Source organism: Nuphar pumila, chromosome 17 (genome assembly GCF_984573655.1).
Source record: "Nuphar pumila chromosome 17, dmNupPumi1.hap1.1, whole genome shotgun sequence".
Lineage (NCBI taxonomy): Eukaryota > Viridiplantae > Streptophyta > Magnoliopsida > Nymphaeales > Nymphaeaceae > Nuphar > Nuphar pumila.
In genome coordinates, this window is record NC_143265.1 from 9,087,484 (window position 1) to 9,231,662 (window position 144,179).

Consider the following 144,179-nt stretch of genomic DNA (forward strand, 5'->3'; position numbering starts at 1 on the left):
TGCCCTAAAAAATATTATTGTTCGATATCTATTTGGTTGAATTGGGTCTTGTGCAAGATCCAATCTGTCTCAAATGAGTCCATATTGGTGCCCCTATGACTGAACCAATATGAACCTCATTAAACCTTGTTGACCAAAGTCAAGAGAGGTGATAGCTTGGCACCTCATTGATGCAAATGGAGGTGGCTCCTATTGAGCCTAGCGGAGGTGAACTTAAATGCTTTCATGCTCCAAGTCACCTCTAAGGTAACTCATAAGAGGACTCATCCCTCTTTGTCCATTCAAAAGCAAATATTTTCAAAAGAAGGCTTCTCTTGGGTTATAAAGGAGGTGGCCTCCAACATTACCAATGTGATGCCATACTACCTTCTTTATCCTTTAAAAGAGCTCAGAAAAATGGTCTCGCCCATTCTCTCTTGTTTAACAATTTTTTGTAACAAAAAAAAAAAAGAAAACCTTCCTCTTTCTTGAATGATTTCTTCTGAGGAACTTGGAGTCTACTCTCTGCATGAAGGTTATTGTTGTATCCTTTGTGAAGGACTAGTTGTTGTGAAGATCCACCTTGGTCGTGTGACCTCCTTCGAAGCTGAAGAAGAAAGCTATAAAAAAAATGTGATTTGTGAGTTGCTGAAAAGAAGCATTAGCTAACTTGTGGTTGTGCTTCTGTGTTGCGGGAAATCTTGTGTTGTTGTTAAAGAACTGACCCTACTCTCTTGAAGAATTGTTTGAAGACTTCACCATTGATTTGTTGTATTGTACCATGTGTTGTACAAGTCCTTTCCAAGTTGTTGTCCTCTTGTTTTTACCTCTCACTTGGGCGAGTTTCTCTTGGCTGTGCGTGTAATTGTTGCAGTGAACCGCAACTTGTTTAAGGATCTTGACAAACTCTTTTTGAATCTGGTTTGAGAATAGTTTTCAGTAGATCTAGTATCTAGACTGATAATGAAATAGCATTTCCTGAACTTGCATCCCTATAAAAATCCCATGCTAGTTAGTTTTTAGAACTTGAATTGTGTTTTGATTTTTATTAGACTAACATGAGTTAGGGATAAGGTGGAAGGGTTGTTGACATTGAAGAATTTACAATTAGAAGTGTTTGTATGTGTAGGTTGAACAATAAACTCCAAAGATTAAAATTGGATAAAACTAAATTATTGTTAAATCATGTAAACACAATTCGGTTATGTGATTGTCTGTGTTAGATATAGTCACACCATTTGAAACATAACTCTTATTCTACTTCATAAAAATTAGCATATAATAGCTTGTTCGAAAGATTATATATGTGGCTACAACTCATATGTTTAGCATATTTTTTAATTTATTCGTTTTTACTTTCACAATAGGCCTGGAATCAAGAAAACAGTCATTCGAGTGACTGTTAAGACGGTAACAGTCTGACTCATTATTTGAATCGTATCTGAATCATCCAAACTCTCATTCAAGTGATTTTTATTTTTTTGATTCGGTAATTAAATTTTCTATAATTTTCATGTTAAGAAAACTTGTTGAATCAATTTTTTGTAAAGTCAAAAGTGTTTTGGAATGGATAGAATAGTCCCATGGGTGACTGTTGAGGACTGTATTAGTTCGCCATCTTGCTTGTGTCATATCGAAGTCATACAATGTCCGATTTGAGTGATTTTAGATTTCTTAATTTTAAAATAAATTTCCTACAACTTTCGTGTTTGGGTCATTGACTGAATCCATTAAAAACATTCTCATTATAACATATTCATACTGGATAGTTCCAGCAGACCCACCTGTGAATACCGATCCATTGGTCTGGTGTTTGGTCTGTATCTTGACCAACAGCGATCGGATTTGTGAATTTTTGTATTCGTTGAAAAGGAAAATCTGCTTTGGTGTTGTCCTTCAATGTGGAGTGCAAGAAGGTCCACATGCCTACACATTAAAAACTGACAGTTTTCAAGTTACCCAATTTAGCTTTCGCGCATCAGGATCTATTTGGATCCTGGATCGACCCCTTGTTGTATCCACATTAGGAAGAGAGAGATAGATAGAGAGGGGCAAAGGGTCCCATTACCAAAGTACATAGGAGTGATTAGGCCAAAAGTCATTTATGTGGCACTAGATAGTGTCAAACAGATATACACATCATATGCAATGTGACAAGTCTGGAATACCTGACAAAGTCGAAAAAAAAGAGTTTTCCTGTCCAAATAGGTTCGTGTCTCCTTCTATGGAGAAGCACTTCCCCTCCAAAGTGCCTATTTCAAAGGAAAGAAGTTTCCTTTGGATTGGACCAATGTTATCAAGCCGCTGCAAGGCCGGTATTGCTAATTTTCAGTGCCGTTCATAGTCTAGATGAATTGCATTGGGGGTATGTCACCCTTTTTTTTTATTGGGTTTCTAGGTGCCTTTCATTTTGGTGATGAACAAACGTGGAAGGTGATCCTCTTTCAGTGATAAGCTAGCCTAGGATCATATAGACCAATCATAGACTATATAATTTGGTATCAACTGATGAGCAACTTGACCTAGCTTGAATTCCTTAAAGTCAATCTAACTTCCATCTCAACTCTAGTGGCAGGCGTTGGCAGTTCAGCTGGAGGGTCTGGATCCTGTCTGACTTGGAGGCGCATCTGGTCCGAAAGGAACGATCGTATCTTCAGGGTCGTCAAGATGGACCCTGCTGCACACCTGGATGCCATACGTTGTGCTGTTGCAGACAGGGCCTGCGGGAAATGGCGAACGAGCTCACTCGACTGGATTGGACAGAATGATGCTCTAAGTCCTACTGTTGGGACGCTTTTGGTAGCCTCTGTACGTTTGACAGGGTGCTTATGTTTCCTACCTACTCTGTGTTTCTGTTTTTTCTGATCTGTATGAGTGTAAGTGATATCTCATCACTCTCTACTGCACCTTTCCGCTGTGACTAATGGAATTCATCTCTCTCAAAAAAAAAAAACTAAGTTACAAGAAGGAAATCAGAGAAACTCTAGCAAATGTGGTCATATTTACTCATGGAATCATGAGAATTTTTTAAATCAATGAACTTGGTGATAGAGTTGGTCACGTAGAAACATCTTAATGCACAAGTTCAAACAATTTGCAGCTTATCTCATATCACCATTTGTATTCAGCATTTGTTGCACGATTCACTTGGTTATGTTTCATAGGATGCTGGAGTTTGGTGCCGGATGTGGTGCCCTTCTCGTCCGGCGTTTGCGTGGATGTGTAGGCCCTACACCTAACGCCCCCTAAATTTATGAAGATTACTAGACAAATTCAACCCTCTTAACCTGATTCGAGTCACACTACCTAGTTGTACCTGAACTCAACTGAAACCAAATGACTTATAAACTTAAACCAGTTTCCGTTATAGACCCAACTCGACTCACAACAAAACCGAATCTGAACCAACCAATTAGGGGTCTAACTTGATATATATCAGAACTATGACTCATATGGCTCTCAAATAAATAGTATACCAGATCAAACCTAAAGTTCTGTATCAATTCGGGTTCAGAATTACTGTTTGGTTTCTCTTTAAATTGGATCTAATGAAACCCCATCCCAGCCCAGGTTGAGCTACATCAAGATTTTCTATCAGATCTAGATTAAACCCAATCCGTTTGTAGTGTTTACATGTAAAATGCTTGTTTCCTCCCATTTTGCAGTGGATCGATTATCATGATACGATACTTAGATCCAGATTCAGCACTACTTTATCAGATCTCTGATACGATTAGGGGTTTGTTTCAACATTTAGTTATATTCATAATTGGATCTAATGGAACCCAACGGCAGCCCAACCCAGACAAGGTTAAGATTTTTAGCCAGCTTTAAACTTAGATTTAGATTAAATCCAATCCATTTGGATATTTTATGTGTAAAATGCCTGTTTCTGACAGTTTGGTACTCAATCCTGTTTCACCATATAATATACAAATCTAGATTCAACTATACCTAATCGAACCTCATTCTGATCTGGATTCGGATTTGGACCTATTGGCCTAACATTCAGACCTAGATTCGGATCACCCATGATCGGGTCCTTTTGCACCGAGTAAAAAACGAGAGATAATTTAGGAAAAGATATCTAATTTTTCATCTATTTAAAAAGTGGACTAACATTTCAGTTATTACATTTAACCACCTGGTTATGTTTCAAAGTCGTGCTTAGTCATAAATTCAGTCAGTTTACCTTCGTTCAGTAAAAAAGAGGGTGACATAACTGCCCTTATTGGTGTTTTATTTAACAAACGACCAAAAGATTATACAAGATGGGCTGTTTAATAAAAAAAGGACAAAAATGTCAGTTTGTGCCAAGGGAGGTTATTGGAATGCATTCAGATAAAATAGCCTGCTAAATGTAATAACTTACCAACTGGGCTCTGCTTGTGTTGGGACGTTGCAAGTTCAAATCCCAATGGTATATGGTTGTATATAGGGGGCGTCAATGGGTAAGGTTTGTCCCGATCCGACCCGCACCAAACCTATAAGGTAAGGGTATGGTGATAAATAAGAATATCCCATTAATAGCCAGGTCTGAACCCGGAGGTCTGATTAATACATGGATCCAGGTATAGTTTGTGAAAATTTATACCAGACCCAGGCCGGACCCGAGTTCCTATTAGGACCCGCAAATTTTCAGTGTAAAATAAAATTTAACATTCAATACATTATTGTTTTACGGGTTTTTTTACAAAAACGTACCCAATTTTTTTTATTTAGATCATATCCAGAGAAATTGATGATTCAAATTTATACTTGTTTTTATATTTATTTATTAAAACATATACCCATGGACTGATAGCACCTCTCTGCTACGGTTGACAATAATCAATAAATTTCAAATTGTATGAGATTTACCTTCATTAAATTGTGAGATTACAAGAGATGTATGAAACTCATCAAATTGACGGGACACCATGATTTAGAAACCCACAGGAAACGTCCCAGGTGTAACTTCATTGGGTATACCCGATTCAACCCGAACCAATATTGGTGGACTTGTGGGTTTGTCTCGAATATAAAGAGTCCAAAATATAAGAGTCAGGATCGGGTGCAATATGATCGCACAAATATTTGCATTAAGCAACTGGATGCCCTCAACTGACAGGCCTTGTCCCCACGATAGAGGGTCATCAGGTGCTTAATGTACAAATATTTGTGCAGTCATATTGCACCTGGCCTTTTCATAAAATATAGATACATAGTGAAAACAGGTCGGGTCTGTGTTATTATAAAAGAAGATCCAAACCTGAATGGATCCGACTTGATTATATAACCAAATTCAAATGGTTTTTCATATTTTAAAATGGACCCAATTATGTACCTGAACTGACCTGTACCTAAACCTGCTTCATATCCAATCCATCTGAAAGTTTTTAATTGATAAATATTATTTGTTCAATTAAACGTTTAAAGATGTTGATAAACTTAGAATTAATATGCATTACATTTTAGTAATCTAAACTTTAATTAATTTTTATATATCCTTCTTATTGCCCTTTTGTCATGAAATTGTTAGATTGAAGTAAAACTTAAAATAATACTCAGGAACTCATTGAATTTGATATATTTTGAATATGATATATCATTGTTTTTTTATTTCAACTCAAAATGTTTGGTTAGCGAGAATATATTATTTTTATATTCATATTTTGACATTATTTAAAATAATTATTAAACTTCTATTTTGTTAGCATATAATCTTCTTAATAAATAGTTGATTCCATTAATTTACATATTTTTATTGGCGGGTAGTTTGGTCTGGAGTACTATTCATATCAAGATCGCAGCTGAAACCTGAACCTGTTAAGACCCGAACCTGATAACATATATGGGTCTACTTTTTTTTCAGTCATACCCAGCCCGAACTTGTTAACCTATATGGGTCTACTATTTTCAGTCATACCCAGACCCAAACCTGGCCTGAAATTAAAAATCTGACCCGATGTATACCAGAACCCGAACATTAATTAGATTGGGTCAGATTTGAGTCTTACATTTAGACCCAATTCAGAATCAGTTCTGATAAGACCCAACCCGGTTACATACACATGGTTGAAACTAATTGTACCTTTAGATGGTATGTTGTGACAGATATTTGCTGTAAAGTCACCATGGGAGATGGTTGATGAACATGGCTGCCACGAAATTGAGAACCACGTAGTGGGATATCACGAGAGATGTTAAGGGATTGGATTTAGACAATACTGAGCCTGTCCTAATTGGGTTTGGAGTGGGATGGGATTAGCTAAAATTTAATCCAGATCCAACTAACTTAAAATCCGACATTTATGTGTATTCATATTCATATTCATATTCATATTCATATTCATATTCATATTCATATTTAGTCGGATTCAGATGCAAAACTCAATACTGAATATGGAGATGATTGCTAATCAAATTTTGGCTACCGAATGCAACTAATCAGATTCAGATTCGATTAGGATGTGGGATAATATCCAATCCATTAGCATCCCCATTTATTATCTACGTGTTTCCCTTGTGGTCTAACGTCTCACCGTAGAGAAGGCAATTTTTTTTTTTGCATCTTCATCTTCAGTGGGATCTTCCAACCTTTCTGTCCCAAGAACCATCTATTTCAATATGAACATGCTTCATGACCAAAGAGGGATCCTTCTTTATCGGTAGGAGCAGCTAGGGCATGTCACCTTGTGTTGAGACGCTGCAGGTTCAAATCCCAATAGTATAGTTGTATAACTGATAGGAGTCTGCCTAACCTCAGCTTGCCTTTAAAAAAATCAGCATGCTTTTGTTGGTGCAATGAAAAAAGCCCGAACACTACAAGAAAAATGCGTATTGGTGACGGATGTTATTTGTCGCTAAATACGTTAGTGACGGATAGCGTTCGTCGCATAACCCTAGTCGTTAAACTGCGGGAGAATTTATCTGTCGTCAATCCATCGTTAATTAGTGATGGATCATGTCCATTGCTAATTAGAGACTGATTTGGTTATGCGACAGAATTTAATCCGTTGCTACCATTTAACGAGAGACACGTATCTGTCGCTAATGTTCGTCGCCCATTTGGCGACGACCATTCACGACAATTTCAATTCTGTTGCAAACCGATGACTGCTTTCAAATGGCGACGGATATTATCCGTCGCTAATTTTTAATAAAAAATTAACATTTTTTTTTTAAATATTTTGAAACTCGAGAAAAATTCTCGTTATACAATTCATATAACCTGCTTATAAAAAAATACACATAAAAATACATATACAGGTGAAACAAATTTAACACAAGTTCTAAGTTAAGCAAACTTTAACAACCAAATACAGTCATTGCCAAGTTATAATTAGTTACAAGTTTGTCAAACAAATTAAACAAACAAATCTAATCCTCACCAAGATTTTGGGCATCATCCTCTTCATTTTCTCGATATGTTCCTCCCTCCATGCCTCTATCAGCTCCTCTACGATGATCATCTCCAGCATCATATAAAAGAAAACCAAAATGTTAGTATTTATAAACAAAATATAATGAAATAAATTATATGCAATGCACCTAATCTAATGCAACAAAGTAAATGGCTGAATGACACATAGACTAGCAATAAACTGAAGGACATTAACAGAATTCAAATATGTGTTCTAAGGCTGGAAAAAAATTATAGTGATTCAATCATGCATATATGTGTTCTAAGGTTGTCAAAGAATGTCATAGTGATTCACGCATGCATATATGGTTTATAATGTTGTCAAATAAATATGTTATGTATCACAATCATGCATATATGTGTTACAAGACTGTCAAAAAACTTCCATAGTGATGAAATCATGCTTATTTGTGTTCTAATGCTGCCAAAAAACTTTCATAGTGATTCAATCATGCTCATATGTGTTCTAAATCAGTAAAAAAACTTGCATATTGATTTAATCATGGATAAATGTGTTATAAGGAAAAAATTATAGTAATTCAATCATGCATATGTGTGTTTTAAGGCAGTAAAACAATTTCATAGTGATGAAAGCATACTTGTATGTGTTATAAGGTTGTAAAAAAACTTTCATAGTGATTCAATCATGCATATATGTGTTCTAAGGTATTCAAAAAACTTGCATATTGATTCAATCATGCATATATGTGTTCTAAGGTTGTCAAACAACTTTCATATTGATTCAATCATGCATATATGTGTTATAAGGTGGTCAAAAAATGTCATAGTGATTCAATCATGCTCATATGTGTTCTAAGGCAGTAAAAAAACTTTATATGTGATTCAATCAGGCATATCATGTTCTAAAGCAGTCAAAAAATTATATAGTAATTCAATCATGCTCATATGTTTTCTAAGACAGTCAAAAAACTTTATATGTGATTCAATCATGTGTATCATGCTCTAAGGCAGTCAAAAAAATTATAGTGATTTGATCATGCATATATGTGTTATAAGGCATTAAAAAAAATCATAGTGAGGCAATCATGCATATATGTATTCAATCATGCATATACTAGCTTGAAATCTAACGACATGAAATAAATGACATGAATCTTTATGCCTAACATGCACCGGAGCTCATGTTGAATGTAGAGAAAGTTTCCCTGTCTTGAAAAAGTTGCATAACTCATTACGGACAATGTTGGGAATGACTTCATTTAAAAAGTACTGTATTTTATCCTCAAGACGCTGACAGACACCATCTCAAGACATTGTAGGGTCAATCGGACATTGGGAGTTGATATTGACGAGAGAACTCTGAGAGCCACAGCTGCAGGAGGCAACGACTGTTGTGGTGTTCATGTTACTCCCAAACTCGAACACACGACCCTTTTTGGGTTCACCAGTAGTAGTCACCCATTATGCAGGATCAAAAGGTGGATGCTGAGTGGAGTCATCGTCATATCATTGTACCATTTGTTGCTCGTATGACTCCTATAAATTAATAATTATAGTATGAATTAATAATTAATAATTATAATGTTTATGATAACATAATTCATAGTAACTTATACATTATAATGTTTATTAATACAATAAATACATACCGATGTCGCTCTCACCTTCTCTAATACAAATTTTTTTTTGCTCTTACGTTTATGTGTTTCAACGAACAAATCCTTATACGGCACAATGTCTCCTTTTTCTGCTTCCTGCAATGTTAAATTATAAAAAAAAATGATTAATAAGTATGCAGAAATACTTACAAATTTGATAATATATATATATATATATATATATATATATATATATATATATATTGATGAGTTACCATTTTCTTCCGGTGGCTCCCAAAAGTCCTAGATTCATTTGTGTGTAAATGGGCATCGGGCATCTTCGCTCGGTTTTGTGCAGCATTTGTTGAGCGGTTTCGAAATTCATTGCTCCCCCACTTGTCGCGCATGCCCTCTCAATAATCTCTCCTGATAGTAAAAGGCTCATGGCCCTTCCACTGCAGTGGATCATCTATCCCACAAGTTGTTTTTTTGTTGCAGTCTTTATATTGTGCAACATATCGGCAAATCAATTGACAACCACCTTCTGTCACACTACCCTCACGTATTTCTCCTCGTTTGCAATCGTGAAGTGATGAAAAGCCTACAAATACTTTCAGAAAGTTAGCACACATAAATATAAAACACTTCTTGTTATGATAAACGATTTCATATCATGAATGAAGACATTAATCTGTTCAACACCTCTCTCAGGTACTCTTTCTATTGCGCTATCGGTCTTGAAAGATGATGCAATAATGACTTCATAATTTTTCGTATTACTTCTTGCTGCTCAAACCTCGCACTGCACATGAATTGATACACATTAACAATCGATTGTCGATATACACTTTTTATAAGTTAAGTATTGGACAAGTGACAATGAAATACTTACGGTCGACTATCGATATACACTATTTGAATTACTCATCGTGTGTTATACTGAGAAGACACTGCATCCGGTGTAGGTGGGTCATGTGTAGGCGAAACAGCACCTACAGAACAATAAGTTAGAAATTTACACAATGCACATTTAAACTAATCAAGTATACAATTATTTAAATGATATACCTATCGAAGTAGCCCGTGAAGATAAAGGCTCAGACTGGCTACCACTAGGTGCTCGACGACTGTGACCTCCATGAACCATATTCTAACAAATAAAAAATGCCATGCAATACATTTGAACATTGCAATACCTTCAAATCATTGCAATACATTTCAATACATTCAAATCATTCACATCAGATATGACATCGTTTGTTAATCTTGGATAACTTATCCTTAACTTTCAATATAATTGGATCGGTTACACAACTCTATATCTGCATGGATACATATTCTAATTGAAAAAAACTTTATGCAAGACATTCACATCAAATAGCGGTATGTATTATAAGATGTATTTCACTAGCTCGATAATACTTCCTCATCACTTGTTTGACTTTCATATTCTTCTCCTTCCTCCTTCTCTTCGTCATCTTCTTCTTCTTTATTGAGCCTACATCCACTTGGTATATCATTTGGATCACATTCTTCCATGCATGTGCCATCGGACAATTAAGATATGACATGCATACCATGTGCGACATCGTGACCATAAAAGAAGTCATACATATAATCTGATTTATAGTAATCACCCTCTTCAGCAATCTTGTCTTCATGTAACTGATCATACTCGGGGTATAGTTTAGACTTCACCTTACAAACTGCCCACTATTCATTTCTATCTGACTTCCTTATACTCGGATATAAAGTATTGTAAACTTGTTGAGCTTGCGAGGCTAATATGAATGGTTCATATGTTCCAAATCGTGATTTATGATTCACCTCCATAATGCTTGAGGCTTTGTTAACTCTTGTTGTTGTGAGATCAAACCAATGACACTTGAATAAAGTTACACTATTATTTGTGCCTAAATAAGTCAACTCCATTATTTCTTCTATAACACCGTAGTAGTCATGTTCATTTTCAATGTAGCTGCTACCCTTGACGCACATGCCACTATTCATTGTTGACTTGTTGACACCGTAATCTTTTATATGGAATCAATAACCATTTATGTTGTAGTTGTTATAACATTGTATAACTTTGGTCAGAGCATTTTGTAAATTACACATTTCTTAATCTTTAACATCACCAAGGCGGACCTACAAGCATAAACATTGACTGTGATCACGACCAATTAAGTATCTTATTGTTCTTTACACAAAAAGAATGTATATTATCATCCTTACCAACTCTTTCAACCATGTCACAAACCTATTTTCGCGTTCTTTTTGTACTTCTGCATCAGTGAGATGTGGAAGTTTTTTTCGCAACTCCAGATCAAATCGTTTACACTTAACAAATACTTATATTACCGAACCATGTACGCATGTATAGAACTTAGTGTTACATATTAAGTATACTTACTCGATGTATGGGTCAATTGTTGAGCAATTAAAAATTATATAGATTTGTATTGCATCTTGCTCTCGATCTTCCAAGAGTCTTGACCGACAACTGCCAAATACATGCCCAAATGGTTGAAATATCGACAATTTATTAGTTACAGTAGATTGTTCTTCATCATCATTACGAAGTGGGCATGTGTAACATGTTGGAATGTGAGGTTCAAAGTACATATATGAGAAATTTGAAATTTCTTCTAAAGTGTATGCCTCACAAATAGAGCTTTCTACTCTTGCTTTATTCCGAACCTTTCTTTTGAGGTCAAACATGCATCTGTCAACAATATACATCTCAGATTAAAATAAATTTCTCAATAGGATTGAAAATAAAAATATAATATATATGTATATACCTTTCAAATGGGTACATCCACCGATATTGCACAGGACCACCAATCCTTAGTTCATATGGCAAATGTATGATCACATGTTCCATAACATCAAAAAATGTTGGTGGAAAAAGCTTCTTTAGCTGACATAGTAGTGACAACAGAATCTTCAAAATTCTTTACCTCAGATACTACGACTTCTGATGCGCACAATGTTCTAAAAAATCTATTCAACTCAAACAATACCCCCCATATAGGTTTGTTTAACATATCATGGAATGCTAGGGGTATTAACCATTGCATAATGACAAGACAATCATGGCTTTTCAACCCATATAACTATCCCTCGTCTATCTTCACAGCCCGAACAATGTTAGAGATGTATCAATCTGAAAATCTCAACTGTCTCAACCATTGACATACCTGCTTTACTTGATCTGGCCCAAGCACGTACCTTGCTTTTGGTTTCATTACTTTTCCATTATACTCTTTCAGTTCCAATTCTGGTCTTTTACATATTACTTTTAAATTCATATGGGCCTTCAGATTATCTTTCATTTTCTCTTTCACATTTATTACCATATTGAACACATTATCAAACACATTTTTCTCCACATTCATGACATCTAAATTATGTCATATCAATAAGGTCGAAAAATACGATAGTTCCCAAAATATAGATTTCTTTGTCCAATTGTGATCCTTCTCAAATCCAAGAAAGGGCATCGGCCTACGGGCATCTGTCAGTCCACATGAAAAGTATCACAATCTTCTTAAAATCTATATGCCAGACAACCTTGTGGGTGGACCTTCCATTTCAGTTATACATGCTCGAAACACATTCCTTTGTCGTCAAAACGGATGGTTGCTGGGTAAAAATTGAATGTGATAATCAAACCAGCACGGTTTTCTTTCATGCGTCAATATAAAAGATTTTGTATCCTCCATGCAGTACGGACATGCAAACCTACCATGTGTACTCCAACTAGATAACATACCATATGCAGGAAAGTCACTGATTGTCCATAGAACAACAACCTTCATATTGAAGTTTTATTTTTTGTGGGCATCGTACGTGAGAACACTGTCATCCTACAATATTTTCAGTTCATCAATCAATGACCTTAAATATACATCAAGATTTTGGCTCGAAAAAGTTGGATCAGAGATCAATAGACACAAGAAAAGATTTTGACACTTCATACACAAACTTGAAGGAAGGTTGTATGGGGTGACAAATACCGACCAACATAAGTATGGGGTTGATCTACCCTCAAATGGATTAAATCCATATGTACATAAACCTAGTCTAACATTTCTCACTTTCATTATGAAGTTCTGATGAGTATGGTCAAAGTGCCTCAAAGCTTCCGCATCAACAGGATGTGTGATCTTGTCTTCATCATGATGAACTTTATTTGCATGCCAAATCATTTGTTTAGCTGTCCTCGAAGACATATACAGTCGTTACAATTTAGGTGTGAGAGGGAAGTAGCGGAGTGACATGTATGACACTTCTTTTGACCTTGTGCTATCATTTCTCCTTGTCTTTAGCTTGAACCGAGGATGTCCACATGATGGACATGATCTGCTATTTTCTTGATCTTTGAAATACAACATGCAGTGATTTGGACAAGCATCTATCTTTTGATACCCCATACCTAGAGCATTGACCATAACCTTCGCACAATAGACTCAAATTATACTCTGACTTCAAATTCAATAGTTGAAAGACTGCAGACAAGATAATGTGACTCTCATAACCATTCTACAGTGGCTCATCAGCATCTCTAAGTAAGTCATAAAATCTACTAGCTGCATCATTTGTTGCTTTTTCTCTACCCCAGTTGGTGCATCATTATGTCTTATAGCATAACCCATTTCTGGTCCTGCGACATCAAATATCAAATCCACATATGGATTATCGTACACCACATCTACCCGTGCGTCAAAATTATTTCAAAATTCTTCACCATGAAGCGTCTAATTCTGATAACCACTAACAAAACCCTTATTGTATAGGTGATGTCTAACGCCATGAGGTTCAACAAATCAATTATTCTTACACATCGTGCAGGGGTATCTGATCCGACCAGTGGGATCCACTGTACTGACACTTGTCGTTGCGAATTCAATAAAACTGTCAACACCATCCATATATTCATGCGACACCTCATTATCAATTATCCTACGGTACATCCATTCACGGTTTGCAGCTATTTTGTCCTATAATGTTACAGATATTATCATCACCAGTTAAAAGAGAATCTTAATAATGCTATGATGAAACAAATATCTAATTTATCTATTAATTCTTGTTTGGTGATTGTTTGTGAGTAATTTTTTGTTTAAATTAATGCGTAGATTTTTGTGTGTAACACCATCACATCATATGTATACACAATCACGAGGATATTTAGAAATATAAAATCATATTACATAAAATGATACATTTATTTGAACAAAAAAATCATAATACAATTTCACATGGAAGGCATAATCAAATAGAAAATAACTTCATACAAGCATAGATACACACACATCAAACATTACAATACATTCAAATCATTTATATCAAAACAATATCAAACATGTACCTACAACAAACACACTCTAATATCCCGCTAACTACTACCATGCCTAGCATGAAATTCGCACTCCAAAAATAAGAACACTTCTATACTCATACATTAAAATCATGCTCAGCATGATCTACAAACTCCATCAAAGAAGTCCTAGATATCCACAAGTGTGTGTTTACAGAAAAGTGTTGCATCCAATAAATTAAATAACATGTTATGCACTTGCATCACTTACTCACCACGGGTATTTACCCGACTTGAATTGCTTTTGCCTTTGCATTTTTTTTCTTATTTCTTTTTGCATTGCATTTTTAGCCACATGCGATGCTTAGCACTAAGCATCATGCAATTAGCTCAACAACATACCTGCGAAGCACATATATACAAAACAATACAAGGAGGAGGCTTGACCCCTTTCTAGCTAAAAAACAAAAAGGGAGGGGGCTCGGCCCCTCCCTCTCATTCCGTAAGACAGGGAGATAGGGAGGGGGCTCGACCCCTCCATGGCAGAAAAAGAAAAAGGAGAGGAAGTCGAGCCCCTCCCGGGCATCCTATAGGACAGGGAGGAGGCTCGGCCCCTCCCTGGCGAAAAAAAAGCAAGAAAAAAAGGGAAGGGGATCGAGCCCCTTTCGCGACTCCCGTAAGACAGGGAGGGGGATCAGTCCCTCCCTAGCAAAAAAAAAAGGGAGGGGGGCGAGCCCCTTATGCGACTCTCATAAGACAGAGAGGGGGCTCGGCCCCTCTCTGGCAAAAAAAGCATAGGAAGGGGGCTGAGCCCCTACCTCGCATCCCGTAAGACAGGGAGACAGGGAGGCTCGACCCCTCCCTGGCAAAATAGGTAATGGCCATCCTGAGCGTCGGTGAAGGGGGAGGTTGGCAGAGAGAAACAGAGGAGTCAGGGGTTACCTGAGAGAAGGGCGTCAGTGAAGGGGGAGGTCGACAGAAAGCGGGGGGGAGGTCGGCGAAGGGCGAGCGTCGGGCGACGAGGGAGCGACGAGCAACAGAGACGAAACCTAAAAGAGAAAGAAAGGGGTTCAAATTAAGGATTTATGAAGAAATTAGCGACGGATTCATGACGAACAAATTTTGTTGCTAGGTCATCGCTACTTGAAGATGGGGCAACGACGGAAAAGTTCTGCCATTGATCCGTCGCTAAGTTGCCATGAATATTGAGACGAAATAAATTCCATCGCTAATCTGTCGCTAATTCGCGACAGAATGTTTTTCGTTGCGAATTTCGCAAATAAGCAAAATGTTAGCGATGAATATCTTTGTCTCGCTAATCCGTCGCTAATTTACGATGGAGTTTTTCTGTCATAAATTTTTGTCGCTAATTAGTGTTTTTCTTGTAGTGGAAGGCACAAAATGTGGGTTACTTGGTATCGTGGATGGCATGAAAAAAGAAGCATAATCATCCTTTTTCTTTTGAGGTCATTTTTTATGTGGTTGCGCTGCATGCTTAGCAAGCAACACCATTACTGCTGACCATTTATCTCAATAAATTTTTGAGATGGATGTTTTGAGGTAGAAACCACACCCATCTCAAAACATGCCAAGATGGATGGCTATCACGCAGGTTGCTGCATGCATATAATGTAAATACTTTTTTGTTTAATTTGTGTGGTTCTTGAATGAGAGAGAGAGAGAGAGAGTTGTTTTCAAATAAGAAAAGTGCTCATGCAATGATCGTAGGACCCACAATTTTTTTTTAATTATTAATGAAAATTCTTGACGAGTGAGAAAAGTTTGGTTTTTGGTTTGTTTGACCTATGTGAGTGATTAGGTATTTCATTTCAATTGATTTGGCTTATGTTCAGTACAATTAAAATTTATGGGTCAACTAACAAATAAATTATAAATAATTAATTTAATTATCTAATAAATCGAATTGTTGATTGTATGATCGCATTAAACAGGTTAAGATGGCTAAGCATTTTGTTAGAACATAGTTAGATATGCAATTTAATCAAATAATATATATATATATATACATGAAAAATTTATGTATCAATTATTTTAAACTTTATTGGGTTGGCTTGAACCCAATTAGATTATATCCAATTGGGCATCCAATGTAAAGTGGTGTAGGAGTTTCAATATATATATATATATATATATATATATATATATATATATATATATATATATATATATATATTGTACCACACATTTGCACTTAGATGCATGTGATTAATGACACAAATATGTTGCATTTCATGCATCATCATGTATACATCTTGATACATATTAATTATAGTATATACACATAGAAATTTTCAAAAAAATACGTATATGCATATCTGCAATACATACATGGATTCGAGGATGCGGGTTCCAAATGTGGAACCACCCAAGGGTCCTAGACATCCTACCTACAAGGGGCAGGTTAGTTTTACTTTAAAAAATAATAATAATAATATGTTTCGTTTGGTTGCTGGCCCGGATTAGACTATACCTGAACTGAGTTTGGTTCAGGTTAGATCTGAACCAGGCTGGTACAAATCAGACCTTCAGGTCAGGTCTAAACCGCTGGCCATTTCAAGACTAGACTTGAACTCGACTTTGGTTCAGATTGATCAGCTTTGAACCAGGCGTGGTTCAGACCAGATCTAGACTCAGGTGAATCTATATTTGATATGAACGAGCAAGTCAGTTTGTACATGCTGTTAACAAAAAAAGGAACGTTAGAAAAGAAAAAGAATGTGTATACATACACCCACAGCTTAAAGTTATGTATATATGTAAAAACTTTAGAAAAATTTATATCCATGTATGCAGTTTGGAACACACACATATAAAATGTATTCCTTAGGTCGCTCTTTCATTAGGTCTCATTAGGCCCATTTAAAAATCATAGTTTTAAGTAATTTTTCTCATGTCTAACATCATAGATGTGATTTATAGGTTTTTTTTAGTGGGAACCAACTTTTGGATCGTCAAAATCTAACCTGTATACAGGTTTTTCAGTGATCCAAAATCAATGGCTATGATGGTACCCATTTTTTTAGGCTGGTAACAATTTACTTTGATAAAGAAACACGATCCAATATTTGATTTTCACTAAATCGAGCATGTTGAACACAAATAAAGGGTTCAGATCTATCATAAATACTTAAAACTTATGAGGCAGAACAAAAGATGGGGCCTAATATGTTAAGTTTATATATATATATATATATATATATATATATATATATATATATATATATATATATATAATAAATGCATGTAATGAGCTAATGTATGCATGATTAAATAAACAATGGCTAATGTATGATGCAAATGTATGACTAAAAGTATTATATGATGTAAATGCATCTAATAAACTAATGTATGAAGTACATGCATGACTAAATAAATAATAGGTAAGTTGCAAATGCATGTCTAATATAATGTGAATGCATGAAATGAGCTAATGTATGATGCAAATGCATGACTAGGTATGTCATATGATTTAAATGCATGCAATGAACTAATGAATAGTGCAAATGCATGACTAAGTACTCAAGACAACGTAAATGTACGTGCCGATATGATGTATGATGTAATTGCATGCAATGAAATATTTTCTGACCTAAATGCATTTTGGCAATGATATTGAATGTGAAGCATATTATTTTTTAGGTTCTATATATGCTTGAACCATGCTTGCACTATGATTTTCTTATATTTGAGTGTATGGTTCAAAGAACCTTCACACTGTCAATAAACACACTTATAAGGATGTTTATATGATTACATGTGATATTGTTATGCATGTGAGTCATGTCATCCATCTTATAGCTCAAGTATGAGCTGGAGCTGGTTGAGAACTCATGAGGTGCGCAAGAGCGTACTACACTATATGTATATATTCATACCTTAAATGATTGTACTTGCCTTCATCGGTGAATTGCTCATATAGGCTAAAGGTGCCAGAGCAATGTAAATGAGTTGTGTACATAATAACATCATATTACAACAATTGACCTAAGAGGGTACTTGGGCTACTGAATCTTGTTTGCCTCATCGATCGAGGTATATGAAATGTTAAATGCATTAATTAAGAAAAATCATGTAACCCATTTACACTTTGATCTACCTTAGAGAAGATAGATAATACAATCTCGAGTGATACAAACACATGTAGATTCATCTACATGGCGTACTCAACATTTTTATTGGAGTAATGGCGTTTCTTTGATTTTCGGTTACTTAAAATTAGGGAGGCCAAGGTTATCCATGTGTCTTAGGTAATACACCCTTACTACTACAAATAGTCCTAGATTGCAATTATTACTAAACGTCTAGTCTTTGCGGGATTCTCTTGGCCATGGGTCACCCACTTTAGATATCTGGTTTGTTAGGTACTTCAAAAAAAGAATTCATATAACATAATAAACACCTGTCATGACCTCATCAAATACAATGATTATACCCAAGTACTTAAAGATTCTAAGAAAGAATAACAAAATATGCATTGACTTATGAAATATTACTTATGCTTTATTGTTGAGATACATAATTGTTATCTGCACTAATGATGTGATGCATGTTGCTATTTACATTAGTGTTGAGTTTCATCCTTGCTATTTATTTTTGCTATATCATGATATGATAAATTATTGAACTGTGATAAACATTATAGCATATGCAATATTTCTATTATTGATTTAAGCTTACTTGCTCGAAAGAGTTTGCCCCCATTTTATGGAGATACAGGTAATGAATGAATGGTTGTGCGATGTAATGGCGAGGCCAGAGACTATATATATATATATATATATATATATATATATATATATATATATATATATATATATATATATATATATCGATACTCAAATTTTTGTATCTCAATTAAATTGAAATATTTTGTGATTCTGTTGTACGAACATGGTCCAATGGTTTTAGATAATTTAATCTTTGATAAAATAATATTATATATTTACTTTTATTCTTATAGAGTTAGATTTATGATGTTATTGTTATTAGTTTTTTCAACCTGCCCAAGGTTGTCTCATTTGAAAACCACTCTATTTTCACATCGTATCGATCCTCTCATTCGAGTTGTTTTGAATTTAAAAAAAAAATATTGTAAATTTTTGCTTATATAAAATTGAAGATTATGGTGTGTAATAATGAGAATGTGGGATAGGTTGTGAGTTTCATTGTTGTAGATGAGAGGACCAAGGTAAGTTGAAGGTTCATTATGGTAAACAACACAAGTTTTTTTTTTTTCAACAAAGAAAATTGAGGTTAGGCAGACCCTACCAGTTATACAACTATACCATTAGGATTCAAACTTGCAACATCTCAACAAAAGGTGACGTGCACTAATTGCTCCTGCCGACACGCAGAGCCTCATTGGTAAACGGCCAAAGAAGTTAGTTACATCGAATTTTAAAAGTTGGAAACTGAAAAAGGGGAAAAAATAATGGCAAAAGGGGACGAGAGGAGCGATTGAAGAGCCTTGTGACGATGTCTCAAAACTAAACAGACTCGAGGATGCATCATTGCCGGTTTGACTTTCGAGTTTTATTTTATATCTTTGGAAAATAGGACACAAGGACACAACTATTTTCAATGATTAGTTAATAAAAACTATTCTTGATATTTTAATATTAACAAATACATTATTATTAAGTAAAACATTAAAAGTATTAAAATAATAGGCAAAACATTAAAAGTATTTAAATAATATTACATAATAGTCGTACGTGTCAGTGTTCACGTATCACCAATAACACAATGTCAAAATGAGGTGTCCTTATAGGGAAAAGTTTTTTTTAAAGGCAAGTTTGGGGGGTTAGGCAGACCCCTACCAGTTATACAACTATACCATTGGGATTGAACTTGCAACGTTGAAGTGCACTATCTGCTCTTACCGGACAAGCGGAGCCTCCATTGGCTCGGGGGTAGGTTATATGTTCCCCCCCTAACATGTACTGTAGCTACGGTGCATGTTCAAAGTCTTGATTGAGCGTGGCGTGGTGCTCAGTCGAGTGTACGGAACCCATACACCGCCATACACTACACTCCCTGTGGAACTGAACACACAACACCCACTCCATTGGTCCTATGGAAAAGAGTTGTTAAGGGTAGTACCTGACGTTTTCTCTTAATTATGAGTGCAAAATAAAGATTTGGTGTAAAAATATGAATGATCATTTAAGATTTTGAATGATCATTTAAGATTTTGGTAGTCACCCATTGGACTCCCACCGAGTGTGCGGGTGCCTTTTAACTGGTGGGTTCTGGAAGGGCTTGAGTTTAGGGGACCGTATTCGGGGTTTACCTCGTAGGGGTGGGCCCATTAAGTGACCTGTTTATCGGTGAGGTTTTGTTTGTGGTCATAAAAAAAATAAAAAAATAAAATAAAAAACCAGTATAGATTTGAAATTATCAATTTTTCTAGGTATGAATTTGAATTATTAAAAAACCCTTTTCTTTTTCAAGCGTGATTCGGTTCAGTTCTTCCCTCCACGAGCACCCGGACGAGGGACGACCCCCTCGTTTCGGAAATGCAGTGGCAGAAAAGGCGCGAATCCGCGATTCACGGGGAAGCCGGGAAACCCGAAGCTCCCTGAACCCAAAAGACGCGATCGGGGGCTCGATCAGGGTTTTCCCATCCGGAGGAGGAGAAGGGGGGAATCGATGGCGCTTCCCCGTTTCCTCTGCGTTTCCTTTCTTCTTCTTGTTCATTCTTTCCTCGCGCTTTCCGGCTCCACCGACGCCGCCCCCAAGCCTCCCGTCTGCCGCAACGACTTCCAAATGGTACGATGATTTTAGGGCTGGAGGAAGTTATTTAGCATCACATGAAACCATCTCTTTCATTAAATCTCATTCCATCCATGGATGGTCTCTCTCTGAAAATCCTTGTGGTTTAAGGGCTTGACTTTACGCACTTCAATTGCAAATCGGTTCCACTCATCCCCTGTGTTATCCCTATCATACCCCTCCTTGGGATTTCAAGCTTTTTTTTTATAGATGGATTCACCATAGTCGATTTAATAAGAATCGACCCTTGGAATCGTATTTTTTCAACGAAAAAATGTCATTCTTTAAATAGCAAAATGTCCTGTTTTGTCAACTGTTGATTTTTGAAAAACCAAAAAATCCTACATACAAGTCAGATTTCAGCTATTTAACTGTCGATATTCACTAACTGAATGATACAGATCACATATGTGGAGTCCGATTTGATAAAAAAAACTTGCATCATGAAATCTCAAGGAGGGGTATGAAGATGGGGGATGACATAGGGGACGAGTGGAACTGAACTCCTTCAATTATGCTGAGGCCTTCTGATGTATTGATTAGACACCTATCATTTGGTATCAGAGCAACCTCTATGTCTTTGGTTCTAATCTTAAAAAAGACAACTTAAAGAAAAGGGCTATCTAGATCAGACTGAGATCGGCCAAAAGATGGAACCGACTGTCGGGAGTTTAAGGCTAGAGTGAGAGCTGTCTGTCGAAAACGTCAGCTATAGAGCGTGGTGGTTTGTTTGGATTCAAGTGGTTCAAGGGCTTGGCTTTATGTATCTTAATCACCGTGTATTGGTTAGACACCTAATAGTCTCATGCCAAAAATTATATCTATCTTTTGAACATTTAGTTCTAATCGCCAGAAATTCTTCTATTCACATATATGCCTTCCTCTGAGATTCTTGCATGTTCTTTTCTTGAATAGATAAGAAGATTCCCATGAGAAACAATTGATCTTTTATGTCTCTGTTCCAGAATATATTTATAGAACATATATTTTTCTGTAATTATCTTTGTTGCTCCATATCTTGTTAATGTTCTTTTGTTAAGGATTTATGTTTTCTAATTGTTACTAGTGTCATGCTTTGAATAATCTGCTAACTGATACAAGAACTGCAAAGTAGGGCTTGGAAACAGGACGACTGTGTAGCTTGGTTCGAAATTGGGCCCGGCAAGCTGAAGCTCAGCTCATCTTGGCTTACATAGACTCATTATATATGAGAGAGAGAGAGAGAGGGATAGAGTATCTGCCAACAGGGTTGGCAGCCAACCCTGGCCAATGACCCAGGGTCGTCCATCCGTGATGATGGACGGCGCGGATGCACCCTGTGCGTGCAGAAAGGCCCTTTAGCGGCGGTCACGACTGCTGCTGAAGACCAAAATACATATTGACGTGTGAGCATCGTCCATAGTGCATGCACATTGGCACCTATTCTCTCTCTCTCTCTCTATATATATATATATATTAGGAAAAGTGACTCCACTTTTCTGGCTTACCACCAGTGAATGGGTGTTTTCAGTTCGTTTTTCGCAAATCTGACCTTGCAAATGTGTTCGGTATGGTTGATTTGTTAGGAAACAACACTTGGATCATGTTTTTTCAATAAAAAACTTGACTTTTAAAGCCTTGAATATTTATGAAAAACTTATTACTGTCGATTTTTAAACCATATAAAAGCCTATCTGCGCATTGGAATCAGACGATCCAAGAGTTGATTCCTATAAAATTAAGCTTGTAGCGCACATTTGTACAGTCAGATTTAGAAAAAACATGGAAAACCCCTTCAAAAGACCAATAGGTTGAAAAAGTGGTAGGTAGCTACCACCTACTCTTTCTCTCTCTCTCTCTATATATATATGTTTTATACATGTATTGTATATATTCTATAATATTTATTATCAAAATTTGAAAAACACTTAAACAACAAATTTTTTTGGAAAAATAAGGCAGCTCACGATCGGCTTGTAACAAGCTGAGACTTGGCTCAGTTCATGAGCCCCAGCAGGGATTTAATGAACCAAGCTCGAACAATCCGAGTTTGGATCCTTTGACTTGTTTACCAGCTCTAACTGCAGGAATTAAAATCTGTCGTGACTGGAGGATGTATTATTCCTTTCAGGTTAAGGTAAAGAACTGGGTGAATAGTGAGGAAGACAAAGAAATTGTTGGACTTAGCGCTAGTTTTGGTTCTACCTTGCCAAGTCTTGAGGAAGCGGCTTCAAAAATGAATGCTGTTTTGGCAAAGCCACTAAATTGCTGCAGCAATTCCTCCTCAAAGGTCAGTGTCTCTTTTATTTCAGTGGGTCTTTCCTTCCCTTCTTATACATGTCATTGCTATAGTACTTGTTCGCTATTTTTTACATATTTTCTGCAAGGCATGTAACTCTATTTTAAAGACAGTGCTTTTTGATTGGTTATGGTTCACATATGGTGGTGGCCTATTTAATTGGCCATTCGAAATCAGACTCTAGCTTCTAGCTTCTTTGTTTCTTGGAAATTACTGTGTATGGGATTTGCATGGACAGATAATGTATGACATTTGATGACGTGCTTTTAGACTGTAGTATTACTAAAAATTAAGCAGTGGATCAACTAAAAGAGAAGTATCTCATTCAAAGCAAGGACTTATTCTCAATGCTTTCAAATTCAAATGTATGGCATGAAGGTATTATTTTAAACATATATAGAAATATTATAGTAGGTTTCTTTGGCCCTTTGTCATTATTTGAAGCCTACACCAGCTGTCTCAGTACTGAATAGTATAACACGTTGTGTTAGTTTAAATTTCATATGGAAGCCTTAATCATTGTATACAATGGAGTCAGATTTGAGTGAACATTTGAGTTTCACTCAATCACAATCAGGTGCAGGTTCAATCAAGGAATGAAGGGGCTTGACCTCAACTTGAACCCGAGCCTGGACTCTATTAAGAAGTATGTTGGTTGAGTTGGATATGCATCATTACCCTAATCTGAGCCAAACAATCCTGTTGATGGCCTTGGGGGATTTAAGGTGGGACGGAGTAGGAGTCCTTGCTTGTTAATTGTGATGAATGGAACTATCCTTAACCCTGTCGACAGGCTTTCTCTTGCAAGGGCTTGGAGTAGATTCTGACCTTCACAAGGTTGTTGAACCCAAAACCATGCATGTGTGCACATACAAAGACACACATACTCTCTCTCTCTCTCTCATGTCACGTGTCACGTCTCCAACCAATTATTAGTGGCATGACTTTGATATTTAAAGAAATGTAGGCGTGGTGCAATGTATCGCCATTAATTCTAGTGAAATTAACAGTGCACTTTTTTGACACGTGTTCATTTAGATAATATAATTATAACACTAAATCTAGGGTTAAATGAGAGCAGGATTCATGGAGTCGCACTTCGTAATGAAGATTGTTTGGGGTTTAAGTATACTGCTGTATCTAATTTAGTGCATGTTTTATTATCTATGCGTGTGTGTATGTAGACATGTGCATGGAATTGTAGTTATGATTTTCTATCTACTCATTTTTTAAATACATGTTTACATGGTGTATGTTAATAGTGCTAACATCACAATCTACAACTTCTATCAGATGCTTACCTGTATGCTTCACATGGTGCTTTGGAGGCTCCTAATTGTCTACTTCCACCAAAAACTCATAAAAGCCTTTCTGTAAATCTTGCATCTATTTCCTACTGAGGGCCTATGATTTTATTCCACTCCATGCGAAGATTCCTGCTTGGGATAACATGCTTTAGACTGATCAGATTTGTAAATAATCTCTTGGTCTCTAAAATGTGATGGTTGCTGGTCTTATTGATGTTTTTTTCCCTTTGTAGGAAATTTGCCTAAGTTTCTGTTCATGGTTCGTTTAGTTTGCCTGTGGTATCTTTTTCTTAAATTGCAATATCTTGGAACATCACGCCTGTGGACTTATGAATTTTTTTTACTTTAGGCAATAACATGTTACTTGCATCATGTTGTATCCTATGCAGCTGTCTGGTTTGATTGCCCTGGCCAGACGTGGAGATTGTGCCTTCACAACTAAGGCCAAAGTTGCACAGGCTGAAGGTGCTGCAGGATTGCTTGTGATGAATGATATAGAAGGTAGATTTCTTGTCATTTCAAATTTGGCTTTTACTAAATTTGGTTCTCTATCATTGCATGATATCTCTAGTTGTATGGTGGTTAGCTTTTCTGATTCAAAATTTACTCTTACTAATACTAGTCTTTGACATTTGAACTTTTTATTTTTAAATTCTTGTTTCTCCTATGCTGCAGTTCTTGAACAAATGGTGTGCACTGAAAATGATACTTCCCTTGACATTACCATCCCTATTGTAATGATTCCTAAATCAGCTGGGGATGCGATCCAACATTCTTTGGTTGTTGGGCAGAAGGGTGAGTATTTGTTTTTATGTTTTCATTGAAATCGAAGCATGCAAAATTGCACATTTATTTTTCAATTCCTCAAGCTATTGAAGCGTTGCCCTACATTGGAATGTATTTGAACTTACATGCTCCTTTGTGTGTTTCAGGTAATCACCCTATTAATTTTTCTCATGAAAGCAATTCATATTTGTAGTGTGTTTTTATTTGGACTGCTACCAAACATCACTTTATTTCTGTTCCTAAAGTTTTTGGTTTCTAGAGTTGAAATTCTTTCTAAATCCATTCTCTATTTCTTTCTTTCTCCTTAATCCACACAAATGGCTCTCCTACTTGGTTTGTTGGTGTAAACCATGGTTACTAGAAGCTTTACCTATCTTAGGAAGCTCACTTCCTAGAAAGCCACTTCTGAAGCTGTCAGCTAAGCATTTCCAAAACTCAGTTTTGCTTCTATGGGAAGCATACTTCTGAGCATAATCATAGATTTCAGTTATGTTTTGAAAATATCGCTTATATCTATCTTTTTAATGGGTAAACAATATTAAAGGTAAAATATTGCAAGATTCTCAAATTCATAGTTATTGCGATATTGTCACGATATTACTTGTCACTTTTACTTTTATATTTCTCTTCTACATTTTAAATATGTTTTTTCTTCTTTCTTCTATTTTCTATATTTCATTTTTTTCTTCTATTTACATTTCTACAATAACTTTATTATCTTAACATATTTTTTCTTACTTATTTTTGTTATTTCTTATATTTTTTAGTGCTGAGATTTTCTAGAGATTTATCAATGCAACTTCTATTATTTCGAGATTTGACTTGTTGATATATAGCCAAGATCTATATTTGTGACTATGCTTCCAAGTACGTCAGATTTTCAATGTAGGAATTGAATTTTCACTAAAGAACAGACTACATAATTAATGAATTGTGATTCCTATAATAATATTTGATCTATTTTAATTAAAGAATAAATCTTAAGCAGTATATATTTTCTATAATTTCTTGAAATGTTATGAAATTCTAATAAAATTTTTTCATTCACTTATTAAGTGTTTGCTATTAACTCGTTTGCCACTTCAACCCTACTTATAGTCTCTCATTTTTTGCTTCTGCTTCCCACATTGCTTCTTGATTACACTTTCCTTTCTGGCAACCTTGGTGGAAACATGATTCTGACTGTTGCCTATGAATTTGACGTAAATTGTTAAATACCTATCCTGAAAAGAACTGACTGTTGGCCTTTAAAACTTTAAGCTGAATGCATCTGAAGTCAAATCTTTAAACTTGTGAGTGAACTTAATAGAATTATAAGGTATCAGTCCGATTGATCAAAAGCTGTTTTGGGAAGTGTTTTTTGTAGGATCTAAAGACACGGAGGGTCTTTGGTCGTGGTCATGACGCAATGTGTTGCCATTGCATTGGATTCATCAAGAATATGAAGGTCTTTATTCTCATACCTTGACCAAAGACCCTTTGTGTCATTAGATCTTGGAAAACAGAATAGTTACAAAAGAAACTCACAAAGCAATGAAGGGTCTTTGTTAGGGAGTTAACCTGAAAGCAAGTTCATAGAAAATGTAGGTATATGTAAGATTGAGGCCAAGCTGAACAAGGGAGTTGGGACAACTATCTTGCTAAGCATGGGGATGGTAGAACCATTGACCAATTTGATAGGATTACTAGTAGGGAAAGAAACATATTTTGCTAAGACATTTTTCCTTCCCGTTGCATGATCCATGACCCTTGAATTAATAATCCATTACTTATAAAGTGAATGAGAGGAGACATCGTTACTACTAATGTGATATGTGAATGGACCCTGGCCCCTCAAGAGGATGTAGACATCAATCTCCTACTCTCACTCTTAAACTCTTGTTTTCAAGTTCTAGGACCTCAATTTTGCTTTCGAGTATTTGACACCTTTTTCTTGAAGAATTCCCAAATTAAAAAGGTGGATGGCTTCACTTGTTTGAAACTTGGATCTTTCTCTAAGATCCCAACATTGTTCTTTCACATGTTGGGACCTACCACAATAAGTGCACTCTAATTTCTCTTTCTCCATACACCTCTGACATTTCCCCTTCTAGGGACCTCTCGTTCTTTTCTACTGTTTTCCCTCTTTGAGTAGACCTTCTTTGCAACCTCCTTGACTTCATGTTGTTTGAAAGTACATGGAGATCTCCGCTATACTTGGCACCATAGGTTGAAGTTGTTAAATTATGTACATAATCATATAATGTAATATATATATTTTATATATATATGGTAATACATATACATATATTAATATATATGTATATGTATCTACTTATTATATATATAAAATATATATTTCTATTTGTTTAGCCGTAGGGGTAGTTTAGTCTTTTTCCCTGTTTTACGCACATTCACTTTATGGATGTGATTGTAAATTTGTTTTTATTTTCTTTCTTTTTGTTTTTTTATTTTATTTCTTTTATGTAAAGTACCAAAAGGTACCTTGGGGGCCCACTAACATAGACGTTGGCCCCTCTCCAACGGTCACATTTGTGACCGTTGGAGGGGCTCCAACGTCTATGAGTGGAGCCCCTCCAAGGCCCTTCTTGTGTTCTCATAAATAGGGGTTCTCCCCTTTGTATTTCTTCATGCCTTTGAGTCAAAGCCCAAGTGCTCAATAAATTGATTCCATTATTTTTATGCCTTTGCGCATTTGTGGGTTATTTGTGAGTTGTGCTTTTGTGCACAAGTGTTCTAAAGTGTTCTTATTGTGCATTCGTGGTGGGTTTATTATCAAGAATATTAAGGTCTTGATCTTAGTATCTTATTGGAGATACTTTTACATGGTATCAGAGCAAGGTTGAAGGAGGAGGATCGTGCGTCCCGCCACTTGTGAAGTACCTCAAAAATCGTGCCCTCAAGTAAGTGAAGTTTTGGAGTAAATCATCTACTTCGGGCAATATTTTAGAAGCAACTTTTGTCAAGAAAAGTTTGAAAAATTTTTAAGGTACGCTTTATTTTCTATCGTCTTACCTCTCTAATGGGTGAAAAAGACTCTCACTTCTCCCTTGGGTTTAAACTTAGTGGTTCGAACTACCATGTTTGGGCCGGCAATATGGAAGCCCATATCAAGGGGAAAGGCCTTTGGGGATACGTTCAAGGTTCCATATCGGAACCCGAACCCAAACTTTCTATCATAGAGAAATGGGATATTAAGATTCTTGAAGGTGAAGATAGACAAAAGGCCCAAGAAGAATATTCAAAAAAGCATGATGAGTGGGAAATGAAGAACTTCAAAATTTTATCTTGGATTTTCTCATCCGTTGAAACCAAGATCAATGCCAACATCATTAAGTTTAAAAGGGCCTCCAAAGCTTGGTTGTACCTTGAAAAAATGTATACTTTAAGGGACTTATCTCACAAATATTATCTCCAAAAGAAAGCTTTGACCCTTCAACAAAATGATTTGTCTATTCGGGAATATTTTGTCGAACTATCATCTATTTGGGACGAGCTTGCTATGCTCGAACCAAAATGGAGTGGAGAAGCTATTGAATTAAGACACAAGCAACTAGAGGAAGATTGATTCTTCAACTTCCTAAATGGTCTTAGACCCGAATTTGAGCAAATTCGGTCCTCTCTCCTATCCGCTTTCACATCTCCCTCTATTGAAGATGTCATCACCAAGCTAAGTGGTGAGGAAACACGTATGGGGATTAGTAGAAATAACCCAAGTATCCTTGCTACACCTTCTCAAAGTGATTATGAAGTGGTTAATGCCGTGTCAAGACCCGGAAATAATTTGAAAACCTACAAACCACCCCATTTCAAAAATCAAGGGCAAGGAGGAAATGATCGATATGGCAAGAGAGACTATAGAAAATTAACTTGCCATTTTTGTAAAGAACCGGGGCATATCAAACCCCTTTGTCACAAATGGAAGAAATTTCTTGCCGCGGCTTTAGCATCCCAATCAGAGGAACGACCTTCGTCTTCAACTGAGTCTCTTTCGCTTCAACAAATTATGGATGCTCTTCAACCTATTCTCAAAGGAGGCATTTCTGGAGCCGCTATGTCATCCTCATCCTCATCCTCCCTCGGTAAGACATCTTGGCTCCTTGATTCCGGTGCTTCATTTCATATGACTCCAAGTCCTTGTTTTCTTTCTGATTATTCTAAAAATTTTCTTCCATCTTTTGTCTCAACGGCGGATGAAACACTTCTTGAAATTAAAGGAATGGGCAATTTTGAAAAACAAGACTTCTTTATCCCAAAAATTCGTCTTATACCAAAACTAAACTTAAACTTACTTTCCGTTTCTCAACTCTCGGACCATGGTTGCGATATAAAGTTTTCTTTTGATAAATGTTAAATACAGGATCGCCAGTCCGGGAAGTTGATTGGGGAAGGCTCTAGGAGAGGAGACCTCTACTATGTTGATTTTCTTAAAATTCCCAAGAATCAATTTTGTAATGTTGCTCAAAACAAAGATATTCATGTATGGCATAAGAGATTGGGTCATCCCAACATTGTTAAAATATCTTATTTGCCTTTTATTAAGCATCTTTGTAATGAAAATTTTGTTTGTAATGAATGTATTCTTGGAAAAATGAGAAGTCTTCCTTTTTCTCAAAGATCCATGTTTACAACAAGACCTTTTGAAATTGTTCACTCCGATGTATGGGGTCCGGCTCCGGTGATATCTAAGGGAGGTTTCTCATACTATGTTATCTTTGTGGACGATTTCACTAGGTTTAGTTGGATATATTTTCTTAAACATAAACATGAAGTTTTCTCAACTTTTAAAACATTTCATATGATGGTTTTAAATCAATTCAATGGAAATTTAAAAATTCTTAGAACCGATTCGGGTGGAGAATATCTTTCCAATGAATTTAAAAGTTATCTTAAAAATTATGGAATTCTCCATCAAAAGTCTTGTCCTAAAACCCCCCAACAAAATGGGTTGGCGGAACGAAAACATAGGCACATTATTGAAACAACACGAACTTTGCTCATTTCACAAAATATTCTGAAAAAACTTTTGCTGAGGCAGCCCTTACATCTGTCTATCTCATAAATAGACTTCCATCTAAAAACTTGAACAAGATTTCCCCATTTGAAAAATTATACGAAAAAGAACCTGATTACAGCAGGTTAAGGGTGTTTGGATGCAAATGTTTTGTCCTTACTGATAAAAATGACAAACTCTCTCCTAAGGCCATTCCGTGTGCCTTTCTTGGTTATTCTGAAACTCAAAAAGGCTTTCGCTGTTATGATATTAAAAGTGATAAACTTTATGTTTCCAGAAATGTAAGCTTCTTGGAAATATTAGTGGTTTCGAAAAACTCGAAACTAATAACGAGAATATTGACTATTCATTTCTGTTTGATTTATTGACTGATGATGATGATACTAGTGATGATGAATCAAATCAAAATAACTTAAGTAATAATGAAACCCATTCTGAGTCCTCAACACTTCATCAACATATCAGTGAAGAACCACATAGAGATCCCATAACCTACTCTCATAGAGATATGAATACTTTCAGAAGTGCCCTCGAAAGATATGATAATGAGTCTACACCTTCGAGTGAAGAAAACCTTCGTAGGACCGAAAGACTAAGAAGACCTCCTTCTAGGTTCATCTCATATGAGTCCTTTTCGCCTAAATATAGAGCCTGTCTAAGCGCCATTCACTCTTACATAGAACCTAGGAACTTCGAGGAAGCACAAAATTGTTCGGAATGGATAGTCGCTATGAATAATGAACTTGAAGCTCTAAAGAAAGCAAAGACATGGGAGTTTCAAGACCTCCCTAAAGACAAGAAAGCAATAGGGTGTAGATGGGTGTTTAAAGTCAAGACTAAGAGTGATGGGTCCTTTGAGAGATATAAGGCCCGCTTAGTTGCTAAAGGATATGGTAAAAAATATGGGATTGATTATGAGGAGACCTTTGCCCCGGTAGCTCGGATGGTCACCGTCCGATGTCTTATAACCATTGCCTCAATCAATAAATGGAACATCTATCAGATGGATGTTAAGAATGCTTTTTTAAACAGAGATCTAAACGAAGAAGTATATATGGATGCTCCTCCTGGAATGGAATCTCCTAAAGGAAAAGTGCTTCGCCTTCGGAAAACACTTTATGGTTTAAAACAAGCTCCCAAGGCTTGGTATGATAGGTTTAACTCCGTAATGTTAGATAATGGTTTTTCATCCTGCTTTACTGATACTGCTTTGTTTGTTAGAAAATCTAATGCAGGGATTGTTATTCTGCTACTATATGTAGATGACATGCTTATAACTGAGAGTGATTCTAACGGGATTAAAAGCATAAAATCCATTTTAAAGGATAAGTTTGAAATGTCTGACTTGGGTTTCTTAACTTATTTTTTGGGTATTGAGGTTGTATACTCTCATAGAGGATATTTTTTGTCTCAAACTAAGCTGACATCTGAGATTATTGACAGGTCAGGTATTACGGACGATAAAATTTGTTAAACTCCTGCTATAGTAGGAGCTAAAATGAAGATTGATGATGGTGTTCCTCTCACCGATCCTACTCCCTACAGGCAGCTAGTAGGATCGTTGATGTACCTAAGTATCACCAGACCAGATATCTCACATGCGGTGCATACGGCAAGTCAGTTTCAGCATGCACCAACTTCTGTTCACATGGGTGCTATCTTACGTGTCGTGAGATACCTAAAGCACACTATTAATAAGGGAGTTTTTCTGTCTTCCTCTTCTGAGTTAAAATTAATTGCTTATACTGACTTTGATTGGGGAGGTGACCCAAATAACCGTCACTCCACCACTGGTTTTTGTGTATTCTTAGGAGACTCATTGATCTCATGGAGATGCAAGAAGCAGCAAAAGATGTCTCTCTCATCAACTGAAGCTGAATATCGTGCCATGACGACTACTACCATGAAAATTGTTTGGATTCATCAGTTGCTGGAAGACATGGGAATCACAATTGAAGGGCCCACCAAGCTATGCTGTGACAACAAAAGTGCGATTTATATTGCTAAAAATCACACATTTCATGAGCGAACCAAACATATCGAGATGGATTTTCACTATGTTCGGGAGGCGTACCTCCAAGAAATCATTGCCCTTCCATATGTCACGTCCGAGTATCAGTTGACGGATTTCTTCACTAAAGCCTTGTGTGCTCCGCGTTTCAACTTCCTTCTTAGCAAACTCTCAGTCATCCTGCCTTAAGTTTGAGGGGGGGGGTGTTAAATTATGTACATAATCATATAATGTAATATATATATTTTATATATATATGGTAATACATATACATATATTAATATATATGTATATGTATCTACTTATTATATATATAAAATATATATTTCTATTTGTTTAGCCGTAGGGGTAGTTTAGTCTTTTTCCCTGTTTTACGCACATTCACTTTATGGATGTGATTGTAAATTTGTTTTTATTTTCTTTCTTTTTGTTTTTTTATTTTCTTTTATTTCTTTTATGTAAAGTACCAAAAGGTACCTTCGGGGGCCCACTAACATAGACGTTGGCCCCTCTCCAACGGTCACATTTGTGACCGTTGGAGGGGCTCCAACGTCTATGAGTGGAGCCCCTCCAAGGCCCCTCTTGTGTTCTTATAAATAGGGGTTCTCCCCTTTGTATTTCTTCATGGCTTTGAGTCAAAGCCCAAGTGCTCAATAAATTGATTCCATTATTTTTATGCCTTTGCGCATTTGTGGGTTATTTGTGAGTTGTGCTTTTGTGCACAAGTGTTCTAAAGTGTTCTTATTGTGCATTCGTGGCGGGTTTATTATTAAGAATATTAAGGTCTTGATCTTAGTATCTTATTGGAGATACTTTTACAAACCATAATATCACGAGTGCATTTTATTTCCCCCACATTTTAGTCATGCTCTTTCTCATCAGGTTTCCTCAATTCTCCAGTGAGGTATCCTTGCTTGCCTCTTGTTGAAACTGTAGAAACCTGACTCGATCCTAGAGAGAGAAGAGAGAGAGAGAGAGAGAGAGAGAGAGAGAGAGAGAGAGAGAGAGACGGCTGCACAGAAAACCTCAATAACATATCGATATTAGGGCCTCTCTCTATGTTAAAATAGAGAGAGGCTTAAAGACATAATTACAATAAAGCCCCATTCTAAAACCTAAATTACAAATAGCATCTTAATGTAAAATAACTTTACTTAAAACCACCTATTCTCAACACTCCCCCTCAAGCTGGAGCATAGATATCAATCATGCTCAGCTTGTCACAACATTTTGAAAAATTTGGTATGGCAAGAGGTTTTGTGAATATATCTGCAACTTGGTCTTCCGACTTTAGATATTTGGTAGTGATATGACCCGCTTGAACCATATCCCTTACATAGTGGCAATCAACCTCAATCTGCTTTGTTCTCTCATGAAATATAGGATTGTTCGCTATATATGTTGCAGCTTTGTTATCGCATATCATGGTCATGGGAGAGGAAACCTTAACCTGGAGATCAAGAAGAACAGTACGAACCCACATCAATTCAGCAGCTGTTTGGGCCATAGCCCGATATTCTGATTCTGCACTCGACCTAGAAACCACATTTTGCTTCTTACTTCTCCAAGAGATCAAGTTGTCTCCCAGGAACACACAAAATCCTGTGGTAGATTTTCTATCTACTACAGATCCTGCATAGTCAGCATCAGAATAGGCCACTCAGAGTTCCACCTTTCTTGAACAATAACCCCTTTCCAGGAGAAGATTTTAGATATCTGAGAATCATAATAGCTGCATTCCAGTGTACCTCAGTTGGTTTGTCCATAAACTGACTGACTTTACTTAATGCTAAAGCAATATCAGGCCTGGTCACAGTTACATACAGTAGTTTCCCAACTAGGGAGCGATAACTTTTGCTATCAACCAGTTTTGACCCTTCTTCAAACAACTGAACTTTATGGTCCATGGGAATATTTGCTGGTTTAGCTCCCAACATTCCTGTTTCCTTTAATAAGTCAAGAACATACTTCCGTTGAGACAAAACCATCCCTTCACTGGTCCTGGCAACTTCTATACCCAGAAAATACCTGAGTGAACCAAGGTCTTTTGTAACAAAGTGTTTTTGAAGATGAGCCTTTGTGGCTTCAATAGCTTTCACATCATCACCTGTAAGAATGATGTCATCCACATATACCACCATAACGACTATGCCAGAGCTAGTTTTCTTTATGAATAGTGTATGATCTGCTGCTGAACTATTAAAGCCAAAACCTGACATCACTTCAAACAACTTCTGAAACCATGCACGAGGACTTTGTTTCAAGCCATAAATTGCCTTTTTCAATCTACACACCTTCAGGCACTCCCCCTCAACCTCGAATCCTGGAGGTTGTTGCATGTAAATAGTCTCAGATAGGTCCCTATATAGAAATGCATTTTTCACATCTAATTGGTACAGGTTCCAACCATGTTGCACAACTACTGAGAGAACAAGACGAATGGTACCCATCCGTGCAACAGGAGAAAAAGTTTCAAAGAAATCAATACCATATGTCTGAGTATAGCCCTTGGCTACTAATCTGGCCTTGTACCGTTCAATTGAACCATCAGATTTGTACTTTATCGTATATACCCATTTACATCCAACAATGTCAGCATCTGCTGAGGAATCAACTAGATCCCAAGTATGCTGAGATATTAAGGCATCCATTTCTTCTTGCATAGCCATCTTCCAGCGAGTATCACGCTCTGCCTGCTGATAGTTCAGAGGAATAACTTCAGCAGATAAAGCTGAAATAAAAGATTTCAACTGATTTCCAATTCTGGCTTCTGAGACAAAATGAGACATGGGATATAAAGTACATTGTCGTGTCCCCTTTCGTAGAGCAATCGGTTTGTTATCATCATCATGAAGATCAATATTGTCAGTAGAACTTACCTCAGGGGAAGAGGAAGATGGAGGCATTTGCGGAAGTGGATCTCTACGCACATATACCAATGGAGGATTATGAAATCTGGAAGAGGATGAAGTGTGGTTCGGGAATGAGGGCACGGATTCCAAGGGAAAAGGAGGTATAGGTAATGGACATGACTCAGCTGGATCAACCTGCAGCGGGGAACCGGTATTAGAGTAATATGGAGTGGATTCCAAGAAAGATACATCCGCACTGACATACTCTCGGCGAGAAGTAGGATCATAACATCGATATCCCTTTTGATTTTTGGGGTAACCAATAAATATGCATTTTGTAGCTTGAGCAGCTAATTTATCACGGTCAGGGCCAAGTTTGTGTACAAAACAAACACATCCAAACACTTTGGGCGAGAGGGAGAAGAGATGGGTATTTGGTTTTAGGATATGAATTGGAATTTGAACACCCACAGAAGAGGAAGGCATGCGGTTGATCAGATAGCAAGCAGTTGTAATTGCATCTCCCCAGTATAACGCAGGAACATTTGATTGGATCATAATGGTCCTGGCAACATCAAGTAGGTGACGATGTTTTCGCTCAGCCACCCCATTTTGTTGAGATGAATAGGCACAGGAAGTTTGTGGTTGGATGCCATTATCTTGGTAAAACTGTAACAGACTTTTTGATTTAAACTCGAGAGCATTATCAGTGCGAACAATCTTGACACTAGATTCAAACTGAGTTTTTATTTCAAGAATTAAAGATTTGATAATATTTGGAACATCAGATCGTTCCTTTATTAAAAACACTCATGATAACTTAGAGAAATCATCAACAATAACTAAATAGTATCGACACTGAGTCCTAGTAGGAATCTTACTAGGACCCCATACATCTGCATGAAGAAGTTCAAAGACTTTATTACTAGACTGACTCTGACTCGAAGGAAACGAACTTCGATGATGCTTGCCCAGCTGACATGCTTTACACTGAAATGATGTGGTGGAGGGAATCTGAGGAAAGACCGAACGAAGCTTTGACAATGAAGGATGACCAAGACGACGATGCCACTGAACAAGACTAAATGAATGTTCCACTGCAGCATGAACAGTACCCATTGGATGATGTAAGTAGTAGATTCCTTTTTCTTCATAGCCTCTACCAATCTTCTTCCCTGTCAGCAAATCCTGAAAATGACAACCCATTGGATCAAATATTACTCTACAGTTTTGTTCTTTTACAAAACAACTCACAGAAAGTAAACTTTGAGGAAATTTTGGAGCATGAAGAGCATTTTTCAACTGTAATGAGGGGGATATAGAAATATTTCCCTGACCCACAACCGGGGAGGTACTCCCATCGGCTAATGAGACTCCAAGCTGAGCCTTAATATCCTTTAGATCTGAAAAAACAAGTGAATTTCCACACAAATGTCTGGATGCACCGGAATCAATAATCCACTTACTGTCAGTCGGATGAAGAAGATCTCCGGTTGAATAGACAACACCAGCAACAGGAGAGGGAGAACTCAAAGGACGAAGAGCTATCAACTCATCATATTCAGCACGACTGAGGGTTATACTACTGTCACTTGCAGAGATATTTTCTTGTGCCTTTGTTGCCTCGAGAGAAGTAGTATTAGCTCTAGGAACATATGACTTTGATGAAGAAGAGGTTGGTCGGCCATGCTTATCCCAGCAACGATCTTCTAAATGTCCAGATTTTCCACAGAATGTACATTGAAGCTTTCCTCTGCCTCCCACACCTCGTCCGCGACCTCGTCCTCTGATGTTCTGAAGCTTTCCACGTCCATAACCAGATGAGACAACTAAGGCAGATGACTGAGTCACAGGCTGAGACTGTGGAAGAGATATCGCAAGTCTGCTTAGACGGTTATATGCCTCAACAAGAGTAGGTACATCCGAACCAGTCAACATTTGTACTTTTGCGACAGAAAATTCTGAAGATAAACCTGTAAGAAACCTAGCAACCATAGTTTGTTCTTGATGATCTTTTTGTTTCGAACAACAGAGAGGTCTGTGAGCATTAAGTCTTTCAAACACAGCTTTTACGGAGGCATAATACTGGGCCAAGGTTTGATCTCCCTGCTGTAAATTGTATATTTCCTGTTCGACTTGTAGGATACGACTCACATTAGTCTCTTGTGAGTATGTATCTCGAAGATTGTCCCACATCTGTTTGGCTGTATTATAATAAATTAAACCATCTGCAATATGGGGTTCGACACTATTCATAATCCATGACATAACTATGTCATTATCTTCATCCCAGGTAACATATTTTCCCACCTTTTCAGTGGGTTCATCTTCCAACAAGATATGTTTTCTACGATGTCCAGATACCGACATCATAAATGTTCTGGACCACCTGGCATAGTTAGTTTCATTTAGCCTTACAGACGAATCGTACGAAAATGGATTGGCAAATGCCTTATATTCTCCAATATGTTCCAATTTTGAATCATATTTCGAAGTTTCAGCCATACTTCTGGTTAAAGAAAAACTGGACAATGTTCAAGCTAAACAGGGGAAACAACCGTGTGTTACACTCACACGCCAACTGAAATTCCAAGAAAAACAGGACAATCCCCAAACTAAACAGGATAAACAACCGTGTGTTACACTCACACGCCAACTGAAATTCCAATCAGCAGTTGCTCACTCACGAACAACAAAAAAAAACCCACGACAGTAGTGAGCAGCAGCCCACAAACAGAAAAATGATTCAGCACTTCAGTGACTCACTACTAACATGACTTCTGCATATGCAGCAGTAATTTGTTTCTTCATAACAGGGGCAGCTCCCCAGACATATACAGTTCGGCACTAAGTCATTCATATTTTTTTTTTCGAGCAACACCACCACGTGTTGGATTGCTACCCAAAAATAAGCAGGAAGCCACGACCTTTTTCAGTGGAAATTGTACCAACAACAGTCAATTTCCCATAGCAGCTATATCAAAATAACCAAAAACAGGGCCCCAACCATATGTAGACTTACCAACAGCAATCACATTCTCAACAGATAGTCACTAGACTGACGGCAGGAACGACCACCGAAGCAGTAGGTAGTCACAAACAATAAAATAGGAGGCGATGAACCCACAACAAGCATCCACGAACCCACAACACGACCAGATCTGTCATCAGATCAAAAAAAAATTACATCGCTGACCTGATCGCTCTATTGATTTCTTTTACTCATTGGATCGGAGTTTGATCACGATCACGATGGCCTCCACAATCGTGGGAGCCTTGATCAGACTCGATCACACTCCCACGTAACAGTAGATGAGGCTCCCACGATCACGCTCCCACGCCGAGTTTTGATCACACTCGATCACGCTCCCACGATCGGCGATGGCTTTGATACCATGTAGAAACCTGACTCGATCCTAGAGAGAGAGAGAGAGAGAGAGAGAGAGAGAGAGAGAGAGAGAGAGAGAGAGAGAGAGACGGCTGCACAGAAAACCTCAATAACATATCGATATTAGGGCCTCTCTCTATGTTAAAATAGAGAGAGGCTTAAAGACATAATTACAATAAAGCCCCATTCTAAAACCTAAATTACAAATAGCATCTTAATGTAAAATAACTTTACTTAAAACCACCTATTCTCAACAGAAACAACCAATTCTATAAAATGAGCCCACTTCAGATAATTAGTTTTGTCAAACTTCACCCTTATTATTTGGAGTTCCTAAAAGATTTTAGGATCTAATGTATTCCCCACATGGGCACCTTTTTCATCACAGTTTATTGGATAACTTTCCATTTCTTTAATGAAGGAGAGAAATTGGTCTCCTTGCATGCCAAACTTGTGAAACATCATTGTACAGTTTCACCTTTACCCTTCACACAATTTAGACACACTAAGGTTGTTGATCCCACATACTTCTGTTTGTGGTCCAACCCAACAACTGAATGACACTCAATCTTCACTATTTTGAAAGAAATCATAATTTTAGGGTTCAAAGACATTCTAACCCCCAATACCAAACAAGTCTAATTCATAGACCAGAACTAAGAGGCTTCACATCCTCAAATCTTTTAAAAATTTGAAAAAGGCACGACGATAGGAAAATAACAACATTCGTATATCTCTCATATCTTGTCCAAATCGTGTGATTTAGAAACAAAAATCATCCTCGAACTGACGTAAAAGGAACCAAAAGAAAAGAGGGGCTCTACCCTCCCAGTTGTGTAGTATACGACTGATGTCACTTGCTATAGACAGAAGCAACTCTCAAATTTTAGACCCTCAAACCGACTCTACTACCACCTTAAAACCTAAGGTTCTACATTGTTTATAACTTTATAGTTTAGAAGAGTAAGAAAAGTAAAAAGAAAAATGAAAAGAAGAAGCCAAAGATGAAGTTCGAGAAGAAAGCGGAGAGTAGTAGACTAAGAATGACAAAAATACCCCTCCCCAAGAAAAGACATAACATGTATACCTAGTATATATCCTCCAACGGGAAGGACATGCACATTGTAGTCCCTAAGTGTGCTAGCCAATGCTGCACCAAAGGCTGTCAATGGGTCTGGTACCCGACCCATTAGGGTGTACCTGCACCTACCAAAATAACAAATCATAGGGTTCGGGTTTTGCCGGGTCACGAAAACCAAATCCCAAATCTGGATCCGAGTCTACTTTTATTTAAAATATGTATAAAATGCATGGCTCGGGTCAGAGCAAAAAATAAGAACCCAAACTCGGCCCACGTATTGCTCAGGACCCAAATATTATTTGGGCTGCACTTTTTATGCTCGTACTAGGAAATTCAGGATGGGTATGATGGGAGATGTAACACATGTATCATTGTTGGTGTACTGCTTTTCTTTGTCTTGTACATTTTATTAGTTATAAGGGTATTCTTATACTTCTCTATTTTTTGTTGTATTGTAAAGGCAGCACTATATATTGTTGCAACTTTTTCTTATTTAGTTCCATGAAGTTTTCTTATGCTTCCTCTCATCTTCCTCTTTGAGCTTTTTCTTGTTCTTTCTTTAATATGGTATCAGAGCCATATTTGGGCTAAGAGATTCCAAGGTTTTGTCATCTGGTTGGGAAGGAAGGAGACTCCATTCTTGACCTTACCTTGAAGTTTGTGCCAAGCTGTTGATGCCAGCATCATCATTACGGCTGAGTGAGGTTGCTTTGAGTGAGGTAAGAGTGATAGTTCTTGAGTTTAGGCGTACACCAAACCAAGAATTGCGTCGATAGGAGTTATATTGGAATTTCTATGTTTTTTTGAATATTTTATAATAGCGGTGAACAATTAACAGATCTGGGGATTTTGATGATTTAGTCCAAATCGCGGGGTTTCTGGTTGGAGAGATAGTTGTGTTTGGGTCGTTTTTGACATAGAAATCCATCAAGAGTGATTTTATCATCATTGGAGATGATTTGGCTGAGTTTTGAAGCATTCTTTAAGGATCTATTTCAGGCGGTAATCTTGTTTTTGAGAATATTGGCTGTTTTGATGTGGTTTAACAGCTTCGATATTCATCATTAGGAGGGTTTTTGAGTGTCGACTGTTAGTTTGGGGTTGCTGTCACCGAAAAAAAACTATTATGAGGATTTTTCGATATGTTTTTTTGCATCTTATTGATTTTGGTTCTTCCAGTGACATGTGGCTATTTGGCGTTGGTTTATATCAATATTCTTGGCACTTTAATTGGATTAAGTGTTCTGTAAACTGCATATTGTGGTCTTGTTCGGTGCTTGTTGCTCTTGTGCAGCTACTATTTTGTAGTTTGGGGGTTGCTGTGAGATCGAGAAGGATACTATTCAGATTATCCCTGTGAAGCTAGATGGGACAAATTATGCTTATTGGGCTGAATTTGTAAGAACTATGGTCAACGGATTTGGGTATGCAGGGTATCTGAATGGTAATAAACCCAAGTCAAAAAAGGTTGATGTGAATTATGATAGTGACATCGTAAAATGGGAGAAGGACAATGACAAAGCAAAATCATGACTCTTGGGCTTTGTAGAGCAAAACGTTATAGTCAATATTACAAAATATGAGGCAGCTAATGATGCATGGGGATTGAAACAAATTTATACGCAATCCATTTGGGTTCGGGGGTATCAATTGAAACAAGAACTTAAGACATTGGGGCAAGGAAATGATTCCATTTAGACATTCTTTGTGAGATTTCGGTAGTTATTCAATGATTTAGCCCCAATGATGCCCAACACTAAGTGCACCAAGCGTAATGAATGCATATAGTGTAAGAATCATGATAGTGAGGCGATAGATCAACAACTCGTTGATTTTTTTATGGCACTTTGTCTTGAGTTCGATAGTGTTCACAACAGTATCTTTCACTGCCCTTTCCTCTCTACTTTAGTTCCAACATTTGCAGAGTTGTTAGCTGAGGAGACTAAAATTAAGTCTCTCAGCATTCAGTCTTCTGATGAGACAATAGTTGTTGCTTCAGCTCGACAGTGAGGAGGTAGAGGAAGTGGTAGATTTGGAGGTGGCAAAGGAGATATGAGTTTTATTAGTGCCACTATTATAGAGGATATAGGCATACCGAAGAACTCATGTCCAATGTTGAAGAAAATAAGGGTGGACGTATCACCACCAAATATGACTACAAATAGTCTTAAAAAGATTACACAAAAAGAACCACAAAGGTTCAACTCCAATACACGAAAAAGGGTATGCAATAAGGAAGAAAAATTATATTAAATGGTTGGAAAAAACCCAGACTTCAATAATACATTGTAAGGGGAACTTGCCCCATATTTATACATGAAATAAGAGCTAAGGGGAGGGAGTCGTTGGGCTCCCAACTACTCTAAATAGAGCTGTTGGGAGTCCAACTTCTCTCTACCTTTTTGACTTTAGTCAAAAGTTGACTTAGTCAAAAAGGTTTACAAGTGTCAAAAATAAAAAATAAAAAGTAGAAAAGTTACCGTTACTAAACTATACTAACTAAAATAAAAGAAAGACTAATTCCTAGTTAGTCTAGGAGATTACCTAGGAGATTACATATTATTTAACACTTTCCCTCAAACTTGCGGTTGGATAACCGAAAGTTTGTCCAAGAGAAAGTGAAATCGAGGAGCCGCGAGAGGTTTGGTAAAGAAGTCTGCCAATTGATATTCTGAAGGAACATATGGAAGATCAATGGTGCAGTGTAAAAATTTCTCTCGTAAATAGTGACAATCCATCTCTATGTACTTGGTTCGTTCGTGGAATGTCCGATTGCTGACAATGTAGATAAAACTTGTTATCGCAGCATAGTCGTGATGCTCCTGTACTCTGAACACCCATATCATGAAGTAAGCGCCTTAGCCAGACTACTTCCATAGTGGTTGTGGCCATGACTTTGTATTCAACTTCAGTGGATGAAAGAAAGACTTTTTGTTGCTTCTTGCACCTCCAAGAGATCAATGATTCACCTTAAAATACATAGAAACCAATTGTTGACTGTCGAGTATTAGAATCACCTCTCTAGTCTGCATCAGTTTAAGCAATTAAATCTAAGGAGAAAAAAACAGACAAAAAAAGTCCTCTAAAAATGGAGGTTTTAATATATCTAATAATACGTAAAACAACTCTCATATGAACAATGGTAGGCGCATGCTGAAATTGACTTGCTTTGTGAACGACATGTGCAATGTCAGGTCTTGTAATAGAGATATAGGATAATGCCCCAACAAGTTGTCTGTAAGATGTTGGGTTCTCAAGTGGTTCTCCATCATCAGTCTTCATTTTGATATTACAACTTCAGGAGTGTCGACTTGTTTTTTTATCTGAGATTCCTGACTTGTCAACAATATCAAGAGCAAATTTAGATTGGGTTACCAAATAGCCTCTAGAAGAATAAGCAACTTCTCTATCAAGAAAGAATTTTAAAAAACCCAAATCACTCATTTCAAAGTTTGTTTTGAGAATTTTTTTAATGTTGTCAACTCCCTGTTTATCACTTTCATTGATGATCATGTCGTCACATAGAGGAGAAGAATAATGATACCTGCATTAGAGTTCTTAACAAACAAAACTGTGTCAGTAAGATAACATTGAAAACCAAAATTAAGCATAACTTGACTAAATTTATCATACCAAGCCTTTGGGGCTTGCTTAAGGCTATACAAAGCCTGATGTAAACGAAGAGTTTTTTCTTTAGGAATACTAATGCCAGGTGGTGGTTCCATATACACTTTTTCGGCTAGACTTTCATTGAGAAATGCATTCTTGACATCCATTTGATATATATGCCATTTCTTTACAGAGGCAAAAACTATTAAGGTCCTAACCTATGTCACACGGACTCGGCTAGGGAGGCACCACACCCGAGTTGACATGCCCCGACACGGGTGCGGATACGGACACGGCCCAGACTCGGTCAACGCCGAGTCAGACTCGGTCAACGCCGAGTCAGACTCGGTCAACGAGTTGAGGCCGAGTCCGTCTTTGTTTTGGACTTGGTCAACGTTGACTGAGTCCAAAAATGTTCATTTTTAGGGCAAAAAACAAAAAATGATCTTTTTATATATATTAAAAAAAAACATATATATATATATATATATATATATATATATATATATATATATATATATATATATATATATATATATATATATATATATATATATATATATATATATATATATATAGCATGAGTCTCAAACATAAGCCCCAAAAAAAGCCCACGCCTGGGGAGCCCCAGACCCTCTTTTCTGCAAGGGCAAAAGTACAATTTGCAAAGTTTGTAAAAACACTCATGCTGGTGCCAAACTTTAGAGGACAATATCCACATATATGCACACACTGGATATATATATATATATATAGCCGAGTCCCCGTGTCCAAAATTTTTAAAATTGCGCCACACCCGTGTCGCATCCGCACCCATCTGGCATAGGTTCTAACTGTAGTGATTCTAGCGACTGGTGCAAAAGTTTCTTCATAGTCTATTCTATACTATTGGGAATAGCCTTTGTCAACTAATCATACTTCAAACCTCTCAGAGTGCCGTCACTCTTGGTTTTAACTTTGTACACCCATCAACAACTTATAGGTTTTTTGCCTGGCGGAATATCTTGAATAGTCCAAGTATTCGCCTTTTCTAAGGCATTTAATTCTGCTGTCATTGCTTTGACCCATTCTGACCGCTCTTTTGTTATAGCATAATTAGAAAGCTCTATGTATGAGTATATTAAGGCAATGTAAGCTTGATATTTTGGTGAAAAAGACTCATAGGACACAAAATTTTTAGGGACTCTTGATACCTTAGATGATCATCTTGTTGGTATTTGATCATGTTCTTTAGAATATTTTTCTAGAGCACAAGGTTGTTGTTCTAAGTTGCCCCGTATGGAGTATTGAATATGGTGTTGACTATCATGAAATGATTCGGTACTTATTATGTCATTTTGATCTTGGTTTTTATCAATATTGCCTTCATCAATTTTTGAAATTAAGTCCAATAAAAAAGAGTACTCGTCTATTTCTTTAGAATTCTTATCTTCAAAAAAACTTTTTTTTCTAAGAAAGTTACATTTCTTGACACATATAACTTTTTAGTTTTAAGATCAGAACATCTATAACCTTTTTGATGGTTTGCATTAGAGTTACCAGTCGAGGAAGCGGGAGTGGGAAGCGATACGGGAAGCGGGAGCGAGAAGTGAGGCACTTTAAAAAATTTAGTAAGCGGGGAAGCGTGGGACCACTTAGAAGAAAATTATGAATACAACCAACATGATCTAAATTCCCTAGGCTACATTATTCCCTAGTTAGACATTTCTTCTGGTTAATTGATTAAAACAAGATTGCAAGTGACACTGCAGACCCAACAAGATAATGAAGAGTGGAAAAAACACTGCACCTAAGCAAGCCCAATCTTAGCTCAACCGAGTACACACAATAGTGTGGGGTCACCCAATTAACTAGTAAACCCCCAAATCCCCAATGCACTTCATATCTATTAACCATACTCACAAAAATATCTCGGGATTTTTTAAGCCACGCTATTTTAGCGCAAGATCTCCATAAACAAATACAACCCCCCTCCCCCTCCCCCCCCCCCCCCCCCACACACACACACAAAAAAAAAAAAACAAGACATTTTGAACATATCATGGTTTTTGTTGCAATATCATTAACATGATATCTACATTTTTATATTTTAATGTTTTTATTATGTTTTCTCATACATTTTCAAGTTTTAAATGTACATAGATCCCCCCCCCCCAAAAAAAAAAGCAAAAACAAAACAAAACAAAACAAAACAAAACAAAACAAAACAAAACAAAACAAATTTCTTCAATTTATTGCAATATTTTTGTTCACCGTCAAGAAAATACCAATAACGTGATTTGTGACTTTGCTATTAACCAGGTGTCGCAGCGAGCAAAGTGACTCCCTGTGAACGATCGACGCAGAAATCCTGCTTCGCTGATAAGAATCGATCGATGTCACCAAGACATCTTAAAAATTCACATATCTAACGCATAGTGACAACATCGCCAACGTGCCGGCTGAAACCCAATCAAACCCATCAGTTTCTTTCCATTCATTTCCAACCAAACACGCATCGAGTTCGATCGAGACTCGGTAGCAAATCAAACAGCAACAACGGAGGGACGAGAAATGTCAGAGGAGAGAGAATCGAGAAAAGAGAGCGTACCTGAACAGAGACATCGTCGGTGGCGGAGGTCGCCGGTCGTCGAACGTGAATAGCGGAGGAGGTCGCCGATCGTCGAACGTCAATGGAAGAGGAGGTCGTCGATCGTCGGATGTCAATGGAGGAGGAGGTCGCCGGTGGCCGAAAACGAGAGAGAGAGAGAGAGTCGGATGAAAAAAACAAAAACCCTAAGTTTCTTTTTTTATCTTTATGATTTTTTTGAAAATGTCCATTTTCCCTTATTCAAAAATAATTTTCTTTAATTTTTTTGTTTTTCACGTGTTAATTTTTTTAAAAAAGGGCAAACTTGACATTTTAAAAAATGCGTCCCCCTTTAAAGGAGTACGCATACCCCTTTAACGGGGGACGCACTTCCCTTTAAAGGGGGACGCGTACCCCTTTAAAGGGGGACACACTTCCTATATTTTTCATGTGCTTCCCCATGCGTTTCGGAAGCGTCGCGTTTCACGCTTCCGAAGCGCGTCTCGGGGAAGCGTGCTTCCCCTAGTACATGCGCGTTTTCGGTAACTCTGGTTTGCATAGCCTAAAAAAGAACATGGAATAGCATGAGGGGAGAGTTTGTCATTTTTGTTAGAAAAGACAAAATATTTGCATCCAAAGACGCTTAACCTAGAATAATTTAGAATTTGTTTAAAAAGTTTTTCAACAAGAGATATATTATTTAATGAAGATGATGGCATTTTGTTAATGAGATGAAAAAGGGAGTGAAAACATACAAGGGAGTGAAAAAGGGTAATACGGTTCAACACACAGCGAAAGGAAAATACAAATATTTGACCAGATCTGGATCTAGAATCATCACGTTCCAATAGTAGGTTGGCGAAGAGCCATGTCTTGCAATTTGGGTTTAGAGATAGAGTGATGCAATGCATTTGGATCAATCCAGACGCATGCAAGGAGCAGGAGGATGATCCGAACAATCTACCATGAAAGATTCGCTCCGAGAAAGCATACCCACATATAACCAAATCGAAAACGACCCATTCGGGCTTGTCGTTTCACATTTGTTGTAATTCTAAGATTTTTTTTGTCGCTAATATCTCGGAAACCTCGTTAGCTTGCGTCGTTCTAAGTTTGATAATTTTTGGAACTACAAAAATAAAATCTTTTATTTTTTAATAGGTATTGGTTCTACGGATTCGGATAGTTCTAGTACTCTTTAGGATCCATTTTGGGTACTAGAGGGTGTAGGGATAAATTTGGTAGATTTTAAATTTTTTTTAGCAATGGATTTTGACCTTGATCCATTTTAATTGTGGGTTTAGAGTATCCAATCTATCTCATAAGTGAATTTTTCTCATTGGCCTAAACGGAGGTGACCTCTTGGAGTATCCAATCCAAGAGTGGCCACTTTACTAGCTTTTTCATTGGCTCAAATGGAGGTGACCTCTTAGAGTGTCCAATCCAAGAGTGACCACCTCACTAGCTTTCCAATGGCTAAAAGGGACCATTGGCCTAGAAAGGAGGAGAATAAGACAAAAAAGTTGACTTGCTTCTCATTGGCTTTCAAGGAAAGTGGCCTCTCATGAGAGCCAATGAGAGAAAGGAGGGTCTTCTTCTACCTTTATAAGCCATTCCAAAATACCTTTAGGGAGTTTTTGTATACTTTTTTGAGAAAGTTTTGTGAAGTGAAAAATGAGAACACCTTGAGAGTGAGGTTTGAACTTGTGGGAGTGAGTTTGAAGGTTGTGAGGAAGTCTGAGTGAAGAAAGTGACAGACGACCTTCATCTTCAACATCTCTGCATTTGACGTCAAATCAACTGCTGTGATGGACGTTTTGGAGCTGCTGGAACTCCAACTCGAACCAGCTACTGTACATCAACAAGTGGAGCTGCCGTGCATCCACTTTGGTTGCTGATTGCATCGTTCTTGGCATCAACTGGCGAGCTGAACCATTTGGGTGCGTGTTGAGCTATTTGGGCATGAGCTGTATCAATCTTTAGACTGAGTTCTAGAATCTGCTGAGTATTTTCTAGAAACTGATTTATGTCTCATAAAATTCTGGTTTAAACGTTCCCTAAGAATTCTGATTTTTTTTGGGCGTTTTAAAAATCCGATATAGTGGTGGTTAAAAAAAATCTGTTTACGTGTTGTTGAAGTTAAATTGATTTTCTGTGGGCTTAAATTAGTAATATTTGGTTTGTGATATATATATATATATAAATTATACATATACACGCTGTGTATGTAAACTGAATGTTAGCTTGATTAAAATATATTGTTTGCAAGAACCAATAGTGAACTGAATCCCATTCTTGGCGTGCTGTTTGAAATCTGGTCAAAACTGAATTTAGTTGACAAATTGAGTTTAATTTAAATCAGTATTCTTTTGTGCGTGAAAGGGTTCATTCTTAAACTGATTTGAGTTTGTTGGTTTGCACGTTTGAAGGTAGAATTTGTCATTGATTGTGAGTAAATCAGCATTGGAAAGTTTGCTGTTAAACGGTGTGGGAAAGTCTTTTAACATCATTTGTGTGCTCGATTTACAAGAGCGAAATCTGCCCATTGTTAGCAGTTTAGTGTATTTAATTGCTAAAAATTTCCTGATGTCCATTCATGTTAGTTATATGCGTTGTTTACATGGCTGACCCTGTTTATATCAGAAATCGTTGGATCTGATATGCTTTGTGCATAAATCTCGGATTTAATAATGTCTGATTGTCATTTTAGCACTGAATGCAAAATTGTTAATTGAATGCAAAATTATATATATATATATATATATTCTTTGCTGTTTTGGGACTGAATATAGTTAATTTTCTGAGGGTTACAAAATCTGATTTTTACTTGCATATTTAAATCTGACAACTGTTTCAAAGTCATATCTGGTTTGAGACCTAGTTGCTTCTGCATCCGTATCGTGCGCTCTTAGTGCGTTCGTGAACCAAACCCCATAGTCGGTTACATCATCATAGAGAGACTGTAGTCCCTTTGATCTTATACACTCAGATGTGTGGATCCCTCACTAGTTTTGTCAAAGGGTAGTTTTGCATACTTTGTCACCTTTATTGATTGTACAAGATATACTTGGATATATTTCATGAACTCTTTGAGATTTTCAAGAAATTTTATTTTATGGTTGGAAACTCATTTGCTACCAAGATTAAGACTCCTCGTACTGGTTCTTGAGGTGAATATATTAGTCACATGTTTGAGAGTTTCTTGCGGGAAAAAGAAATATATCATAAACAGTCATGCTCTTATACTCCTGAGCTGAATGGAGCACTGAAAGAAAGAATATGCATATATTGAAAACTACTAGAGCTTTGCTATTTGTTACATTTTTATTTTCTTTTATTAAAAAAGTTGGTCTAGTCTGTCGTTTCTTTAACAAGGCGTAGCCTCTATAGCAAGATTTGGTAGCAGTTATATATTGGATTTTATTTTATATCCATCTTGTTCCTTTTGTAGGAGGATCTAAAATTCCGAGTCCTATGTATTTTAAGCCTACCTTTCTTTCCAACTAGAGGTGAGTACATGGTTGGGTAGTTTGTTCGGTTATCAAGCAACTAGCCGAAAATCTGCTTAAGGTTGAATCACTTTTAAGGCATGAATTTGTTAAGTTGTACATTATATATATATATATATATTTGTTTCATATTGTACATATATACATATATATTCATATATATATGTATATATATTTTATTTATAATGATATATAGGTAATACCCTCTAGGAGTATTTTCGTTATTTCATAACATTGTAATAGGTTGTGCCTATTAGGAATACTTTAGTTCTTTTACTTTATTTTGTTCTTTTTGTCTTTTTCTATTTTTATAGGAACTATTTGGTCAAAGACCAAATAGAGTTGTTGGGTCCTTTTTGGACTAGTCAACATAGAGTTGACTAGTCAATATAGCTTTTGGAACAATCCAACAACTATATTTATAGCTGTTGGAAAAGTCCAACAACTCTATTTGAAACTATCTCGTGTATAAATAAGGGTGAACGGTGAACCCCCTTCTTGTTCTCCAATGTTCTTCTAAAGCATTCTACCTCACTTTGTGAGTATATTATGAATAAAATGTTATTTATTTTATTCTTACTTTTGTGCTTTAATGCATGGTATTGCCCTTAGTGGCTATTTGTATTGCTTATGTTGACACCTTGTATTATCCTATGGTGAACTTGTGCATGTGCACGTTGTGTTTGTGTTATTGTAAGCCCTTTGTGGTTCTTGCTTTTGTTTTTTTTATATTTTGTGACATAGTATCAGAGCGAGAGATTCTTGATCTTGGTGTCTTATTCGAGTTTGTGTTTCGATTTTTTTTTGATTGATATATGGCTTGGACTCAAGGCTCTCGTATTTTGGTATGTATCTCTTGTTTAATTTTAAAAAAAGTATTTATAATATATATTTCCTTTCTTTTCTTTTCTTTTCAAAATTTGTTTAAAATATTGCAGTTATTTCTTGGGTATGTAAAACATGTTTTTGAATCAATTGGAATTAGAGTTTTGTGAAATGTCTTTTAATGAAATATGTTTTAATGGCTCTTGTGTTTGTTTCTTTTGACATTATCCCGTAAGTAGTCTACTCTTGAGCTCCTTATGGTAAGTTGCCCATGTTATTATTATTTTAATATAAAAAATATATAATTTTATGATCTCATGTACATATTATATATATTGGGTTTCTTGGACACCATTATGATTATCGATGACTTTGTTCACGTGTCAAGCATGTTCTTTGAATTCTATTTGGTGCTTTCATTGAGATGTGCTCATTCAGAAATTTTAAATTCTTATATGTTTTATATCTTGAGTCATCATGATTTTAAGTTCCTTAGTCATGCTATGGATGTTTTGTATGCTCTCATGAGATTGCTCTATCGGCATATCATCTTCATATTTATGTGTTGTGGACATATGCCTATGCATGTTTTATGTGCCATTAATTGTGCCACTTCAAAATTGTTTTTTGATATTTTGGGTTAAAAAATTAGGCATTTTGGGTATTGTTTTATGGTCTCAAATTAAATTGATATTAGAATTTTATCTTAAAAATCTCTTGCATAAGCATGATAAGTCAAAATATATTTTGGGTATGCTAGTATATTATGTGAAATCATGGTGTTCTTATGCATATCTTATGTGTTCCTTCATAGGTTTTTATGGCTTTAAAGTTATTAGATTATTGCATATACATGAATTTTGATCTTTTTGTAAGTATCCATGATAAGTTGTATTTGTGCATACTTTTGGTTTTTTAAAAATCTCTATATATATGTTTTTGGCCGTATTTAATGTTGTATGCCATTATCGTCTCGTAGTAGACTTGCTTATATTGACCATGCATATAATTGCAGCATTTGATATCTTGTTGTTCTTATGATTACATTATACCCATTCTAAAGTTTTTATCTATTTTTATTAAATTTGATTTGAAACTTTATTTTTTCAAATTGGTTCTTATATATGAACTCACTTATTTGGAAACTGATTTTCGTGAGTGTGTATTTGCCTCCTTATGGCATTTGTTTTGTCCATCATAGATTTTTATATGATGCTTCATTTATTTTTGACCTTGTTGTTGTATAAACAGTGTTGTTTGTTGGGGTGAGTTGTGTGCACCTTGATTTTTTGTCACTTTAGATTGCCGGCTTATAGTTTGGCTATAAGTGACATTTGTTTGATCTCTGGTTCTGTGGGTGTGTTGTATCACTCATTTGTTTATTTGGCCATTGTTATTATGGATGTGTATAATTATGTTTATCCATGATGACTATCTATTTTGAAACCATTTTGTTTCAAAAGATTGTTAAAATTTATAATCTTATTCTTCTTGATCACATTAGTTTGTTTTCATTACATGCTCTCTTATTTTGCATTACTTACGTCTAAGTGTCATTATATGTAGACAAGAGATGTTTATGTATGCCTTATATGTGTTTTTAGCCCATTGTTGGCATTGTGATTATACTTTTGAGCTAATTGTTGATACACTTTGTAACGCCCCAAAATTTCGAAATTGTAAACTTTTAGAATGACTTGACCGAGACTAAAAAATTCTTTGTTTTCAGAGTTTTTGTTTTTAGTGAAATCAGCGGAAACAATTTTTGAGAAAAAAGACAAGTTGACAACCTTAGGTGCATTAGCGTAAAACCTCCATTTCACAAAAAGATTTTTTATCTTTGTAACAACATTTAGAAACCATATGCATTAAAAGATAATATCAAATTTATACAAAATAGGATTTCTCAAGGAAACCCTTATACAAAATTCAAAACCTGAAAGATGTATCCAGGACGCGAAATGCCATCAGAAATAGTGGGATCTTAAATCCATCTTGCAATTGCGCCATCGCTTGTCTCATAAACCTAATTATCACCTGTACCCATAAGATGGGTCAATTTTATGAAAAACTGGTAGGTGCGCAAGAAAGACAATATAGAACAACTCTAACTTATGCATTTAATCCATACATGATACGCAATTCAATCAATGATGTGAGAAAGATAATTTTGTTTCGATATTAGCTGTCCTAAGGGTACACACATACGCAAAACGTAGAAACAACTGAGACTGATTCGAAGGTTTATTATGTCATGTATTTTCGATATTTCGAGTAGCTAGTTAAGACCGCTCCTAAGGGGACGATCAGTGATCTAGAGAGGATTCTCCAAAGGCATACGTGGCAACAGATGCATCCAACTTCTGCAAAAGTCTATGAGATCTACCACCTAGGATAATCTCTAGTAGTCCTGTCCCCTAACTCCGATGACTGGGACACCGAGTAATTTGCTCGAGGGGTGATTGTTAACAACATGTCCTTCAGAGTTTTTATACCAATCCATCCTCTCCCTTACGGAAACAAGAGGCGAATGGGTGCATCAAGTTTTATTTAACTGACGACCCATTCTACATGCTCTGGTCTTTCAAACCAGCTCGAGCATCTTGCCTATGAAGGCGATCATCACCATTATATGATTTCAACAATGTGCCATTTGTATGCTTCGAGGTTACCACAAACTTCTCATCCAATCATCGTAGTACTAACATGCCATGCCTGTCTAAAAGTACAACTAAAATGAGAGGGGTATTGGTTTCTCAATAGAAACCTCAACTTAATGTTTCGTAAAAGAAGCCTTGCAATAATTTAGTTTAGTTTTACATGATTTGGTCTTTCCAAATATTTTTATAACATTGTGTAATTTATACGATAAGAGATTGCCACGAATCTCTCATCCAGTTATCGTAGTATCAACATGTTGCCCATGTCTCGCGATACTACTTACGATAAAAGGGGTATGGGTTTTTCAGCCGAAACCCCGTCAAACTATATGCTCATGCCCCCAACCGGGGTTATCTGAGTCATATAGAAATCTCAAACTGAAGTTTGTAAAACATTTCTCCCAAATGCGTCGGCTTGGGGAAGCTTAGTTGCAATTTTGCAATCTATAAGCATGCAGACTTTGCTTTGCAAAGCTACACATTTGAAAGACTGGATTCTCGCAAGGAATCTCTTTTCTTTAAAACTCTAGCATCCATGCACAAACTCATGTCTTTTGAAAAAGAGCGAGTAGGGAACACGTGGGATAGGATACGCTCTTGTGTGTCTTACGAGGTTGCATTTATGTAAGAATAATATATATTATAATGCAAGCCTGTGCACATTACAATGCGGTGACAAAGTATAAGCAAGACTCGATGTGTGAAACCACATATTGAGCTAAATAAGTGCGTAAGCAGTGCACTAGGTACGAAACCGTACCTCGACTAAATAAATGCGTAAGCAGTAGCTTGTGCATTAAAATGTGACGACAAAGTAAATAACATCAAGGAAAGAGGACAAGGATCACAAAATTGTGTCCTTGAATTAAATGCGTAAGCAGTAGCCTGTGCAGTAAAGCGCGGCGGCAAAGTAAATGACATAAAGGAAAGATGACAAGAATCTCAAAATTACGTTCTTGAATTAAATGCATAAGTAGTAGCCTGTGCTCTAAAGTCCGACGACAAAGTAAATGACATTAAGAAAAGATGATAAGGATCACAAAACTACGTCCTTGAATTAAATGCATAAGCAGTAGCCTGTGCACTAAAGCGTGATGACAAAGTAAATGACATAAAAGAAAGGACAAGGATCGCAAAATTGCGTCTTTAAGTTAAAAACATATATATATATATATTTATTGCAGTTTAAATGTTATATGCTTAATTTAGTTCTTTCATTGTCCTTTGCGCAACTTTCCCCTACCTCGGAGATTGTCTGAGTTGCTAACGTCTTCGGGTGTAGGTGATCAAAGGCCCTTGCCTCGGGGCACATGCAGAATCCGTTGTACTGATGGGGTGCACTGAAAGGCTCGAAGTACTGCGTAAATGACACAAATAAGCTTCTTTATCATAAACACTTACGAGGGGCCGAACCTGAAAAGAAGGGGGGGCAGGCTCGCGCCCCTGCCCGACATACTGACAGAGAGAGGGAGGGGGTCAGGGACTGCGCCCCTGCCCGTCGACTTTATAGAGAAAGAGGAAGGGGCAAGGGGCACGCCCCCGCCTGTTGGCTAGTCATAAGGAGAGGGTGGGGGTAGGGGCGCAACCCCTGCTCGCTGGTCTGACAGAAATGAGGGAGGGGTAGGGGCTACGCCCTTGCCCTCAGGTCGAAAAGGGAGGAGGCAGGGGGTGGGCTCAGCCCGAAAACAAAGGGGGTGGGGTGGGCTCGGCTACCAGCCCACCCGAGAGAAGAGAGAGGGGGGGGGGGCTACGCCCCTCCCTTGACAAAAGAGCGCAGAGGGAGGGGGCTGCACCCGTCCCCCGTGCTTAGAGAGCCGGGAGCAGGGAGGGGAACATCGCCCCTCCCCCGACTCACAGTGTAGGGGGAGGAGGCTGCACCCCCTTCCTCGACCTTAGAGAAAACAGGGAGTGGGGAGGGGAAACAACGCCCCTCCCCTGCAACCAGAGCGCAGGGGAGGTGGCTGCGCCCCTCCCTGCGCAAGGAAGCAGAGGGAGAACAAGGAGCGGGGATGGGGACGTCGCCCCTCCCCATCAAGTCGAGCAGAGAGAGAGAGAGAGAGAGAGAGAGAGAGAACAAGGAGGGAGAGAGATGGGGAGAAGCGAAGAAAGAGGGGGGCTCACCTGAGAGGAGGCCGACTGGGGTGTCGTCGGTGTCGGGTGGTCAGAAAAAGGGAGAGAGAAGGGGGCAGCGGGAGACTGTTGGGGAGAGAGAAGAGAGCGGGGGAGGTGAGGGGTTCCCTTTTTGCGTAAAAGGAAAACCCTCTGCGTGCTTATTTATAAGCACAGGGTGGGGGGGGGGGAGACTCGGGTCTGGATCCGGATCCAACCCAGGTTGATTTTTTTTTTGAAAAATCGGGTTTTACACACTTGATTTTTGAATGTCATTATATGTAGGCAATAGATGTTTATTCACATCTTCGTGTGTGATTTTCGCCCATCGTTGACATTGTGATTATGCTCTTGTTCTAGTCGTTGATACACTTGTTTTGAGTGTTATTATACGTAGATAAAAGATATTTATACACACCTTCGTGTGTGTCTTTGGCCTTTTAGTGACATTATGTCTATCCTTTTGTTCTAGTCGCTGATACACTTGATTTTTGCGGTTTGGAGGTCTAGTGAAGTGATTGCTTGTGGTGGTCGAACTATTGTTGATATTTGCAAAATATCATTTCTTGGTATTTGTGGGATTTTAAAATCTCTTCATATCTTTCGCAAAATGGTGTTGATTTGCATATATCATTCCTTTTGTCATGCGAGATTTTTTAAAATCTTTCTATAAAATTTTTACTATTTGTTTTTGCTTATAGATAAAATTTCATGCATTTCATTGAATATATATATATATATAGGTTTTAAAATTGCTATTTGGTCCTCTGTACTTAAACTCATTATAGGATATATGAGTGAATTTTAATGGCTTGTGGTTGATGGGATTGCTCTCATTCATTATTATGTGTATTAAATATATATATATATATATATATATATATATATATATATATATATATATATATATATATATATATATATATATGTGTGTGTGTGTGTGTGTGTGTGTGTGTTTCTAATTGATTATCTTGTCCACATTGTTGTATGCATAAATTTAATTAACTCATTTTTTCTTGAGGGTTCTTTTTTGAGGTGTTATACTTTATATGTATGTTGTTTTTAGTATAAATTGATGATTTGTTCTATTTGCAGTGTTTTTATAAAAATTTGGGATATTATTAATACATGATTGTTTTATCTCTTCTTGATAATTTAAATATTTTTTAAATGATTAAATTCTCATGTGATCAATATTTATGTTTTCTTGAAAAATATGTTGATTATGGGCTTATGCTTATCTAAAATTATTTTTATAAATTTTATATTTGAGGTATGCTCTTCTTATGTTGCTTGAATTGTTACTAATGTTTCTAAAATCTTAAAATTATCACTTTGTTTTACTTGAGTGTTATTCTTGTTCAAAATATACATACTATTTTTTTTTTTAAACTATACAACTATTTGGTTAGGATATCTTTTTTCTGTATAGTTGAAAATTGTTTTTTGTTCTCTCTGTAGGTTCTTAAAGATGCGATGGATTGAAAAATAAATATCTTTGATACATCATATCATGAAAATGGAGATAGCCAATGAAGGTGTATGTGAATGATAACCGATAAAGAAATTCAAAGACTTATATTTGCAAAATTCTTTGTTGCGTAAATGGAGACTCTCAATGAAGACACTTGAAGACTTGGATCCTCCCCATTGATTTTTTTTTTTTGTATTTTCAAACTTTCAATATATCACACCGTAAGTTTGGGGGGAGTGTTAAGTTGTATCTTTATATATATATATCTGTTTCATATTGTACATATATACATATATATTCATATATATATGTATATATATTTTATTTATAATGATGTAATAGGTAATACCTTATAGGGGTATTTTTGTCATTTTCCAGCATTGTAATAGGTTGTGCCCATTAGGGGTACTTTAGTTCTTTTACTTTATTTTGTTCTTTTTGTCTTTTACTGTTTTTATAGGGACTATTTGATCAAAGACCGAATAGAGCTATTGAATTCTTTTTGGACTAGTCAATAGAGCTGTTAGAACAATCCAACAACTCTATTTGAAACTACTTTTATGTATAAGTATTCTACCTCACTTTGTTAGTATATTATGAATAAAATGTTATTTTATTTTTGCTTTTGTGCTTTAATGCATGGTATTGCCCTTAGTGTCTGTTTGTATTATCCCATGGTGGACTTGTGCATGTGCATGTTGTGTTTGTGTTATTGTAAGCCCTTTGTGGTTCTTGCTTTTTGTTTTTTCGCTTATTCCGTGATAGAATCTTCTTTGACAGTTTGTCAACTTGGGTTCAAGCTATTCTCAATGGACCAAACCTTTATCAAGTGCACCAAATAATTGTAAGGTCGGTCTTTTTGGATACATAATTCAAGCTTATTCTTGGGTTTTGGCCCAACCTTGGCTTGCCTTTCTTGCCTAGCAGGTTTCCCCTGTGAATAATGTGTCCATATTTGTGAGTAGACTATAAAACAGCCATGCATGAACCTAGCCGAGCAACTTATTGTAATGTGTTTTGTTGATTTCGAGTCTCCCAATTCCATGATTGGTTGGACCTTATTGGGTTTACAGTAGCTGGGCCAGCCTGACGCCCACCCTCTTCATAATTCTTTATCCTATATGTTTTCTAATTGCTTATGCTGACATCTCACTTTCAGCGGATCTCTTTTGAGTTTTCCTTTCTTCAAGCCACTTTCAACTTGATTGCATATAAATTTGTTCTTGTATTGGAAACTTACAGAAACATGCTTTTGTTTGTTGTTCTGTTACACCTATCTTAAGTATTTGGCATGTTTGTATTTCCTGCAATTTGACGTGGATCTTATGATTGTTACTGCAGTGGAAATTTTACTGTATTCTCCAATTCGGCCAGTGGTCGACTTCTCAGTGGTTTTCTTATGGCTGATGGCTGTTGGGACCGTCATTTGTGCTTCTGTGTGGTCTGAATTCATTGCATGTGATCAATCTAATGAAAGTTATAATCGATTTACAAGGAAGGTATGCTTTGAATTAACATTTCTCTTTCGGTTCTATAAAAATATATTAATTTTTGTTGTATACTCTTTCCATGTTTCTTTTATGCTTCAACATATAGTTGGATCAAATCTAAGCAAGGGAATCTTTTATTTTTTTTGCGTAAAGAATAGCCTTCCATTAGAAAAGGCAATGAGAGTCACCAAAGGACAAATGAAGAAAGTAGAACAAAAAGAATAAAAAGAAACGGGTCCATCCAAGATCCTGATCTAGGTGAACTGATCTTGCAAAAGGGGAAGACCTGGGTTTGATTCCTTTCATGATAATTCTTAAATCTTCCTTCACACCATAAAAAACTCTTTGGTTTCTCTCTCACCAAATTGACCACCAAACTAAGAAGACCCTCCATCTTCAATCTGTTTCCACTTTTTTCCCATGGTTCTCTCCAAGGAGCCAAAATGATATGTTTAATGCCTTTAATCTGCCATCCATAGAAGGGCCATTTGGGTCAAGCCTTGTGGAAGAGATGGATATGCAAGTCACATTTCTAAAAGAGATGCCAAGTGGTTCTGTAAGGAAACGACTTTGAATACATTAGGTTCAATAATGAACCAATACGCATGCACATGAAGTGCGGATATACCCACTAAAAGGGAAAACACAAGCACATAATGTGTTAACACATAAACCCACGAAAGGGGCAAAAATGCCTATAAGGCATAAGTTAATATTATTGAAGAGAAGAAGGGTGTAACACCCATTACCATGGAGCAAAAGCTCCTCCAAGAAGTGAAAAATACAAGGGGGGAAGGCCCCTATTTATAAGCCTTTGAGGAGCCACATAGGGGGCTCCCAAAGGAGTTGTTGGGAGCCCCCAACAGTCACATTTGTGACCGTTGGGGGCTCCCCAACGACTCTTTGGGGAGTCCTCCAATGTGGCGCAAACCACAAAAATAAATTTAGAAATAAAAAAATAAAAATAAAAATAAAAATAAAAATAAAAGAGAAAATACAATCATATTACAAAATGGAATATGCTTAAAAATAGGTAAAATGACTAAACTACCCCTACGACTAATATAGAAAAATATATTATATATTATATATATATATATATTTAGGAAGATACATATACATATATACCATATATGTATATGTATCATCTTTTATATATATAAAATATATTTAATTACAATAATTGATGAGTACATTTTAACACCCCCCCTCAAACTTTGTGTGGGGGAAACAAAAAGATTGAAAAAATGTCGCAAGACTTCAAAAGGCTTCGGCAAGGATGTCATTGAAATTTGCAAATGCCTTCCTCCAATTGTCTTTTAATGGTGAACACATTTCCCGATCTATCCAAGGTTTTTCTTTTTATCCCATCTCCAAGATCCTCTGGAATAACAACAAAAAAACAAGTAAAAAATATCTTTGCACTTTACTTAAATGAAACATTCCTAACAAGATGATTTAATTAAAACCATATCGGATGACTCACCCACAAAACAATGGTGCAAAAATATAACTTATGCATAGTAATTTAAAGCATATGATAGGATAATTACTTTAGCATGAAAAAATTTAGAAAACCAATATTTCAAAATCATATATCATGTCAAAGAGAGAGTGAAAACGAATTATAAGAATGCATAATGCTTTCACAAGATCTAAAAATGGATAAAACACAACCCCACAATAGGGAATAAAGCAATGGTCCGCCATGGGACCCCATAAGAAGCTTATAATGAAGTGCAAAACAAGAGAGATGAAATCTCCAAGAGTAAGCACGGAAGCACACACATACACAAGAGGCCACTAATGGGCCAAATAAACCACAAAAGTGGTCAAACCAGAGTTATCAACTTTACGTGTCGTGGAGCATATGACATCATCTAAACCTTTGGATTAGATTCAATCCAATAGTGCATATTTAATTTTCAGTGGTACTTTATAAACGATAATTATGAAGCAACTCTTAAATTATTAAATTAATAGACAATAATTTATGAGGGGTTGTATTTTAAAATTAAACCATTGGGTTAAATCTAGTCGAATGGATATAAATTATACTCAAACTAAATCATACTTGCTCATTGTAAAGTTGATTGGACTTAGCTTAATTTTGAAGCTCTCAAATGGAATTGCTTGACTCCCCCAAGTTATTGAATTTGTGATTGATTTTTGTGTGTGCCTTGGTTGCCCAAAGCTTCTAAAGACTTTGAAAATTCACTATGAAAGCACAAAACCATGCCACATCTTTCACGTTTCTGAAACATTATGGGGAAGCTTGCTTCCTCCAGCATGACTCAAAAAAGTGTACTTCAGAAGAAACTTTTTTCTTTTTAACTTTTCTAATTGTAAAACCTATATATGATGGGTACTTTGGGCAAAAGACTTAAACATCCATTTGAGTAAAAATACTGGTATTATCTTTTTTTCTATTGTTACTTCCTACTCACTTCCATTATGGCTTCTTACTCGCTCCTTATTCTCCCTAAATTTTCCATGCATTAAGGCATATTTTAAGCACTCAATTCAAGTTTTGTGCATTGCTACTCACTCCAGCTTTTTGCTCTAGCAATTAGTATTTTTTACGCCAAAAGTTCCCATTTTGAGCTATCGAGGTAATCTAGGTATACGAGACAGTAAGAATTGATCAGTTTATCCCATCTCATTTGTGTGTTTGTGATACCAAGTGAATGCCATTCAATGCTATGTTCTCTGTTTATCCTATGAAGTGTGCAAGTTTTGTGTCATTTGCTCTTTGTTTGTACAAGTCTTTTATTTTCTTTAATCTCATATGCTAAGTATGCTTGGACTTTTTTTTTCCAGGAAAGCAATAATTCCTTAGCAAATGACTCTGAGGAGGTTCTTGATATCAATGTAAAGGGAGCTGTCATTTTCATAATAATGGCATCTGTTTTTTTGATGGCATTATTCTTTTTTATGTCTTCCTGGTTTATTTGGCTGCTTATTGTTTTGTTCTGCATAGGCGGGACTCAGGTATGTGCCTTTTCCTTTTGAATCTTGAATGCATGCATATTTGCACAAGTAATGGAACATGAGCCTTATGAATCTTGAATGCATGTATATTTGCAAAAGTAATGGAACATGAGTTGAGTGTAGTGATTCATCCTTGTAGTGGAGCATGTTTTTATCACCTGTAAATCCATTTGTTCTTGATGTTTTTTTCTCCCCCCTTTTGTGTTAGACCTATTGTTTTTTATGTTGTATCTTCTGACATTAAATTTTCCACTCATGATTGGTTTTATGTTTAAATACTGTTGGGCTATTTTACATTTCAACCATAACATTTATATCAGATAATAATTTCTAATAATTTTAGGTATATGCTGATTCAACAGAGGTTTTGCACAAGAAAAGAAGAGAATAGAGAAATAGGGCTGGCCTTTAGAATCACGTTTCTCAATGTGGAAATCTATGATGTTCTTTCTATTATATATTAACCAATGGTGATAAATTGCAACAACCCCATGCATAATACATGATCTGCATAACTAACAGAGGCAATAAAAGAACACAAAATTTTAATAAAAATACAGCAATACATGTGAAAATGTAATAGTAGTGGACCCGTGTTTGAATCATATTAGATATGAATTAATCTAGAGTCTAGACCCAAGTGACGTCCCAATCACATCTCAATAGCCTTCCTCAAGTTGTACGTGGTCTTTACCATGAATAACTTGTTCTTCAGATACCAAAATCTCTGCACTATTAGGCCCTTTGTAAATAAATATTCTATCTGCCACAAATCTTGCTTCCAGTTCTCCATCTTCAATTTTCTACCTGATGAAATATTGGTCGATCTCTATATGCTTCATCCTACCATGCTGAATGAGATTTACTGATATTCTGATTGTGCTTTGATTATCACAAAACAATATCGACCTTGTCACTTTTTCTCCTAACTCAGTCAAAAGAAACCTGATCCAAGTTAATTCTAAAATGTATTACTTTTCTTTATTATTATTTGTATTCTTTTTCAAATTTTAATGTTGTTGCTGACTAGGGTATAAATATAAAAATCACTTTAACACGAGACATTGTTACTAATATGTTGCTTATAATTAGGAAAGTCCTCTTCATGAATTACTGCCTTCATATCTATGTCACAGGGACTCGGCATAGGGGCTGCCACACCCACGTCGATGCGACACAACGCTACTGCCGCACTCGATGCTGTCAATGTGACCCTGGTTGCGATTCACCCGCACCCAGGGTTATTTTTGTCCAAAATAGTTACACTAAAGAAATTAAATTATTTAAAGTTTTTTCATACAAAGCTTTGAAAGTTTGAAAAGTTGTGCATTAAATGCTTTGAGCCACATACATTCTTTTACTGTTTTTAAAAGGTTTTGTCATAAAAAGTTGAGCCATTACATTCTTTTATACTTTTTATAGAGTCCTGTCATAAATGCATTAATAAAAAAAGTGAAAACTGCATTGGAATGAATTTCTATATTAAATGGAGAGAACCGAGTAGGTCAGATTCTATATTAAATGAACTTTTGTATTAAATGGGGAGAACCGAGCAGGTCAAACTTTGTATTAAATGCATTAATAAAAAAAGTGAAAAGTGCATTGGAATGGACTTTTGTATTAAATGTATATAAATCCAAATCTGATTAAGCAATACTCAATTAAAAATTTGATTAAGCAATACTTCTAAATTTTTTATTGTTTTTGGTGAAAAACATATTTTTTTATTCAGAGCTTTTTTTTATGGATAAGTTTTATATATACATATATATATATATATATATATATATATATATATATATATATATATATATATATATATATATATATACCCTCCCGTACCCCCGCACCCAAGTTTTTTTAAAATGCCGCATCGCCGCACCCACACCCACACCTATGTGACATAGCTTTATATAAATGTGCATGTAGGGACAAAAAGCTGCAATCTTATCCAAATAGAAGAGAGTATAAATAATAAGAACACTCCTTGTTGATGCAATTTTTCTTAAAAGTATTTTTAAATGATATTTTTCAATGAAAATCATCTTTGTAAACCATACACCAAATTATAAATACCGGCTCACACTGGTGGTGAAGTTCGGGTCGAATATAAGGAAATGGGTCAAAACATTGTACTCCAAACAAAACACATCTTTATTGACTTGAAAATAAATAATTGCGCAATTCAGCTATTACAAATGTTCGAGCAAAAAAAAAATGAATACAACCCAAAATAAATAATTGGCCTAATGCACTACTAAAAAAATAACAAGTCTTCATCTGCTCGCGAACTAACTCCTGTTGTCCTCGTGTGTAGGGATGTGCCTCCATATGTCAACCTCAGCCCACCCTCCACCTAAACTCAATTAAGCTCACGACATCACCTATAAAACACGAAACAAACACAAAAATAAATAAGAAAAACTAGACTATCTAATCTAGCTACAGTTAGTCCCAATAAAGCAAATAATTGAAATAAACCTAATTATGACAAGTGGCCGCAACTAAATCTAAGGAAAGAAACAACTTTAACTAGGAAAAGACTAAAACATGATTTTGCCAAAAACCAATTTTGAACATGTAGAACATGGTTTTATGAAAATTGCTCAAAACCAGGTTTTTATCATCAAACTTGGTTGGATCTTTTGCAAAACCGTTAACCTAGCATGCTGACCACTAACTAACCTGCTAACCTAATATAAAAATTAGTAAAGCTACTGATCGACCACTAAACCTAACCAAAAATTAACACAAAACCAGGTCTGGCCGATTGTTTGTGGCTGACTAGGCCTGGCCGGCAGGTTGGGTTCGGCCGACTGGCTGCCCTAGCTGCCGGTTTTCAAAAACAAGTTTTAACAAAAATAAAAACTAATTGTAATGCTAAAATAAATGCAAAAACAGATGCAAACCCGTGACCCTCAACTAAATGTATGCAATGCAATATGCAACAAAGAAGAAAAACAGAATCCCTAATCTATATGCACCTAAACTAAAGAAGAGGTAGGAAAGAGCGTACCTTTCGGCACCTCCCAGGAGCTTGGGGAAAAAGAGAGCGGTCTATACCTGTTCACGTATGTGGCTGCCTTCCTTTTGAGTCGAAATCCACAAGGTTCACCATTCCCTCGATCGCGCATCGCCTTCTTTGCCGATCAACGGATATGGGAGAAGTGTGCGAGAGAAAAGAAGATACCGGTTAGGAAGAAAGAAGGGTTCAACCAGCATCATGACAGCATTTAGGCTGGAGAGGAGGCTCTGATGGCGCAACAATCAAGGTAGGGCATGGCGGCACCTTGGGTAAGAAAGGGAAAAGAGGAAGGAGGGGGCAGCAATTCCAAGGAGTTAAAGACGCTCTCTCACACGTCCCAATGAAGCTTAAATAGGCTATTCTAGGGTTAGATGGATAGTTTTGTAAAATTATTAAAGAAAGGCTTGTTTTTTCAAAATTTACAAAACACTTCAACTCAATAACTATTTTTTAAAACAATGTTAGAACTTACACTAATTCTAAAGAGTGGTTGACGCCTCACTTGGGGTGTTTAGGTATTCTAGGCCCTCTTAAAATGGATCAAATCTCAAAATTTGGATTTTGACTGGTACTTACCTCAGGATTTGATCCAAGTACCTTCAAACTGCTCTGGAAAGCTCATCTTAACTCCGTTTTTCACAAAATTCGAACCAGAGCTTTCCTACTAGAAAACACACTTAAAAAAACTAAACATGAGCATTTAAACATTAAATATGCACAAGATCATGCATAAGAATGTATAAAAATATGAGTAAAATATGCATGATCACTTGTGTTGGCAGAAACAAAAAGAAAAGAATTATTAACATAAAAAAAGAATGACAAAAAAAAAACTAGAACCAACGAGAGAGAGACCTGAGTATCGCCCCCCCTCATATTTAGGGTCAAATGGGGGACTTTGACCCCCAATTGACTGAGATGCATGCCACAGACCGAGGCACGCCTCATAGCCCCAGAGGCGCATGCCTCGGGAGCTTTACACTTTTTAAGTGCGCCAAGCATGCTTGTTGCACCTTGAGGCTTGCTTTCGCTAACATTGTTATATATATATGTATACATATATAAATATGTATATATATTGTGTATAAAATATCTTGTAATTTTTCATTTGTTTAATTTTCTGTTTAGTTTTTTATTTTTTGGTCAACACATAGTTGACTAGCCGTTGGAGCTTGTCCAATGACTAGATTTCTAGCTGTTGGACTAGATCCAACGGCTAAGAGGTCTCCCTCTTGGCTTGTATAAATATGGGTGAAACCCCTTTTTGGATGTATGCTTTTTGGCATACTTGTGTGGATCAATAAAATAATAGTTTTCATATTTGAGCCTTGCTTGTGTGTGCTCTTTGTGGTTTTTTTGAGTGTGCCCATAGTGGCCTCTTTTGCGTTTGGTTTTTAGTGGATATTTTGTTCGTGCTTGAAGGCTCTTGTTTCTTCACAAGGATAAGGCCACCGTCTTGGGTTCTATCTACATCAACACCTAAGAAATACTTTAACTTTTTGAGATCCTTCATCTGAAATTTCATACAAAGAGCTTGACTTCTTTAATATGCTCTTCAGAATTCCCTGTCACTAACGTAAATGAGAAAGAGAGTAATTCTTCCTTTCTTCTTATAAATAAAAGAGAATGGTCAAGTGGAGACTTCTGAAAGTCATGTGTTTGAATCTCCAATGAAAAACTCTCAAACTAAGACCTAGAGGCTTGTTTCAAACCACATATCACTCTCTTCAATTTACTTCAGATTCAACACCATATACCATGGGCTGCTACATATATATACTTCTTTTTTAATGTTACCATGCATGAATGCATTCTTTACATCTAACTGATTTAGAAGCCAACTGTAATCATCTGCAAGGGACAAAATCAATCTAATAGTCCATACTCTTGAGTATAACCTTTTACCACAAGCCTAACTTTGTATCTTTCTATTGAGCCATCGGGTTTATACTTTATCATGGACCCGAGTCAGACTCACATTGGTTTTGAATAGAGTTGTCAGTCGAGGAAGTGAGAGCCGGAAACAATTCGGGAAGCGAGACACTTTCAAAATTTTAGGAAGCAGGAAGCGTAGGACGACTTAGAAGCGAACTAAGAATCGTCTCTGAAGCGACCTAGGAAGTGAGGGGTAAGCGAAAAAATAAAAATACAAAAAAAATGAAAAAAGGGAAAGTCTGCTTTGTTAAAATGTATTCTTCAATCATTGTAATTATATATATATATATATATATATATATATATATATATATATATATATATATATATAAAGGATGATGCATATACATATATGGTATATATGTATATGTATCTTCCTAATTATATATATATATAAGATATATATTTCTCTATTATTAACCATAGGGGTAGTTTAGTCATTTCACTTATTTTTACGCACATTCCATTTGGAATATGATTGTAATTTTCTTTTTATTTTTTATTTTTCCTTTTTCCTTTTTGTGGTTTGCGCCACCTAGGGAGGCTCCCCAAAAGAGTCGTTGGAGGAGCCCCCAACGGTCACAAATGAGACCGTTGGGGGCTCCCAACGACTCCTTTGGGAGCTCTCTATGTGGCTCCTCTCTTGTATTATAAATAGGGGTCTCCCTCTTGTAATTCGATATTCTTGAAGGAGCTTTAGCTCCATTGTAAAAGGTTTTTTATCCTATTTTTCATAATAAATAGATATTCTTTTAGCCTTTTGGCTTAACCCCTTTGTGGGTTTAGCACTTTATGTGCTTTTGGTTGCCTCTTAGTGGGTTTGTGTATTTGCACCTTTAGTGTACATTTATGGGTTCATTATCGTACCCGTTGTTTTCTAACATGGTATCAAAGCAAGGTTACGATCGGGTTGTCTTTTGGTGCATCAGAAAGCATGTCACTCAAGAAATGGTGAAGTATTAATTGTTCTTCTCTTTTTTTGAAGTTATTTGGTACGTATTCCTTTTCTTAAAGTATTATGCATTATGAAACTATTGTTCTTGTATATATTTTGTATATTTAGTGTTTATGATAGTTGAATCCTTTCTTTTCACATTTCACATTTCACGTGTTCGCATTTTTTAAAATATCTCCTTTTAAATTTGGTAAACTTGTTTGTTTTTCAAATATATGATTGCTAAAAAATGGGTCGTATATTATATTTTTAAATATGATGTCAATCCTACTTGAACTCGTATGGCTTTAGGTGTTTTCTATTATGTTGACTTCAAGTATTAAAAGCTTGAAGTTCATATTTTTCATGTCTTTGTGCATATGTATCCGTGCCTTTCTGCACTTGTGAGAGTTCTCCTTGTGCCCTTTTGCACACTTCTTAGCATTGTATTTATACACGAATGTTTTTTAGAGATTTTTATATAAATAAGCATACAGGGTTGTGATAAAAATCTTTTGTATGTGTAATAAGTTCTTAAAGAAAGTTTGGATGAGATTGAAATTTTTTTGTATATGAAGGATTGTGATAATTCACATACTTCTCTACGCATTCATCGATTACCCATCACATATAATAGTAATTTATGTTTTTCAAAATTGTCTTCAATTATGTGAGATTTATGATTTTTTACATAATTGTTTCATGATTGACCTATAAGTTAACTTCTAAAATTATATATGTTTTCTTGCTAAATTAATGATCTTTGCTTAAAAAGCTCTTGACTCTCATATGAAGCCTAATTTGTTTTGAGGTCCTTTCTTGTTTATGGATTTTAGTGCATTTTTTGTGAAAAATTGATATAATTCTTGTATGAGAATTTTTCATATCTAAATCTTTGTTGTTCACTTTTTTATAAATCCTAAGTAGTTCTTGTTAATGATAACTATTTGTGAGAACTCCTAAAGGTCTTTCAATGTTTTTGGTTTATTTATACAACAACAAACAACAACAACTACGCCTTCATCCTAAAACAATTGGGGTCAGCGATATGAACCAAAAAAGAAATTCATTTTGGGTCTTCCACATGAATCCTTTTCCTCCAATCATTTCTATCCAATGCCATGTCCTCGGTGAGGTTCAAAGCATTCATATCCTTTCCTATCATCTCCATCCAAGTCTTCCTAGGCCTACCCCGACCTCTTTTAACTAATATATTTTCCCATTTCTCCAACCTTCTAACTGGAGCATCATTAGGCCTTCGCCGAATATGTCCAAACCACCGTAAACGATTCTCTCGCATCTTATTTCAATGGGTGCAACACCTACCTTCTTACGTATCTCCTCGTTCCGAATCTTATCTTTTATTGTATTTCCACACATCCATCTAAGCATCCGCATCTCAGCTACACTCATTTTTTGAATATGATGTCTCTTGGCAGCCCAACATTCCGTACCATATAGTAAAGCGGGTCTAATAGTCGTCCTATAAAACTTTCCCTTCAACCGCAATGGCATTCTACGATCGCACAGCACTCCAGTAGCACTTTTCCATTTCATCCACCCAACCTTTATCCTATGATTTACATCTCCATCAATTTCTCCATACTTTTGAATGATGGATCCCAAATATTTGAAATAATCATTCACCGGTATATCTTGCTCACCAAGCTTCACTACACTCCCATCACTACTTCGTTGCTTACTAAACCGACATTCCATATATTCAGTCTTACTCTTACTCAACTTAAAACCTCTAGCTTCCAATGTCTGTCTCCATAATTCTAACTTAGCATTAACCTCAGCTCTAGACTCATCAATCAAAACAATATCATCAGCAAACAACATACACCACGGTACATTTTCTTGAATTGATCTCGTAAGCTCATCCATCACTATCGCAAATAGGAAAGGGCTTAAAGCAGATCCTTGATGTAACCCAACCGTTATCGGAAAATTGGTTGTCACTCATCCACAAGTACGGACATTGGTTACTACTCCTTCATACATATCTTTAATTATACTAATGTACTTGAGAGAAACACCTTTCTTCATCATTGTCCACCAGAGAACGTCCCTAGGTACTCTATTGTATGCCTTCTCTAAATCAATAAAAACCATATGCAAATCTTTGTTCCTCTCTCTATATCTTTCAATAAGTTGTCTAAGGAGATGTATAGCTTCCATAGTTGATCTTCCAGGCATAAAACCAAATTGATTCTCCGATATCATGACAACCTTCCTCAACCTAGACTCAATCACCCTCTCCCAAAGTTTCATAGTATGACTCATGAGTTTTATACCACGATAGTTTGTGCAATCTTGTATATCACCCTTATTCTTATATAAAGGCACCAAAGTACTCTTCCTCCACTCATTAGGCATCTTATTTGTTCGCCAAATCAAGTTAAAAAGATTTGTCAACCATTCTAAACCTTTCTCTCCCAAGCATTTCCAAGCCTCGATAGGTATACCATCTAAGCCAACTGCCCTTCTTGATTTCATTTTCTTCAAAGCCTCTGCAATTTCTTTCTTTTGAATCTTGCGCATGAAGTCACGATTTATCTCATGAAAAGGAATGGAGAAGTCTCCAAGATCTTGAGCATGACTATCATTAAATAGCTTATCAAAATAATCTTTCCATCTCTCCTTAATCTCCTTATCTTTGACTAAAACCCTTTGCGTTTCATCTTTGATACATCTAACCATACCCAAATCCTTCGATTTTCTATCTCTCATCTTTGCAAGCCTATAAATATCCTTCTCGCCTTCTTTGGTATCCAACTTGTCATAAACCTCCTTATATACCTTAGCCCTCGCGTTTCGAACAATTTTTTTAGCTTCCTTCTTTGCTAACATATACTTCTCCAAATTCTCTTTATCACGACTCTTAGATTTCTATAACACTCTCTTTTAAACTTAATAGCTAATTTGACATCCTCGTTCCACCATGATGTATCCTTCCCTAGTGGTGCACCGCCTTTAGACTCACCCAATACCTCCTTAGCCACTTTTCTCATGCCACCCGCTATCTTATTCCACATTGATTCTGAATCCTCCTCGAGACACCAATCAACTTCCTTAACTACCTGCTCTACAAACATTCCTTGTTTAGCTCCTTTCAGTGCCCACCACTTAATTCTAGGATCTATCCTATGTCTATCCCTTTTGCGGCATTGTCTAATTCTAAGATCTAAAATTAAAACTCTATGTTGTGTAGCTACACTTTCTCCCGGTATAACCTTACAATCGATGCAACAACTCCTATCTCTCTTTCTAAGTAGGAAAAAATCTACCTGACTCGTATTAACCCCACTTTTAAATGTTACTAGGTGAGACTCCCTCTTCCTAAACCAAGTGTTTGCTAAGATCATATCATAGGACAAACAAAAATCTAAAATCCTTTCTCCACTTTCATTTCTTTCTCCTATACCATAGCCTCCATGGATACTCTCAAATCCATCCCTACTAATGCCTACATGTCCATTAAGGTCACCGCCGATGAAAAGCTTTTCTCCATAAGATATCCCTTGTACTACTCCATCTAAATCTTCCCAAAATTGATGCTTAATGGAATCATCTAAACCTACTTGAGGTGCATAAACACTAATAATATTAATAATATCCGTACCTAATACTAATTTAATAAGTAAAATTCTATCACCCTTCCTACGGACCTCAACTACATTATCTATAAACTGACGACTCATAATAATCCCTACTCCATTCCTATTCCTATTTATTCCTGTATACCAAATCTTATATCCCAAGGTTCTATCACTTTTGTTTTCTCACCTACCCATTTGGTCGCTTGAAGACATAAAATATCAATCTTTCTCCTACACATAACATCTACTAACTCTACCAACTTACCAGTTAAAGACCCTATGTTCCAAGTGGCTAACCTAATTTTATGGTCTTGGACTAACTTCTTTACCCCCACCCGTCCAACAAAGTGAGGGAACCCTTGCCTATTTGACACCACACCCGGGCGCCGGTGTGACGCGTCGCTTCTGGGCGACGACCTAGCAACCCTTGCCCATTTATCACTGCCTCCGGGCCTAGAGAGTACAACGCGTTGCTCAGTTGGGAACGCCCCAACGAAATTCTCATATTGGTTCATTTTCATAGGGTATGACAAAGTTTTTATGCTGGCTGTCACAGGCCTACCGCAACCCTCCTCCTTTATCCGGGCTTGGGACCGGCAGTGTATAACTAAACAGTTATACACAGGCGGAGTTTTTGGTTTATTTAAAGAATTTTGAATTTTTTTTTGTGATAAATATGTTGTATGAACCATTGTGTTCATTAAGAAAGATCTTTTAAAAGAACTTCCCACACTATATAGAATCTTAATATGCATAGTGTGTCTATTGCATCTTTTTGTATAAAAGATTTCATTAGTTTTGATTTTCTTCTAATGATGCAACTTTATAATTCACATAAGGTTTCAAAACCTCTTGATTGTATCTCTTCTTTTAAAGGATGTCTACGTTGGCCATAATATAGTCTCATTTGTCTTAAATTGCATTTGTTAAGCATATAGTTGCATAATTAAAGCTTGAGAGTCTCAATCATTGCTTTTTTATGAAGTGCATGCCTTAAGTGCATGCTTGCTCACGTTTGTGTATTTTACGTATTTTGTGCACATTTGTTTCTCAAGTATTTGCGCTTGTATGCATTCCTTCTTTTCTATGAAATAGATGCCTTAGTGCATGTTTGCTATGTTTATGCCTTTGTGCGTATTTGTTCAAGTGTTGTGTGAGTGCCTTTGTGCACATCTTTTGTAAAGCTTTTGTGCTTGCATGTGTATTGTCTCTTCGTAGACATTTTTACATTGTGAAGCTTTTGTGCACATTTTTTTTTGTGAAGTGTAATGGACTTGGATATTGACTCTTTTGTTTAATCATTATAAGACATTGTAATATGTTTCCACATATCTCATTAAGGAATATTAAAACTTGTATGGGATTTAATCCCAATTTTATAAATTTTCAAGTACTTTTGAATATTCTTTCTTTGGGTATTGTGTTAAAGCTCTCTTTGTGAACTGTTATGGTTCTTGTGATTTCTTTATTAAGAACTTGGTTTTCTTCTCTTGATTATCCCAAGAATTTCTTTATGTCATTATGTTTTTGAAAGAGTATTTTTGCCTTTTATGACACTTATTTTGTCCATCACAAGTTGTTATATGATGCATCAATCCTTTTTGGCCTTGTTATTATTATATTAGAGATGTTTATCGATGTGAGTTATGAGCACCTCGTGTTATGTCATTTTAGATTGTCAACTTGTAGTTTGACTCTAAAATGACTTATTTTGAGATATCTAATTATGAGTGTGTCACTCATTTGTTTTTTTTGGCCGTTGTTTTTATGAATGTTTTTAATTATGTATGCCTGTGATAGATGTCTAAAGTTTGAAACCTTAGTGTTTCAAGGTATATTGAGAAATTGATGTTCTTTAATTGTATTTTCATTACAAGCTTTATTGCCTCAAGTGTCTTCTTCTTTTATGCCCCTTATCTAAGTGTCATTATATGTAGACAAGACATATTGTTCACACCTTTGTGTGTGTTTTTAGCCCTTTGTTGACTTTGTTCTCTTGGTCTAGTAGCTCAACACACTTGTCTTAAGTGTCATTGTATGTAGACAAGGCACGTTGATTCACACCATTGCGTATGATTTTAGTCCATGTTGGTATTTGTGTCCTTGTTCTAGTCGCTAAGCGATGTGCCCATGGTTGACTTCTTTCACTCATTTCAAGTGTCATTTTATGTAGACAAGAGATGTATTGTCACACCTTCGTGTGTGTTTTAGCCCATGGTTGGCTTGATACTCTTGTTTTAGTAGGTAAACATGCTTGTTTTTTAGTGTTATTTTATGTAGACAAGAGATGTTTTTAGTCCATGTTAGCATTTATTCTCTTGTTCTAGTCGCTGATACACTCATTTTAAGTATTATTACATGTAGACAAGAGGTGTTTTACATACACCTTTGTGTGTGTCTTTGGCTTTTAATGACATTATGATTATGTTCTTGTTCTAGTAGCTTATACACTTGATTTATGGGTTTTGGAGGACTAATGAGGTGGTTGCTTGTAGTGGATAAGCTATTGTTGATATTTACAAAATTGCATATTTATGGGAATTTGAAATTTGGTTTTGATATGAGTTTTTCTAACTCATTCTTTTTATAGCATAATTGCTACGTGCACATGTTGTTCAAATCAAAGAATATATTTTGATTGTTTTGTCTCATAAGTAGACTTAAAACTTTTGAACTCTTGTGTTTTATACACTCTCTTTTATCACATGCTCTTGAGCATTTCCTTTGTGAAATCGCCTTCAAGAAAATTGCTCAAATCAATAACACTTGTTTTCCTATCTTGTAAGCTCAAGTAATATTACTTGATTAAAGTATGATTTAAGCATGCTCATTAATGATTATTTTAAGTGTTGATTCAATATGCATATGCTCATAATGTCTTTTTAAGCTCTCACTTGATTAAAATTCATATATTTTCTTATGAGTTGGCTCTTTGAAGGCTCTTTATGTTGACCCTTCATGAATTATTTCAATATTCTTTATTATGGCTTCTTGGTTGTTCGTCATTGAATTGTATGAATGCATTAAACATTCTTATTATACATTTTCGCATACACTTTAAAATTTTCTCATTACTTTTTAAGTATATGATTTTGAAAGTTGGTCTTCTAAAATCATGTTGCATGCATAAATAATTATCTTGTCCTGACGAATCCTGTGTTTTAAATAAAATAGTTATGCTTTCATTATGCATAGAATATCTTTTTGCACCATTGTTTCTTGGATGATTCATCTTGTTTGGAATATTCCACTTGATTAAAGTGCAAAGATATCTTTTACTTGGACCTTTTCTTGGTTTGTTCCACATGATTGTTAAGATGAGATGAAAAGAAGTACCTTGGATAAATAATGAAAGGTTCTCACCATTAAAGACAATTGGAGGAAGACATTTGCAAATTTCAATGACATCCTTACTGAAGACTCTTGGAGCCTTGAGTTTCTTCCTCTTATATTCTTCAATCTTTTCGTTCCCCCACGCAAAGTTTGAGGGGAGGTGTTAAAATGTATTCTTCAATCATTGTAATTATATATATATTTTATATATATAAAGGATGATACATATACATATATGGTGTATATGTATATGTATCTTCCTAATTATATATATAAAATATATATTTCTCTATTATTAGCTGTAGGGGTAGTTTAGTCATTTCACTTATTTTTATGCATATTTTATTTGGAATATGATTGTAATTTTTTTTTATTTTTTATTTTTCCTTTTTTATTTTTGTGGTTTGCGCCACCTAGGGAGGCTCCCCAAAAGCTTTAGCTCCATTGTAAAAGGGTTTTTACCATGGTTGCCAGTTGAGGAAGCGGGAGCGGGAAGCGATACGGGAAGCGGGAGCGGGAAGCGAGGCACTTTCAAAATTTTAGGAAGCGGGGAAGCGTGGGACCACTTAGGACCGATTCGGGAAGCGCCTCGGAAGCGACCTAGGAAGCGTCTCGGAAGCGACCTAGGAAGCGTCTCGGAAGCGAGGGGGAAGCGAAAAAATAAAAATAAAAAATTAAAAAACACAAAAAATTGAAAAAACAGGAGAAGCGAGGGGGAAGCGAGGGGGAAACGTTGGGGAAGCGAGGGGGAAGCGTGGGGGAAGCGTGATGGGAAGCGTGCTTCCCATTAAAGGGAAGCGCGTCCCCCATTAAAGGGAAGCGCGCTTCCCAAAAAAGGGGGACGCTTCCCCCCACGCTTCGGAAGCGCGACGTTTCGCGCTTCCGAAGCGCGCTTCCCCTTTTAGCTAGGCGCTTCCGGTAACCCTGGTTTTTATCTTATTTTTCATAATAAAGAGATATTCTTTTAGCCTTTTGGCTTAACCCCTTTGTGGGTTTATGGGTTTAACACTTTATGTGCTTTTGGTTGCCCCTTAGTAGGTTTGTGTATTGCACCTTTAGTGTGCATTTATGGGTTCATTATCGAACCCGTTGTTTTCTAACATGTTTCTCCTAAATGGGAAGCACACTTCCTAATTTTTTTTTGTGCTTCCCAGTGTGTTTCGAAAGCTCAAACGTTTTGCGCTTCCGAAATGTGCTTCGCGGGAGCGCGCTTCCCCACTCCCTATGGTGCTTTCGGTAACTCTGGTTTTGAATCAATCCTGACCCAAGTGACGTCCCAATCACATCTCAATAATTTATTCAGTAAATGGTCACAATGTATTCATTTTACTGAGATCCTCATGCGACTCTGTTGTGACCTAATCTATGTTAACATGTGGGACGGTATTTCGTAATCAAGACGACCATCATTAATGGCATAAACTATACCTTTCTTGAGGGGAAATTCAAGTACCTTAACCCCATCTTAAGAAGGAAAAAAAAAGGTTTATTGGCCACTGAACTGAGTAATGGCAAGATGCATTTATGCTCGGTGGTAGAATCAACTGCAGGTTCACCAAGAACGGTTGTGCACTTAAGCCAGAAAATTATAAAATAAAAGGCTGCTAAAAAATGGACATGTATAGAAGTGAATCAATAACTGGTTGGAAGACATGAAGTATGAAGGGATAGAGCAGAGGTACCCATATCAGCTCTAGCTTTAGCCTTCAGCGTTTATAGAGATTGCCTATGATCAAAGTTTCTAGTGATAGAAGCCCTGTCCTTTGTGCCTCGATAAATCTCTGATAACATCCTCTCTTATTTTATTAGTTGTAAGAGGTATTATATTCTGAGAAGAAAAAGTTGATATTAGAAAAGATTTGTGTAGTGTCAGATGCATTGCTAATTGGTGATGATTGCATATGGTTCCTCATTTTACACTTCTTTCAACATAGATTCCTACTGGCACTTGCAATGTCTAAGATTTGTTTCTTTTTCCTTTTTAGGGAATGCATACATGCCTTGTCGCAATAATTTCAAGGTACATCATGAGTCTGTGATCTATTTTATACAGTCAGTGCTTTTTCCTGACATTGTTGCTTTTCAATTACTTTCATCAGGATATTTGGAGGGTGTTGCCGGAAGACAGTTACTCTTCCTCTATTTGGTGAAGTTCTGGTTTTATCTATTGTTGTTTTACCATTTTGTGCAGCATTTGCTATATCCTGGGCGGCAAACCAACATGCATCTTATGCCTGGATTGGACAAGACGTTCTAGTAAGCTTTCCTTTATTTTAATTTTTTTCCTGGTCTAGTTGAACTTCACTGTTTTATCAAACACAAGGCTGTAAATGCTGCACTAATCCCAAAATCAGCAAAGAGTGAATTCAACCAAATCAGATAAAGTTGGGAACAAAATTTGAAAAATTAGTCTTGTTTTTTAATTCTAAAAGAAAATGGTTCTCTAATATGAAAGAAATGAAGTCTTCTACTTTTTTTTCTTTTTTTGATGATAAAACAGTCCTAGAGATCTGAATCGTTGTGCTTTGATTTTGGGTCTAGCCTGGTAGGTGTTTGAGTTTGCAATTACTCACCAAATACACGCATCATACTTGGCCTATCCAATTCTTTTCTATGTTATATAAGATCTATATTGTTGTCATGTAAGTTAATTATGCCTAGATGGTTACAAATCTCATCCACATTTTTCTAATATTGGTAAAATTACTTGATGGCAGGGTATTTCTGTGATGATAAGTGTTCTACAAGTGGCCCGTTTGCCAAACATTAAGGTAAAATTGTTTTCTATGATATATACATTTTTTATTTTATTTTTCTGTTTGTTATCGTTTTGGTTTCACATGTATTAGATATTTTTTCCAGGTCGCTTCAGTACTTTTATGCTGTGCTTTCACCTATGATATTTTCTGGGTCTTCATATCACCACTTCTGTTCCATCAAAGTGTAATGATTGCGGTAAGTCTTACCTCTTTTTTCATTGCTCTTTCACTCACTTCCTCTTTGTCCTGTTGCCCAAATGTCTTCATGGACATGAATGATAGTCAAGGGTTTGAGTGGCTGTACTTCTTTATTTTCATCTAAACAATTATGCTTTTAGACCAGTACGCATAAGATGTAAAGAAGGTATTGATTTTTTTAAAAATCTGGTGTATAGTCAGTTTGGATCAAGTTGTTCGGACAGCGTGAAAATTTTATCTGATAATAAAAATTTGGGATTATATTTCCCTCTGAAAACAAAAACACTTGGTGATAAGAGGATTTGAGATATTATGAAAATGCATATTTAGAAGCAACTATGGATCAGACAACTGACTGATCCAATTTGATCTTGAACTTCATCTTCTCATTCTTTTTCTCCAGGTTGTCCTTTCGTTTGACAGAAGCATGTCAAAAATATTGTCGGTGTCTATTTTAGTGCCAAAAATTCATTATGACCAATGTTGTAAGTATTATACTGTATCGTGCGATACATATTGTAACTATGGCCTAACTCGATACGATACACACTGGCCTAACTCGATACGATACACACTCGTGTCGCAATACGAGTGTGTATCGTATCAGTATCGGCTGTATCGTTTGATACATGTCTGGCGCACTTTAAAAGGACCAAAACTCGAGTTTTTTAGTTTTGGGTTTTAAAGACCTCTCTAGGGACAATTCTCTCATTTGTGTAGAGGCCTTTAAAGGAGAACCCACACACCCTAAGAGGTGTGAGAGCGATGTGGGTGCCGATTCGTGCACAAGGGAGGTAGATGATGAAGAGCCCATGTATATTGTAGACGATGTGGATATCAAAGGAGGATGAAAAGAAGAAGATAATGATGATTATGATAGTGATGTTTGAGGTTATATTTTCAAAAAACTTGGTTATTTAACACTTAAGTGTTCATAAACTTGGTTATTTTGTTTTTGTTTTTGTTTATATAATATGAAAATATGAGTCTTGTGGCATGTTCTTAATTGCAAGACATTTAATATTTTGCATTGTTCTTGTGAGATATGCATGCAATATTATCTATATTAGTTGACGTTTGATGATGTCTTATTCGTATGTAGCTCATAGAGACATAAATGCTTCATATGTAATTTTATGGTTGTATTTTGTGAAATTCATCATTGTTCCATGTGTTATGATTTTTTTTAGAATTTTTGTTATTTTTTCTGTTTTTTCTTTATTTTTTTGAATTTTTATTAAAAAAATATGTTTTTTTTATGATACGCTACACCACGATACACTACTTACAACCTTAATGTGTGGTGGCTTATATTGTGCAGGAAGTGGTTTCATTTCCCTGCCCTGCTTTTTCTGTTAACTTGATGTCTTTGGATCATTGCACTAATTGTTGTTTCATTCTTTCATTTATAAAGGAAGCTCCTTTCCGTGATGGCCTTCTCTTCATTATATATTTGTTTCCAATTCTGAAGGAATCTCACTTTCCACAATTATCCTTCAAATGTTTTTTGAAACAGTAAGCAATGATATTTAATTTCACTACCTGTTAAAGTTTTTCAACTTTTTGTATAGATGCCTTGTCTGCAATTGCAATTGGAAACTTCATCCTTTTAACACAGACATGCACACATGCTAGAATTAGGGTTGCAAACGGGTCGGATTCAGGAAGCCAAATTTGCAAAATTTGGCTGTCCCGGATCCGAACCAATCCTACTTCCCAGTGTATTTTTGGATCCAAGATCCTATCCATTTGCAAGTTTGCAACCTTAGTTAGAATACATCAAGCATAGTGAATGCCAGCTAACTTTAGCGACTCTTTTTTCCCCTAACAAAATTTAAAATATGGCCCTTACGCTAACTGTTGCCACCACGGGCACTCTTATAAAAGGTAAAAGCACATTATCAGTTGTGCTTCAAGTGCTTTTTTAATGTGTATTATTTATAAATTTATTAAGGCTCTGTTTTGGAACTGGTAGCTGGGATGGGAATTCATACATTTGGAAAAAATATGGTCAAACTACCTTGGTGGTGGCTGTTTGGGAGAATGACGTTGAGGAGGTAGCTTATGCATTTGGGAAAGGCTGTGAGACTGTCTTCCCCTTGTATTTGCACTAAAAATTGGATTTGGTAATTACCACCTCCTAGAGGTGGTAGCTGCCAAATCCAGGAATTGGCAGCTGCCACTTTTCCAAATGCATGAACCCCTCCTACTACCAGTTCCCATATAGAGCCTAACAATGCTCTAGTAGTGACAATTAATTTTGGGAGTGATCATGCTACTTTATGTCCTGTTTGAGAAAAAGAAATGTGGGATACTTGTTAATGTCCTATATACATGGAGTTAACATCTATAAGCTAAGGATCCCAGACTTCAGTTTTTATAATGTGTGCTTTTGGAATCTTGCCAGTTTCTTTTTTTCTTTTGAGTAAAAAAAATGGACATGCCTTTGACTTTCAAGTTTATGCAAAGCAACATTTTGCCCTGTAAAATATCTTGTTTTGTTGAGATTAACTATGATCTGCTCAGAGCAATAGATATTTCTTATGGGTTTCCAAATCATAAGTATACGAGGAATGGTTGATTTTGGTTAAGTCAGCTGAATAAATAAATTGTTATGATTTGATTAAAAACTAAGATTTATAGATAACTGGTCAAGGGTTTGTCTGCTTCATATCAAAATGGAACATGCATTATTTTCACATTTACCTCTTATCATGAATATCAGTACAAACAATTCAATCTACTGGTCATGCTTTCAGGATCTCAACTTTGCTTGTTGACAAGTTTTACAGCAGTGTAATGCATATTCTATCTTGTTTCATTGTATAAGTTTTCTTCAATACTACTAAATAATAGTGGTAAAACACATGATTTGGGAATTGAGAACCATTTCTCTCAAAAAAGAAAAAGGGAAAGACCTTGAAGCAACCAGATCGTATTCAATGGCTAATCTTCCTGATGGTTTAATTTCCAGCATCAGGTTGCTAGACCATGGAGAGTTCTGATTGTGATTCAGTTGGCTTGGTCTTCTTCCTTGTCATCATCAAGTCTAATTTGGTAGATGAACTCTGTAGTTGAGGGCTTAGTACTTGGGGTGATAAATTGTCTGAGATACATGATGCTTAAGGTTTCCTATATGTTTCTTGTAATATATAAAAATATGTTTCTTAATGCATTCAATTTTTTTTCTTTTGTTTATCTTTTTTAATTTTTTATATTATCTTGTTTATATGTTTTAATAAATATGATATATGTAGGTCAATTTCAACATGGTAGTATGATTAAATCATATGCCAAATGTTATGTGTCTTTGACTTTCAATGCTAAATACTACAATCCAAAAAGTTTTATGTTAAGATATATGTGGCATTTCCCTATGTTGTATTTGTCTTGTATATACCAAAAGTACACTTAGTGTATTTTAGGCATTTTCTTTCTTTCTTTTGATGTGTATTCTTGTACATTTAATTTGAGTTGTATTCATGGTATACTTTAGGTATGTTTTTCATGTATTTTAAGATAGTATACTCTAGGTATACCTATTAGTTTAGTAAGTATACTTATGGTATACTTTAGGTTAGATAAGTTTTTAGTCATTATTAAAATGACTAAATATTTTATATTTTGTTTTTTAGTCATTTTTTGAATAACCAAAGTAACAGTTAGCCGTTAGGATTTGCTTTAATGGGTAGTTTGAATAGTCAAACTAGCTATTAGGATTTGTTCTAACTGCTAGTTTGACTAGTCAAACTAACCGTCATGTCTTCCTCTATATATTGCTCATCATTTTGTTGTATATGTGAGAGAGGATGGATGTATATAGTGTGTGTGTGTGTGTGTTATAGTGAGGTTGACTTGTATATTTGTGTGAATATTTGTCATTAATAAAATATTTTATTTTTATGTCTTGTTTTTGCTCATGGCTATGTAGGGTTTATTGTATCTAGCCAAATGCATTATGAGAATGCATTTAGATTTCATGTATGTTTAATAAAATTGTTATTCTTTTTTATTTCTTGTGTCTCGGATTCCATGACATTTTTATAGTTGCTAAATATTCTTCCTTGTCATTGCATAGGTTGCACGAGGTGATAAGAACAGTGGTGAAAGTATTCCTATGCTATTGAGAATTCCTCGATTTTTTGATCCATGGGGTGGTGATAATATGATTGGCTTCGGAGACATCCTCCTACCTGGTCTTCTTGTTTCATTTGCTTTCAGGTACAACTTCATTTTACTGTGCATTAGGATGACAGAAGTTTACAGTTTCCTTAAGTAATCCTTGTGTTGTCTGGTACATTGGTTTTTTTTTGAAGTGTGCTGTTTAGACTTGCAAAAGATAGTAATCCCAATGCAGAGCTAAGTTTGTTAGGGCTAGTTCTCCGTTTGTCATGCAGCTTGTGTTGCTGCTTCATCTGTTTTATGATGAAAAATGTTTTGTTAAATATGAAGTTGATGCGTGGAGTTAGACAACATATTAGATGAGAATTGATGTCTGTAATACCCTATGCATACCATTAACATGGGACTTAACTAATAAAATATATTAAAATACTATGAAACACATACTTGGAAAAGCAGGTCCACACTCGAACTCAAGGCAACACCATTTATTCAAAATCTGAACATACAAATTAGAGGCAACATACATATTTATAGGTGATCATAATTTAATTTAATCTTGCATGCTCATGGAAGTGTGTGTTCTTATTCTTCTGTGCAAAAATTCTTACAATAAATCTTATATTTCTTGCTACCTATTATCAGCTGTAACCTTTCTTGGGTCTCGAAAATTGAAAACATTCTTTTGAAATGCCAAGTCATAACAAAAGTTCATAACCTGTGGTCACAACTCAGCACTGGCTCATGCTACTAGCACAACCCAACCTATAATCTGTTTGAATCATGACTTATATTTTAGAACTATACTCATAATTGGTCTGTCATATCTGAATCTCTTTCTTGAATATTAAGGGACTAACATTGTGTATCTCAAACCCTAATTCAGAAACATGATAATCCATTTTGCATGTGGAATTTGCATGCTGCAATCTTGTAACTGTTGATACATAAGCCAACTTTGATAGATAAGTGTTACATCTAGCAAGATGTGTATGGTGTTTGAACAAAAAATATTGAGTTGAACTTCTAAAAAATGTCCCATGTTATGGGCATAACCTTATTGGTTGTCGTTGAAATATAAGGGTTTATCGAAAGAGAAGAGCTATGGTTATAAAAGCACTGGTATCTGAAAAAGCAAACGATGTCGTTCTAAACTGTGTGAATGAGAGAGTGCCCTCTTATATTTGGGTCGACTTCTCTAAAGGGTTACAAAAGAAAAGTAACATAAAGAACTATTTTACAAGTTTACCCCTTACCTATAAGACTATGTAGAAAAGAACAAAACGAAAACAAAAGCTAAATTACATATATGTTTTGACACTCCCCTTCAAACTTGGAGTGATGTAAATGTGAAGATGCCTTGGGAATAGGTTTCTTGTACAAGCAATAAACAGGAGAGAGAGAGAGGAAAGAGAGAAGATGAAATCCCAATTGACGTCTTACCCATTGTGGGTGATGTTTCTGTATTTATATTATGGTGTGTGAGAAAATACAAGAATACCCTTAACTGGATTGGGTATTTACAATATGTTGCATTTGAAGGGATCCAGATCCAAATCCAGATCCAAAATCATATTCTTAATATGCCCCCTCAAACTGGATATGTTGAAAAACCATAAACAATTTGGATTTTAAATGCCAATATCGATTCACTGGAAGTGCCTTGATAAACAAGTCTGCCACTTGATCTTCTCTCCAAATAAATATAGGATGGATCTCCTTGGATTCAACTTTTTCTTTGATAAAGTGTTGATCTATCTCCACATGTTTTATTTTCCCATGCTGAACTAGATTAGTGGAGATGGAAATGGCACTGCGGTTGTCACAATATACTAAGGAGCTGAAAATGTGTTGGTATAAACTGCATTGTATGTATTTAATCTAGATAATTTCAGCGGTGAAAGCTGCCATAGCCCGATATTCAGCCTTGGTGCTAGATCAAGCAACGATTTTCTGTTTCATGCTTGCCCAAGAGACGAGATGAGAACCTAAAAAAACACCATAACCCGTAACAAATCTTCGTGTCATTGAATTATGAGCTCAATCAACATCCAAATACTCAATTACTTTGACAGAATAATGAGTATTCACATAAACTGGTTTCATATAAACAAGTCCATTAGAAAGATTACCTTTGATATACCGGAGAATTCGTTTCACTGCTTCCATGTGTTTCGTTTGAGGCCAATACATATACTGAGATACCCGAGTTACAATAAAAATTAAATCTGGTCTAGTGAATAACATCCCCTTACGTTGCAAAATATCATGAGCATACTTATGCTAAGAAAGAATAAGACGATCTAGCTGATGGTCCACTTGTACTCCAAGAAAGAATTGAAAAGATCCAAAGTCTTTCACGTGGAACTTCCCATGCAATAATGACTTTAATTGATTAATTATTTCATCACTATTTTCTGTAACAATGATGTCATCAACATAGACTAGGAGAATAGTGACGTCAGACTGTACCTTCTGCATGAATAAAGAATAGTCACAATGACTTCTCTCAAAACCAAGAGTTCTTACAACAATACTAAAAGTGTCAAACCATGCTCGATAAGACTGTTTAAGGCCATAAATAGCCTTTTTCAATCTTAGCACAAAGGTGTTTTGATCTCATTCTAAATATTCAGGCAAATGCTCCATATAAACTTCTTCACACAAGTCCCCGTACAAGAATACATTTTTGACATTTAGCTGAAATAGACTCCATCCATGCAACACAGCTAATAATAGAACAATCCAGATTGTTCCCATTTTGACCACAAGATTGAAGGTTTCATCAAAGTCCAAGATGCGTAACTCTTAGCTACAAGCTTGACTTTAAATCGTTCAATGTTGCCATCAAATTTTTGTTTGATCTTATATACCTAACGACATCCAACAACATTCTTGTTTGTTGGTCTGGAAACGACCTCCCATGTATATCATTCATGGAGTGCAATGATTTCATCATTCATTGCTTCTATCCAACAAGAATCTTTACTTGCCTCAGCAAAAGATCTAGGTTCTTGAACATGTTCAAGAGCTGCAACATATGTTTAAAAATCTATAGAGAAGAACTCCTAACTTATTCATCTAGATGGTGGATTTCTTGTTCAAGTAGTCATACGAATAGGAGCATCGGCTGAAGTTCCCGTGGCTGAACTATCGTGAATTTGAGATTGAACTGCAGCCAAAACACTAGCATTTAAAGGTGCCTCTGCTAGATGATTAAAATATGTTTCTGTGGGCTGTTGCAGCTGATCTAACATAGGAGTAATGTCAGCTACACTTTGCTGCACAAGTACCACATCTTGTGGCTGCAATGTGTTGGCATTGTTGGCTGCTGTTTTAAGATATACAGTTGGCTGTTGTACCTATTTTCTTTTAGTGTAAACCTGACCAAATGACGGAAACTGGTCTGCCATTAGTTTGTGAGAAGTAGGTACAACAACTGTGTTGGACGAAGGTGGCACAATAACATCACAATTTCCTGAACTTGATACTACATGAGGGGAAGGCCAAAACAACCACAAAAGATTGGGATTAGATAATTTCTACTGGCTGCCATATATATCTTCATGGAAAACATCATGCAGTGAGATGACAACTTTATTAAAAGCATGATCAAAACAACGATAACCCATAAATTCATCATCATAGCCAATGAACTGACAAACCGTTGCCTTGGGAAACAATTTGTTTCTCATGGAACTATCAATGTGAACAAAACATTGACAACCGTAAGCAGAGTAGATAAAGGCATTCTGTTTATTAATTTAAGTATTGTATGAAAGGCTTTTGTCCACAAACCATCTTTTAAATTCGCATCATAATCATGGTTAAAGTTGTTTCAAGCGACTATAATCATCTATAAAGGTCAAATAATATTTAGATTTTGAGAGAGACACAATAGAGGAAGGACCCCGCACATCAGAATAAATGAGTTTAAAAGAAAATTAAGTCCTTTTGTTAGATCTTGAAAAATGAAGTTCATGACTCTTACAAATATGATAACTGACACAAGAAGAAACATTTTTTTAACATCAATGAGACATTTATTACACAGACTATCAAGAAAACTGGAATTGTAATGCCTTAATCTACAATGCTAAATATTGACAGTATGACTAGCAATGAATTTTGAAGAGGTGGACAAAGCAGAACTAGCTAAAATCATGCAAATGATTTTGAGGCTTCATCAAGTAGATACAGATTCCCGCATTTTCTTCTCTCAACAAGCATCTGATTCATGTGAATGCTCTTCACAGAAACAAAAGACAGAGAAAAGCATACAAGAATTAGTATCAGGACATAACTGAAAAACAAAAATTAGATTTTTTTGAAGATTAAGAACCAGAAAAACGTTCGATAAAGGAAGATGACCCCTACTAGTAGGGATAGTGGCACTGCCCACATGAGTGATGCACTGATGTTTTTCATCTACAGTAATCACACGTCCATTCCCATGATAAAGTTCAAAATGAAAGAGTTTACCTGAATATTCAATGACATGATTTGCTACTCCGGAATCAATGAACCAGCTTGGGTGAGACCCTAATGAATGAGATACCCCAGTATGCGCTGCTCAAAGGTTGCCTGTAAGATTATGAGGTTGCTGAATATTCATTTGCCCAAAATCAACATTGACCGCTTCCATGTCATAAGAAGGCATAACCGATGGAACTTCTGCAATGGAAGGACTCTGTATAAAATTAGTTGGAATACGCGATTGTGAGCCAACCATGAGTTGCCTGGTTGCGGCCAATGAAGGAAAATAAGATAAAATAGACACCGTAGGTGGTCTATATGTGGGAACATACCTCTAATAATAGTTAGAGGCAATGTGACATTTCTTTCCACACATTTGGCATGCAACATTCAAATTATTTTGGGAAGGTGTAGGTAAAATGCTTGTACCTTAACCACTACCAAAATTACGTCTACACCCCCGATTTCTTCCTCTAGATATAGAGAAGCCGATATATCCTCAGGCAACAACCATCACCTCATGATTTACCTCATCCTTTTGAGGCGTAGAAGATAAATCGAACATGGCCTCATGCTCCAACAACATTGTATACAGTCAATCAAAGGTTGGACGTAGAACTATGCTAGTATACACCGTGATGAACATGTATTCTGCTCCAAGTCCTTGAACATTTTTCGTACATATGTCTTCATCTGACAAAGGAGAGTCAATGGCAGCCAACTGATCTACAATCATCTTGATTTTGTTGAGGTAATCCTCAACAGAGAAGTCACCTCTATTTATGTAAATTCTGCCTTCAGTTGATATACCTTTGGAGTAAAAATCTCTTCATACCAACGATGCAAAACATCCCACAACTCCTTTGTAGGAATGCCAGAGGGAATGTGAGGTATTACCTCACGAGAAAGAGTAGTTGTAATGAATGCAACAATTGTTTGGTCACTATTCTTCTAATCATTGAAATCTGAATTTTGGATTTGAGATTTCACCATCTTCTCTGAACTTCCTTTCTGCATTGAAGATGTTTGAAAAACAAATTCCAAAGGTATAGGGATCGGCCCATCAAGGTGTCCCATTAAGTCATGACAGAATAAGAAAGGAATGATTTGCTTCTTCCAGGTAATAGAGTTGGAAGAATCGAGTTTTTTGGTAACAAGATTGCTGAGGAGTGAGGAAGGAAACATTAAGGACTGCCATTAAGGTGAAATTAAAGGAAGTGGTGAAAAGATAAAGTGAAAGGGTATGAGCCTGTATATTGGAAATCTGAAAATAAATTAGAAGGTTTGAGATAGACCATAACAACCTTTTTTTTTTTTTATCTGAATCAGATCAAAGTCACTTAGTAATGTCTGTCAACACTGTAACGTCTCCTCCCTTTCTTTTTTGTGTTGGAATCTCCAAGAGATAAGGTACCTTTTTTTTTGTTTTGGAATGAATAAAAGAGGAAAGAAAATATGCAGATCTGAAACTGAAGAAAAATACTCAGATTTATAGATGTTTAGAACAGAAAAAAATGTTTGAGAATATGTAGGCCAGATCTCAATGTTGAGGAGAAGACAATCTATGAAATCAGATTTAAAATATCTGTTTTGATGCAGGTAAAAAAAATGTGATTTGAGAAAAGCAAATTAGATCTGTCATGATTATAATCAGATCTGAAGAGGGAGACAACAGATCTGATATGGTTATAATCAGATATGTAGAGGGAGATGACAGATCTGGTGGATATAGACCATATCAGATCAAGAAGAGTCTGATCTGATTGAATATCAGGTCTGCTCGTTTTCTTTTTTTATAGGAATTAGAGATGACGTTAAGAAAGGAAGATTTTTTTTTTGGGTTTGAAAGAAAAGAGGCAGATCTGATTCAGAGATCAGATATGAGATGAAAAGAGGCAGATTTGATTCAGGGATTAGATCTGAGATGAAAGGAATAGTGCCGTCAAGATTTAATGAACTTGCGTCTTTGCAGGCTCTGATACCATGTGAAGATGCCTCGAGAATAGGTTTTTTGCACAAGCAACATACACGAGAGAAAGTGAGAAAAGAGAGAAGATGAAATCCCAATTGAAGTCTTACCCATTGTAGGTGACATTTTTGTATTTATATTATGATGTGTGAGAAAAATACAATACCCTTAACTAGATTGGGTATTTACAATATGTTACATTTGAAGAGATCTGGATTTGATCCAGATTCACAATCATATTCTTAACAATAAATGTAACGACCCCAACTCATCCCCATGAAAAGTGATTTTTTTTTGTTTTTAAAATAATTTTGGAAACCAAAACCCAAGGATCCAAGGCGTCACATACTTACAACTTCTAAACCACAAGTGATCTTTATATTGAACCCACCGAGTAGTCAACTTTATTAATCAATAAATAGATGCCATAGAATAAAATTAAAATAAAAAATATATTGCAGAGCCATACTGTCAAGAAATATCAAAACTAGTCATTTGAAAAACATTTGAAATACTGGGTAAGTTACGAATTCCTCTAAAAATCTAAATAGAAAAGAAAATAACATAAACCAAATTCATGCAAAATATTCAGAAGAATATAAGAATAAAAATCTCATAATTAAGTTACCATTCAAGCATCTAAAAACAAGTATCATGTAATAACAATTTTTCACAGGAGACAGAACAAGTAAGAATGCATAAACTAATATGAACAATTTATTAAGTTATTATTAGAGTTCTCTTTTGCATGTATGCCCTTATTAAATACACACATTTTTAGTTTCACTTTTCATTAAACCCGCATATATTTAAAACAGGCACAACAATTCTCGAAGTCTAAGATAGGTTTCGAGTTGTAGCTTAACATATAATTTGTATTTTATTACTGGGTCCCACACTTGTTTCTTAAACGATATCAAGAATCAATACCATCAATCGAAACATTAGAAATCAATATCTAATGTCGGGACCCCAGGGAAATAAACATCCGTTGATGCCACTTTTTTGGTATGCCAATAAAATAGTTGTGTCTACAACACCACACTCAGGCAAAGTGGCCGAAAACTCACTAAAACTGTGGTCGAGTTTAGGGGTACAAACACACACAGAGTTTTAGTATCCTCACGGTTTCTCTAAAACCGACATCTAGGATTCCAACATTATGGAAGGCAAATCAAGAAAGAAAATTAATTACACTGTTTATCTCTTTTATCTTTTTAACAAAAAATAAAGTTCTTTGCACAAGAATCGTATTGCAAATCAACATGCAAAACCGAATATGGGACCTAACCCGATACAATTTAACAGTGCAATTAAATTAAAAAGCCAATAATTTCAAAATGAAGTTTTCAATGCATAACATAAATCTTGGAGCAAGACATGCTCCTGGCCCACACGACCTAAAGTAGTTCACATCTAACCACCAATGCATCTTAAGCAAAATCTTCAGTGAACATGCATACACACACATAATTATTAAACATGTACACAACAAGAATGTACATATAAAACAAATTGCATATGCATACGAACAAATGCTTGCAACATGCATTTTTCATGATACATCATATGTATAAACTCTCAAATATGCACATGATCATATTCATGCATGTAATAAATTTTATGAGTTTCCATGCGTAAGATATAAGCACGATAATCCAATGCATATCATAATCAATAAATACTTTTGCTAGTCACATGCAATAAGTTTGGGCATACAACATTGCTCGGGATACATAAGATAACTACCTGCCACAATGCACGGGACAACATTAGTATGTTGTTGGCAGCATGTTTCTCATGCAGCCAAAAGCAGTGGACAACAGACAATGTTGCACATAAACTCTCCGACAACCCACCGAAAACAATTAAACCACGTGGATAATAATGCTGGGCAGACCTTACACGAGTCAGCTTAATGGTCAAGCATCTAAAAAGTTGATTTGAGTATTCCGTTTTGGAGGACCGATCCCCAAGCAGTCGGCCATCACACCACACTCTGTGCATTGATAGATCAGCTCAGATCTGCAGGTGCACATAGCTGACACTGCCCATATATACAATCAGCTGTCGGTCTGTCCATGATAGCAAAAAGGGCAGGACTGACCCGATTATCAATATGCAATCCGAAAATTCCAAAAGAAAATACAAAACAGGATTTGCGACAGCTCAAGAGTCATAAAAAAAAACCAATTTAATCAACTTAACTGCATTAAATACAAAATTGATATGAAACAATTTACAACAGCCAATAAAATTTTGACATAACATGTATGACAGGTGACAGCAATCAATTGAAGAAAACAGTAGGCTGAAAATACACGGCTGATGCATAATCATAATCAAATGTTTTAAAAACATAGCATGTTGGAAATATGCAGTTGATGCAGTCATAATCAAATGCAGAAAAAAAAACACAGCATGTTGGAAACATGCTGATGATTTACGGTCATAATCTAATGCAGAAAAAACACAGCATGTTGGAAATATGCAGTTGATGCACAGTCATAATCAAATGCAAAAAAAAAAAACACAGCATGTTGGAAACATGCTGCTGATGCACAGTCATAATCAAATGCAGAAAAAAAAACACAGCATGTTGGAAATGTGCTGCTGATGCACAATCATAATCAAATGCAAAAAAAAAAAACACGTTGGAAATATGCAGCTGATGCAGTCATAATCAAATGCAGAAAAAAACACAGCATGTTGGAAACATGCTGATGCATAGTCATAATCAAATGCGAAAAAAAAACAGCATGCTGGAAATACCTGTGACAGGTCTGGAGTCTGGACCAAACTTTGCATGGTCAGCCCCACGTGCGTGCACACACACACACACACACACACACACACACACACACACACACACATATATATATATATATATATCTGGTTTGGGGTCAGATCTAATCCCAAACCAGATCCATAATGCAGCCAGCAATGACTATACACATGTATTACCAAAACAGAAAATAAAAATCAATATTGAATGAGTGTGTGATGTATATTCGCATGCTAAGTAGAAAAGGCCGTTAACATGCATTAGTTCCACAACAAGAAAGATCGACCACTATCAAGATCACACGTATTTTCAGCAATAGATGCTTTAAGGAAATTGACACAATCAAAAGGAAATAGAAAAATTGTCTCTTTATATAAGAATACATACACATCTTTTTTGAAAAAAGATTTCCCTTCTTTCCATGAAATATATATATATATATATGCATAAATTGAGTTATACGTATTTCTTCTCCGTTTTAACCTAGAGAGGAACCCGTACCTTTGATCGAAAACGAAAAAGACTGGAAAAGTGTTCGTCGGACAATCAAAATGGAAATGGATCCTCCTTTACTCTTTCTTCTTCTTTCCTTTTCCTCCTTTTTTTTCTCTTTCTTTCTTTTCCCTTCCTTCTCTCTCTCTAGAAAACAAAATCTAGAGAGGGGGGCTAGTTAGACCCTTTTGAAATGAAGTATGCGAAAGAATCAAGAATGCAAATGCATTCACAATGTCCAACAATGGACTTGACACAAAGGCACACAAAGAGGAGATCCACTTAGGGATAATACGAAAAGGCCTTACAAGAAGGCTACACATAAAAAAGAATAGACTCTTTTTATTAAAAGAGGAGCTCAAAAGGTCTTACCAAGCACAAGGGGGAGTGCCCCTATTTATACACTCAGGGGACCACAAGGGGGCTCCCAATAGAGTCATTGGGAGCCCCCAATGACTCTATGGTGGGGCCTCCTATGTGGCTTAAAAAAAAGAAAATAAAAGAAAGGGAAAAAAGCAAATACAGAAAAAAGAAAAGAAAAGAAAAGAAGAAAATAAATACCCCTATCGGGTATTATGTGAAAAGACCATAATACCCCTATCAGGTAGTATGGTGTATTTGAAGGAATACACACACGCATATATTATATATATATATATATATATATATATATATATATATATATATATATATATATATATATATATATATATGTTAACATCCCCCTCAAACTTTACGGGGAGATGACAGAAAGTTTGCCAAGGAGAAACATGAAGCGGGGAGCAGGAAGCGCTTTAGTAAAAAAAGTCTGCAAGCTGATATTCGGATGTGACATATAGCAGTGTAACTTTCCCACGAAGATATTCATCACAAACATAGTGACAGTCCATTTCTATATGTTTGGTCCGCTCATGGAAAGTGTGATTGCTGGCAATATAGATGACACTTTTGTTGTCACAGCAAAGCTTCGAGCCGCCGAAAATTTCAACTCCTATATCTTTAAAAAGACTTCGAAGCCACACAAGTTCTATTGTAGTAGTTGCCATAGCCCGGTACTCAGCCTCAGTAGAAGATAACAAAACTTTTTGCTGTTTCTTGCATCTTTAAGCAATTAGAAAATCTCTTAAAAAGACACATACCAGTAGTTGAGATTCTATCATTTGGGTTTCCTCCCTAGTCAGCATCAGTATAAGCAAGCAAATTTAATGAAGAGAGTGAGGATAAAAATAACCCTTTAGTTAGAGTGTTTTTGATGTAGCGAATGATCCGAAGAACGACACTCATATGCACAGTTGTAGAAGCATGCTGGAATTGGCTAGCAGAGTGAACAGCGTGAGCGATATCTGGTCTGGTGATAGTCAGAAAGGTGAGAGATCCAATGAGTTATCTGTAGGATCTTCCAGTAGAACCCTATCCTCCAACCGTAGTTTAGCATTGATAACCTCTGGAGTCTCCACCTTTTTATCATCTGAAATTTCAGATTTGGAGCATATATCTGCAACAATCTTCATCTGTGATAATATATACCCTCGGGGAGAGTATGCAACTTCAATGCCAAGAAAATATCTGAGAAAACCTAAATCAGATATATCAAAATTATCTTTTAACATATTTTTAACATTAATAATACCAATTTCATCATTGCATGTGATGATCATATCATCAACATAAAGAGAATTACAATACTATTACCTGCACTTTTAACAAAGAGAGCAGTGTCAGTATAACATGAACGAAATCCCAACTTAATCATGATAGCACTAAATCTATCATTAAGAGTTTGACCTTGTTCAAGAGTAATTCCCGACGGAGGGTTCATATATACTTCTTCATTTAGTTGACCATTAAGAAAGACATTTTTAACATCTAGTTGAAATATAGGCCATTTCTTAGATGATGCCACAACAATTAAGGTTTAAACACTAGCCATTCGAGCAACAGGAGCAAAGGTCTCCTCATAATCAATGTTGTATTCTTGTGAGTATCCCTTAGCTACTAATCTTGCTTTATATTGTTCTAAGGAACCATCACTTTTTGTCTTTACTTTGTAAACCCAACGACATCCAATAACTTTTTTATTTGGAGGAATTTTAACTAATTCCTAAGTTTTAGCCTTCTTTAAGGCATCTAGTTCTACCCTCGTTGCTTCAATCCAATGTGATATATTTTTTGCTTGATTATAATGAGAAGACTCATAATATTAATGTAAGGCTATTAGACAGACTCTATAATTAGGTGAAAGAGATTCATATGAGACAAACCTATTAGGTGAAATTGATTATCTAGAGGATCACCTAAGGGAAGTTTCTTCTAGAGGTTCGTTAAGTTGCGAGAATTTTTCTAAAGCACTAATCGGTTTCTCTTGCTCGCGAAGAGTGTAAACATGAAGATTGTCACCATGAGTTGGTGATACTTCAATATTATGTGTATCTTCACTATTATGTGTATTTTCTAATATTTTTTTATGACTTAAAAGAGCCATTATTTATATCTTCTAAAAGATCATTTAGAAACATATATTCAATTTCATTTTGTTTGTCTAATATTTCAAATCCATTCTCGTCTTCTAAAAATGTCACATCTTTTGAGACATATAACTTATTGTTTTTATAGTCAAAGCATCTATAGCCCTTTTGATTTTCACCGTATCCTAAAAATACACATTCAATTGCCTTTGGTGATAATTTATCTTTTTTATGTAAAAGAACAAAACATTTACATCAAAAAATACGAAGACGATTGAAATCAAGTGTCATTTTAAAAAGATTTTTATAAGGAGAGATGTTGTTCAATTTTGAGGACGATATTCGATTGATTAAGTAAGTGGAGGTTAACACGGCTTCGGCCCAAAAATTTTTAGGAATATTTTTAGAAATAAGTAGTGATCTAGTGGTTTCTAAAATATGCCTATGTTTTCTTTCCGCTAGACCGTTTTGTTGAGTTCTTGAGCATGATCTTTGATGACAAATGCCATGTTGTTTTAAATATATTTGAAATTCATTTGATAAGTATTCTCCAATGGAGTCGGATCTAAGAATTGATATGTGACTTTGAAATTGATTTTGAATTTTTGCACAAAATTCTTTAAAAAAGTTAAAGATTTTCGATTTAAGATTAAGAAAATAAATCCATACATATCTAGTATAATCATCAATAAACGTCACATAGTATGAATAACCACCTTTAGATAGAACCGGAGATGGTCCCCACACATCCGAATGCACCAATTCAAAAGGTCTTGTTGAAATAAATGTTCTCGTAAGAAATAAAATAGACTTCATTTTTTCAAAAATGCTATCTTTGCAATTGATATCTTTTTCTTTACAAAATTTGTTTCTAAAAGGAAAAAGATACATTTTAGAGTAACTTGGATGTCCAAGTCTTTTGTGCCAGGTTTCAATACTTTTATTTTAGACATAAGTACAAAAAGAGTTTGTAGGGAGCGTTAAGTGATCCATATAGTAAAGATCTCCCTTTCTATGACATTGCCCAATCCGCTTCCCGGACTGGAGATCCTGCACAAAACACCCTTGAGATGAGAAAGATTTCACATTCATGGTCGACAATTGTTAGAAAGTGACTTTAAATATTTTAGGTTCGATAATGAACCCATACACATGCACATTAAGTGCGAATATACCATTTAAGGGAACAACATAAGCACATCAAGTGCTAATACATAAACCTATAAAAGGGAAAAATATGACTTAAAGTCATAAGTTGAATATTCCTAAAGAAATAGGAAGAAGAGGGTAAAAACCCTATACAATGGAGCATAAACTCCTCCTAAGAGTAAAGAAATACAAGGGGGAGACCTCTATTTATAACACAAGAGAGGAGCCACAAAGGGGGCTCCCAAAGGAGTCGTTGGGAGCCCCCAACGGTCACATTTGTGACCGTTGGGGGCTCCTCAACGACTCTTTGGGGAGACTCCCTAGGTGGCGCAAACCCAAAAAAAGGAGAAAAATAAAAAATAAATTTAAATTACAAACGTATTCCGAATGGAATATGCGTAAAACTGTGAAATGTCTAAACTACCCCTATGCCTATAAATAGAGAAATATATATTTTACATATATAATTAGGATAATACATATGCATATATACCATATATGAATATATATTATCCTTTATATATGTAAAATATATATAATATAACAAATGTTGAATGATACATTTTAACACCCCCCCTCAAGCTTTGCGTGGGGGAACGAAAAGATTGAAGACAGCAAGAGGAAGAATCTCAAGGCTTCAAGAGCCATCAGTACGAATGCCATTGCAAATGTCTTCCTCCAACGTCTTTAACGATGAGCACCTTCCATGATCTATCCAAGGTACTTTTTTTCCTCTTATCTTCAAGATCTTGAGGAACAACAACAAAGAACAAGTAAAAAATATCTTTGCACTTTACTCAAAATGGAATATTCCTAACAAGGTACAAAAATTATGCATAATAGGATAATTACTTTAGCATGAAAAGAAAATTTAGAAGACCAAAGTTTCAAAAATCAAATATCATGTTAAAGAGTGAGCGGAAGCAAATTATACGGAAATGAATTGCAAGAATGAATAATGCATCCATAAGGTCCAACATTGGACAAACATAACCCCATAATGAGAAAAAACACAATGGTCCCCTAAGGGACACCACAGTAAGCCTACGAAGAGGCATAAGTTACATATGCTTTATTGAATGAGATCCTAAAAGGCCATAAAGAGCATATGCATATATTATCATGAAATGAATTAATACTTAAATGAATCATTAATGAATCATACTTCAAACATGTAATGAAGTGCCAAACAAGAGAAACGAAGTCTCCAAGCATACTTTAGACAAAATAAACACAAGAGTTCACAAGGTTTTAAATCCATTTACGAGGCAAAACGAAGAGTGTTATTTGAATAGAGAATCTTACCCATTTAGGAAAATCTCACTCAATTGACAAAAAACACATTTTGCATACAAAAGTGGCCAAAGAACCATAAGCACTTAATATATAGATTAAATGCCAAAAAATCAACTTGATTTTAAAATATGATATCAAAAATATGATTCACTTGAATATCTTAAAACACAAGTCATAAATGAAATTTTGCAAATTTCAACAATAGTTCATCCATTACAAACCACTACCTCATTAGTTCTCCAAAACCCATAAATCAAGTGTATAAGCTACTAGATCAAGAATATAAATATAATGCCATTAAAGGCCAAAGACACACACAAAGGTGTGCAAAAGAACCTCTTGTCTACATATAATAATACTTGAAATGAGTGTATCTACGACAAGAACAAGAGAATACATGCCAACATGGACCAAAAACATCTCTTGTCTACGTAAAAATACACTTAAAACCAAGTATGTTCAGTTACTAGAACAAGAGTAACAAGCCAACCATGGGCTAAAACACAATACATCTCTTGTCTACATAAGATGACACTTGAAATGAGTGAAATAAGCCAACCATGGGCATACATCTCAGCGACTAGAACAAGGACACAAACGCCAACATGGACTAAAATCACACACCATGGTGTGAATCAACGTGCCTTGTCTATATAAAATAACACTCAAGACAAGTGTGTTCAGCTACTAGACCAAGAGAGCAAAAGCCAACAAAGGGCTACCAACACACGAAGGTGTAATAAAATTCTTGTCTACATATGATGACACTTAGATAAGGGGCATAAGAGGAGAAGACTTTTAAGACAATAAAACTTGTAATGACAAACATATAAATAAAACCTTGTAACAATATTCTTCAAAAAAGAATACTCATAATAATATCATTTTGAAATAAAATGTGTAAATATACACACACCAAGAACACTTGTGCACAAAAACACAAAACATAAATGTGCAAATGCACTCATATGATTCATAAACAATAAAAGGTTGGGCAATAACCCCAAAACCTTGATTTTAATATACCTTAAAACATTTAAGGTTTTAAACATCATATATTCATCACATTTATATATAAATAAGAGCATCCATAAGATCAATGGCCAACATTAAACAAGTGACACACTCATATACCAAATCATTCTAGAGTCCCAAGGTGCCCATAACTCACCTCAACCACCATCTATAATATGTTAAGTGGACAAACTAAAATGACATAATAATGAGTGACACACTCATAATTAGAGATTATATACCAAATCATTCTAGAGTCCTAAGGTGCCCATAACTCACCTCAATCACCATCTATAATATGGCAAGTGGACAATCTAGAATGATATAACACGAGGTGCCCATAACTCACCTCAACAAACATCTCTAATAAAACAATAATAAGGCCAAACAAATGATGCATTAAATAACATGTGATGGGCAAATACAAATGCCCTAAAAAGGCAATAAACCCTTTAGGAATCATTTTTTAAAGAAAAGAGGACCGATTAAAAATTGAATCAAAGGTCCAATATAATCAATCACAATAATATGCTTTATAACAACAATTTTGCATAAATCCGAATTATGCTTAATCTTCAAAAGAAGTCATTTATACAAAAAGACTTATTATGTAACTAACACAATTTATGAAATATTAAGCAATATCATGATCATTATCAAAAGACTTAATAAACACAACATGAAATACTTAAGCTATGTCATGTGTGAGAAAGGAATTGGAATCATCCAAGAAACAAATCAAGCCTTTATAATTTGCAATTATATGTATACCAAGATGTAAAATGACAATAATCTTAAATGTGTAAATTTAGGACAACATGTACCAAGATATTGCGGAAGCATTCATAATGATAAAAGAAACAATCTTACAAGTTCATAAAAAGTAAACACAAGTCCTAAAGGAGGCAATAAAAACATCTCTTTATTGAAAAGAGAGTATCATGTGAAAATGTCTACGAAGAGACAATACACATACGAGCATAAATACTTTATAGAAGAAGTGCACGAAAGCACTCACACAATACTTTAACAAAATACAAAAAAAAAAACGTATAAATAATAAACATGCGATAATGCATGTATTTCATAAAATGGAAGCAAATGCTCGAGTCTCTCAAGCTTTAATTATGTAATTATATGCTTGATAAATGCAATTTAAGACAAAGAAGACCATATTATGGCCAATGTAGGCATCCTTAGAGATACAATCAAGAGGTTTTGAAACTTTATATGAAAAATACAAACAAACATGTTTATAAAGTTGTATCATTCGAAGAAAACTCAAAAATTAATGAAGTCTTTTATACCAAAGGATGCAATAGATACACTATGCATTCTATATAGTGTGAGAAGATTTTAAAAGAACTTTCCTAATGAACGCAATGGTTCATACCATGGTTGCCAGTTGAGGAAGCGGGAGCGGGAAGCGGGAAGCGAGGCACTTTCAAAATTTTAGGAAGCAGGGAAGCGTGGGACCACTTAGGACCGATTCGGGAAGCGTCTCGGAAGCGACCTAGGAAGCGTCTCGGAAGCGAGGGGGATGCGAAAAAAATAAAAATACAAAAAAATTGAAAAAAAAAACAGGGGAAGCGAGGGGGAAGCGTGGGGGAAGCGTGATGGGAAGCGCGCTTCCCATTAAAGGGAAGCGCGTCCTCCCATTAAAGGGAAACACGTCCCCCATTAAAGGGAAGCGCGCTTCCCAAACAAGGGGGACGCTTCCCCCCACGCTTCGGAAGCGCGACGTTTCGCGCTTCCGAAGCGCGCTTCGGGGAAGCGCGCTTCCCCTTTTAGCTAGGCGCTTCCGGTAACCCTGGTTCATACAACATATTTATCACAAATAATTTTTCAAAATCCTTTAACTAAACCAAAACCATTGAAACATCATTGACAAGAACTACTTAGGATTCATAACAAAGATTTAGATGTGAAAGATTCTTATACAAGAATTATATCAAGATTTTTCAAAAAAATGCACTAAAATCCATAAACAAGAGAAAAACTCAAAACCAATTAGACTTTATATGAGAGAAAAGATTTTTTAAACAAAGATCATTAATCAAGAGATCATATATAATCTTTAAAAGTTAATTTATGAAATACTTATGTAATCATCATAAATCCCACATAATTGAAGACAATTTTAAGAAAGAACATAAATTACTATTTATATGTGATGAGTAATCGATAAACATATAAACAAGAATTTATATATTTGAATAGCAAAACAAGTTTACTAAATTTAAAAGGAGATATTTTTAAAAAAATTTGAACATGCGAAATATGAAAAGAGGTGATTCAACTATTATAAACACTTCATATGCAAAAAATAATTTCATAATGCATAATATGTTAAGAAAAGCGATACATACCGAAAACTTAAGAAAAAAGAGAAGGACAATGAATACTTCACCATTTCTTGATCAACACGCTTTCTGTTGCATCAAAGGACAACCCCATCGTGACCACGCTCTGATACCATGTTAGAAAGTGACTTTGAATATTTTAGGTTCGATAATGAACCCATACACATGCACATTAAGTACGAATATACCCACTTAAGGGAACAACACAAGCACATCAAGTGCTAATACATAAACCCATAAAAGGAAAAAATATGACTTAAAGTCATAAGTTGAATATTATTGAAGAAATAGGAAGAAGAGGGTAAAAACCCTATACAATGGAGCATAAGCTCCTCCTAGGAGTAAAGAAATACAAGGGGGAGACCCCTATTTATAACACAAGAGAGGAGCCACAAAGGGGGCTCCCAAAGGAGTCGTTGGGAGCCCCCAACGACTCTTTGGGGAGCCTCCCTAGGTGGCGCAAACCCAAAAAAAGGAGAAAAATAAAAAAATAAAAAATAAAATTAAATTACAAACATATTCCGAATGGAATATGCGTAAAATTGTGAAATGTCTAAACTACCCCTATGCCTATAAATAGAGAAATATATATTTTACATATATAATTAGGATAATACATATGCATATATACCATATATGAATATGTATTATCCTTTATATATGTAAAATATATATATATAATATAACAAATGTTGAATGATACATTTTAACAACAATTTGGGAATCAGAGAAAAGGTTGAGGTTTAGTTTATGAACTATTTTTACTTTTGGAATAAAGAAATTTTGGAAATTTTTAGGATCTAGAGTTCCAATGCCATTTATTTTGAGAAAAGTTCCATCGGCCGTAGAGACACAAGATATTTTTGAATTGGTGCATACATTGGTTAAAGCACTTTCATGGGGAGTCATGTGAAAAGAAGCTCCGAAATCTAAAATCCAAGAATACGTATCGAAAGGTGACGAAGAGGCAATGACGGCACCAGAGGTGGAGGAAGTAGCCTTTAAGATTTGTTGGAGAGCCATGGATATTTGTCCAAGTGTGTCCTTGAGATCTTCGTTTTTGCCTTCATCTTCTTTAGTGGAGGATTTCTCAACGGAAGTCACCTTAAGCTTGAAAGTCCCATTCAATTTTGGGCATGCGGGTTTGATATGTCCCGGCTCGTAACAATGATGATATATAATCATCTTCCTTCGACCATTCCTTTGTTTTCCAAAATGGGGAGGTTTGTATGTCTTAACATGATTGTCGGGTTTAGATACGACAAGAACTTCATCTACACTTTTACTCATGCCATGCCGAGTCTCTTTTTGAGTAATTTCGGCAATGACATCCTCTAATGGGGGAAGAGTGGATCTATAGAGTAAGGATCTTGTTCAAATTCGGGACGAAGCCCAAATAAAAATTGAAACAATCTATCTTGTTTCATTTGTTTTTGTCTAAGCTTCACATCCTCCATAGCCACCCATTTAGGCTCTAAAATAGCCAATTCATCCCACAAAGGGTTTAGAGCACTATAGTAATCTTGGATGCTCATATTTCCTTGTTTTGTAGTTCTAACTTTCTCTTGCAAAAAATAGGCTCTTGCAAGATCTTTTTGGGTATATATACCCTTCATAAAAAACCAAACTTCATTGGCTCGAAATTTGTTTGCAATATTTGCACATACCTTGAGTTCAACGTTGTTCATAAACGATGCTAGGATTTTTGCATAGTTGCTTTCCTAATCCTCCATTTGTCGTTGGTGGTCTTCAATTGCTTTAAGGGTAACATCTCCCTCAAGAGCTTTTTCTTGACCTCCTTCAATCTTTGTGAGCTTAAGTTGGGGTTCCGGAACGATCCCCATTACATAACCCCAAAGTTTCTTTCCTTTGAGATTATTTTCCATTGCGGATGCCCACATCATGTAATTTTTTTCATTGAGCTTGAATGATAGGTCGATCTTGGTCTCCATTGCTTTAACAAGAAGATATATAAAAGAAGTGGGGAGAGAGACAAGATTTCACCTTGGAAGAATCGGATGGCTCTGATACTATGAAATAAAGTATGCGAAAGAATCAAGAATGCAAATGCATTCACAATGTCCAACAATGGACTTGGCACAAAGGCACACAAAGAGGAGATCCATTAAGGGATAATACAAAAAGGCTTTACAAGAAGGCTACACATAAAAAAAATAGACTCTTTTTATTAAAAGAGGAGCTCAAAAGGTCTTACCAAGCACAAGGGGGAGTGCCCCTATTTATACACTCAAGGGACCACAAGGGGGGCTCCCAATAGAGTCATTTGGAACCCCCAACGACTCTATGGTGGGGCCTCCTATGTGGCTTAAAAAAAGAAAATAAAAGAAAGGGGAAAAAAAGGAAATACAGAAAAAAGAAAAGAAGAAAATAAATACTCCTATCCGGTATTATGTGAAAAGACTATAATACCCTATCGGGTAGTATGGTGTATTTGAAAGAATACATATATATATATATGTATCGATACATATGTTAACACCTTTTATATATATATATATATATATATATATATATATATATATATATATATATATATATATATTTGTTCTAGAGAGAGGGTGACGTCCCTTCTAGAGTCCTTCTATAGAAGATAGAGTTCTACAAAATATAGAACTCTATCTCTTTCTAACCAAATCCTATTTATCTTCTTATTGTCACTTATTTTATTTTTTTCTAATAACTAATTTGAGATCTATCTAAAACTCTTATCTAGGTAGAGTTCTACCAAATGTGTAGCTCCATCATTTCCAAATAAATAATTTTTTGAAATTCATTTAATTAATATTTTTATTAATTATTTAATATTAAATTATTAAATAATTAATTTTTTAGAATATTTCAGAGGTTGTATTGCCCCTCTAGGAGTCCTCTCAACATGGAATTCTTACTTAATTTAACCTTAGATTGAATTTAAAGCTTTAAATTGGTTAGACTTGGATTTTGGATTTGGATATGGATCCATATCCATGATCCAAATCCATCTCTAAAATCCATATGGATCCCAAACCTAAACCAAATCCATATGAGTCTTGGACTGGGTTCAAATCCATATCAACTTGGATCAAACAGATTGGATCCGATCCAATCCAATCCAGAACTGGTCATGTCGAGGCAGGTCATTTTTTAAAAAATATGATTTTTGGGCTGACCGTAGCCCGAATTCAGAAAAATGAAATATAAATATTGTCAGAATTACAAGACGCATCTAATGATATACTACCTGATTTTTGCCACTGAATTTCGCTTGAATTTAACTTTAATTTTGCTTGATTTTAAAGGTCAAAAACAAAAAGTTTTACGAATCTTATTTGCCTCATTTTAGTCTTGTCAATGGGTCATGGGCCACGCCCAGACTCAACTGACTCACCTAAGAACAAAGATTTCAATCATCTTTACAAAATACTTAGCCAAATTTTCAGAATTTCAGAATTTAAAATTATAGAAAAACATGATATTACATCCCTACCCTCTTAAAAGAATTTTGTTCACGAAATTAGAACGTACTAAATAAATGTGGGTAATGGTCACGCATGTCGGTTTCGAGCTCTCAGGTGCATTCGTCCAGTCTATGATGCTGCCAATGCACCTTTACGAATTGGATCGTCCTACTATGCAGTGTCCTCTTCTGGTGATCCACAATCTCCATCGGCCTCTTATTTGTTGTCAAGTCAGGTTGTACGTCAACCGCCTCGTAGTGGATCACATGTGAGGGGTCAGGCATATACTTTCTCAACATTGAGACATGGAAGACATTGTAAATCTGGAAAAACTGAGGAGGAAGTGTTACACGGTATGCTGACTTGCCAACGCACTCGAGGATCTCGAAAGGTCCAACATACCGAGTGCTCAACTTTCTCTTTTTCCCGAATCAAAAAACACTCTTCGTAGGCGATATCCGAACAAACATATGATCGCCTACGACAAAATTGAGCTCCCTACGTTGTTGATCGGCGTAACGCTTTTGCCTGCTCTGCACTGCGACCAACCTCTGTCGGATCAACCACACCTGGTTCGAGTAGTGCTGGATGGCCTCTGGAGACTCCACTGCTCTCACTCCAACATCATCCCAGCACACCGAAGATCTGCATGGTCTGCCATTCAGAGTTTCGTATGGGGCCATATCAATACTGACATGGTAACTGTTGTTGTACGAGAACTCTACAAGCTTCACATGCCTATCCCACTCCCCTGCCCAGTCCAACGCACACACTCTAAGCATATCCTCAAGCGTCTGTATCGTGTGCTCTGTCTGTCTGTCAGTCTGTGAGTGAAATGCATGTTGAACTTCAACATGGTGTCAAGGGCCTTCTGCAACTGGCATCAGAAACAAGACGTGAAGCGAGGTTCTCGGTCTGACACGATCGAGTGTGACATCTCGTGAAGTTGGACAATTTCATCTACGTAAAGATCTGCTAGACTCTCCAAGCTCTGACTGATCCTGATCGATAGAAAATGGACAGTCTTCGTCAACCTGTCTACTATCACGCAGATGGCATCGTGCTGACGACAGGTCCTTGGCAACCCCACGATGAAGCTAATCGAAATGTCATTGTTAAAATATGTATATATATATATATATAAAATGTACTTTTTGTTTTATTGTATTTGGACCATTAAGGGGCCACACCCATCTAGTCGTTGGGCCCCAACGATCACATTTATGACCGTTGGGGCTCCCAACGACTAGAAGGGAGCCCCTTTGTGGTCACTCTTAACATGTTAGCTCCTCTATAAATAGAGGAGCTCTCTCACTTGTAAAATAAGGCTTTTTCAGCCCTCTTTGTCTCTCTCTTCAATAATATCATTTTTGCCTTTTAGACACTTTACCCCTTAGTGGGTTATTTGGGCATTCTACGTGCTTGTGTTATTGGCTCTTGGTTTAAATCTTTCTAAGAGATCCTTTTGGATTGTTGGTGCTTCTGTTATTTTCATTACATGGTATCAGAGCCATTGGATTTTCAATATTTTTGAAAGATCGTTGGGGTTTTTCATCTTCTATCCTTCCCGTCATCAATGGAACATGAATCAAGAGTTGAGCTTTCCTTCAAACTCAATGGCGCAAACTATCTCATGTAGGTTTCGGCAATGGAAAATCATCTAAGAGGTAAGAAGTTGTGGGGCTTTGTGATGGGCAGCACTCTTGAACCTACCTTAAAGCTCACAAAAATTGAAGGAGGTGTTGAGAAAGCCCTTGATGGTGATAACCGCATCAAAGCTATTAATGAGCATCAATCCAAGGTAGAAGATTGGGAAAGTAATCATGCCAAAAATTTGGCATGGTTTATGAACAATGTTGATATTAAGAATTGTGCCAACATTGCGAAGTTTAAGAGAGCCAATGAAGCATGGTTCTTCCTTAAGGGTATGTATATCCAAAAAGATCTAGCTAGACAAATTTTTTGTCAAGAAAAAATTAGATCTACTAGACAAGCGGACATGAGTGTTCGTGATTATTTTAGTGCTTTAACCCCTCTTTGAGATGAACTTGCTCTTCTTGAGCCCAAGTGGATAGCTCCAGAAGATATTGAGCTTAGAAGAGAACAAATTGAAAAAGTACATTTCTTTCAATTTCGTCGTGGACTTAAGCCCGAATTTGAACAAGTTAGGGCATCTCTTCTTCATATAAGTAAAGCCTTACCTATTGAAGATGCTCTTGCCGAAGTATGCAAAAAAGAAACTCGTCTTGGCATAAGTCTTAAAAATGATGAAATTTTGGCCGTCACTAGGCCGGGAACCAATGTAAAAGCTTATAGACCACCTCATTTTTCAAAAAACAATGGGTATAGAAAGGGAGTGATTTGTCACTATTGTAATGAACCGGGGCATATTAAGCTGGTTTGTCCTAAGTTTAAAGGAAAGGTGGCCGCAGTTGGAGATAACACTCCAAAGAAGGAAGAAAAAAATATTAATGGAGGAGATATCAAAGAAATTCTTCGCCAAATTTTTCAAGCCCTCCAATATCTTCTCAAGACTTCTTCAACATCGACTTTTGGAGCCGCCATAGCCTATTCATCATCACCTCCAGGTATGTAGATACTAGACTCCGATGCTTCTTTTTACATGACATCTCACAAAAATTCTCTTTCAAATGTTTTTTCCAATCCTATGTCTTCGTATGTTTCAACGGTCGATGAGACTTCTTTAAAAATTGAAAGTATTAAAACACTTGACTCGAAATCCTCTCAATTTTTTTTTGTTCTTAAAGTAAGAGTTGTTCCGCCTGTGTAGTTATACACTGCCGGTCCCAAGCCCGGATAAAGGAGGAGGGTTGCGGTAGGCCTGTGACAGCCAGCATAAAAACTTTGTCATATCCTATGAAAATGAACCAATATGAGAATTTCGTTGGGGCGTTCCCTACTGAGCGACGCGCTGTACTCTCTAGGCCCGGAGGCAGTGATAAATGTGCAAGGGTTGCTAGGTCGTCGCCCAGAAGCGACGCGTCACACCGGCGCCCGGGTGTGGTGTCAAATAGGCAAGGGTTCCCTCACTTTGTTGGACGGGTGGGGGTAAAGAAGTTAGTCCAAGACCATAAAATTAGGTTAGCCACTTGGAACATAGGGTCTTTAACTGGTAAGTTGGTAGAGTTAGTAGATGTTATGTGTAGGAGAAAGATTGATATTTTATGTCTTCAAGAGACCAAATGGGTAGGTGAGAAAGCTAAAGTGATAGAACCTTGGGGATATAAGATTTGGTATACAGGAATAAATAGGAATAGGAATGGAGTAGGGATTGCTATGAGTCGTCAGTTTATAGATAATGTAGTTGAGGTCCGTAGGAAGGGTGATAGAATTTTACTTATTAAATTAGTATTAGGTACGGATATTATTAATATTATTAGTGTTTATGCACCTCAAGTAGGTTTAGATGATTCCATTAAGCATCAATTTTGGGAAGATTTAGATGGAGTAGTACAAGAGACATCTTATGGAGAAAAGCTTTTCATCGGCGGTGACCTTAATGGACATGTAGGCATTAGTAGGGATGGATTTGAGAATATCCATGGAGGCTATGGTATAGGAGAAAGAAATGAAAGTGGAGAAAGGATTTTAGATTTTTGTTTGTCCTATGATATGATCTTAGCAAACACTTGGTTTAGGAAGAGGGAGTCTCACCTAGTAACATTTAAAAGTGGGGTTAATACGAGTCAGATAGATTTTTTCCTACTTAGAAAGAGAGATAGGGGTTGTTGCATCGATTGTAAGGTTATACCAGGAGAAAGTGTAGCTACACAACATAGAGTCTTAATTTTAGATCTTAGAATTAGACAATGCCGCAAAAGGGATAGACATAGGATAGATCCTAGAATTAAGTGGTGGGCACTGAAAGGAGCTAAACAAGGAATGTTTGTAGAGCAGGTAGTTAAGGAAGTTGATTGGTGTCTCGAGGAGGATTCAGAATCAATGTGGAATAAGATAGCGGGTGGTATGAGAAAAGTAGCTAAGGAGGTATTGGGTGAGTCTAAAGGCGGTGCATCACTAGGTAAGGATACATCATGGTGGAACGAGGATGTCAAATTAGCTATTAAGGTTAAAAGAGAGTATTATAGAAATCTAAGTAAGAGTCGTGATAATGAGAATTTGGAGAAGTATATGATAGCAAAGAAGGAAGCTAAAAAAGTTGTTCGAAACGCGAGGGCTAAGGTATATAAGGAGGTTTATGACAAGTTGGATACCAAAGAAGGCGAGAAGGATATTTATAGGCTTGCAAAGATGAGAGATAGGAAATCGAAGGATTTGGGTATGGTTAGATGTATCAAAGATGAAACGCAAAGGGTTTTAGTCAAAGATGAGGAGATTAAGGAGAGATGGAAAGATTATTTTGATAAGCTATTTAATGATAGTCATGCTCAAGATCTTGGAGACTTCTCCATTCCTTTTCATGAGATAAATCGTGACTTCATGCGCAAGATTCAAAAGAAAGAAATTGCAGAGGCTTTGAAGAAAATGAAATCAAGAAGGGCAGTTGGCCCAGATGGTATACCTATCGAGGCTTGGAAATGCTTGGGAGAGAAAGGTTTAGAATGGTTGACAAATCTTTTTAACTTGATTTGGCGAACAAATAAGATGCCTAATGAGTGGAGGAATAGTACTTTGGTGCCTTTATATAAGAATAAGGGTGATATACAAGATTGCACAAACTATCGTGGTATAAAACTCATGAGTCATACTATGAAACTTTGGGAGAAGGTGATTGAGTCTAGGTTGAGGAAGGTTGTCATGATATCAGAGAATCAATTTGGTTTTATGCCTGGAAGATCAACTATGGAAGCTATACATCTTCTTAAACAACTTATTGAAAGATATAGAGAGAGGAACAAAGATTTGCATATGGTTTTTATTGATTTAGAGAAGGCATACGATAGAGTACCTAGGGACGTTCTCTGGTGGACAATGATGAAGAAAGGTGTTTCTCTCAAGTACATTAGTATAATTAAAGATATGTATGAAGGAGTAGTAACCAATGTCCGCACTTGTGGAGGGGTGACAACCAATTTTCCGATAACGGTTGGGTGACATCAAGGATCTGCTTTAAGCCCTTTCCTATTTGCGATAGTGATGGATGAGCTTACGAGATCAATTCAAGAAAATGTACCGTGGTGTATGTTGTTTGCCGATGATATTGTTTTGATTGATGAGTCTAGAGCTGGGGTTAATGCTAAGTTAGAATTATGGAGACAGACATTGGAAGCTAGAGGTTTTAAGTTGAGTAAGAGTAAGACTGAATATATGGAATGTCGGTTTAGTAAGCAACGAAGTAGTGATGGGAGTGTAGTGAAGCTTGGTGAGCAAGATATACCGGTGAATGATTATTTCAAATATTTGGGATCCATCATTCAAAAGTATGGAGAAATTGATGGAGATGTAAATCATAGGATAAAGGTTGGGTGGATGAAATGGAAAAGTGCTACTGGAGTGCTGTGCGATCGTAGAATGCCATTGCGGTTGAAGGGAAAGTTTTATAGGACGACTATTAGACCCGCTTTACTATATGGTACGGAATGTTGGGCTGCCAAGAGACATCATATTCAAAAAATGAGTGTAGCTGAGATGCGGATGCTTAGATGGATGTGTGGAAATACAATAAAAGATAAGATTCAGAACGAAGAGATACGTAAGAAGGTAGGTGTTGCACCCATTGAAAATAAGATGCGAGAGAATCGTTTACGGTGGTTTGGACATATTCGGCGAAGGCCTAATGATGCTCCAGTTAGAAGGTTGGAGAAATGGGAAAATATATTAGTTAAAAGAGGTCGGGGTAGGCCTAGGAAGACTTGGATGGAGATGATAGGAAAGGATATGAATGCTTTGAACCTCACCGAGGACATGGCGTTGGATAGAAATGATTGGAGGAAAAGGATTCATGTGGAAGACCCAAAATGAATTTCTTTTTTGGTTCATATCGCTGACCCCAATTGTTTTGGGATGAAGGCGTAGTTGTTGTTGTTTGTTGTTGTAAAGTAAGAGTTGTTCCAAAAGTTAACTTAAACCTCTTTTCAGTCTCCCAAATTACCGATCATGGTTGCCAAGTCTCTTTCTCACCTAAAGGTTGCACCGTGCAGGATCTCCAGTCAGAGAAGCTGATTAGGTAAGGCCATAGGAGGGGCAATCTTTATTTTATGGATTTTTTTGATTCTTCCATCTAAGTCATTTTGTAATTTTGTAAATGTCAAAAGTATTGAGGTTTGACATAAGCGACTTGGTCATCCGAATTTTTTGAAGATATCTCTTTTTCCTTTTTTGGACAATACTTGTAAAGACAAACACATGACTTGTAAAGATTGCATTTTTGGGGAATTCAAAGATATTCCATTTTCTCAAAGAAATTATGTTCCCACACGGTCGTTTGAACTTGTTCATTCCGATGTATGGGGTCCCTCTCCTGTTGTATCTAAAGGAGGTTTCTCATATTACGTTGGCTTTATTGATGATTTTACTCGATTTACATGGATTTACTTCCTAAACTGAAAATATGAGGTTTTCTCATTTTCTATAGAATTTCGTACAATGGTTGAAAATCAATTTTTAAGAAACATGTCCATTATTAGATCCGACTCGGGGGAAGAATACATGTCCAATGAGTTTCAAAAAAATTTGAGAGAAAATGAAAATTTTCATCAACGTTCTTGTCCTGACACTTCGCAACAAAATGGTCTTGCAGAAAGAAAACATAGACACATAATAGAGACAACAATAACTCTATTAGTTTCCAAAAATATTTCAAAGTCTTTTTGGGCTGAAGTTGTTCTAACGTCAACATATTTAATTAATAGAACACCCTCGACCTCTTTGAAAAACTTTACAATATGTCTCTGGACTATAAAAGACTAAGAATTTTTGGATATAAGTGTTTTGTTTTAACCCACAAAAACGATAAACTTTCTCCAAGGGCAATTGAATGTGTTTTCTTTGGATATGGCGAAAAACAAAAAGGTTACCGTTTTGAGCTATTAAATAACAAGCTTTATATTTCAAAAGACGTCACTTTTCTAGAAGAAGAAAATGGTTTTTCGCATAACCTAAATGAAAATGTTGATTATTCTTTTTTGTTTGACTTGTTACCTTAAGAAAAATGCATGGACGATCATGTTGAAACTATTGAACCTCCTGAAGTTGCCATTGAGGATCATATTGAACCTCAAAATGATGAGCAACATGATCTACATGAAAACCTAAATGAAAATATAACAAGTCATACACAAGTTTATACTAGAAGAAATGAAAATAATCTTCCTTGTGCCCTTGAAAAATTCTCTTAATACAAATCGTTAGAAAAATCCTCTCAAAGGAGATCAAATCGTATTTCGAAAAAACCTAATAGATTTGTATCTTATGATTCTTTTTCTCCAAATTTTCGAGCTTGTTTGTTAGCCCTTCATTCTTTCCATGAACCATCCCATTATAATGATGCCAAACAATATGCCCATTGGAATGAAGCAATGAAACTTGAATTTAATGCACTTAATAAAGCACAAACTTGGAAAATCATCGATCCCCCTAATGGCAAGAAACCCATTGGATGTAGATGGGTTTTCAAAGTAAAAACTAAAAGTGATGGTTCTTTAGAAAGATTTAAGGCTCGATTAGTAGCCAAAGGATATGCCCAAGAATATAAGGTGGATTATGATGAGACTTTTGCACCTGTTGCTCGAATGACTAGTGTTCGAGCCCTTATTGCAATAGCCTCTATTAAAAAATGACCCATTTTCAACTCGATGTCAAGAATGCCTTTTTAAATGGATATCTGGGTGAAGAAGTTTATATGGAACCACCTCCTGGCATGAATTTAAATGGTAAAATTTTAAAATTAAAAAAGGCGTTATATGGTCTTAAGCAAACTCCCAAAGCTTGGTAAGAAAAGTTTAGTAATGTATTAATCGATTTGGGTTTTATTTTTAATTATACTGACACTGCTCTTTTTGTTAAGAAAACAGGTGACTCCATTGTTATTCTACTTCTGTATGTTGATGATATGATCATCATTGGAAGTGACAAAAATGGAGTAAATGATGTTAAGTCTATGCTAAAGAAAACCTTTGATATGTCTGACTTAGGGTTTTTGAGATATTTTTTAGGTATTGAAGTGACGTATTCTCCTCGAGGATATATTTTATCTCAAATGAAATTAGCAGCAGACATTTGTACCAAATCAGGAGTTTCAGATGAAAAGAAAGTAGAAACTTCTGAAGTTATAAATGCAAAGTTGAGACTTGAGGATGGTGTTCTTTTTGATGATCCTACCCCCTATCGGCAATTGATTGGATCTCTTACTTACTTATTCAGCACATGTCCGGATATTGCTCATGTGGTTCTTGCTGCAAGTCAATTTCAACATGCTCCTACTACAGTTCACATGGCGGCCGTAATGCGAATTGTGCGATATATCAAGAACTCCATCTCCAAAGGGCTTTTCTTATCATCTTCTTCATCTCATTTCTTCTTCCACCAAGATGCGTTGTGATAACAAGAGCGCGATCTACATCATAAGCAATCGTACTTTTAGCGAGCGTATCAAGCATCTTGAAATGGATTGCCAATATGTTCGAGACAAATTTCTCAGAGGAACCATCACACTACCATATGTTACTTCAGAATATCAGTTGGCTGACTTCTTCACCAAAGCACTTCAACTCCGCGTTTTATGTTTTTTCTTGGCAAACTTTCGGTCTTCTCCCTGTAAAGTTTGAGGAGACGTGTTAAAATATGTATATACTTATATATATATATATATATATATATATATATATATATATATATATATATATATATATATATATATATATATCTTTTTTATCCAAATACCCGATAGGGGTATTTTGGTAAATTATAATGTATTTTTTTTTAGGTTTTTCTTTTCCTTTCTTTTATCCTTTTATTTTTTCTTTTTTTCCTTTTTTGTTTTATTGTATTTGGACCATTAAGGGGCCGCACCCATCTTGCTGTTGGGGCCCCAACGACCACATTTATGATCGTTGGGTCTCCCAATGACTAGAAGGGAGCCCCTTTGTGGTTCCTCTTAACATGTTAGCTCCTCTATAAATAGACGAGCTCTCTCACTTGTAAAATAAGGCTTTTTCAGCCCTCTTTGTCTCTCTCTTCAATAATATCATTTTTGCCTTTTAGGCACTTTACCCCTTAGTGGGTTATTTGGGCATTCTACGTGCTTGTGTTTTGGCTCTTGGTTTGACTCTTTCTAAGAGATCTTTTTGGATTGTTGGTGCTTCCGTTATTTTCATTACAGTCATCCCACTTCCACTCTGGAATGTCAAGTGACTGAAGAAGTCCATCAAGCCTCTGATGTTCGATCTTCACCTGTTGGCAGGTAAGACACCGAGACACAAACTCTGTGATATCCCGCTTCATCCCGTTCCACCAATAAGCCTGGTGGAGATCCTTGAATATATTGGTAGAACTAGGGTGAACGAAATACCTCAACCTGTGGGCCTCACTCATCAACTCCTCCCGCACTGCCTTCGAAACCTACCATCTGTCTCCAAACATGATGATCACATCCTCCTTACGCCGAAACTGCGCATCAGGCTTCTAGGCACTCACGAACAACCTCTCGAATTCTGGATCGATTGAATGAAGCTTCTCAATATGGTCTGTGATCTCAGGCCATGCCTGCATCTTAGCACAAATGATGCGTTCGGAATCATCTGCAGACAGCTGTCATCGGACAAACTCCTCGATCAAGTCCCATCTTCGTCCGATTAAACTGGCTGTCGTGACTCAAGTTTTCATGTTGAGCGCGTCTGCCACTACATTCGCCTTATCAAGGTGGTAGGAGATGGAGAACTCATAGTCCTTAAGGAACTCCAACCACATGTGTTGTCTCAAATTTAGGTCACACTGCGTGAATATGTACTTGAGGCTCTTGTGATCAGAAAGGACCTCGATCTGTTCCCCATATAGGTAGTAATGTCAGATCTTCAGTATAAAGACAACTGCTGCTAACTCCAAGTTGTGCGTGGGGTAGTTCTTCTTGTACACCTTCAGCTATCGAGAAACGTACGCGATGACCTTATCGTGCTGCATCAAGACAAAACTCAGTCCGGTCCCTGATGCATCACTGTACACTATGAACCCGCCCATCCTAGAAGGCAAAGACAACATTGGGGCTGAGGTCAACCTCCTTTTCAGCTTCTGGAAGCTCTCTTTGCACCGAGATGATAAAAAAAACTTCACCCCCTTCTGCAAAAGCCAAGTCATCGGAGCAGGTATATGTGAAAAGTCCTTTATGAATCAGCGGTAGTAGCCCGCCAATTCCAAGAAACTCCTGATCTCAGAAACTGTTTTTGGCTACTCCTAAGTCATCATTGCCTCCACCTTAGCTGGATTAACCTCCACGCTCTTCTTTGAGATCACGTGACCGAGAAACATCACTTTGTCAAGTTAAAGGTCACACTTCGAGAACTTAGCATACAACTTATGTTCTTTCAGTGTCTGCAACACGATCCGCAGATGCTTTCGGTGCTCCTTCATGCTCTCAGAATAGATCAGAATGTCATCGATAAACACAATGACAAACGAATTCAACCACAAACTGAAGACCCGATTCATCATATTCATAAATGTTGCAGGGCATTGGTGAGTCTAAAAGACATTACCAAGAACTCATAGTGCCCATATTTGGACTTGAACGCATTCTTCAGAACATCCTCAATATTTTTTGTACTTTCCAAGAAGAGTCTTGTTCCATTTTGGTCTATATAATTGTTTGGCTCAATGAAGTGCTTTACATTCGAGAATTTGAAGCCTCATATTCTATGTCACATAGGTGCGGGTGCGGCAATGCGGCACTTTAAAAAAATTTGGGTGGGGGTGGGGGGTGCAGGAGGGTATATATATCTAGAGAGAGAGAGAGAGAGTTTGGGTCTAGATCAAGTGTAGATCTATATTAAGATCCACAATTGATCCAGACATATCATTTTTAATAAAACGGTGGGAGTACAAACCCCCCTTTTCTCTCTCTTAGTTTGGATTTAGATCAAATGTGGACCGGGTAAACACTTGATCCAGACCCATTTTTTTTAATAAAAAGGTGGGGGCACAAACCCCTCCCCCCACCTTCCCTCTATCGGGTGGGTTTTGACCGAAAGGGCATCCCCTCTCTCTCTTTCTCTCTGGCAGATTGGATGAGTGGGAAGAAGAAGAAGAAGAAGCGGAGGAGCAGCAGGTAGCAGCTGCTTACAACTTCTCTCTCTCTCTCTTTGGCAGATTGGAAGAAGAAGAGGAGGTGAAGGTCCAACCCTTCATCCTTTTCTTCCTTCTCCCTCTCTTTCTCTTTCGTCTTCTTCTTCCTTATTGAGTCATGATTTTTTTAATGGTCCAAAATGGACTCGTTCAAAGTTGACTGTGTCTATTATAGACAAATATAACCCTAGGTACGGGTTGACCGCACCCAGGGTTATATTGACCACACCGAGTGCCGCATCCGCACCCGCGTCATGATGATGTGGCTGCGGCACCCGGTTTACTGAGTCCTGTGACATAGATGATATTTGTCTTTACAGTAAATCTTGTGTAATCATCTGCTATATATGGACAAACTGACTGTCGTTTGTGCAGCAAACAAATGCCATATGTGATTAAGCTTCCTTATCCCTTTTCTTTCAATCACTTCCGGTTTTTTTAATGCTTTATATTATGATATTCTTTTTTCAATAGTTCCTGTCGGGTGCTAGAAACCATGACCTCTCAAGTTACTATTGTCTTAAGTGTGCAAACAGGCTACACACAGGCTGGATTTATTTTAATCTGGAACTTTTAACAAGTCAGATTCTGGATCCTGATCTGGATCTGATATAGTGGAGTTAAATCCGGTTCCCAGTTTTGTATGGTAAAACTAGAAATGGTAAAGAAATATTGAAAACAGGATTTTACATGTAAAAAGTCCACACAGATTGGATTTGATAGATGAAAATTATTGATCCAAATCTGAAAAGCCCAATCCAACTATATATTCAGTTATTATTTTAAGATCTATATATGAAAATAATGTCTCAGATTGGAGGTCAAACCAAATCCCCTCCACCTTCATCCCCACTACTTATGTCTTTACTGATCCAGCCATCATGCTCAAGATGGCTTGTTTGGCCTCACTTTCCTAGTCATTTGGATATATTTCCAATTATTTTGAGTCTTTCAAATTCCTATTATTATCTTTACGGAAATGCTTATGCTTTACAATAACATTGTAATTATTGTTCTTAACAGACAAACAGGAGGGTACCCTTAGGCAGGGGTGGGCATCGGGCCGGCCCGGGCCCATTTAGAGATCGGTCCGTTGGGCTTTAAGTGTGGCCCGGCCCATTTACTAACGGGCTCAGGTTTGAAGAGCATCCGATGACCCCCATTGGCCAATGGACCAATGTGAAACGGGCCTGGCCCAGCCCAGCCCAAACCCAACTAATTAGGTAAGTAGTAAATAATTAAGTTAATTAACAAATTTCCATGTACCCAACTAATTATCTTTCTAGTTTTCATAAAATTAATACAACTAATTAGGTAAATAATAATAGTTATCAAGTTACTATACAATTAATTATTTTTTAATTTTTATATTATTAAAAATTAATAAATAACTCAGGCCCATTGGGCCAGCCTGGTAGACCGCGGGCTGACCGGGCCCGCGTATATAACGGACCGGGTTTCGGGCCCAGGCCTAAAACCTTGACCCAAACCCGGCCCGTTGCCCACCCCTATCCTGAGGTTGGATTGAAGCTTTACTGATCCAACCATCACACTTAATCACTGCTTTATGTTGCTATTGAAGCCAAGCGTATCTTCATGTCCAGGCCAACCATTCCCTTCCCGAGCCACATGCTTTGCTTTTAACTTGTTTTGGCAAATTCTCAGCCACCATTTCTTGAGATCTAAAGAGAGTTATTTAAGTAGGGCACGTGCTGTGCCTTTTTTTGACCTACATTTGAAAATGACCTACAATACTGTGCTTAATATGAAAGCTGCAGTTGATGGAAGGAGTGTTCTACATTGTCCCCATATTCTTTGCCATCTCACTTGTAGGTTTTTCTACTCATTTCCTGACATGCTGATTTGTAAACCCTTTGATACGGTTCATAGAAATGGAAAACATGTATTTTGGAAAGACAGGCCACAGGACTGGGATGGCTCTGTTGATGATTGGGTCACCTTCTAAGTTGACCCTGTAAGGAGGTGGGGAAAAGGTCACTGAAACTTATTCCTTTAAAATTTTTGTACTAGGAAACTGGATATGTTGTTTTTTTCGTTAGTTTGTTCATTGTGTGATGTGTTAGGTTGTGTTCTGATAAATTTGTCTTGGAGATTCTTTTTTATTTACTTTCATCAACTGATCCTTCTTGTCATGAATTTCTAAATTAGTATTGCTTGGCACTTCTACATATATTTTTGACGAGATTTTTTCAATGCCTTTTGAAGTGACTTCTACATATACTTCGCCTGAATTTCTAAATGAATATTGTTTGGCAGTTCTATATATACCTCATTTGTTTTCATCTAAAAAATCTGCATTCGAGGCATTCTAATATTGATTTGGTCATGCAAGTTTTCGCCCTATATGTCTTTGACATACGTTTTTTTTGTTGTTGCAGATTTGATAAAATGAATAAGAAGGGAATAGTGAATGGTTATTTTATTTGGTTAACAATTGGCTATGGGACTGGTGAGTGTCCAGTATTTTTCTTCATCCCATTAGTTCTATCTATCTTGGGTGCTTTGTTTAAAATTTATCTAATAGATTTCTCTCTTGAGCTTAGGGAGGTGCATAAGTTCAAATGACATACACATTTATCAAAAATACAAGCACTCTTGCGTGTGCATGCATGCATGCACATTCTTCACACTTTATCCTAATATCTTTTTACTTGTATATTTATGTTGAAATAATCTTTTCTTTGTTGTTAGTTGTAGACCATCTCATGACAACTTTTTGGCTACACATTAGTTTATGACTTGAAAAAAAGTGCCTACTTCATGCTACTATATTGAAAAATATTGATGCAGGCCTGTTCCTCACATACCTTGCCTTGTATTTAATGGATGGTCACGGCCAACCTGCTCTTCTTTACCTTGTCCCATGCACATTAGGTATCAGTCTTCATCTCTTCTCAGTTTCTGATTAAGGAAAGATTCATCGGTAACTTTTTTTGTTGACTTTCTGTTCTATCTATTCATTTTGCCAATTTGGGTACGTTTCAGGTTTAATCGTCATATTGGGCTGGCGGAGGAAAGAGCTCAAATATTTGTGGAACCATGGGGAATCCCCATCAAGTGATACTGCATCAGAAGCTTGAATGCCCTCTGATCAAAAGCAAGATCTTGGAACCAATGATTCATGGCAACTCGAATAGCTCCATTATATACATCAACACCCAGAAGGCACAAATGGCACCCATATTTTGAAAATATCGCTAGTAAGGCAGTATTTGTGAGTGCTATTAAAAATGTGATACTGCATTAAAACTTCTTTTGCATAGTTCAACATTATTTATATGTTCATTGTATAGTTATATATGTTGTATAAATAATTGAAAATTTTTATACTGTTATTTTTTAAGATTTTTTGAGAAAATCAAAATTTTAAAATATTGAGATTTCTGTGAGTGAGATTTGTGACTATGGTGAAAGCTAATGCCTTTCAGCTTTCTTGCATTAGGTGCTTGTACTTCGGATGGTGAGTGCGGTGGTGCGTCTACCAGCCACGCAAGGCAATCGCATGCTCAATCCAGTTTGTTTCTATTTATGTAACACTGTAAAGTCTGTTGTATTATCTAACTGCATTTGAGTTCTGACGGGGAAGCCATTCTCAGGTTCTTTTTTCCGCACTTCTATCATATTGTATCACTCTAAGGGCATGTATGCTTTGGTCACAGCTGAGAGTAGAAACTGTGACATAAGGTCAATCTTGTGACCAACTTTCACAAGATTCAATGCAAATAGTCAACTGCTGGCAATAACAATCACAATTTATACTTTTCTAATGTTTTACTAACCTTGAGAAAGTGATATGATTGTGATTTGCAATTAGAGGATCTTGAGAAAATCTATGAATCACGGTGCATTTTATAAACAAAAAATGACCATACTGTACAACAAAAACAATTTGTTTCCCCAAAAAAATTATGTCCAAAACTGCAACTTTTCAACTGTAAAAGAACTTTTATCTTTTTGCACATGCAAATTTTCTCCATATATGCTAATTTTCCTCTCAAATATTCAAATATGTGAATTCCTTTTATTTGCAAATTTTCTCTCAAATATGCAAATTTCTTCACATGCCATTGAGATTTTTTTTTCAAAATGCAAGAATATGGGATTGGCATGCTGTATTTTGTGATTTATCCATCAAATACGTGTTTTTGAATTGACATTAAAGGTTTTTGCGGTGCTTTTGAAGTGTCCCTAAATGCCTTTCGCGCTTTTGAAGTGAGTTTTTTTATTGAACTTCTTTTATTAAAAATAGTATAAGGGGCTCAGGTAAGAGGGCGTTCATAAATGTGGGATCATGCCAGAGGACATTCACAAATAAGGGAGTAAATTCATGAATTTAGATATTTGAGAGGGAAGTTTGCACGTGTGAAGGGTGAAAATGTCTTTTTACACCAAAAAAATTATGGTTTTAAGCCCTTAGTGGATTTTTGAAAACTGTATGGTTGTCATGAAACACATCATTTTTTTGTTGTAAAGTATGGTCATTTTTTGCATTATAAAAAGAAAAAAATTCTTTGAATATTAGTAATTATTTTGCAGATTTGCTTTAAGCCTAACCACAGCTTTTCTGTTGAATAAAAAAAGGGGAAAAAAGTATTTTGCGAATTTGTGTTGGGGGAATCATGTCACAGTAATGCGCAGGGTCCATGTGATGAATCAGACACGACCTGGACATCTACCAACACTCTTAATGTATTTTAGTAGTCTTTTTGATAGTTTTTAACAATATTTTTTTCAAAAAACATATTAAAAATATAATTTTAGTTATTAAAATTTAAAAAATTCTGTCATCATATCCTATTTTCCAAAACAAAAGCTATGAAATAGTGTCATGCCTGTCGTGCTCGTGCTCGGATTTTGTTGATAGAGATGGGGGAACATATATGGTTTAGTGTGAGCCCTTGAATGGTGGTGCAAATGAGGCCCTACTTATGGACCGGATCTTTAGCTTTTAGTATTCATGTATAAAGAAGAATGAATCAAACAATGTTGACAAAATCAGTTTCTGAACCGAATCATTTTCAAAAGATTAAAAAAATCAGCCTGAATTTAATCAAATCAAATCGATGAATCTGCCTATTAAAAAAAAATCTAAAAATTCAAAAAATCATACCATTCTCCAAAAATAAAACCATTCAGGCAAATTTATCTAAAAAAGGAAAATAAAGAAATAATAAATGTTGGTTTAGTCGTCCAATCAAATTATACTTAAAAAACATAGTAACAAAAAAGAATATCATTATTATAATTTTTTTTGAAATAAAATAGATAATAATTATAAAAAATATTTAAACAGCAAAAAATATAAACGGTTCAAACCTATTTTCAATTAAAATTGTAAGTTGCCGGTTCGATTTGAATTGGTCGATTCAGAGTGATTTTTATAACATTTGTATCGAATATGGATCCTGTGGTCCAGCTGAACACAATCAATTTCCACTCCTAGCCCATTTCCATTTCTTCTAGTAATGATAGGGTGCTCTCGGCAATGTTGTCAGTATGGGTATCGGGCCTGAATCGTTGGGCCACCGATTCAGCTGTATACTGTTACTCAAGTGAATCAGCCAGAAAAAAAAATTGTGTCAATAATAACGTGACACATGTTAAAACTATTAAAATAATAATAATTTTTAGTAATTTTTTTGCATTCATTAAAAAATAGCTGATTAGGGGTGAAGCCTATCGATTATCCAAATAGGCACCTACTCTTTCATCCATGCCATTGAATTATTTTCCATCCAACGGTTTAAATGAGATTAAAATTTGTAGCCCTTTTCATGTTTAATGGCTTCCAAAAAGTAAATGAAAAGAGGGCTGGAGGCTTTAATTTTCCCTGATTTTTTTTTATTAATACCTTCTGAAAACTAAACAGAGGAGGAGGCGTGAGTGGTGGTGTCGGCAGATTCCAAAGTTATAAAAATTAAACAAGTGGTTGAGTTATTAATTCTCTCCCTCTCTAATAGTTATCAACTTGTCATCACGCATCAATGTTCTTTATTGAGAGCAATCAATGGTGTCAGTATCAGTATCGGCCTTTGAATTGTTTGGCCAACGATACCGATAAAAATAATAATAAAATATTATGTATCAAAAACGTGACACTTGTTAAACTATTAAAGTAATATTACAAAATTATTTTTTAATAATTTTTATATTTATTAAAAGTTATTATGCAATTTTCTGCCTATACCCATCGAACAACATTGATTGAGAGAGAAAGAGAGCATGCATCCATTTCATCGTTCCAACATGCATTCCTGCCATGCTTCCATCCATATCTATAAGCGGTTCATTCTTTCATGCCCATTCATCCATTTATGAAACTGAAAAATGATCGTATTACAACAACAACAACAACTACGCCTTCATCCCAAAACAATTGGGGTCAGCGATATGAACCAAAAAAGAAATTCATTTTGGGTCTTCCACATGAATCCTTTTCCTCCAATCATTTCTATCCAACGCCATGTCCTCGGTGAGGTTCAAAGCATTCATATCCTTTCCTATCATCTCCATCCAAGTCTTCCTAGGCCTACCCCGACCTCTTTTAACTAATATATTTTCCCATTTCTCCAACCTTCTAACTGGAGCATCATTAGGCCTTCGCCGAATATGTCCAAACCACCGTAAACGATTCTCTCGCATCTTATTTTCAATGGGTGCAACACCTACCTTCTTACGTATCTCTTCGTTCCGAATCTTATCTTTTATTGTATTTCCACACATCCATCTAAGCATCCGCATCTCAGCTACACTCATTTTTTGAATATGATGTCGCTTGGCAGCCCAACATTCCGTACCATATAGTAAAGCGGGTCTAATAGTCGTCCTATAAAACTTTCCCTTCAACCGCAATGGCATTCTACGATCGCACAGCACTCCAGTAGCACTTTTCCATTTCATCCACCCAACCTTTATCCTATGATTTACATCTCCATCAATTTCTCCATACTTTTGAATGATGGATCCCAAATATTTGAAATAATCATTCACCGGTATATCTTGCTCACCAAGCTTCACTACACTCCCATCACTACTTCGTTGCTTACTAAACCGACATTCCATATATTCAGTCTTACTCTTACTCAACTTAAAACCTCTAGCTTCCAATGTCTGTCTCCATAATTCTAACTTAGCATTAACCCCAGCTCTAGACTCATCAATCAAAACAATATCATCAGCAAACAACATACACCACGGTACATTTTCTTGAATTGATCTCGTAAGCTCATCCATCACTATCGCAAATAGGAAAGGGCTTAAAGCAGATCCTTGATGTAACCCAACCGTTATCGGAAAATTGGTTGTCACCCCTCCACAAGTGCGGACATTGGTTACTACTCCTTCATACATATCTTTAATTATACTAATGTACTTGAGAGAAACACCTTTCTTCATCATTGTCCACCAGAGAACGTCCCTAGGTACTCTATCGTATGCCTTCTCTAAATCAATAAAAACCATATGCAAATCTTTGTTCCTCTCTCTATATCTTTCAATAAGTTGTCTAAGAAGATGTATTGCTTCCATAGTTGATCTTCCAGGCATAAAACCAAATTGATTCTCCGATATCATGACAACCTTCCTCAACCTAGACTCAATCACCCTCTCCCAAAGTTCCATAGTATGACTCATGAGTTTTATACCACGATAGTTTGTGCAATCTTGTATATCACCCTTATTCTTATATAAAGGCACCAAAGTACTTTTCCTCCACTCATTAGGCATCTTATTTGTTCGCCAAATCAAGTTAAAAAGATTTGTCAACCATTCTAAACCTTTCTCTCCCAAGCATTTCCAAGCCTCGATAGGTATACCATCTGGGCCAACTGCCCTTCTTGATTTCATTTTCTTCAAAGCCTCTGCAATCTCTTTCTTTTGAATCTTGCGCATGAAGTCACGATTTATCTCATGAAAAGGAATGGAGAAGTCTCCAAGATCTTGAGCATGACTATCATTAAATAGCTTATCAAAATAATCTTTCCATCTCTCCTTAATCTCCTCATCTTAGACTAAAACCCTTTGCGTTTCATCTTTGATACATCTAACCATACCCAAATCCTTCGATTTCCTATCTCTCATCTTTGCAAGCCTATAAATATCCTTCTCGCCTTCTTTGGTATCCAACTTGTCATAAACCTCCTTATATACCTTAGCCCTCGCGTTTCGAACAACTTTTTTAGCTTCCTTCTTTGCTATCATATACTTCTTCAAATTCTCATTATCACGACTCTTACTTAGATTTCTATAACACTCTCTTTTAACCTTAATAGCTAATTTGACATCCTCGTTCCACCACGATGTATCCTTACCTAGTGGTGCACCGCCTTTAGACTCACCCAATACCTCCTTAGCTACTTTTTTCATACCACCCGCTATCTTATTCCACATTGATTCTGAATCCTCCTCGAGACACCAATCAACTTCCTTAACTACCTGCTCTAAGTAGGAAAAATGATCGTATTATATGACAAATATGATGCATTTTTTTAAATGCTTTACAATTTTTGATATTCTCATCAGGTTTAAAATTACAAATATCTAGTTTTAAAAAAACTTTTTACCCTTCACACATTATTAACATGTGTCACGTTCTTACCATTAAATTCTTAAATATTTCACAAAATCACAAAATATATATGTGTGAAACTTTACTTATCACTAAATTCAGAAATATTTTACTAAAATTTGAAAATATCTTGTATTTTTGCAAAAATATGTGTAAAACTCCACTTATCACTTACGTCTAAATTCACACATATCCTACCTTTTTACATATATTTTAAGAGAAAAATGTAAAAAAATTAAATATATATTTTTGGCACAATCTCTGTTCTTAATTATTTATCTCTCTTTTTCGACATCGATAACCTGCATTTTTAAAGTCGCTGACTTAGACATATGCTCATAACTTTCCTGTTTAGAATCAGAGTCAAAAACCCTTCTAAAGTTCTCGTTTTTTAGATTGAAAATCGAAATATAAGCATACTCTCCAGACTAAACAACTGAATAATCTATTTTTCAAATAACATTTCTTCCCAATTGTTCATCAAATTAATGCAATTTTGGTGGCATTGAAAAGCTAACATCATGATTTATTTTTATTATTTTTATTTTTCTGAAGTTTTAACGCATATAGCTAAAAAATTGCATATTAACCAATAGAAAATACATAACTACTTGTAGAGCATGTTTTCATTCTGGTTTTAGAATGCGAAAATGAAAACCCTGAAGGGTTTTATATTCTGACTATAAGCACAAAAGCTATAAATTCATATCTTAACTTTTCAATGATTATAAAAATATAAGTTTTCAACCTTGGATGAAAGAGATACAAATATAAAAAAAACATAGAAAAAATCACATATTTAATATAAAATCTACATATATTTAAAAAATTACACGTGTAAAGGTAAAAATGTCCATTTAAAATCAAATATTTACAGCAAAATGATAGAAATTATGAGATATTTTCAAGAAATGCATCATATTTGTTGTAAGATCATTTTCTAAAACATGGATAAAAAAGAACATCTTTTCTAAAAATTTAAGATGGATGAATGCCCTTCATCCATCTATTTTAGGCATTCATGTCATTCATCCACATGATTCGTATCTACAAGAGAGAAAGGAACGCATTTATTTCATCTTTGAAAACTGCTCCTACGTCTTTTACTTTTTTGAAAGTCGTTTATAAAAGAAAGCCCTCAAAATTTAGACCTTATATAAACCGTTGGATTAGAATTCTAACCCAACAGCATAGAAAAGAGACTAGGTGCTCCGGGAGCACCGTATGAATCTATAAATCTTTACTATTGTTTTTCCGTTTCTTTTTTTCTGGACCCATACTCTGCAGCAGCATTTATTCGAACAGATCTCTTGCACCCTGTCGTCAGGATGACGTTCAACTCACCGTGTATCATAAGATGAGCGGTCAAGATGAAAACTTATTTATGACTCAGGCTAACCCAACCTCTCTTCTTCAAAACTCTAGACCAGGAGTCATCACAACCTCTGCACAATACCGAAATTGCCCCCAACCTTTCTTCTTCCCTTATAAGGCACGGGGAAGAAGCCAGTTACAGATCTGAGATCTGAAGCAAAAGCACACACAGAGGGCAATGAATTCCTCGGGGGCCGATGATTTCGATGAGTACGATCCCACCCCTTACGGTGGTGGCTACGACTTAGCCCTCACCTTTGGCCGTCCACTTCCTCCCGACGAGGAGATCTGCTACCCGATCTCCTCCACCTCCTCCTCAAGCTATGATGTTTCTTCTTCCGCCTTCAAGTACGGATCTTCGTCGTCTCCCTCGCCCTATCAGTACGAGGGTTCCGATCAGGGAATCGACTACCAGAGGCCCCAATACCGCCCTCCTTCTGATTCCGCTCCCGATCCCTATTCCTATTCGGGAGGAGGCAGGAAGCCCGGATACGGCGACGAAGACGACGGATCGGGTTATTCGAGGCCGAAGCCGAAGCCCTACGGCTACGGCGACGAGGGATCTGGTTTTCCGAAGGCGAAGCCCGATTATGACTTCCAACCTGCTGAGGAGGGATTTGGTGATTACGATCGTCGTCGACCGAATCCCAAACCGGCGTATGAAGGCGAAGAGACGTACCAGGAGGGAGGTTTTGGGGACTATGGACGGCCGAAGCCAAAGCCGTCGCACGGTTTCCGGCCGGAATCTGGCTACGGAGGGAGATCGGAACAAGAGAGCTATGGATACACCGCGCCTCTGCCGCCGCAGGTGGAGGTTGGGTATGGGTTCGAGCAACCTGAACAAGGGTTTGGTTACGGGAGGCCGAAACCTGAGGCGAGCGAATATGGTTATGGAAGGCCACCGCCGAGACGCCATGAGGAAGAGGAAGAAGGGTATGGTCGTAAGCACGAAGTTGGGGAAGGGTTTGGGCATGGAAGAAGCGAGGAGAAGCCTTATTACGGCGACTACGGCGGGAGGCCTAGCCCTCAGCAAGAGGGAGAAGGGGAGTATCGTAAGCCTTCTTACTCTCGTGCTGAGCAAGAGAAAGAAGGATACGGCCGTCACAAATACGTGAGTTTATTACGATGCGATTCTATTTGTTTTTCTCATTCTCTGTTTGGACGCAGATTATTAATTGATTATGTGACTTTTGTTTCTATTTCGTTTGTTTTATACGGAAAATGTTGGTTAGTTGGTTCGTTTTTTTCCCTTTTTCACTTCATTTTTTTCCGAGTATATGGGAATGGGTTGATTGTTCAAACTTCAAAGTTTGCCATTTTGCTAGCTTTGGCTTTGATCTGGAAGCTGGTTCCTTCATTAAATGGTGGAATTAGTATGGGTCATTTCTAAGTTAATAGCAGCAGTAGTACATGATGTAAGAGCGTTTACATATGCATGTGATAATGGACATGTGATCCTTACTACTGATTATGTTTCATTTGATTTATTTACTGTAGATACAGTATGATTTGGTACTTGCTGTTTATTCATTTGATCTCATTGGATTCATTTTGTATGATTACAAGTATTATGGTGTGATTGTATCAGATGGAATTTCAAACCAAATCTTGGAGCAACTTATATGGCCCTTGTATATTCATGTGGTTTACTGTTCAAATTGCGATTCCTTTCGTTTGCCAACTAAGTTTGTCAATTCATTAGTCATAAGCTATTCTTTTTTCTAGTCTTATATATATAGGAAAATGGGTCCATGCTAAACCAATTTGGTGCTAAACCTCGTGTTAAATGGTTTTTTCGGGCTTCTCCAGTGTTTTTTATGTGGTTCCGGCCCCATAAAAGTGTTGGGCATGGTCTATTTACTAAGAATCCACACCTGGATCATGTGGTTTCAATGAAAAAAATGATGTTTGGAGCATAAAAAATTTACAAAGATTTTGGACCTTTGATTTTTTGAACTTTATAAAAACCCACCAATGTGTTGGAATCAAACGCTTCAAGAACTGATCCCTCTAAAATCAAGTACATAGATCACATCTGTACGGTCAGAATTTAAAAATAAAATGAAAAAAGCCCAAAAAACCCATTTAGCATGCGGTTTAGCACCAAATTGGTTTAGCACGGACCCATATATATATATATATATAATTGTTATGGCTGTCTAAAGCTGTGTCAGATACTGGGCTGCTTGAGGATATTGAAGATGACCTTCAGTGAGTTTTTACTGCTTATGCATGAACTCATGTAGCTTATTTTTGTTTCTTTGTAAGCATATCATGTGGATTCACTGACTTCAGACTAGGGGTGCAAACAGATCGGATACCGGCCAGATCATGGTTGGAATGAATCCAAATCTGAAATGCATGTAGTAGACAAGCTCTGAAAAGGGGGAGGCGAGGAAGTAGGAAATGCACAACAAGGGAGCAAGAAAACAATCTGGGTCCAGATCCTAATCAACAGATCTGAAATTATATATGATTATACTGGATCTTGTAAAAGAAGGCGTAAAACAAGCCTGGATCTAAAATGTGCTAACCGATTAAATTTGATCTGAATCTGAACATAGCTCCAACATGGAATATTGATCCAAAACCAATACTGAACTGAAACTATTCTGATTAATCAAATCCAAATCCTCTCAAGTGCACATTTGGATATTTTATTGAGGATCTGGATCTATATACAATGTGTTGGTTTTAGGTTGCATGTCCAACCAAAACCTGGTCCATTTGCCCCCCTACTTCAGACCTTATATGCATGTGGTGGTCAGTTGTGACCTTTTCTTCTAATAAATAATGTAGATTATGTAGTGCACCCACTTAAGCATTTATGAACCTAGAAAAGGTCAATGATTATTTGAATTTTGATTAGGTCCATATATATGTTGGGGTAAGTTGTACCTGTTTCAAATCCTATTGACTCCTTTGCATCTGAGTTATTGAAGAACTGGGTTTACCCATTTCTACTGGTTCATCTAGGGCTGAATGTAGACCATTCAACTGCTTAGTCATGTTGGAAAGTTACTGAGACCATGACCTACCTTGATTGAAAATCCATAATTTTTTTGGAGCTTTTTCCCTAGTATCAGTTCATCTACATGTGCTTTTCTGTCTCAGTCTAATGCTTTATTAAAGCTAGTTAACTTCTCTATTAACGTGCCTACAATGTTTCTACTTATTCTATCCGCGCGTTCTTTTCTGTATCATATGTATGATACAGAAAAGAACGTATGTATATGTGGGTGCAACACACTGCCGACTCCCAAATGGGTTCAATCTGTATCTAAGGTCAGGCATAATGGCACAATGCAGCTTGATCCAGTCGTTTACACAGTTATTTCAATTCTTCTTTTTGTAATGCTAATTCTCTCACATTCTGAATGCAATGCTTGGTCTGACTTCTCGAATCATTTCATTAGATTTTTGGGCTTTTTGGTTGATAACCCGTCTTACGTGCTCTTGTCTATATCTTGTTATTGTTGTTGTTGCTGTTGTTTGTGTGTGTTGACAGACATTATCAAACACAATCTTCCAAGTTTTTTGTGCTTGCTTTTTTGTTCTTTTAGGTCTTTTCAACTAAACATTTCATGGTCCTGATTGGGTTATTTTACAGCAACACGGTGGTGATGATGATGACGATGATGATGAAAAGAAGCGCCACCATCGCCACCACCACCGCAGGCATGATGACGATTGAGGCAACCATGTTTCAGTTACTATCAATATGCAGAATGATAGTTTCATGAAACCCTGTTGTTTTCATGGTGTCTTTCTGTGGACTTGTTTCTATCTTTATATGGTTGGCAAAACTACAGCGTGCTGTATGAGTGTTTGAATAAATTCCTAAACATTGCAGTATCGTGCATGGAAGTATAAAACTTTCTTTATTATAATCTCTTTACTATTTATGCTTTTTCTTTTCTTTTGCACTAGTTGTGATTTTGATAATGCTTTCCGTTACCTGTTTTGGATCTGAATTGTGAAGTTCTCTACAATTTGCTACTTGTTTTAAACACCCTCAACTTGGGAGGTTTGGACATGATTGTGACTTTTTTGTGCATGCGAAAGTATTGCCCGCTTGCATGTCATGTGCACAAGCCTCCCTGAGTTGCAGTACTTTGACATTGACAGCAGAGTTCTCCATTGCGCAGATTTCTCAATTGAAAATGTTTAAATCAATGTTGTTAAAATAAGTTTGCTCGTTGAATAGGTTTTTTATAAAAACTATAAAATCGGGTCTGAACTAACTGAATTGGGCTATTTCAAAGAGTATTTTTAATTTAAATTCTCTCTCTACCAGTCCGGTAACAACTATTTTTTTTTTAGAGGCACGCTGGGGTTATGCAGACCCCCACCAGTTACTATTCAACGTACCACTGGGGTTTGAACCCCCGACGTCCCACCACAAGGAGCCCTGTTGGTAACAACTAGCTTTTATTGTCCTGGTGAGTCCTGAACCCAGTTAGTAACGCACCCCAGGCAACATCGTCTGAGGCTGATTCTGCCTGATTTGAGGTGAGTCAGCTGATTCAATGCGACTGGGCTGATTCACATCGATACTATGTTTCCCTACTTCATAGTTAATATCAATTTTGAGTTCGTTGATACTCTTGAACTCACTATTTTGTCATCTGGAAATTGGTTTCAGATTGTGAGTCCTTGGAGGGAATATGTTTTATTGGAAAATTTACTTAAAAGCGCATGAGAATGGGGAAGAAAACTTCAAGAGTTGAAGTGGTTGCTTGGATGAAATCCATTTGATGGAAATTTAGCTGGAAACTTCGTGACATGGCCAAGTGAATTCAAAGAGTGGAAAAAGCTAGAAGGAGCTGGCTTTATCTAGAAATATATCTTGGTGGTGCGAACCGTGACCAACCTCTTGCTTGTGTTTGTTTTTATGACGAGGAACCCTTGCCGAGGGATACCCTGAGTGGGCCCCACGACCACCCTGCCTTGCGTGGCTTTCAATTAATTGTAGATGCTAGAAATCATGATAGAGTTCATGATCAATAGATAGGAACTTGAGTCCATGGGCTTGGTCATTTCACACTTGATGCAGAACTTTATCTTGAGAGAAAGTAGAAGATGGAGGTATTGCAAAGAGAAGCACCTTCTTTTTATTCTCCCTCTTGTTGAGCTGTGTGGAATTGCTTGGTTTGTATTCTGGGTTTAGAGACAGCCTGTGCACAAAGCATATCTAGTTGTTTGTTAGTAAACAAGGAGGTTAAAGTGTCTCTCTCTCTCTCTCTCTCTCTGGGTTTAGAGACAGCCTGTGCACAAAGCATATTTAGTTGCTTGTTAATAAACAAGGAGGTTAAAGCAGCTCTCTCTCTCTCTCTCTGTTGTACATCAAGCATATTTATGGATATAATGAATCAGATCTTTAGTTTGTAGTTGGATTCGTTTGTCATTGTGTTTATCAATAACATTCTGATCTATTCTGAGAGCGTGAAGGAGCACCGAGAGCATCTGTGGATTATGTTGCAGACACTAAGAGAATATAAGTTGTATGCTAAATTCTCAAAGTATGAGTTTTGGCTTGACAAAGTGATGTTTCTTGGCCACATGATCTTAGAGAAGGACGTGAATGTTAATCCAGCTAAGGTGAATGCAATGTTGTCATGGGAGCAACCAACGATAGTTACAGAGATCAGGAGTTCCTTGGGATTGGTGGGCTACTATCATCGATTCATACATGACTTCTCACGTATAACTGCTTTGATGACTCGGCTTTTGCAGAAGAGGGTAAAGTTTGTTTGGTTACCTCGGTGCGAGGAGAGCTTCCAGGACCTGAAGAGGAGGTTGACCTCAGCTCCAGTGTTGTCTTTGCCTTTTGGGATGGGCGGGTTCGTAGTGTATAATGATACTTTAGAAACTGGATTGAGTTGTGTCTTGATGCAACATTAAAAGGTCATCGCGTACGCTTCTTAGTAGCTGAAGGTGCATGAGAAGAACTACCCCACGCATGACTTGAAGTTAGCAGCAGTTGTCTTCACGTTCAAGATCTGACGTCACTATCTATATGAGAAACAGATCGAGGTCCTTTCTTATATCAAGAGCCTCAAATACATTTTCACACAGCGTGATTTAAATTTGAGGCAACATGAGTGGTTGGAGTTTTTGAAGGACTATGAGTTCTCCATCGCCTACCACCCTGGTAAAGGCAAATGTAGTGGTAGATACACTCAATAGAAAGACTTCAGTCGCGACAACCAGTTTGATCAGGCACAGTTGGGATTTGATCGAAGAGTTTGTTAGATGACAGTCATTTAGAGATAATTTCAGATGCATCCTTTGTGCTGGGATGCAGGACCGTCCTGAGATCATAGACCGTATTGAGGAGCTATAGTTTATCGATTCAGAGTTTGAGGGGTTGTGCGTGAGTGCCCAAAAGCCTGATGCACAGTTTTGCTGTGAAGAAGACATGACCATCATGTTCGGAGATAGATGGTGGGTTCGAAAAAAAATGTAAGATGAGCTGATGAGTGAGAGCCACAGGTCGAGGTATTTCATTCATCCTTGTTTTACCACGATGTTTAAGGATCTCCAACAAACTTATTGGTAGAACAGGATGAAGTGAGATGTCACAGAGTTCGTATCTCAATGTCTCACCTGCCAGCAAGTGAAGATCGAGCATCAGAGACCTGGTCGACTTCTTCAGCCACTAGACATTTTAGAGTGGAAGTGGGATGACATCTCGATGGATTTCATCATAGGGTTGCCGATGATCCATCGTCAGCATGATGCCATCTGGGTGATAGTGGACAGGTTAATGAAGATTGCCCATTTTCTGTCGATCAGGATCAATCAGAGCTTGGAGAGTCTAGTAGATCTTTATGTGGATGAGATTGTTCGACTTCATGGGGTGCCACACTCAATTGTGTCAGACTGAGACCCTCGTTTCTGGCACCAGTTGCAAAAGGCCCTTGGTACCACATTGAAATTCAACATAACATTTCACCCATAGGCTGATGGGCAAATAGAGTGCATGATACAGATGCTTAAGGATATGCTTAGAGCGTATGCGCTGGACTGAGGAATGGAGTGAGATAGACATATGAAGCTTGTAGAGTTCTCGTACAACAACAGTTACCATGCCAGTATAGGTATGGCACATACAAATCTTTGTATGGCAAACCATACAAATCTCTAGTTTGCTGGGATGAGGTTGGAGTGAGAGCAGTGGAGTCTCCACAGTCCATCCAACAAAAATCGGACTAGGTGCGGTTGATCCGACAAAGGTTGGTTGCAGCGCAGAGTAGGCAGAACATCTACACCGATCAGCGGCGCATAGAGCTCAATTTTGGCATGGGCGATCATGTGTTTGGTCGGATCTTGCCTACGATCAATGTGTTCCCATTTTTTTCTCTCTTTTTTATAGTTTTTTATCATCGAGCTCTGGTGGCTCTGTCGTAACTATCGATGAATGTCACTCATCTCTCCTCCTCCTCGTTTGCCTCGGCATCGCTGGGCCATTTAATCCGATGCTTTTTCTCCTAATGGAATGCCATCTCCAACTCCAGAGCTATTTTTTAGCTGCTTCCTTCAGCCCTAACACCGACATGACCATCCGAAGCTGACAACGATGCTTGATAGGGGGTCTCCTCCTACGGTAGGGGTTTTTGGTCCCTTCCTCTGTTCTTCCTCTTTGCAGCCGACTCACTCCAGCAACATTGTCGTATATAGTTGCATCCCTCGGGCTGCATCGTCGGACACAACTGGTGGTTCTTTGAGGCTGAGTTTTGAGGAGCCTTACCAAAAAGGGTTTTGAGGCATCAACCAACGATGAATTTTGCAAAAGGTATGAGCGACATTTTTTTCGTATCTGAGAAGCTGAATACATATGGTAATCGCTAAACCGAGTTTTGATACCAATGTTGGGATTCAGATCAGGGTGACTGAGGAGAAGAAAATGGAGTTTTGATTTATCGTTCAGGTTCCTTCTCTTGATCGATTCCTACATTGTGCATGAGCTGAGAATATATAATCGTCCCCTGAATTATGGCTATCCCAGTCTTGAATGGGGTTTTTTTCAATACCATAGTTAACTCGCACTTTACATGAGTTACCAACCCACCATTATGTTGGATTCTGTGTGAGACCCTACAACCTGGACCCATTATCTGGATCCAACAATAACCTCAAAAAATTGTACTTGCTCATCAATCAGATGAAGTTCATTAATGATGAAAAGGCTAACCTGTTGAACACGCATATGTTGCTTCCAGTAGCGCCAAAGAGTATCCCACTTCTCAGGAGTGTTGATAATGACTTGCCCTTTCTCAAGCAACTTATGTCTTGCCAGTCAATCTGCATTCCTAGATCCTTCCCAAACTTTTTTTCCAAGTCCCCATATCTTTCCTTGGCAAGAGCTTTGATAGGAGCAATATACACAGTACAACTCGCACAATGCTCTTTGGCCCTTTCTGATGATTCCCCAACAAATAAAACTCTGCACAAATAGTCTTCCCACTGCCAATTGGTGTTGTTATCAAAACATTGTCATTGTTGTTATATAAGATGGTAAATACTTGCGTCTTGATGGGATTAAAATGCTTAATTTTTTTATATAAGGCTTCATACGAGGGATTTCTCAGCGCAGTCACAAGCAAGGGTTACAAGTACAACAATTCAATTGGAGGAGGATATTTCTCTGGCAAAACTAAATGCCTAAAGGAAACAAGCAATACAAATTGAGAACCCAATCACTTATAATCTGGGAGTCCCTAGTAATGCAGACCATCTAGAAGAGTCTAGTGAGATGCTAATCTTTGAGTTAGAACTCTCTCAAAATGATCGATCATCTAGAAGAGTCTAGATCAATACTGCATGACTCCATCTGGATGATGATAAGTCTTTAATTAAGGAGTCTTACTGTAAAGAGGAGTCTTGTATAATTAGAGAGTCTAAAGAAGAGAGTCTAAATGAGGATTCCTCCAGGATAGGTCGTGTGATCCTGAAGACTCCTCTAATGCTGCTTTGTAATAATTATAAACAAGAGGTTTCTATAACTCTCATGTTGATTAAGTGAGTGAGAGTCATTTTTTCCATAGACGTAGGTACCTCCATTGCCGAACCACGTTAAATCTTGTGTTCATGTGTGTGAGATTGGTCATGATGGCCCAGACTGAAATACCAACCAAATACTGGATGTTTGATTTTAATATTGTAGTTTATCTCATAAATGGTATCCCTTCTAAGACTGTTTATGGTGTTTTACCTTTGAAGAAATTGTTCAATCATGATCCTGATTATAATTTTTTAAAAGTTTTTTAATGTGCTTGTTATCCTAATCTTAGGCTCTGCATTAAGCATAAGTTAGACTTTAAGTCTGAAAAATGTATGTTTATGGGTTATGCTCCTCAACATCATGGATATTATTGCCTTAGTTTAACCTTTAGAAAATGTATACTATCACGCTATGTTATATTTGATAAAAATGTGTATCCATTTTAGAGCCCTAAATCCAATGTCTCAAAAAAAGAGTTGTATCACTTGTACCCATCTACAAAATCCTATTGTTATTACCTCACCAAATCGCTCAGATAAAAATATTCCATTAGAGTCTCTTATATGTGAATCTCTATTTAGTCCAGATCAACAGGGTCTCATGCCCCTATCCTCTCCTTCCCCAAAATAGCAACCTCAATGACCTAGTCTTGAACCAGTCCTACAAAACCAAATAACTAAAACTCACTCATTGATCATTAGGTTTCAAGATGAGACGTTAAAACCTAAAGTTCTTTAAGCCTCTAAATACTTTATACCATTTGCTCTCACCCTTCTATAGGATCAAAAACTTATTTCCTTTAAACGAGCCTTTCAGGATACCAAATGGCATGATGTTATGCAAAAAAAAAAAATATGATGCTCTCATAAAAAACAATACGTGGACTCTGGTGTCAGTAGATAGAGCTAAGTGTATTTATAAAATTAAACATAAAGTTGTTGATACTTTAGAACAATATAAAGTTAGACTTGTTGCAAAAGGTTACGGTCAACAAGAAGGTCTAGACTACTTTGAAACCTTCAGCCCTATCATTAAGCTTGTTACCATTAGATTAATCTTCTCTCTTATAGTTAATCATGGTTGGTCTATTAAATAATTGGATGTTCAAAATATTTTTACATGGTTATCTTTCTGAAGATGTCTATATGCAACAACCACTTGAGTTTGAAAGTTTTCAATTTTTTGGATATTTTTTAAGCTCCAAAAGGCCTTGTACGGTCTTAAGCAGGCTCCCAGAGCCTAGTTTGCCAGGTCGAGTTTATGTCTTCAGGCAGTTAGATTTATTGGCACCAAGACAAATACATCCTTATTTTTTTGTATGACTGCTCATGGTATAGTCTATGTTCTAATATATGTGGATGATATTATCGTTACTGGTAGTTCTTCAACTACATTTCAGAGATTAATTTCTAAACTCAGTGATGAATTTGCTATCAAAGATCTAGGGGCTATACATTTCTTTTTGGGCATTGAAGCTATATTTGGAAAACATGGGCTTCTTTTATCTCAGAAAAATATATTCTCGATCTTCTTATCATGACATCTATGCAGAGAGCCAAACCTGTTTCCACTTTTATAGCTCTAGCGCTTGTCTTGTCTGCTAACATTGGTTTAAAATTCAATGATCATACCCTTTATAGAAGTATTGTAGAAGTGTTACAATATGCTACTCTTACTCACCCAGATATATTATTTGCAGTTAACAAAGTTTGTCAATTTATGCATGCTCCAATTGATATCAATTGAGCAAGAGTTAAACAGATCCTTCAATATTTAAAGGGGATCATTCATTACAGTTTTATCTTAAAACCTTCCTCTGATCCTATGCTCTCAGCTTACTCAAATGCAGATTGGGTTGGTTGTACAGATGATCGTCGACCTACTAGTGGTTATGTTATTTTCTTTAGATTCAGTTTAATTTCATAGAGCTCTAAGAAACAGGCTATTATATTCAGATCTAGCACTGAATCCGAATATATAGCTATTACTAACGCCAAAACTGAGTTAACGTGGATCAAATATCATATGCAAGAACTTTGAGTACCATACACGTATCCTCCCACACTTTGGTGTGACAATGTTGGGGCCACATATTTAGTAGATCATCTAGTGTTTTATAATCACAATAAACACATCTAAATTGACCTCTACGTTGTTCGAGAAAAGATTGCTAAAAGGACTCTTTGCATTAAGTATCAAATTGCAAACATTTTGACTAAGCCTCTTCCCTCTCCACATCATCAACGATTGTGTTTCAAGCTCAATGTGCTTCCTACCTCAATGAACTTGAGGAGGGTTGTTAAGATACATATTGGACTCATTCACATCAGTCCAAGTCATCTAGAAGGAGATGCTAATTTAGGAGTCCTTGCTAATGCAGAACTCTCTCAGAAGGGTCGATCATCTAGAAGAGATGCTAATCTAGGAGTCCCTGCTAATGCAAAACTCTCTAAGAATAATTGACCATCTAGGAGAGTCTAGATCAATACTATAAGACTCTATCAGGAGACCGAGGATGATGACAAGTCTATAATTAAGGAGTCTTACTATAAAGAGGAATCATGTATAATTAGAGAATCTAAAAAAGAGAGTAAAAGAGAGGACTCTTCCAAGATAGGTTGTGTGATCCTGAAGTCTCATCTAATGGTGCCCTATAATAATTATAAATAAGAGGTTTTTATGGCTCTCACGTTGATTCAGTGAGTGAGAACCATTTTCCCTCTGGACGTAGGAACCTCTATTGTCAAACCATGTTAAATCTTGTGTTCCTAAGAAGGTAATTTTGAGGTCAATTTGATGGCCAAATAATGGTGAACTTTCTTGGGCATTGAGAGAGACCACATTGAAAACCATACCAGTTGTGGCCGAGGAGGATCCTAACATCAAGCTTGAACTATGGTCAATCACAAAGTTGTGCACATGGATCAAAAGGTGTCTATTATGGGTTGCTCTTACACCATAAAAGAACACAATCACACACACAAGAACACAAGATTTAACATGGTTCGACAATGGAGGTGCATGCTTCCACATGGAAAACAACTCTCACTCACTCAACGTGTGAGCCATATAAATTACTTGTTTATAATTATTACAGGACAACATTAGAGGAGTCTAAAGGAGTAGACTCTCTAATTATACAAGACTCATTTTTAAAGTAAGACTCTTTAATTACAGACTTATCATCATCCTGGGTCTCTTGATGGAGTCCTGCAATATTGATCTGGACTCTTCTAGATGATCGATCCTTCTGAGACAGTTCTTGTAATGCCCCAAATTTTTTAACCCAAAAAATTTGTTAAAATTTTCAACCATTTTTTTAAAAAAATGACAATCCTTTTCAAACAAGGGGATCGTTAAACAATGAAAATCGTTTTGGTTTTGAATTAGACAACTCTGAACGAGTTACAAGAATTAGCAAACTACGCTGGACTAAATCCAATTCTTGTTTTGACTTGGATCCAGGTACACACATCAAATGAATCTGACTCCATATAACTTACTAACCAAAAGTAATATCATTCCAATCAGTAATCGTATTGTAGAAAATTTCAAACTTAACAGTATAGTGCTCAAAATGTAAGGAGTCAAAAAGTCTCAATCTAATCGAGATCAAAACCCTAGGATCGACAGAAGATGGATCATGGTTTGCTGACCTCGCCACTGCATCGTGCCATCACATAACACCTCATTCGTCATCTGAAATTTTATAATATCTGACTTGTGATAGCTTGTGATAGCCTGGTAGGTATATACAAACAAATAGTGATTGTACAAACTAGAACATACATCACATAGATGGTATTATAATTCAACAAATGACATATCCATGACATGAATTTAAACAAGATAAATATCAAACATGTACCTCAACATTCAAGAATAATTATCATTCATTGTGTTAGTGCAAGTCTTGTTTCTCTTAATTACAATCCCATCGGGTACACATAGGACCACACCGACTTAGAAGAGACTACAATAAACATTTATTATTATGTGTCTTAATTACTCAAAATATCTAACTGATCAGTAAATCCAACCAACGAGCAATCCATGACTGAGAGAATTTTTTATTGAGGTTATCAACAACATTAGGATGCATACTATAATACTGCAGCAGTCCAGAACCCCACCCGAGGATGAGGGACCAAGTGAGACGCCTTGCTCTAAAAGATATATAAACAACATGGTCCTTGGGGTTATACCACCTACCTTCTCCAATGCAGATATCTACGAATGGGTTATTAGTTTTCATCTCATATGCTTAACATCATTAGGTATTTTAGGGCTCAATAGTTCGAGTACTCATTTCAAGTAACTAATGTATTTTATCAGTGAGTTCATAACTCATTCTATATTCCTTGGTGCCTTTAAACCAGTCGAGTGCCTTATAATTTATGTGAGCAAGTATTTTCATAACATGGCCACTCTTTGCACTCCAAGGGTTTTCATTCTTTATGTGTACAAGCATACCCTTTCATTCCTTATAGTAACATTATCACATACCTCACATCTCATAAGCATTAAGGCACCTCACGGGTTCATCAACCCATATGACATATACATACCTCATGGCTTACATCATTACAAAAAAAATCATGTAATATCATGCCCAATGTCCTAGCTTAGGATAACATAACTCATTATGCATAGCAATCATACATATACATACTTCATGGCTTACATCATTACAGAAAAAATCATGTAATATCATGCCCAATGTCCTAGCTTAAGACAACATAACTCATTATGCATAGCAATCATACATGTACATACATCATGACTTACATCATTACAGAAAAACTCATGTAATATCATGGCCAATGTCATAGCTTAGGACAGTATAATTCATTATACATAGCAATCATTTCACATGTAAATTAACATTACTATAGGACAAAATCAATGTAACCATAGTTTCAGAATTAATATGATTATAGTTTTAGCAAAATTGAATGCATAAATTACTATGATTGTAGTGCAGATTCAATACCTATACATACCTCCTCGGATCATCCCAGGAGATCACCATCATGAATTGATAACTTAGTAGACGTGGCCATAGGTGTGGTGATCGGTTTGGCCCTAGTCATCTGAGTTTGTTCCAACGGATCTAACATGTATTTCTGCTGAGAGAGAAAAAACCCATTAAGGGTAACAATATATTCAATACCCAAGAAAAAATTCAAGTCACCAAGATCCTTAAGAACAAATTTAGCAACCAACCCACCATTAATGTGAGCCAAAAAAGTAGAGGAGCTACCAGTGATAGTAATGTCATTTACATAAATAATGAGGAAATCCTTGTAAAGAACAAACAAAGAAGTATCCACTTATGAGCCAACAAAACCCATGCTGAGAATGGAGCTTAGCCACTAGTACCAAACGCTGGGAGCCTGTTTGAGGCCATAAAGGGCCTTATGTAGTTTACACACATGATTAGGAAACTGAAAGTCAACAAGGCCTTATGGTTGTGACATGTACACCTCTTCATGCAGAATCCCATGGCGGAATGCATTTTGACCATCCAGCTGACGAATGGACCATCCCAGGGAGACAACAATAGTATGAATCGATCAGACAGTGGGTGCTTTGACAATAGGTCTGAATGTTTCAAAATAGTCAATTCCTTCTTTTCAACTATAGCCTTTAGTAACAAGCCTCGCCCTATAGCATTTTAGGGTGTCGTTCACACAACATTTGATTTTAAAGATTCATTTACACTCGATAATACTCATGATAGGCTTAGGAGGAACAAGATCCATGTGCCATTTTTTAGGAGGGCATTAAACTTGTTAGCCATAGCATGGCACCATTGGCTGTCCTTTTGGGCTTGAGTAAAGTAGATAGGTTCAATGTTTAATGAGACACCATTGGAATGTGATATCAGGTGGCAAGGTAAGTCTTGGGTTTTAAGGACCCAGTTTGAGACCGATTAACCATTTGGTATGAACGGACATAACAGCTAATCAAATGTGGGACCAAACCAAGAGGAGGAATAGGTGGAGAGGGTGCAGCTGAGTCATGAGGAGGGACAATGTGCATAGAACCGGGTCTCCAGGGGGGTCAGGTGGTACAACAGGAGGAATGGTAAGAGGTAGAGGAATTAGGACAATGGGGGGGGGGGGGGGACACATGGTTGTGTTGTTGAGAAAAGGCCTTGTAGGGAAACTCAGTTTCATCAAACTGGAAACTGAACATTGTAGTTTATAATAATTTTCTCAGTTGTAGGATCAAGGCACCAATATCCTTTATGTTGGCCACTATAACACAAAAAAATGCATTTGTTGCTTCGAAATTGAAGTTTGTAATTGTTAAAGGGTTGAAGACATAGATAACATGCACACCCAAAAAATTTAAGTCTTTATAATCCAAAATGGTTGGAAACAAGATTTGAAAGAGAGATTTCTTATGTGTGACACTTGATGAGAGTCTATTTAACTATGTGTAGAGAGTAGTTAAAAAGGCATAGTCCCAAAAAATTTTAGGTAACTCGACTTGAGTTATAAGAGTAACCCTAGTCTCAACGATGTGTCGATGCTTGCGTTCTACACATCCATTTTTTTCATGTGTGTGAGGGCAAGTAATATGATGTTCAATATCACATGATTTTAGATACATAAAAATCGACCTATATTCTCCTCCCCAATTAGTCTAAAGGGATTTTATTCATCTACCAAATCTGGTTTTCACTTGTTTTTGAAAGTTTTAAAAAATTGAAAGAAATTAAGATTTTTTCTCAATAAAAAATATCTACATGAATCTAAGAAGGCATCCACAAAATTCACATAATAAATGTCCTCTAGTGCTTGGGACAAATGCAAGCCTCTAAAGTAAATCAAGCAGTCCATCAACTTGATGTGTAGAAGGTTGAAAGGATAAGGTATGACTTTTGCTCATTTGACCTTCTTTACACACATAACAAACATTATTATGTAAAAAAGGAAGACTATGCTTATTTAAAATTTGCTAAACTATGTGAAAAGAGGAATGTCACATTCGTTTGTGACACTACTCAATGGATGCTCATTTTCCATTGTATGTAAACGCTCCACACAATGTGCCATTGTTCTTAGGAATGTCTAACTTGTATAGCCCTTGATCACTTATATCATGCAACGCTGCTTTCCCCATTTTGCGATCCTTAACATAGCATCGATCATGATGAAATTCAAAAAATACATCATTGTCTTTAGTAAACTTTTGAACGAATAACAGATTATGAGTAATGGCAGGAACATGAAGTATATCATTCAAAACAAACTTAGAGTATGAGGTGTTGAAAACTGAATGACCAATATTCTTAATTTGCAAGCTAGAGTCATTACCGATTTTAACATGTTTGTTGCCCTGATAGTCTGACTTGAGTGACAGGTTATTTAGGTCAGCAATGACATGGTGAGTCGCACCAGAGTCAGAAAACCATGCACCATCTTCAACATCATTCATTATAGTTGCATGATATGCTTTCAGGTTCACATGATCTCTCTGAAACTTGAAGACTTTGCATTGGAGAGCACCATGACCCTTCTACATGCTTGGCATGTGGTTCGACATTGAGCAACAATATGACCTTGGTTGCCACATGCATGACAAATTATAGGATTTTGTGGGCCATTAGTAGTTGTTAGACTGTTTCCACTTCCATAATTTTGGCCAGACTTACTAGGGTACCTCCCCACCTCTGCCTCATGAGGGGTTAAAATGATTTTGAGTGCCACAACTCCCTGAGGTTGTCCTTGGTTGGGCGATTTATAGGTCAGGTTAGCTACAAGAGGTTTAGTCTCTTTGAGTTCATGCAATTGAGCTTCATGGACTAACAATATGCCCAACAAGTCTTCAAGGGTGATGGAATCATCTCTAGTTTTCAGATCTATCCTCAAGGATCCATATTACTCGTAAGAAGCCCCACAAGGATGTTTATGTTAAGATCCGCATTGAAAATAGGTTTCCTGACTATGGCAAGCTCATGGGCTATACTTTTGGTTTTATGAAAATAACTCAAGATATTATATGATCCCTTTCTAAGATTTTATTACTGAGACATAAGTTGCACTCTGGCGTTGAAATGAGCAACATATGTTTTCCTCAATGTGTTCCACACGACGTATGAGGTGTTTAGGCTGCCAACTTGACAATGTATAGTAACAACTTAGTAGAAGTTGATCCATACATTCTCATTTATTTTTTTCAGGGTTTTTCTCTGCCCTTTTCTCAAACTCATTCAAATATCCATTCGGGCAGGGTTTTGTGCCATCTACAAAGTCCATAAGAATATAACTTTTTAATAATGAGATAAATTGTGATTCTCACAAGAGAAAGTTATCTGTAGACAGTTTCACAGACAAAAAATGATGCAAACTTGTAGGAGCAATGGAAAAGTGTTGTTGCTTTCTGCAGCCATGGATGTAGATTTTGAAGGGAGCACAATGAGCCTGATGTAGATTGTTTGTGAGCCGAGCAAGACGCAACCAAGCTAATCATGGGATCAGGGAAGCTTTGATACCATGTAAACGTTAATGCGAGGGCACACACAAGAGACACAATTTAACGTGGTTCGACCCAGGATGGATCTATGTCCACAACATGAACAAATTTTCTCTCTTTTATCACTCTCAACGTTCTTTTCAAAGATGAATGGTTTCCTTATTTTATACATATAATAAGTTACATCTATTTGGGTTTGGACTCCTTCAATAGAGAGTCTAGCTTCTCATCACAATTCAGCTTTGAGTGAGTCTCATTTGCATTAGGACTCCTCCCACAAGTGACATCTTTTCCTTCTAGAGATTTCTTTACGTGAGTCTTATCCCAACTCAACCTTGTAGTTGCCCTGTTTACAATAAGAGTTTTCACCAAGTTAACGTCCGACCTACCTGGACCACTTTCTTGATCTGGATCATTAGCTGGATCATCAACCAGTTGGTGCCCAGTGAGGTGAATCGAATCTGGATCCGCTTTCTCCTAACATGGAGGAGGAGGAGGAGGAGGAGGTTCGCGGGCAACGTAGAAAAATGTGAGCTTATTTCTCCCTTCTTCTATCCTTCAGCTGAATGGTCTAATCGTCATGTCAGTGGTCCTTGTTTCTTGAACCCAGTTTGGTTTGGCTAGGCTCGGTTGACTCGACCTAGTTTGAACATTGTAGACATGTTCTTAATGTGGATTACGTGCATGGTAGATAGGGATGCTAATGGGTGAACAGAGGTTTTGTAATTTTTGGCTGTTTCGGATCCAATCCGGATCTGACTCACCATGTGTTTAACTATTCTGGATCCGATCAGTTTCCATCCCCAATATTGGTAGAGTATGCTATTATTGATGCATTCCATAGATAGCATGTAAACTTACCAAGTTACTCGGGCTCCCAAAACAGAACGTGTCTCTTGCGCTCATAGATAGGGCTCAGCTCATGTTCTGCTCGGAAAGAGCTCGTTCAAACTCGTAAAATAGGCTTGGCAAGTTGAATATGAACAATGAGTACTCGGTTCTACTCGAGTCGTATAAGCTCATGAGGCAGTAAGAAATATATTTTACATGTAATTTTTTGTAATTGTATTTTTTTCAGCTCTAAAACAATACATTTTTTCTGTAAACAAGCCTGTTCAAACTCGGCTTGTTTAATTTGGATTGATTATGAGCTCAAACACAGCTTGGCTCACCACAAGAATGAGCCAAGCTTGAACACTTCAAGCTCGTCTTGTTCAGCTTGTTTACCAGCCCTAACCACAGACATCTTTAATGCCATTTAATTTGGCGAGTCGCTGAAGGTACCAATAACTTAAAAAAATCATTGGTGTGTTTGGAGATTTTCAAGAGAAAATCACATTATTATGTTTAGTGATACTAATGACTTAAATTTTTTTTTTTTAGTATTTCCAAGAGAAAATTACCATGAGTTCATTTTTTATGCAGTCGTGCTCCACAACTGCTGACCATCCATCTCACCATTTCTCGAGATGGATGTCTGTTAGGCAGGTTGCTGCATGCCCATCAATTACTATTAAAGATGAGGCTGCATATAATGTGAACACAATTACTATTATGTTTAATAATACCAGCAATTTTGGAATTGTTTCGTTTTTTGATGAGCAATTATTTTTTAGTTTAGTGATTTGAGAGAGAGGCAATGACTGTTATGTTTAGTTTTTTTTAAAGGCAAGCTGGGGTTAGGTTACCAGAACAACAGCCGCCCCATGTCGCAGAGGGATTCGATCCTGGGCCTTCAGCTTGACACAGGACCCCGCTTACTACATGGGATACCACCTCAGTCTGTTATGTTTAGTATTTCCCAAAATTGCTGGTATGTTTAGCAACTTGTAGAAAACATTATTACAATCAGACACGTGGGAAGCAGGGCAGGAAACATGTGTTGTATTCTGAGGGCCCAAGTTCTTTGCTAGGTACTCAGCCAAAATTACTGGTACGAAGGGTACTGACTTTTGAGTTTTAATGTTCCAAGCCATGTTTGATAAATCAGACCCTGTAGATGTGTTTAGGGATACAAACGGTTCAGATATGGAACAACTAAATAGATAGGGATTACATCAGATTCGGATCTGGAACTTGCAAAACTTCCATCTTGAATATCCGACCCATTTACATTCATAGATGTGTTCAGCATAATTCATTTGCTAGGAATGTATTGTCGGATCATGCATTTTCGATGAAAATATGATTTTATGAGCTTTCAAATTTATAAAAATTTTGAGCCATTAACTTTTGAATCCTTATAAAAACATGCTGACATATCATAATCAGATGATTCAAATTATATCTGGAGGTAAGATTTAAAAAAAAAAAGTATCGAAAAAAATGAAAAATGGAAACTGTTCACATCATCTTACAGTTATACATATTGCATTACATTTGGTCAGATTGCCATGACGTCCGAATGATTTTTTTTTGTTTTTTTACCTTGTTTTTTATGAAACTAACCTTACGAATGTGATCTACATGTATCTGTTTGTGATAATTGGTTTTTGAATCGTCCGATTACAATACTTGACCACGAAATTTGAGTCTTGAAAGATCAATACTATGTGATATTTTCTCGGCTCATAAAATCACATTTTTTGTCAAAACATATGATCCAAAAGGCTGTTCCTAGCATTTGGATCATGCGGTCTGATTGGATTGACACAATATATATATATATATATATATAGAGAGAGAGAGAGAGAGAGAGAGAGACTAATGGCATGGAAATTGAGAATTGCAGATTCATGGCGTACTGAATTCTGAGTTGGTAAGTTCTGTTTGTGATCGGAGCAATGATGGCGAGGTACGTGAAGGCTGTCAATCCCAAGAATCCGGCATGGTTTTACCTTCATGTAGCATGCCAGTTCTCCTCTTATCTCATCGGCATTGCCGGATTTGCCATCTGAATCCAACTCGGGAACCAATCTGCTGGAATCGTATATTCCACCCATCAGACTATTGGGATCATCCTCTTCGGATTCTGCACCCTGAAGCTACCACACACCCTCTACTTGTTAACTTCTATTCTCTTCTGCAGTATGTTTAGTCTAGACCTTTTGACTTGAATGAGGAAGATATTGAT

The 144,179-nt window shown here is 36.5% G+C and overlaps 2 protein-coding genes across 4 annotated transcripts; both read left to right on the forward strand.

The window, feature by feature from the left end:
* Window positions 1–20,789: 20,789 nt before the first annotated feature.
* On the forward strand, window positions 20,790–117,381 carry LOC149811576 (signal peptide peptidase-like 2). Of its 3 annotated transcripts, none has more exons than XR_016428511.1 (15): window positions 20,790–21,061; window positions 23,175–23,333; window positions 25,039–25,150; window positions 25,325–25,444; window positions 57,878–58,035; window positions 60,847–61,017; window positions 75,835–75,869; window positions 75,949–76,105; window positions 76,567–76,620; window positions 76,712–76,804; window positions 80,885–81,027; window positions 116,051–116,121; window positions 116,463–116,546; window positions 116,658–116,872; window positions 117,115–117,381. XR_016428511.1 is itself a non-coding variant. In XM_089993113.1 (14 exons), the coding sequence occupies exons 1-14, from the start codon at window positions 20,942–20,944 to the stop codon at window positions 116,750–116,752; spliced, it is 1,572 nt and encodes a 523-aa protein (XP_089849239.1). In that variant the 5' UTR covers window positions 20,790–20,941; the 3' UTR covers window positions 116,753–116,984. The 3 variants fall into 3 exon arrangements, 1 of the variants encoding a protein (XP_089849239.1); XR_016428512.1 differs by having other exon boundaries at window positions 116,658–116,886; window positions 117,115–117,136; XM_089993113.1 differs by lacking the exon at window positions 117,115–117,381 and having other exon boundaries at window positions 116,658–116,984.
* A 6,339-nt stretch (window positions 117,382–123,720) lies between these two features.
* On the forward strand, window positions 123,721–127,502 carry LOC149811577 (uncharacterized). The gene is made up of 2 exons (XM_089993734.1): window positions 123,721–124,723; window positions 127,223–127,502. The coding sequence occupies exons 1-2, from the start codon at window positions 123,791–123,793 to the stop codon at window positions 127,304–127,306; spliced, it is 1,017 nt and encodes a 338-aa protein (XP_089849860.1). The 5' UTR covers window positions 123,721–123,790; the 3' UTR covers window positions 127,307–127,502.
* Window positions 127,503–144,179: the final 16,677 nt, after the last annotated feature.

Excerpts from the sequence above, each read along its gene's own strand:
- LOC149811576 (XM_089993113.1), top strand. The coding sequence starts at position 20,942 with ATGGCGCTTCCCCGTTTCCTCTGCGTTTCCTTTCTTCTTCTTGTTCAT. Across the intron at positions 76,805-80,884 it reads ATCAAAGTGTAATGATTGCG|GTTGCACGAGGTGATAAGAA; the intron begins GTAAGTCTTACC and ends GTCATTGCATAG. Across the intron at positions 116,122-116,462 it reads AACAATTGGCTATGGGACTG|GCCTGTTCCTCACATACCTT; the intron begins GTGAGTGTCCAG and ends ATATTGATGCAG.
- LOC149811577 (XM_089993734.1), top strand. The coding sequence starts at position 123,791 with ATGAATTCCTCGGGGGCCGATGATTTCGATGAGTACGATCCCACCCCT. Across the intron at positions 124,724-127,222 it reads GATACGGCCGTCACAAATAC|CAACACGGTGGTGATGATGA; the intron begins GTGAGTTTATTA and ends GTTATTTTACAG.